The sequence below is a fragment of the Trichogramma pretiosum genome, unplaced genomic scaffold (assembly GCF_000599845.2).
Source record: "Trichogramma pretiosum strain Unisexual culture from Peru unplaced genomic scaffold, Tpre_2.0 scaffold89, whole genome shotgun sequence".
Lineage (NCBI taxonomy): Eukaryota > Metazoa > Arthropoda > Insecta > Hymenoptera > Trichogrammatidae > Trichogramma > Trichogramma pretiosum.
In genome coordinates this window covers 1-105,959 of record NW_019641656.1, presented here as the reverse complement: position 1 = coordinate 105,959, position 105,959 = coordinate 1, and the positions used below count along the sequence as shown (strand labels likewise).

The 105,959-nt window shown below is 37.9% G+C and overlaps 14 protein-coding genes across 18 annotated transcripts; 8 read left to right on the top strand and 6 right to left on the bottom strand.

Moving 5' to 3' along the window:
- The first annotated feature begins 3,850 nt into the window (after positions 1-3,850).
- Positions 3,851-15,189, top strand: LOC106653679. The gene is made up of 7 exons (XM_023460137.1): positions 3,851-4,189; positions 5,249-5,735; positions 7,787-8,353; positions 9,436-9,617; positions 10,522-11,036; positions 11,976-12,445; positions 13,188-15,189. The coding sequence occupies exons 1-7, from the start codon at positions 3,924-3,926 to the stop codon at positions 13,863-13,865; spliced, it is 3,165 nt and encodes a 1,054-aa protein (XP_023315905.1). The 5' UTR covers positions 3,851-3,923; the 3' UTR covers positions 13,866-15,189.
- A 4,637-nt stretch (positions 15,190-19,826) lies between these two features.
- On the top strand, positions 19,827-26,886 carry LOC106653699 (dual specificity protein phosphatase Mpk3-like). 2 transcript variants are annotated; one of them, XM_014373231.2, is made up of 5 exons: positions 19,827-21,053; positions 24,909-25,154; positions 25,243-25,485; positions 25,566-25,868; positions 26,341-26,886. In XM_014373231.2, the coding sequence occupies exons 1-5, from the start codon at positions 20,429-20,431 to the stop codon at positions 26,355-26,357; spliced, it is 1,434 nt and encodes a 477-aa protein (XP_014228717.1). In that variant the 5' UTR covers positions 19,827-20,428; the 3' UTR covers positions 26,358-26,886. The 2 variants fall into 2 exon arrangements, with proteins under 2 accessions (XP_014228717.1, XP_014228716.1); XM_014373230.2 differs by having other exon boundaries at positions 25,566-26,886.
- A 2,429-nt stretch (positions 26,887-29,315) lies between these two features.
- On the bottom strand, positions 29,316-36,063 carry LOC106653738 (phospholipase A-2-activating protein-like). The gene is made up of 5 exons (XM_014373277.2): positions 34,980-36,063; positions 33,922-34,824; positions 31,447-31,967; positions 30,926-31,365; positions 29,316-30,560 (listed from the first exon to the last, which is right to left on the bottom strand). Exons 1-5 carry the CDS (start codon positions 35,141-35,143, stop codon positions 30,240-30,242), a joined length of 2,349 nt encoding a protein of 782 aa, XP_014228763.1. The 5' UTR covers positions 35,144-36,063; the 3' UTR covers positions 29,316-30,239.
- Positions 36,064-36,726: 663 nt separating this feature from the next.
- LOC106653740 lies at positions 36,727-39,039 on the top strand. The gene has a single exon (XM_014373280.2). It carries the CDS (start codon positions 36,962-36,964, stop codon positions 38,735-38,737), a length of 1,776 nt encoding a protein of 591 aa, XP_014228766.1. The 5' UTR covers positions 36,727-36,961; the 3' UTR covers positions 38,738-39,039.
- On the bottom strand, positions 38,923-42,322 carry LOC106653739 (phospholipase A-2-activating protein-like). The gene is made up of 6 exons (XM_014373278.2): positions 41,932-42,322; positions 40,930-41,799; positions 40,548-40,857; positions 40,204-40,480; positions 39,710-40,131; positions 38,923-39,631 (listed from the first exon to the last, which is right to left on the bottom strand). Exons 1-6 carry the CDS (start codon positions 42,084-42,086, stop codon positions 39,326-39,328), a joined length of 2,340 nt encoding a protein of 779 aa, XP_014228764.1. The 5' UTR covers positions 42,087-42,322; the 3' UTR covers positions 38,923-39,325.
- Positions 42,323-42,499: 177 nt separating this feature from the next.
- LOC106653713 (exosome complex component RRP41 homolog) lies at positions 42,500-44,107 on the top strand. Its single transcript, XM_014373247.2, has 4 exons — positions 42,500-43,056; positions 43,140-43,393; positions 43,480-43,626; positions 43,705-44,107. The coding sequence occupies exons 1-4, from the start codon at positions 42,972-42,974 to the stop codon at positions 44,050-44,052; spliced, it is 834 nt and encodes a 277-aa protein (XP_014228733.1). The 5' UTR covers positions 42,500-42,971; the 3' UTR covers positions 44,053-44,107.
- LOC106653714 (probable splicing factor 3B subunit 5) lies at positions 43,953-44,602 on the bottom strand. The gene is made up of 3 exons (XM_014373250.2): positions 44,532-44,602; positions 44,180-44,453; positions 43,953-44,041 (listed from the first exon to the last, which is right to left on the bottom strand). Exon 2 carries the CDS (start codon positions 44,450-44,452, stop codon positions 44,195-44,197), a length of 258 nt encoding a protein of 85 aa, XP_014228736.1. The 5' UTR covers position 44,453; positions 44,532-44,602; the 3' UTR covers positions 43,953-44,041; positions 44,180-44,194.
- Positions 44,603-48,602: 4,000 nt separating this feature from the next.
- Positions 48,603-50,192, top strand: LOC106653677. The gene has a single exon (XM_014373209.1). The coding sequence runs from the start codon at positions 48,603-48,605 to the stop codon at positions 50,190-50,192; it is 1,590 nt and encodes a 529-aa protein (XP_014228695.1).
- A 212-nt stretch (positions 50,193-50,404) lies between these two features.
- Positions 50,405-52,021, bottom strand: LOC106653676. Its single transcript, XM_014373208.1, has 3 exons — positions 51,806-52,021; positions 51,488-51,684; positions 50,405-51,408 (listed from the first exon to the last, which is right to left on the bottom strand). The coding sequence occupies exons 1-3, from the start codon at positions 51,946-51,948 to the stop codon at positions 50,405-50,407; spliced, it is 1,344 nt and encodes a 447-aa protein (XP_014228694.1). The 5' UTR covers positions 51,949-52,021.
- Positions 52,022-52,201: 180 nt separating this feature from the next.
- Positions 52,202-52,734, bottom strand: LOC106653675. The gene is made up of 2 exons (XM_014373207.2): positions 52,474-52,734; positions 52,202-52,395 (listed from the first exon to the last, which is right to left on the bottom strand). Exons 1-2 carry the CDS (start codon positions 52,703-52,705, stop codon positions 52,202-52,204), a joined length of 426 nt encoding a protein of 141 aa, XP_014228693.2. The 5' UTR covers positions 52,706-52,734.
- A 33,894-nt stretch (positions 52,735-86,628) lies between these two features.
- On the bottom strand, positions 86,629-88,855 carry LOC106653674 (gastrula zinc finger protein XlCGF57.1-like). Its single transcript, XM_014373206.2, has 3 exons — positions 88,709-88,855; positions 88,519-88,630; positions 86,629-88,439 (listed from the first exon to the last, which is right to left on the bottom strand). The coding sequence occupies exons 1-3, from the start codon at positions 88,741-88,743 to the stop codon at positions 86,790-86,792; spliced, it is 1,797 nt and encodes a 598-aa protein (XP_014228692.1). The 5' UTR covers positions 88,744-88,855; the 3' UTR covers positions 86,629-86,789.
- A 2,641-nt stretch (positions 88,856-91,496) lies between these two features.
- On the top strand, positions 91,497-92,415 carry LOC106653673 (zinc finger and BTB domain-containing protein 49-like). The gene is made up of 4 exons (XM_023460114.1): positions 91,497-91,612; positions 91,688-91,799; positions 91,877-92,353; positions 92,410-92,415. Exons 1-4 carry the CDS (start codon positions 91,578-91,580, stop codon positions 92,413-92,415), a joined length of 630 nt encoding a protein of 209 aa, XP_023315882.1. The 5' UTR covers positions 91,497-91,577.
- Positions 92,416-94,849: 2,434 nt separating this feature from the next.
- LOC106648451 (zinc finger protein 39-like) lies at positions 94,850-96,385 on the top strand. The gene is made up of 3 exons (XM_023460120.1): positions 94,850-95,005; positions 95,081-95,192; positions 95,270-96,385. The coding sequence occupies exons 1-3, from the start codon at positions 94,971-94,973 to the stop codon at positions 96,191-96,193; spliced, it is 1,071 nt and encodes a 356-aa protein (XP_023315888.1). The 5' UTR covers positions 94,850-94,970; the 3' UTR covers positions 96,194-96,385.
- An 842-nt stretch (positions 96,386-97,227) lies between these two features.
- LOC106648452 (zinc finger protein OZF-like) lies at positions 97,228-105,343 on the top strand. 4 transcript variants are annotated; one of them, XM_023460118.1, is made up of 4 exons: positions 97,228-97,316; positions 97,393-97,507; positions 97,573-97,860; positions 102,807-102,947. In XM_023460118.1, the coding sequence occupies exons 1-4, from the start codon at positions 97,282-97,284 to the stop codon at positions 102,816-102,818; spliced, it is 450 nt and encodes a 149-aa protein (XP_023315886.1). In that variant the 5' UTR covers positions 97,228-97,281; the 3' UTR covers positions 102,819-102,947. The 4 variants fall into 4 exon arrangements, with proteins under 4 accessions (XP_023315886.1, XP_014220858.2, XP_023315885.1 ...); XM_023460116.1 differs by lacking the exons at positions 97,228-97,316; positions 97,393-97,507; positions 97,573-97,860 and adding exons at positions 102,606-102,636; positions 103,054-103,168; positions 103,234-105,343 and having other exon boundaries at positions 102,807-102,977; XM_014365372.2 differs by lacking the exon at positions 102,807-102,947 and having other exon boundaries at positions 97,573-99,404.
- Positions 105,344-105,959: the final 616 nt, after the last annotated feature.

The window sequence follows — 105,959 nt, the reverse complement described above, 5'->3', positions numbered from 1 at the left end:
ATTATCATTATCGTCATCGGGTAGAGAGGGGAGGGGAGGTGTCTCTCACCTCCTTGAATGCGAACTACTACTACGTACTCGTACTACGAAGAGAGAAGAGGTGAACGTTCTTGCGCTACCTCGGAGGGCCCCGCAGCGGAAGCAGCAGCAGCAGTCCCAGGCAGGCAGGGGGAGAGCACGAGCAGAAGACCCAAACACACACACATATACACACATTTACAGAGTGAGTCTCTTTCTCCTTGTTGCTTACCCAGCATTTATAATAATAACGATCGGCAGCGGCAGCGGCGGCGGCAACGTCGACTCTCGGAGGATCGGCTCTCTCGAAGCGCACAACGTTATATACATACATATATATACATGTAGTGCGTGTATTTTCATACATGCATACGTATCGTTGTGGTGTGTGTACGCGTATACCTCTCGTCTGCCCTGGCCCCGCAGTGGCTCGAGGCGGCAGCAAAAGCAGCGCGCGGCAGCGACAGCAGTCGAGGCACACGCTCCTCTCCGCGCCTTATACCCGCAGACCTACACACGACGACGAGCGGCGGGTATAGTAGCAGTCGGTATTTTTCATTCGTGCTCCGTTGTGTACATAATATTATAATAGACAGACACATATATATTATTATATATTAAGTAATGTAATTGTGTATGTGTGTGTGGGTGTGTGTGTATAAATACGCCGACGAATCCGTGGTAGCCCAAGTTAATCGTTGCGCGCAGTCCTCTCGCGTCTCGCGTCTTTTATTATTAAATCGTTTCTCTCGCGTTCGCAGTGTGCAATTCTACAGTGTTTTGTTGGCAAAATTAAAATCTTTAAGAGTTTTATCTCAATCTTGTTCGTTTGTTTGTGTGTGTATTAAAAGTGTCTTTAAAAAAAAAAAAAGTTTTAAAAGTGCCCATAGTTCATGTATTACATACGACATGGAAAAAAATCGGTGATTCACTGCAGCGCGCGCGCGCGCGCCATGCACAGGAGTGCCTCGAAACATTCGGCGATAGGTGAGAGAGCTTCGTTATCCGATATGTATACCTAGAGATAGATAGAGAGAGAGAAAGGAGCAGCGAAGGAAGGATAGAGAGAGAAAAAGGAGCCGCACACATGCACGCGCATACCACAGATACCTATTCTCATTTAATCTTTTTTCACATAACTGCATTTGCGCGCACGAGACCAGTACTACCATATATTACTATGTGTGTGTGTGTGTGTGTGTGTGTGTGTACTGCACAGCTTCGGGCCCCGCGCGCGCGAGTGCATATGCAAGTACATTTCTTCTTCTTCTTCTTCTTCTTCTTCTTCGTCTTCTTCTACAACTACTACTACTTTTTCCTTTTTCTTTTTATGCCTTCTTCGAGTTCGCCGCGCCGCGCGCGCGATCCTGTGTAGTAGTAGTACTGCAGCCTACAGTACATAGCAGCAGCGGAAGAGCGTCTATAAAATCGAGCTCCTATGTAGCGCGCGCGGTGCATACATGGTACTATTCGCACACACACACACATAGCATACACGCAAGAAGTTGCAAAAAGAAAGAGAAAGACAGAGAGAGATATATCGGAATGCGGCTGTTATATACGTACGTGTGTGTGTGTATGTACCGGAATCGAGTCGATTTTTACGCGCTCTCTCGTTCGACTTTTGCCGCTGCTTGAAGTATATAGTCGTGGTGCAATTTTGCAAATGTATATATATCTGCGCGAGAGCTGCCACATAACAATACAGTAGTCGTACATGGTATATATAATATGTGTGTGTGTAACAGCAGCTATCAAAGAGTGTGTTATTGTTGCCTTATATATATATATATACTTTTGTATACTTAGCAGCAGCGCGTGGGAAATCCTTTTAAAAATCGGCACACATTATCTGTCATTATTATTATACGTCGTATAGGGGCAACAAAAAAAAACCCAATGCGCGCTCACACACCATTGACAACGCGCGGTTGTATAGGCGCACATGCCATATCGAGGATTTAATCGACTCTTGCTTGGCTTGCGAGCGTATACGACATCCTCGACGCGTGCATTATACCATTAACAGAAGGTATAGATATAACTACTATAGCTATATACAGGCGGCGAAGAAAAGATAACAGTTTTAGCGCAAATACCGTTTTATTTACGGGGCTCGAGCGAAGAAGGAATACACACACACTTCGCGTCTGTCTCTGGCTCTCGAGAGAGAGTGTCTCGGAGGAGAAGGAGAATCGGTATAAGACGTGTACGTAATATCCATCGGTTCTCGTTTTTCGAAGGATATCTGCTGCTTCTTCTTCAATTTTTTTATTTTTTTTTTTATTTTATTTTTTTGATTCGCTCGACGGATCGTGCGTTTTCTGCTGCATGCGCGTGTTTATGTATACGGAGACCGATGACTGCGACTTTCGAAAGTTGACGATGATGATACCACTCGCGCGCGCGCCTGCGTTATTTTTGGGAATGCGCGCAATCACGACGATGATACACCGCAAAATAAAAAAAAAAAAAAAGAACAAGAATGTATAATCCACAAGAATGAGAAATAATAAATGAATTTATTTATTCGCGCGAGATACGCGTGGCGCGAAGCGATCATCGCAGCGAAGAGTGAAAATTCTCTCGACGTTTATTAAACCAACGAAAGTGTCTTTCGTCGTTAAGGATAAAAATATAATAAAATAACGAGGTGCGTGAGAGAGAGATCGGCATTATATACACCGCTCGTTAGTACCTTGTGCTCTATTATAGTTAATATTTAACACCGATATCGTAAAAACGCGATTCGTTCATTAAAACTTTGTACACGCGTATACATAATGCTCGCGGCCGTTAATCACCGCGAGAGCTGAGCGTCTAATAATACAATTTTGCGCCAATTAAATGTATTTAATACGCTCGTATGGATACACTAATTCAACAATAATAATAATAATCTAATAAATTCCTCGAGTTTCGCGCATACCGTTTCGCGTTAACACCACGATGCTCGTAATACACCATAATAGCTGTCGTATTGTTTTATACGCGATCGCGATCGCTGCTTATTATTGCGATTACCATAATACGCGAAAGTCTCTCTCGCGCGTGCATAGGCGGCAAGAAAAAAAAATAACACAGCCGCGCGAGATTAGCGGCGTATATTATAAGCGCATTGTGTATGGCTACGAAAGTGTGTTTTAACCGGCGGCAGCCGCGTGTCGACAACAATGTGTCGTTCGCATTCCTTCTTTCCTTTTTCTTTTTTTTTTTACACTCTGCCCTCCTCTCTCGCCTATTATTGTATACACGTACGCACACGGAGGAGAGAGAGATAGAGAGAGAGGTATTATCTCGCGAGCGAGGCGAGCAATTTTTACTCTCTCGAGGTTTTCTCTCCTTGTGAGATATTATATGCTCTTACTTTCGGTCGCGTTGTTGTTTATTATTATTACTATTATTATTATTGTTATACCTGCGAAGCTTTTGGTGAGAAAGTTTGATATATCTCGTGTGTGCGAGTGTGTGTACGACCCAATTAAAAAGCCAGTAATTGTCATACCTTAATTGGGGCGTTTGGTTCGGTATTAAACGGTATATATATAATTATTTTTTTTTATTTTTCGCCAGACTCCGAAGCCATCGACGGGCTTGGTTCACGATCGACGATCCACCGCGAAGCTTGAAAAATCGGCAAGAAACGCGAGCTCGGCGATCCACGGCGGGCCCGGTGGCGGTGGCGAATCGGCGGCGGCGGCGGCGTTTCCTCGTCCTCCCCTCGACCCTCCTCGGCATCGACGACAACGATAACGTATCATTATCATCGACGTAATGCATCCTCGTCGGCTGGTGCTGGTGCTGGTGTCGTCGTTGGCGGTGGCGGTGGCGGTGCAGGGGGTGGAGGTGGCGGTTTCTACGGCGGTGTAGCGACGCGCGTCTACCAACATCTGCAGCGCAGCAAGATGCAACAACAGCAACAGCAGCAGCAACAGCAACAGCAACAAGAATCATGGGAATTGGAGAGACGATATTCGGTACCGGGTGGGCTTGACACGAGATGTCTCGAGGAGTCGTCGAGCGGTCAACATCATCATCATCATCAGCATCAACAGCACAACGGCATGATCGGGACGTTGGCTCAACAGGCGGCTGCCCAGGCGAACGGCGGTGTCGCGATGGCGGCTCAGCCACCGGCGAGCGAGGATCTGCACGCCTGGTCGATTTACAGGTTGGTACGACTGCGCGCATATACTGCAGACTGCTACTGTAGTGGTGGTGGTGGTGGTGTGCACCTGTTGCCCCCCTCAACCGAGCGACTACTCGCGGGGTTGAATGAAACACACATATATATACGTATATAAAATACGAAGGGGGATGAATGGAGGGCACCCGCCTGCTGCTTACATGAATGTAAGGCAGCGATTCATATAGCGAGATGTGCTGCGCGCGAGGGGTTGAATCGCTGCTGTATACATATACCGCGCTGCGCACGACCCAGTGAGGCAGAGCATCGATGAATGAAAATGTATACATAATTCGTAAAGACTTCGAGTAATACATACGCATTCGATCGAGGAATTAAGCGTGAATTTGCTTAATAAAATACGAATTAGGGTTGTCAAAAGTATCACGTCGTTTGTCGCATCTTACGGAATTATCATAATGTTCCACTTGCAGATTTACGGATTAAGATATATTCGCCATCTAGTGGTGGAGAATCAAAGTGATCTCATCGTATTTGAAGTGCGGTTGAAAATTGATCTTACACTTTTCGAAACGATTGAGTTGCCATTTAAAGCAAGCGTAATATTTTCAACACAATTGTAACGAAAAAATAATTAAAAACAAGCCAATCGATGATAATGTGATTTAAATCATTTTACATAAGATCATTTATTTTATGCTTGCGTCTTGTCAATGATTAGAAAAAATATAATTACGGCAGTGTCATGTCACACAATTATTCACGCTATTATTCACTTATAACACAGATTGTCAAAAAAGTTAAAATTTATTTGAATGAAAAATATAAAATTAACGCAAGTCGACGTTTCGCTGCCTCATACGCAGCCTCCTCGGGCCATTACTTGTGTTAACTTCATCTTTTTGATTCAAATAAATAATAACATGAGTAACTGCGTTATTCCCTAATTTTTTATTCATCGGCTCAGCGTCGGAGACCAAGGTACAGCCTGACACGGCCGTAATAACATTTTTTCTAATCACTACCATCGGATATCCTACTCGATAAACATCCACGATTCATATTCACTCGTTCGTTCAACAGACAGAACCTCAACTCGGACTTCACGGACTCGGCGCTGGGCTCGGCCGAGAAGTCGCCCCTGCCCTACGGCAACTTTCAGCTGCGCGACTCCACGGTGCAGTCGATACTGCGCCATCCGCGCTACGGGCCGCGCAGCCCACTCGCGGCCTCCAACTCCTACACGTACTTGAAGTTCGGCCTTCCCCGGGTACTGCCGCCCGGCGGCGGCGGAGGTGCTTCGTCGTCGACGGCTACCACGCGCCAAGGAGCTTCGGCCGGAGGAGGTACAGCAGGCGGCGGCGGCGGCCGGGACGCGGCCGGCTCGAGCGGCTACGATTCCAGCGAAGAGGGTCGGGTCAGGGCTGCACAGATGCAGCAGCAGGCGGCAGCGGCGGCCGCGGCTGGCAATAGATTGTCGGCCTTCGCCGCGTGTCTGCCCGGCGGCGGTGGTGGAGGTATGATGAGGAGCGCCCGCAGCGATCCGGATTTTCGCAATGCCGTCGTTACGGTATGTATAATCCTTTATATACGTAGTTATAGACATATTTTTTAAGTTATTTTTTCAATAATTATTTGATTTATAAAGTTTGAACACTCTATAGTTTTCATATTATTTGGACTAAATTTTGAATTATTTTTACATGCAATAGACAAATCATGGAAAATTATGTAACAGTTGTTCAAAGATTCAATACGAAATGTTAAACAGTCATGAATCACTGATTAATGTCACAATGATAATTATAATTTTTCATAAATCTCGTGATTTTTCTTGTACGCATCCCCCTCATCTCCATAAGTATAATGTATTTTTTTACGCAGCGTTTTTGCTGTACGCATCTAACGCATAAAACGAGGATCGCTTGTAGAACAAGCACACAAAAAAATTTTTTTTTTTTATTCAATAATACCATTTTATCTACCCTTAATCTATACTTAACTTCAGAGTAAGACCAGATCATCGAGATAAATTAATTATTACATGAGACCATATCTTTGGGATAGGACAATTTTCAACGGAGCTATTTTTTTTTATGAAAATTAGAAAAAGTCGCCAAGAAAAATTATTCATTGATTCGTAATAATCGACGCTACGAGTCTCTGCTTTATCAAAGCTGCGCGCAAGAGAAAAATATTTTCTTCGTCCATAAATTATAATCCCGTTCACGCTTACTTTAGAGTGGCTAATGATGTAAACAAAGCTTGTCTTATTGTCTAGATCAATAGACACTCTGAACAAAATTTATCAAAAAATAAATAAATGAACTCGTTAGACTATAAACGACATTTGTGTTATAAGCAAGCCGTCGATGTCGAATCCCCCAAAGAAAGAAAGGACCTAGACCCAGATAATCATCGAAACGACACGTTATGCATTGTAATGCTGATAATTTTCAAGTCGACGATTTGATTTAGTTTACGTTATCCGGACATTCGAAGGTTTGCACGTATTCAACCCCGAGCCGGGTTTAGACATCGATGACGTTCTTATAAAAACATCTTTTATGGACTAATGTTTCCTAACTAATGTTTAATGTTACTCCGAATGACTAATGTTTTCCTTAAAATATCTCATGAGAGGGGAGAAGAATTGAAGAGATAAAATGTTCTTTGAGACTATATTTATATGGACGAAGAGAGTATATTTCTCTTGCGCTAATGTGGCTTTGATACGACAGAGCCTCGTAGCGGCAATTATTGTAAATCAACAAAATCAACAAAGATACGGATTTATTTTACTCGACGATTTTTTTTTGAGTTAAGTGTCTCTAGTACGATATTAACTGGAATAAAACATATGATCTTACAAGAATTAACAATTTTTGGTACATACCTAACGATGCTCGTCTCAGCACAGCGCGTTCACGCGATTTTACTCATTTAAATTTATTTTTCTGTAAATTTAAAACAAAAAATCCTGTAAAGATATATCAAATTTTTTTTATTTTCATCGATAAAAAATTCGAACGAGACCCTCAAATCCACTGTCTAGACCTTGAATCGAGTACATCGAGATTTTTGAAATGCTCAGTCGAAACGATAAACGAATAGAAAAACATTTACTCGAAAATAATTCGACATTTCGACCTCTCGCACTGCCCGGCAAATCTATATATGTAAAACAAATTTTCCTACAACAAATTGGGATGATATTTACCACGCACTGGAATACACACGATATATATATTTCGTTTCGTAGCTCGCAAGTGGGCAGTAATCATAAAATGTAAATGCCCGCGCGCGTATATACCGTAACGAATTATACGCGTTCGTTCCTCGCTCGAGTTATCTTCCGCTCGTATAATACCTCCGCTGCATCGCAATTTTTCTCGTTTCGTATAGTATACATCCATAGCTTACATCGAAGCAACGCAACCAGTTTTTCCTATATGGAATATCTCTCTCTCTCATAACGCACTGCTGCTGCTGCTGCTATGTACGATATTATCAGAGCTTGACGCGCGCAGATGCTTATCCTTTTCCTGCCTCGTATATATATATTATCCCATCTCTCTATCCGTCTATTTATTATTCCGTATTTGTGCGTATGTAATGCAGAATCATCGAGACAGCAGCTCGCACATGGGCGGCTACTCGGCGGCTCCACACGGCGGTGGTCAACACCATCACTACCAGCAGCACCATCATCATCATCCGGCGGCGAGCAGCAGCATCGGCCTCGGCCACCATCACAGTCATCATTACAACAAGACCGGCCGGGAGTCGCGTCTGCGCAGCGCCAGCGAGGCGAATCTGCTCCAGTCCTCCGGTTTGTCTGCTGGTGGTACTGGACACTCGATGATGGCCTCGTCGTCGCCGAGACCGTCGGCACTGGGCAATAATCGTCGACACAGCATTGCGCCCATCGATCCGGGACTGCATCATCATTACGCTCAGCAGCAGCATCATCACAACAATCTTCATCCGGCGCATCATCAGTCGCAGCAATTGATTTACAACGATAATCGGCATTTTCACGCGACCGGCGCCTCGATCGCTTTCCCATTGCAGGAAGCGGCGGCGGCCGCGGCGGCTGCTGTTACGGCTGTCACGCCGGTGGCCCAGATGCTGCAGCCTCATCTGCAGCTGCGCAACGTCGAGGCCAATGACGCCTCGAGGGTCAAGGTGAGACACGCTATATATGCATGTATATATAGGCTATATCGTAAAAGAATTGATAGTTCACAGAATGCAATAGAAACTAACAAGGAGAGCTTTTCAGGCCCGGGTCACAGATCTTTACCAAACTTTTTTGGGGGTCTTTTGGTACTCGATATTGAAGCTCCCTGTGCTTAGTTTCATCCAATGGACCTTAGGGCCCATTTCGTAGAGGATTTTCCACATTATAAAAAAATCTTTGTTATTTTCTATATCGAAGTACTTAAACGAAAAAATGCAACGATCAAAAGTTTTAAAATTTTTCAAAGAATCTGCATGGATTTTTCCAGAATTTTCGAGACCATCTATCACTCTCTTTAAGAAGTCCTAAAATATACTAAAAACAGCGTCAAATTTGAGCCTCTTGAATTAAGTGATAGATGGTCCCAAAAATTCTGGAAAAATTAATGCAGATTCTTTGAAAAATTAAAAAACCTTTGATCGTTGCATTTAAGTACTTCTATATCAATATAGAAAACATCAAAGATTTTTTAATAATGTGGAAAATCCTCTAAAAAATGGGCCCTCAGGCCCATGAGATCGAACTAAATACAGAGAGCTTCAGTATAGAAAACCAGGAGACCCCAAAAAATTTTTTGGAGCAAATTCATGACCCGGACCTGAAAGGCTCTCCTTGTAATTTCAGCCCTCTAGGTTCAGATCCTCAAAGTTGGATTTTCATTCAAATTTAAAAAAAAAACCAACTTTGAGGCTCTGTATAGATTCATGTACTCTGTAAATCAACCCTTTAAAACTAAATAGGGTATTTGAACCAGTGATTGACCACGTTTTGATAAGGAATAATTATTCTTTTTTCTTGTAATGAGATACTTCGTAATTTACTGAAGAATTGAATAACATTTATACAAATATATTTTTAATTGTTTTTCATATCATATTTACCAAAATGGTCATTCACTGGTACTCCGACTATCTTCTTGAATTTTTTAAACTATCAATTTTTTTAAGTTATGACCCATATACCACCTTACACTGTATTGTCATGTACACAATAAAACTTGACTTGTATTTTTCTTTTCTCTCTACAGTCTGGATCGGCGATGTATTTGCGGGGCGTGAGCCTGGAGGCCGGTGCCGGCGATCTGCTGGCCGTCATGTCGACGAGCGAGCGCGAGGGCACCCTGATCCTGGAGACGATTGCCGGCCGCAGGCGGATCAAACGCGGCGAGATACTGCTCAACGGCAGAATAGTGTCCACCGACAATTTGAGGTACTTTATATGGAACTAGTCAAAATTCATTAATAGATCGGTATAGACTTATGGAGAAACCGATTTATCGAGGTAGAATTGAAAAAGTATCAGACAATTGTTTTTGGCTTTAACAACGATGACGTAATCAATGTCAAACTCTGTTAGATCTGATATAATTTTGTTTTGTTGATAACCGGTAGTCCGTTGACTTTGAAGTAAGTGTTAACAGGACTAAATTTATGTAAATAGAAAATGTTCTTCTCTTGTGCGTACGCGGCTTTTGAACAACAGAGCCTCGTAACGGCAATTTGTACGAATCAAAATATATCTGTCCTCAGATATTTTACTCGTAAATAAGATCTGTAAATACTGTGGCGATGAAAATCCGAACGGAACTCGATTAGATTTTGAATTTTATGATCTATTTTAATGCAAAATTATAAAACAAATGAAAATTCAATTCAAAATGTAAAACTCATTTTTAGAGTCAATAATAAGCTGAGTGAGGACAGAACGGCTGTTACAACAATAAGTACCTGCGAATTAAGACTGACAAAATTTTAAAAATAAGTTCCAATATTTCTGCATAGCAATTGTCACGATTAATATTCATTCGAATTCTTGTGGTATTATATTATGATTTATCGTAGTCATTTATGATCGTGAGCTTTTCGATTTCATCAACAGATGGAGCGTTGTAAAGGCGCAAGTGGCAAAAAATTTTCCGATTGGTATATATGCAGTATTAGTTGATTTTTTAAAATATCTTTCTAAAATTGGGTGGATTGTTCAAAATATCCAGAAATAAATAAATATATGATTGAACGTTGCTCTTTTCATAAGAGTAAAAATGATAATTCGACAGCTCGCAACTGCACAGAAATTAATTCCGTCTCTCTTTTCTCTCTCTCTCTCTCTGCAGAACGCGGGTATCTTACCTATCCGCCGACAGTCCCGAAGCCGGCCTCTCGCCCAATCTCACCGTGCACCAGTGCCTGTGCTTCTATCGTCATCTGCGCGGCTCGGCGGACGTGTCGTCGCTCGAGGCCGACGGCATACTGATCGATCTCGGCCTCGAGCCGACCAAGCACTGCCTCGTCTCGGCGCTGACCTGCTCCGAGACGCGCCGACTGAGTCTGGGCTGTCGCATGCTCGAGGGTCTGCAGCTCATGTGCCTCGACCGGCCCACCCGGGGCCTGGACATATTCGACGCCTTCTTCATCGTCGAGTTTCTCCGGGCCTGGGCGCAGCGCGGCAATAGACTGGCGGTGCTGACGCTGCACCCGCCCACCTACGAGATCCTGACGATGATCACGAGGATCACCCTGACGTCGGGCGGCCGAGTCATGTACTCGGGCCCGAGGCGCGACATGCTGCCGTACTTCGCGCTGGCGGAATTCCCCTGTCCGCCGTTCAAGAATCCGTCGGATTATTATCGTGAGTTGCGGTTATGAAGATCGAGGGGAGGTTTGAAATCTAGCGACCTGAAACATTACACGATGTTAAATATTATATAATTATTTAGTGAGGTATATACCCCTATTTTCGATCATGTCCCTATATTCGATCAATAATTAATATTAAAAACTTAATTGTACGTAAGAAAATTTTTTTTAATAATTGGCCGAATGAATCGAACATCTTCAACAGAAATACATTATTCAAAATCAGATATCAAGTTTCAATCCTATATAAAAAATTGATTTAAATTTGATCGAAATTAGGGCCTAACTGATGGAAAATAGGGGCGTATACCTTACGAATTCAAGTACGTGTACAAATTTTTAAAGAGAAAAATATCGAATAGTTAATTGTTTATTCATAAGTAAGAATCGCTGATGAAAATGCTCAACATTAATAATTGCCCGAAGACTAAAAATGACCTAACAATGACAATTTAATACAATGGTACTATTTGAAGTCTCCGCCACTAGATGGCGAGTGTACTTGAATCTGTAAATCTGCAAGTACCAAATTCAAAATAATTGTATAAATGGAGGTACATATAAAGTTTTTCTCATCATCGCCAAAAAGTACGGCTTTGGTCAATCTTATTAAAGTTCTCTCAGATGTCCTCAGTTTTATAAAGAAAAAAAATCACGGCAATACTTTATTCATTGATTTTAAAAGTTAAATTCAAAAAGACCCTCTAATTTGTTAAATCTTTATCGCACGAAAAAAAGAGAAAGATTAATTATTTCTTAATTTCATAGGGATGGTCATAGAAAACATTTTTTTATACAATCTTCTTTAAACAAAAACAATTAATTATTCGATAATGCACTCTCTGAAACTAATTAACCAGACCTCAAACCTCCCCTGATACAAAATTCACACTCAACAACCATTCATCATTACTCTCCCCTTTCTCCGCAGTCGACCTGGTGACTCTCGACGATCTCTCGGCCGAGGCGATGCTCGAGTCGTCGCAGCGCATCGAGCACCTGGCCGAGCTCGCGCGCGCCCGCCTGCCGGGCCTGAGCGAGCCCCAGGCCTCGGGCTCGGGTCTGCCCACGGCGGCGCGCAGCTCCCACCTCTGCGGCCAGATCTACGCGCTGTTTCTGCGCAAGCTCGTCTACAGTCAGCCCTGGAGCCTGAAGCGTCTCGTGCTCAAGCTGCTCGTGGCTGTGTCGCTGGGCCTGGCGCTCGGCGCCTGCTTCCAGGGCGTCGCCAACGACTCGAATCTCCATCTGAGGGATCGGGCGGGCTTCCATTACGCCTGTCTCGGGGTGATGTTCTGGCCGCTGTGCCTGATGGGCCTGCAGGAGATCACGCGCACGAGGCCCTACGCCGAGACGGATTTCAAGGCTGGCATATATTGGAGATTCATCTACATACTCGTTGAGGTAAATACATTTTTCAACGTAAATATTGGCTTAATGACAGAAGAATGGACATTTGAGATATTTTGAAATAGGGTAAACCTACTAGTAACAAAGCACCGTGAGCTATTATTTAAATAAATATTAATTAAAAAAAATTATGATTCAGTGAAAATTTTTCTCAAAGTCTTTGAAAATAACCATATAATGAACTTCTAAGTTGATGCTGATAGTTCAGTAGGGTTGTCGGCAACTAAACCATTCGTATTTTTTAATCAAGCATTTTTTTTATCAAGTATTAGTACTCATTCGAAATATTAGTTCTTCTATAGTCAGAAAGTATTAGACAATATTTTTCAACGTTATGTTCAATCTTTATGAGAAAAAAAGGAAGGATTTTTCTTAAGCGGTCGAGTACCGGTAGATTTACCTTATATATTGCCAATAATCAATTTGTTTTTGGCGATTGTTCAGTTGCAATTATGTCAAAAATATTTTAAATTACCGGAAAATTTACAAAATATTTAAATTAGTCTTCAATCAGTCTTAACTCAATAATGCAACATTGAGCCTTCGCCACTAGATGGCGAGTACCATTATCTGTAAATCTGCAAGTGGCAAAGTCAAAATGATTGTATAAGTCAAATTGTATCAATATTGTATAAGTCAGCATTGTATAAATGATTTAAATTGTACAGTCCCGAAACCTTCGCACTCGAATTTAATAACGAATTCTTTTTCTCCTCCTCCTGCTCCTCGCGAGCAGATCATGTGCAGCATACCCTCCTGGTGTCTGGTCTATCTGGCCTACCTGGCGCCGGCCTACGCCCTCACCGGCCTCCATCTGGGCCCGAGCTCGCCCGAGGGCGCCAGCCTGCTCAGCCACGAGGAGAAGCTCGACAACTTCTGGCGCTTCCTCAGCCTCGGCCTCGTCTTTCTCCTGCTCCAGCACTATCTCTGCTCGCTGCTCTGCCATCTGTTCGCCACCAGCTGGTCGTTCCTCGGCCTCCTCTGCTCGGGCCTGCTGCTGGGCCAGTCGACCCTCGCCTCGGGCCTCACTCTGCACCTCGGCAATCTCTACGGCTGGCTGGGTTGGCTCAGTCCGCTGCGCTGGGTCATGGCGCAGCTGCTGCCGCCGCTGCACAGCCCCGAGACCATGCAGCGACTCAAGAACTGCAAGGCCAAGCAGATACAGCGTCAGGACATCATAACTCAGAGCGCCTGCGAGATACCGGACGGCGAGCTGGCCTTGAGGGAGCTCGGCTACTACTACGATCAATTGGATGCTGCCAGTGGGGGGACGACGACGACGATGATGACGCTCGACGAGGCTTGGCTGCTGCTGGCCCTGGGCGTGGTGCTGCTGGCCATCGTCTGCGTGTTCGGCTACTGCAGGCATCCCAACGCCAAGAACAAGCTCGAGAGCGTGCCCAACAAGCCTTGATTTCTATCTGCCATAATAATATGCATTTTTTCTGTTTTTTTTTTGCTCCTTCTAAAACGTAATATTTACGTCGAGAACGGAGAGAGAAGAAAATGATAGTATCTAGATAGAAGCTGTACGGCGGTTAATTAATCAATTTGTTATGTTTTGCTCTCTATATATCTCATCTCCGCCATAAGTACACGAAACTCCGTCGCGAAACAGGTGTGCAATAACGCTAATTAATGATTCGCTTTTTCTGTATATCGCGATAATGTCGTATCGAAAGGCGAGCGAAAAATAAAAAAAGAAGCGAAATAAAATTATTAATTTTCTTGAAAGCCTTCTCTATGCTACAGTAGTAGAACATTTATAACACGTGCGGTGCCATTTGCGAGCTGCCTCATTATATTTTTCTGTATATTTCGTCGAAGCTCGCAAAATAAAAAAAAAACAAAAAAAGAAAAATGTTTTTCTCCAGGTGCCTCTCGATTTTAATGCGTATATTTTATATTTAACGTGTGTATCTATTTTATAAGTTTATTAATTACTTATTATGATTATTATTATATGAGACCAACGATTCATGTCAAAGACTTAATTAAATTAAGTATACAAATGTTTGTAAATAATAATGATGTTTAATCTCGTTGTATCCGATACATTATCGTACGATAATAGTTATATTAATTTAGGTGAGAAAAAAGTGTTGTTTTTTTTTGGACTCAATTCAATGTAAACGATAAAAGTCGTACTTTTTATCGTATTTCTATTGAACCGACCCGAGAAATTTTTTCGTTTGTTTCGTTAGAATTATCGCGATATATATTAGGTAAAAATCACATAAAGGAACTCGCGCAATCAAAACGAAATCTCGTTTCAATTATTTTTTTTTTCCTTTCATTGGCATAATATAACATCACGCACAAAACATTAAGAATCGAGTACGGAAGTTTCCGCATTAACGCAGTGACGAAATCCGAATCGGCGATCGTGTGAATAAAAATACGTACTATACGCGTAATTGGTCGCGCGCATAACAAGCGGATGAATAACACGATCAACGACGTGGTATACGTTGGGCAAGTAATAATAATTCCATTCATAAATTAGAATTAGATGTACGCGTCGCTGCGCGCGGGGGGAGCTCGGGAGTTTTTTTAAAACGATTATAAAAAGTCCGAGAGAGATACAATTACGAAAGACACACGATGCTTGTGGTACACACACACACAACGAGTGCATGTGACAAGGATCGATGCTCGTATTAAACCGTCCAAATACGTCGATAATTTTATAATAATAATATCGTAACGATAATTGCCTGTAATAATGCGTGATTGGCGTGAAGGAGGAGTAGCATTTATCAATCGAGTTTCAGTAACTATAATGTAAACGAATTTTATACGTAAAAAAGAATATTATAACAATAATATTTGTAAATAATAAAAAAAAATATACGATATTTATATCTTCTTCTTCTTCTTTTTACAAGTATACATTTCCCGGATTCCCATCATAGCGCGCGAGTAATGCCAAAAATGACCAACGTCGTTTTGATGTAGTTACGCCTACGTACGTACCCGCGAGCACCTTTCATTTATTTTTTTCTTCTTTACTTCGTGATTGAGCAAAAAAAAAAAAGGGAGGCAAATATAGTCATCGTTTATATACGCGTGGACCGGAAATCGCTCCGCGGACAGCTCATCGAGAATTCCAGCCCGAGCCATGTGCACTTGATACATATATACAACTTATGTGGCGTAGGTGTATATAGACGCGCGTCATAATAATACCACGATATTTTCCCCAAAAATATCGATCCGCGTAAATTATAAATACCTGCATATAATGCCCTCCTACGTACTTTTTCGAAATCGAGTTAAAAATCTATAAATGAATTTCCGATAATGTGTTTATATGCTAATGAATCGCGGGTGTATGTGCGTCAGCGATCAAGAAGATGCATATTTTTTTATATAATATATAAACGTTATCCATCCGCGATCTTGTCTCTCGCTTCGATGAAAAGTAAAAAGAAAAAGAAAAAGAAAGAAACAACGGGACTCTGCGTGTCTGCCGCGCGTCACTCGTGTATCTTATAACTATACAAATTATAATTAAATTCACGGGCGGCAAGTGTGTGACACATACACAGACTCGCGTGAGTGGGTAGGTCTACACATATACACCAAAGTATAAAGTAACCGCTGCGCGAATCGAATCGAATCAACTTAAAAAATCAATGAAAGCGCTGAGTCGTACACATACACCATCGAGTGAATGAACGCGGCGAGGAAAAAAAACAGAAGAAAAAGAAATACGCGTTCGTTGCGGTAGTAGTATAGTATAGTTAGTGATTCATCGATCACGGATCGCGCTCGGGCACCTGCAAATAATCGAGAAAAGCTATTCGGCCTTTTTCTGACTCATTCGATGTATATATGGAAGCAATTGAAATTACACGGACTTCCGGGAAACTTAAATGTACTCCGGCCCGCTCTTTTGTTCTTTACATATATATATTTATATAGGTTTCGATACGCTTACGTCTATATTTATATTTATATCGATATTTTATGTATCGCGGCCCGTGCGCGCGAGGTCAGTTACGGAGAGCCAGGTGAGAGATATAGTCAATATATATAGGAAGCGGATATAATACACACGCGGCGCGCAAGAAAGTTTTAATTGATTTCCGAAAATAATCATGGGATCCGGAACGTATATTAAATGCACATCCGGATCTGTAATGTGTACATCGAGCGGCAGCGGCACGCGCCACGACACTTATGGTACATTTTCTCTCGCTCAGCTCTCAAAGTCGAGACTTTTAAATTTATAAATCGTTCCGTTTCCGATCACACACGGGCGCGTGCTGCACAACAACGAAACGAAAAAAAAAAATAAGAGCGGATCATCCGACAAAGGCCGGAACCGAAGAAAAGAAGAATTACGGAAGTAGCGATTGAGTTTTTGGAGCGATGGCATTGTGTATAGCGGCAATGACTCGTATACGTATGCGTGTGAGTGCGTACTTGATGTGTTAAATACAGCTGGACACACGCTGTAAAATAATAAATACATTTGAGGCGCGTCGTTACACACACACCCACGCCCGAGCGACGAGAGAGAGAGAGATTTCACTTTTTTTTCCTTCTGCTACTACTACTCGCGTCGGTCAACGCTGTATACCACTATAGTTGTTCTATATAACTTTGCTCTCATTGTGCAGCATTGTATATATAGCCCGCGTAGTAGCAGTAGTAGTAGTAGTAGTAAATAGTAGGAGTATATACTACACCCACGCGGGCTTTTGCACAGTATATAGAGACTCATCATCATCATCATCATCATCGTCGTCGGCATCAATGGGTGCGTCCTTCGCTCGCAGAAAACACGCGCGCCGTGTGCTGCCGCGCGTCGCTGTACCACAGTCGCGTGTTCCCGCGCGAAAACTCAAATACACATATATACGTATATATACCTGCTGCACTGATCGAGAGAGATCCACCCTCGCGAAGAGAACTCCCGCGCAGAATTCGCACACACACATACACACATATAAAGACGTGATATGTACATGAGCTCGTCCGTGGTACTTTACATCTATATATTTGTCAATGGAGCGTGACGTAAAAGACTAGTGTGTGGGTAAATGTCCGTGTGACGGAGGCGCCATTGGTTGAGTATATATTGTAAGGTACATCGATATAGATATACGAATGTTATACGCAGTTCTGCCTTTTCGCATGCAGTAGTGCTGCTGCTGCTGCCTCGACGAGACCACGTGATCCGGAGCCAATGCGAGCGAGCGTATTATAATACCTCGCTTCGCGCTTCCTACGCGCTATATAACTCCGTCGTGTGTATATGTGTGTGTGCGAGTTTGCATCTCTCGCATACACGTATAGGGCTCGTGCATACGTACATAATACATAGATCGTTTCCCGAAACTCGAGGAGAGCTTATAATACCATATCTATCTATATATCTGGTGAAAAAACACACGAATGTTTAATGCACCGCACGTGCACCGTGACGCAGCAGCAGCAGCAACACATAGGAGTCAAGGGGGAGGTAGGGTCGATCGATCAACCCTGAGCTAATGATACGGTTCGTTTCGATTTTAATTTCTCGCCTCCCTCGGCACGCAGCTCGAGCTTGACTCGCTTACGAATCTGCGCTTATATTTTATATGTAGATATTCGTCTGTAGTACGTATATATATATGCGTGAGTGAGTGCGAGAACTGCTGCACGCGGCCTCGCGAGTACACGCGCATTGTATACATATAGCTCACTTTTACTACTACTACTGCTGCTGCTGCTAACGCTCCGAAAATTGCAAACGCCTTTTTGGATCGTGTAGCGTATTATATAGCGTGCGGAGCGTGAGCGGCGCATATATGTACGTTAATGTACTTTTGTGCGTGGGTTGTAAACGAGTGCACATCTCGTACACACGTCTCTGCACTCCGCTCTCTGCTATATATATACACGATTTTTCCTCCTTTTTTTTGGTCGTTGTTGTTGCTGCTGCCTCTCGTACTTCGCTTCGTTCTTCTTCTTCTTCTTCTTCGTCGTGGGCTTCAAGTCCAACGATCCGCACTTTACACACCCGCGCACTTGCCTGCGAGTGTGCACGATATACAAGGCGGACGATACATATAAATATAGCCTCTCTCTCTCTCTCTCTCGGTAGTAATACGAGTATAACGATCCCCCCGCGACTGAAATTTCGCTGAGCTGTGCTGCTCTGCGCTGCACACAATGCGACGCATTTTTAATTTTGCTTTTATATACGTGTATCGTATCATTGTCACGAGCGATATTTCGCCTCTATATACACGATGAAACGAAATTTCGTTTTCACTCGATTCGTCCGATCGCGCGATACATACAGTCTCTTTGTCATTTTAATATCGTTATATTGTACGAATGCGTATACGAATGTTCGCGGGAAATGTAACACCTCGCTCGTGGAAAAAGGCCGTAATCGAGATGTACGGTATTGTTGTCAAGGGAGAAAATTTTTCCGAGTATCCGTGGTGTACTGTATATAGCTGCTGTACGTGCGCGTGTGTGAAAAAAAAATCAAAGTCAACAGTCACAGCATCCTCAATTTCCCTTTTTGATTCTTCTCGTTTTTTTGTTTTATTATTTTTCTCGTTAGAATACAAGCCGGATATTGCGCGTTTTATACGTATATACATTACATTATAAGAGACGATTTTCGTGCGTAATATCGCATCGCGCGCAATAACTTTGTGTCGTGTGTATCTCTGCGAAGTCGGAATCCGAATATCGTTTGAAAAAAGAGTGATAATATAAAATGATATATAAAGCGCGTCACTGTGTAGAGTGTAGTATATACGCAGTTGTGTGTGTACGTGTATATGCATTCGCATGCTGTGCAAAAAAGTAGTTGAAGATGAAGAGGAGGAGGAGGAGGAGGAAGAAGTAGAAGAGCTGCGATGCTGCCTCATGCCTTTGAGAGAACTCTGAGAGATGCAGCAGCTTATACGTGTGTATGTGTGTGTGTGTGTATAAGAGTGCGAAAGAGAGACAGAGATGAGATCGGAGTCTCTCCCTCTCCCACTGTTTGCTGCTGCTGTAGCTGTAGCTCAGCAGCAGCAGAGAGGAAACAGCTCGCAAACGGCAAAGCCAAAGCGCGATATATATATACGTATATAGCCAGCCCACGCGAGATTCCGTGTCCGCAATATATATATATCTATATACCTAACACACACACGTATACCACTACACTTATATACACTTTGCAAAGTGGGAGCTCTGCGCGTTGGCACATAGCAGCAAGAAAGGCAAAAGCCCCTGCTGCACGCACATTATTATATCTATATATAGCTCTCTCCGTCTCTCTCGCTCGCTCACTCACGCACACACACTCATACTCACTCTCTGCTCTGCTCTGCTCTCTGGGTGTAGGGGTATTATGCGCTTGCGCTCGCCTCGCCGCGGACAGTTTTCAATCTAGACTCGGCCAAGGAAGTGCTCGTCCGCTCGCTATATCATACGAGGCCTCTCCGAGAGACAGCGAGTGCGTTTAGTAGCATTTTGCGCGTGTGCCGTTTCGTACCATAAATTAAGATATATATCGTAAAAAATATATCATCGATCCTCGTTGTTAACGATATAAGCAGTGTCGCATACATATATTGAGAAAACGCGTAGGAGAGGAGACCCTTTTTGTGTTTTTTTCCGTATCCTCTCTCTCCTTGGTTTTTTATTTCTTATTCGTTGGTCGTAACGAGATTCATTCAGTGCAACTTGTGTGCGCGCGTGGAGTGTGTCGATACGATATATATAGCAGTGAGCCAAATTAGTGATAGTACACGAAGATCCAAATTGTCGCGCGCAAAATTTCGGAGCCTTCAATTAATACTATATCAATGTTATAGTACAGTGAGAGTGAATATAGCTCATAATAACGGAGAACTGTCAAAATCACGTCGAATGTTATGATTGTTAAAGTCGAGAGCAGCCATCTACATCAACATCGCCCAAATCATCATCATCGTCGTCGTCGTCATCATCCATCGTCATCCAATCCCAATCATCATGATCATGCAGACGGATCTCTTAGTTAACAGCCACCACCGCCACCACAGCCAAGACTTCAGCAGCATCTCGGCAGCAGTTAACGTCAACATCAACAATAACAATCGTCATCATCATCATCATCATCATCATCTCTACTATAACAACAACAATAACAACACGATAGTAAGCAGCAGCAGCAGCAGCATTGGTATCAGTGGTATCAGTAGTAGCAGCATGGAGCTGGTCAGCGGCGACTGGCTGCGCGACGAGCTCGCCAGAATCAACGGTGCTTCTTCCTCGAACAATCACGAGCTGCTCGTGATCGACTGCCGGGGCCAGGGCCAGGCTTACGCGGAGTCGCGGGTGCGCGGCAGCGTGGCCCTCGCCATCCCGACGATCATGCTGAGGCGGCTGGCCGCGGGCAAGGTCGACCTGCTGGCCACCATCAAGTGCCAGGAGCTGAGGTCGCGCGTCGAGCGCATGCTGAAGCGGGACGATGACTCAGAAACTAATTCTTCGACGTCGTCGTCGAGATTCGTACTGGTGGGCGACGCCACGGAGCCAGCCGGACACCAGGCCGAGACGATCGCGGTGCTGGCCAAGAGGCTCGAGTGCTGCGGCGCCCAGGTGGCCCTGCTCGAAGGTACATTATATTTACTTTATTTACTTTTTTTATTTTGTTTATTTCAGTATATAGTTTTGATCCGCGCGAGCGAGTAGTTTTGCATGCCGATTATATCGCGAGACAGAGAGAGAGGAAGTTTCATTCACCAACGCGCACGTACACACACAATCGTGTGTATAATACCTATTTTTTTTTCTTTTCTTCTTTACCTCGTTATCGCTGCGCTACGTACACACGTATATGTAATGTAATAACAGGTGTATTATTTGCTCTCTCTCTCTCTCTCGACTCGATTGATAAGCTCTTTTTCAGTCAATGAAACGTTTCGACGACGAATAAATAAATAAAAGTTCTTAAAAACGTACGAAAAATTGCATACCACACAGCCATACGTATGTTTGTATGTGTATAATATACGCATACCTCGTACATATACGTACATGTATAAAAGTGTGTAAACTCTCCTCTTCCGGTTAGCGTGTATGCGAGAGCTGAGCTTCTTTTATAAAAAGGAGTCTCTCTCGCTCAGCTCGTCGTCGTCGCGTACCGTATAGTATAGTATGTAGTATATATACATCGGTATGTGTATATAAGTATACATACACACGCACACACATGCACACGTACTTTTTCTCCGAAAAATATTCTCGTTTCTCTCTCTCTCTCTCTCTTTCGCTTCTTTCATGGTCTCTCTAACACACAGATACATGTATCGAGTATTCGTGCGAGGCACAACTTGCTGCTGCTTCTCGTATATATAATATTCCTCGTGGCTCTCTCTCTCTCAAGCAGGTCTGTCACGCATGCATGTGTGTGTCTGTGTTTATACGTGTGTAATGCTCTGCGGCGAGAAAGAGACGGAGCTGGTTATATTGATTCATGAAAATGAGCTCTACGAACTCGGGGCTCGGCACTACTGCTGCTGACTCCGAAGTATGTGTGTGTGTGTGTATGTATAGCGTGTGCGCGCGCGCCCATTTAGCTGTGTGTGTGTGTGTTCACGAGTCGAGAATGGCGCTGTGATCCATTCACGAGCAGCAGCGGAGCACCACGCGCGCTACCTCGTGCCACGACGTGCGTTCGGCGAAGCTTTTCATTCTTAAAAAAAAAAAAGAAAAGAAATAAGTGTATATAGTAGAGAAGTATACGTATATAGCGAGGTGGGAAGGCGCAGAAAAATATTGTGTGTACATACACGCGTGTGATTGTAGTCGAATTATATGCGCGTAATTCTTTTCTTTCTTTCTTTCTTTTCTTTATTTTTTCTCGTAATAATAATGTAACAATGAGAAGTCGATGCTCGCTGGTGCGCGCGAGACATGAATGAAATCTTTTTTCTTGTTCTTTCATCGATCGAGTTTTATAATATGTGCTCGCGATGCAGATAAGACTCGTCGCTCGAGGTAAAACGAGTGTACCTAATATAAAAAAAAAGAATCGCGTGCGATAACGCGCTGAAGCACACACACATACACACGCACTCGGTTCTTAATAATATCATTATTACATACGTTATAATTAAAAGAGGATATTCGTTCGATTCGACGAACGTGCCGCGAGGTATATAAGTGTGGAGGATTTTTTGATATACAATACGCGCGGGGGTATCAAAAATCGTGTCGAATTACCCCGCGCCTTTTATAGCTGAATTCGCAACTCCTTCTCTTGTTTTTTAATTCTCGTCTTCCTAGAAAACGAAGTTTATATACTCTATAATGCGCCCCGCGCCACATGCAACGTGTGTATTAAACATAATCGACGCGTGCGAATTATTTATTATTACTTAGCATATGCAGACCCCCGCGCGTATACGTATGTATAGATAGTAACTTTCACTCCTAGAAAATGACTCGTAAACCACGATGCATGTGTAATGTATGTACGCGAATGTGCCCCGACGAGTTCATTCACCATATAATGCGGCGGCAGCAGCTCGACACATACTTTCGCACGTGTGATATATAGTCGTGCAGTGCAGCGCACACACACTTGAATGAATGACCCCCGCGCGTACATATGCGCGCAATATTATTATACCGTGTAAGTGTACTATACACGACTGTCGCGTTGTGTACCCACGCGTGGGATATTCTTTTTTACTCCTTTTGACGTGTATTGTGTGTGTGTGTATGGGCTTATTAAAAGTAAAAAAAAAAAAGAAGAAGTCGGTAACGACCTTGACTCGAAAATATAATACATATATATGCGCGAAGTTAAAGTATAAATAAAACACGGCGGCGGCAGAGGCGCACGAGCAAAGTAAGAGAGAGAGAGAGAGAGAGAAAAGAAATGAAAGAAACGAGAAAGAGTGCGCGAGGGAGAGAAATTTATGCCCGGAACTTATTTCCGCTTTCCGTTTCCGGTTGTGTACTGCTGCTGCTGCTGCTACTCGCAGACAATCTCACGGCGCGCGGGCACACGAGGCAATATGGCTTTGAAAAAAAAAAAGAAAGAAGTAAAGGCGTAAACAGCGACAACGGCGTCTTATATATATAAAATACGAAGCTGAAACGACGAAAAGTGACGCTCCACGTTAATTATACACTTTTTTTTTTTCAATACCCATCCGAAATGTAATTAGGAGTTTTTTTTTCAATGGCGTTGGTCGCTGGTGGTGGTGGTGGTGTGGGACGCGTTTATTATAAAGGTCACACACGCGGTTATTTTTTCGCTCAAGGCTCGCAATTGTATATGTGCGAATATAACGACGAAAAAAAAAAGGATTCATGAATATACGTATATGTCACGAGCGCGTGGGTGGTGTTTCGCTCTGTGCGGAGTTTAAAAATTTGTTGAATCGCATACACACACGCACACACAGGCTACCACTGCTTCTGCTGCTGTTACTACGTTTTCTCGTCCATTTATAAGGGTGGGTGTAGAAGCGAGGTGGATCGATCGGCAACCGACGACGACTACAGTCTGCATCCGCGCGTACACACACTTACACACGATAAATCATTTATATACTCGTGTGCGTGTGTGTGTGAAATGACGACGACGCCAACGAGTAATTTGTCGGAGCCGTGTAATTGTGTGTGTGTGTGTGTTTATAATAAGTACAAAAGCTCGCGGGGGAGTATACGGTTTAAACGTAATAATACACACGCGTACACCAACGCATATGACCAATGCGGAGCATCATCACAAATACACACTCGTGACACATCGCACACGATGAGAAAGTCTCGTGCTAAAAGACCACAGCAGCAGCAGCAGCAGCAGCAGCAGCAGCAGTTCAGTAATTCAGTGTACGTATACGTACGTAATATATACGCGCGCAGCAGCGGCAGCCTACAGGCGTTCATAAGTTGTGAATGAAATATTGATTCGCGTGGGAGCAGCAGCAGCAGTAGAATCGCTTATAAAGCCCACCCACCCACACTCAGCTTACATACACACATCGAAGCTCGAAAGCTCATGTATATACGTAGAGTACAGAGAGATCTATACTCGAGCCACCCACACAGCAGAGCAGAGCAAGGAGGAGTAATCGCAAGCGCAAAAGCGCGCGCGCATGTCGCGGAAGTCCCGAGCGTTATATATGCATATGTGTGTGTGTGTTTGTGCCTTTTAAAAGGCTCCGCACGCGCTTCCGAGATAATGTACCCGTGTGCGGGGGCCAGAATAAATGTGGGTGAAGGCTTTTCCTCGGCTGCTGATGCGGCTCTATATATGGGAAAAATGTATACACATATAATTGTATAATATGCGTCGATACACAACTCGAGCGATGCAACGCGCGTGGGTCGATCGAAATCGCGTTCGAAGATTACTTTTTTTCGATATTTATAGCCAGCCTGATCAAAGCTAAATAGCATAACAATCGATACGATTTGCAATAACAATACTTTTTTTGTTGTTGTTCTCCAGGCGGCTTCGGCGCCTTCAAGGACAGATATCCGGAATGGTGCGAGGGCACGGCCCACCACGACCCGACGCAGACGACGAACGCGAACAACGCGACGACTCCCGGCGGCGGAGCTGCGGGTAATGGCGCGGCGCGAGGCGGCGGCAACGACGGCGCCGAGCTCATGGGCTTGAGATCGCTGAGAATATCGGCACCGCCCGCCAGGGCCTACAGCGACTCCGACAGCGACAGTACCTGCGACTCCATCGGTAATCATCTATGATCTTTTTGCTTAAAAAATATTTCTCTCTCACTCCGATGTGTATATTAAAAAATTCATATAAATGATTGTTCTAGGCCCAGACGACGACAAAGACTTTCCCGTGGAGATAGTTCCGCACCTGTATCTGGGTAACGCGGCGAACAGCGAGGACAGCGAGGCGCTGACCCGCCACGGCATCCAGTACGTGCTCAACGTCACCCCGGACCTGCCCAACGTCTTCGAGGACGCGGGCAGCATCAAGTACATGAAGATACCCATAAGCGACCACTGGTCCGCCAATCTCGCCAGCTTCTTTCCCCAAGCCATACAATTTATCGGTAAGTGTCGTCGCTATAACTCGTCTCTCTCTCCGAAAGGAAATTATTTTCAACGACTTTTTTTTTTTTCATCGTCGCAGAGGAAGCGAGGAGCGCCGACAAGGGCGTGCTGGTGCACTGCCTGGCCGGCATATCGCGCTCGGTCACCGTCACCATGGCTTACCTCATGCACAAGTGCAATCTCAGCCTCAACGACGCCTTCAATCTCGTGCGCAGCCGCAAGTCCAACATCGCCCCCAACTTCCACTTCATGGAGCAGCTGCACAGCTTCGAGGGCGAGCTCAGAGATCTCCGACAGCAGCAGCTCATGGACGGCTGCGGATCGTCGAGCGCCACTGACGCCTGCGTTAGCAGCAGCAGCAGCAGCAGTCAACACGTAGAAGGTGGAGTTACTCAGCAGCATCATCTTCACGAGCATTATCAGCACATACAGCATCAGAATCATCTGAATCAGATCAATCATCAACACAGTCATAGTCATAGTCATCATCATCATCATCACCACAAGAAGCACCACCAGCAGGCAAAGAGCTGTCAGAGCTGTCCCATCGGGCAGCAGTGCAGCTGTCCGACCTCCACGGGCAGCAGCTTTCTCAGTCCGCTCGACATGGGTCTGAGCCCGGACTCGGGCATCGAGTTCGATCGTTGGGCATCGAGCACGCCGGCCGATTGAGACGGGCAAGGGGTGACCCCGTACAAGTTTTAAAAACGATGAAACTGTGTATAGTCGCGGGTCATCCCTTAGAGTCACACGCATGATATATGACAAAAAAATATTATATATATAATTGAGATGATATATACGGAAACGATGATTGTTTAAAGTTGAAAATGTTTTCAATTCGTTTTTTGCAGGAACCGAATACATATGAATGACTGTACGATTGTGTAGAAAAGTATATAATATAGTGATGACAAGCGTCTTTCCCTACCCTATGGCATGGATGTAAAAGAAAGAAAAAACGAAAGAAAGAAAGAAAGAAAGAAAAAGTATTAGTGCAATAAAAATACGAATATACACCGTCTGTGTGCAACGGTTATATATTGTATTTATATACATGACACCTTCGACGAGTTGATTATGAGAAAAGCAAGAGTGCGTGCACGTGTGGTGTTTTTTCCATAATCACTCTCATCCTATACTATATAAAAATTCTCAAGTGTATAATGTTGTAATTGTGTCTGTATTGCCCGTTGTATATTTATAAATATATATATCTGCGATATACGGAGAAAGAAAGAAAAACAAAACAAAAAAAAAATTATAACGAAATCGCTGCGCTGAAATTGTATCTCGCGTTTCGGAGGGGTACGCATATAAACGCGTTTCTTCTTTATTTTTATCTCCGTTCGTTGGAAACGAGGCTTGTTACAAGTACGAAGAGAGGAATATACGAGAAACGATACGACGATGCATGTATATAGATATATGTGTGCGATGAGTGTATAAAGCATTGATACGCGCGTGTAGCACTGTGATTCTTTTTTATGTTTCTATGTATGTGTATTTGTGAAGATGTATGCGTGTTATGTGTGTATGTATATGGCGTGTGTATGTTAGGCATTATTAATGCGTCTGTGTATAAAACAAAAAAACTAAATAATATATTGCGCAAATGTGACGTATATACAGATTATTACTGTAATTAACGATATCGAACGCGATTTCTCGAGGATTTAATTAATTTAACGTTTAGATTTTTAATTCGATTGTTGATTATTTATTGTTTTTTTTCATACTATTTTTTTTTAAATATGAATGACAACAGTCGTGATATTTATTTGCCATATGAAACGTCTATTGAATTTTTTTTCCGTCAATCGGATAGCAGAGCGATGTTCGCTCCATTTTTTTAAAAATATTATTACAATATCGACGCTTTCGACGCTTTTTTTACGCATATATATATTTTATGTATAATTGTAATTCGATACGGCTGGTGCTATATATACGCGAGCGGTGCGAATTTTCAATGCTGTGTAAATGAATATTTTTCGCCCTCGGAAAAGAAAAGAAGAAGAAAAAAATGGAAACGTCGCACGGAATAATTTTCGTAATTTTTTTATAACCTCTTTTTTATATTAAGTTATTCGATCGTTTTTAAGCCATTAGTATTATTTCATCGACTTCTATCTATATTTCGCGGTTAATTTTATTTAGAGTTATATAATTTTTTTATAATCGAACGATGAAAAAAATGTAACGCAATTGTATAAAAAATAAAGAAAAAAAAAATTATAACGAGCGAAAAAGCTTCGACGTTTCACTCGTCTCCGCGAGTGAAAACGAAGTAAAATATACTCTGTGGAAATGTTCATGAAAAAAAAAAACTCGACTATACTTTATTTTCGTATTTTGAGCTGTTGATATATTCGTACGACTAAACAAGATAAAGGAAAAGAATATTATTAATAAAATATTTCACAAGAACGTTGACTTTTTTACGATATATTAACGATATATAGTTGTATCGGTGTGTTAAATAGAGTTATATCGTCGTAACGCGTTTGTGAGTTTAATTTTTCACTTTTACAGCTTTTTCAAATTTCTAAAAATCGATAAAAGAGAAATTTTCACACACACACACGTCACACAGCTCATAAAATTTCGGCACATTCGCACACAATACCAAAAAGCACACGAATTTTCACAACTTTTCTACGGACAAGATGTTATTAAATATTCGTAAATTCTATATATATATCTGTACTTCGATGGGTAATTTTTTCACGCGCCTAAGAGAAGTCGAGTCGTTTTCATTCCTCATGCCAAAGTAGAAAATTTGCCAAAAAGCACACGGATTATAATGCGCCTCTCTCTCTCTCTCTCTCTCTGCACAGAGCCGCGTGATTATTTTAAGAAAAAGAGGCGGCTTCCATCATTACACGATGCGATGACGCGCGGAGCCGCGGCGCACGCGATGCAGTGCAGTCAGCAGCTATCTATCGAATTCGATAATAATAACACTTTTGATTTTTACATCATTCATCCCTCCGAGAGAGCGAGAGAAAGAGATAAAAATACACCCCTCGCGATAAAGGAATTTTCTGTTACGTTATGTTCTTCATGCATTACCTGCACACAAAGGTCAATTTCTATATATATGCGCACCGAGGGGTCAGGTGTGTGTGTGCGCGCTGATGATGACGTTGTTCGCATTGACCTTGGACAGGAGTTTGAATTAATTTTTTTTTTTTTCATTAATTGTGTAATTTCGCTTCACGAGTGAGATGATGGATTATTATAATATAATACGAATTACTCGGCGTGTTCGAGAATATGCCAATATAACAATGATCGACGAGAGAGCATAAAAAAAATATTACTCGCGTATATTTCTTGATTGACTTACATGTATAACGATAATGTTGAATTTAAATATAATATTATATATACCCGATCTATGGACAACTCTGCCTCCTGTGTAATAAGACGCCGTCTGTACAATTATTCTCTCAATTTCCTTTTTCGAGATGAAACTCATTATTATCTTATAAACGTAAAGATTTCAAACTTTGTATAAGAGTCGAGAAATACTTTTTAGACTATTACTTAAATAAATATATAAAACTGCTGTAAAACTTTTGTAGGAACAGGTTGTAAATTTACGTACCGTACGATGTCTTATATAATACGTGGCGTGTGGGTCAACCGCGAGCAAAACTTTGTCTCAATTCTTTTTTACTCTCGTAAGAAAAATATAACTAAAAAGTGGTTGATGTCGAGTACAAAAAAAAAAAAAAATTAGTAACAATGGTTCGATGGACGAGGAGCGAAAGTTCGTTCGGAGCCTTATTCATTGACGCGTGGTTGGGAGGAGATAAAAAAAAAATGTAAAAGCAGAGAGGAAAGATGACTTTATTTTTTTACAAGGGTGACGAAAAAAAAATAACGACATTCGAGTGAAAACGTATATACCTATGATATATTTTTCCAATAACCCATTGCATGAATAAACAATAGGCTATTACAAAATAATAAGGTAAATAAATTGTTGCAAAAAAAGCCGTGAAAAATAGCCGACACTACCCTTTAAAATAGTAAACAAAAAAATTAATAAACGTCGTTTTTGTGAAACACATCGATATTATATATATATACGCGACGATGAACTTATTATAATAATCTTAAAAGAAAGACCGATGAATTTTATTGACCAACATCAAATCGTTGTTCAAAGAAATAGAAAATACAAAAAATGATAATGACTATTTATATAATCCAGAGACAAATCGTTGTTTGTTGATTGTGAAAAATTATCCACGAGTGAATGTTTACTGTGTTAAAAAAAAGGAAGGAAGTCTCAATCAAATAGGAAATAAAACGGTTATTATGAAAATCGTGCATTTATTTTGTAAAATCTTCGTTGTACATAAAATATGTATATGATAAAGATAAAACAGCACTCAACAAAACAAAAATATAACTTTCTTTTTAACTTAAAAATAACAAAAAAAAACGTTGTGTTTACGTCGTCACCTATCCATCCATACATTCAAAATTTCAGTTTTTCAACGGGAAGCTTCAAATAGTATCGAAGGATAAAGATACATGAATATATACATATTTACACGTTTCTTCGAAAAGTCAGTTCACTTTGTAAAAGACAAATCCCGTACATGCCTTACATCTTAATTAACAATAAATCTCTATACAAAGCAACAGTATCCCTACGTCAGTCTCGTAAAATTGTACGCCTAAATCACAGTCCATCCCCTTCGTACGTCCGTATCCGTATCGCACCCCCCGACGACTAACAGTCGTAAACGAGATTCTTGACTTCGAGCGCGACCTTGGATAGCTTCTGGGGCTCGGGGGCGCTCAGCGCCTCGGCGAGAAAGCCGAAGAAGTCCTCGCTCATCCTCAGCGTGGCGACGAAGTTCTCGTGCTGCTGCTCGCACATGATCTCGGCGAGGAGGGTGCCCAGCGCCACGAGCAGCCGGAACCTGGCCTCGGGGTCGCGCGTGTCCTTCATCAGCCGCATGGCCAGGCTGAAGGCGTTGCATTGGCCCGCCGGATCGTCCGTCGCGCTGGCGGCCACGGCCGCGTTAAGGACGTACGTCGCGGCTGCGATCTGCAAAGCGGAGAGAGAGAGAGAGAAAAATCAATATAGAGTCAGACGACGTTGCGTATCGTGCAAAAGCTCGCTGTATATGGTATAAAGATGCTTCGAGCGAAAAAGATCTTTTTAAAAATCTTTTTAAGAACGTCTCAATTACGACCTGTAGTAAGATGTTTTTGAGAAGTGCAACAATTGCTTAGCACTCAGACATTGTTGAGATTTTACAATTTAAAATCGAAGTATTCAATGAATATCTTTTTGGTACGAAATGTCTCGGAGAAAAACTATTGTTACCGAGGCTCATATTTCAGACGTTCATAATTAAGTATCTTAAAAAAGATCTTTTTTTTTCACGCTAGAAAGTAAAGTAAACGTACCTCGACGTGTCTTCCGCCGATCTCCGTATCACGAATCAGACTGTTCACAGTCTCGAAATAGTGACTGAAAAATGTCTCGCCGCACTCTTCCACGAACGAATTGGCGAGTAAACGCAGCACGAGCATCCGAGCGGGGCCACCAGTAGTAGTAGCAGCAGTATCATCGGACTTTGGTGGCAAGAATCGCCTGAGCAATTCCAGCAGTTTCCAGGGATCGGCGTACATCAGCTCGTTCGTCTCTTTGTCGAGCACGATGAGTCGAGCCAGGTCCAGGATCGGGTAGACTTTGTGCGCGGGCCAGCGCGAGGCCACCTCAAAGATCTGATTGACCACGAGCTTCTTCTTGGCTTTGTCTTCGATGGTGACGGAGTTGTTCTGGCAGACGAGCTTGTCGATCGGGAAGGTCGGTATGCACTCGCGATTGAATTCGAGTATTCTGTCTGGAAGGGGTAAGAAAAATCGGTTAATTTTCACGAGCGAAATACTAGAATCTCGGTTTCGATGGTTTCCGGTCCACTTACCTATTATACCGGCCAGCTGGACGGCCTTCATCTTCACGTACTGCTTCTGGGGCAAGTACTGCTCCCCCGTGACGACATTGTTGCGCGGCACCACGCGACTCTCGCCCCGCTGCTGAAACAGCTCCTGGCCGGATCGGCCGTCGAGCACCGATCGCGCGCCTATGCTCGCCCGAATGAACTGGAGTACCTCCGGGATCTTGTCCCGATCGAGGCCGTACCTTCGGACGAATTGACGCGCCACCACGTCCAGATTGTCGCCGTCGTTGAAGGCCACCCTGGCGTTGGGCGGGGCGTTCTTACCGATCGCTACGGGCAGCACGTGGTCCCAGGCGCGGCCCTCGAATATAGTGCGGCCGTCGGGCGTCTTCTCGTCGACCGTCTCCATGACCTCGGCTATGCGGTGCCACTTGTTGTTGTGATCGCACCACGTGTAGCTGTTGATCTCGCCCGAGCCCTCGTTGATGATAATCGTTTGGCCGCCTGCGGCGCCCGGTTGAATCAGCTCCTCCAAGGGCTGTTTTCTGAGGGGGGAAGAGTTAATTGACAAGTGAATAAATCAACTTTAATGCCAGGTGATACGAGACAAATAGTGTATGGGACAGATTCAGAATTTTTAAAATAAACCTGCGGGCGAGGTCCTAATACCAAAATTTTAGACCCCCTCCCCCCTTCTACCTCCCACCCCCGCTATCAACGTCTATTTTCTATTGATATTTATTCTGAAGCCTTGAAGTAATTAAGAAATCTGAAAAAATTCATGAAGGTGTACTAATCAACTGTACAAACAACCTTGAAATTTTTCAGATTTTTTTTACCGGAACCATCGGGTTCCAGGAAAATTTGAAATTGTGTATTTCGATGAGCAAAAAAAGAAAAAAATTTTCTAAATTTTTCTAAGCTTCGTATCGCCCTAAAAAAATTATTTTCGTGAAAAAAAGCGGCTTTTCAGCTCTAGGCTTCATCGGCATGAATGAAAAGTTCAGAAAAAGTTCAAGGAATTGTTTTTTGGTATCAGAATTAAGAAAAAAATGCTCCGGTCTGGTATATCGAACCATTTCACTGAAAATAAAATAATTATAATTTTCAATGATTTTTTCTGAAGCACTCAAAAAATCTAAAAAAATTCAAGGTGTTTTGAATTGTTGAAAAGTACCTTCATGACTTTTTTCAGATTTTTTAATTACTTCAGGGCTTCAGAATAAATATCAATAGAAAATAGACGTTGATAGCGAGGGTGAGGGGTAGGAGGGGCGAGGGGGTCTAAAATTTTGGTGTTAGGACTCTTTTATGATGTACTATAACATACCAAAAGCGCGTCAAGATCGGTGACATACGAGCGCAGATTTATTTAAAAAATTCTGAATCTGACCCATATGTAAAAATAGACTCGAATAAATACATTTAAATATTTTTCAATTAATTAATCAACAAATGTTGACACTGCATGCAGCGTAGCAAAAAAAACCCTAGTGGGGAAAAGTAACTTAAAAAATGTATCAAATTAATTCATTCTCAGATAAATAACTTAATCGATTTGTTTTAATACGCGAGGTTCGTGGCAAAAAAGTGACAAAAAAATAACGCGAAAGAATAAATTATAAAATTGTTTGATTGATTAATGAATAAGTCACCTAATTTTGATAGCCTATGGTGCTTGACAAAACGAGGCAAAAAGTACATAAATAAATAAATCAATTAATTAATTGATGGGTACAGAAAATAGATTGATTAATTAATTCATAGATCAATCCTTTAGCGTCCGAATTTGCAATATTGCAAATAAATTTTCAATCATGTGTAAAAAAGCCTTTCGTTCAAAAACAACTAATACCAAGAAAAATGTGACCATGTCTTGCAAAATACAAAATGTTGAAAAAAGTATTCTCAGAATAATTTCAAACACTTTTTATTCTATAATATTTTTTCGTAAAGTTGATGGTTGACGAGCAAAAAATTCATACATTTTCATACCGCAGCCCCATCTAAGTTCACCAATTTAAAAATATACTCTTAGTGTTATTTCAGCTCTTCTAAGACTAAAAAATGTATAGAACTGCGACATTGAAATAAAATTCGAAGTCGAAAAATCACGTTACTTATTGTTTCATTGAAAAATTTATATTGATATAATTATTATCTACCGCAAATTCATACCAGATTCTGAAAAAACACACCCGACATTCCCTATACATGAATTTTCGAGAAAAAATATTGACTTTATCTAAACAAATAATGAAAAGAGTATTAAATACCCCTTGGACCGTGATTAAACACACGGCGAACAAGGAATGAATAAATAAATGTTAATATTAATTCCGTATCGCAAAAAAACGTGATAAACAAAATGAATGAGTGAATGAATGAATAAATTAATTAATAAAAAAAATATCATTAAATCAATCAATGAATTAATCAACCTTGGTACCACACTGTACGCGCGCAAAAAAAAATCGGTATTGTCCTAAATGTACTCACTCTTTCTCGTTGTTGCTCTTGGTGCACTTCTCCTTCACCATACCGATCAGCTCGGTATCGTACTTGGTCACCAGCTCCTTTGCGGCGTACCTCTTGGGATCGGCGGTGAACAGCCTCAGGATGCCGTCACCGGCGCCACAGACGAGGTCACCCGTGCCCGGCAGTAGCTCGCAGCACCAGACCTCGCCCTCCACGGGCACCGCGATGGTCTGGGCGAATTTGCCACCGCGCCACAGGCGCAGAGTGCGATCCGTGCCGCAGCTGGCGACGACGGCGCCGCCCTGGGCCAGGGCGAGACAGCGCACCGAGGCCTCGTCGTTGTGCTTCCTATAGACCTGCAGCATCTTGCCGGTCTCGAAGTTCCAGCGACGTATGGACGGGTCGTTCGAGCCGCAGGACAAGAACTCCTGGCAGCCTCCTTGGAGCATGGCCAGGTCGTTGAGCGGACCCTCGTGTCCCATCAGCACCATGGCCAGCTTTCCGCTGGCTCGCTCGAACACCAGCAGCTGCGAGTTCCGCGCGCCCGCGATCACCCGCTGACCGTCCGGACTGTCCACGCAGCATGTCACTTCGAGACCAGCCTCGTAAGTCACCGAGGGCTGATCCCTCTTCTCCCGGAGCTCCGTCAGATTCCAGAGCTTGGCTTGGTCCCCATCGCAGCAGAGAAACTCGAGGCCCGGCTTGTGGCAGCTCGCGCGCAGTCCTCTGACCTCCTTCACGGCCACCTTGCTGTAACTCTGCTGGGGTTTCGACTCACCGGCTACGTAGATCGAGAGGCTGCGATCCGAGCAGCCCACCACCACGTAGCCAAGCGGATTCTGCGAGGTCGGCTGAAGATAGCAGAGCGAGTTGACGTCGCCTTCGATACCCAGCATCCGCACGCGCGTCTTCTCGTAGTTCGGCCTGAGAGAAAGAAGAAGAAGAATACACGACGTAAATATAATGCGAAACAGGAAGCGAGGACGCGAGGAGGAGGAGGATCGATTTTACAATAGTAGTGTCGCGCGTATAGTAGCTATAAAAAGAGGCGGTGGGTGGTGGTGATGCGAGACACTTACCCTTTCCAGAAGCACAAGTCCTTGCGGTCGCTGGCCGTGACGAAGCTGCCCTCGGCGCCGCACGCCGCTACGTGCCTGATCCGCTGGAATCCCTCGGCGACGATCTCGAGGCTCGGCTTGTACTTGCTGTGCGACGGATACGGCTGTACCGCTGCTTGGGCCATGGTGTGTAAGTGCGTGTGTGTGTGTGTGTGCTGATGCGAGATTTTTTGTCAAAACAATCTTTTTTCGATGACGAATCTTCGCTTCGGCTTGTGTATATATATATTATTTTATCTCGAGCGGAGACGCTGCCGCTGTTTTATTAATAATCCGATGATAAAGACGCTGTGCTACGCGCGGACCGTCGGTTCTTTCTTTGTTGATATATGTATATAAGCATTTATATATATAGTAAAAAAAATAAAGCGTAAGTATTCAACTGCGAAGCGCCAAGATTCGTGGTATAACCAAAGTGTCAAGTGCACGTGTGTGTGTGTGTGTATGTACTTCTGTCTTGGCAGCGCACCGCACGAAAACGAAGAAAAGTGAAAGTCAAAAATTGTCCGAGCGTTCTCCAGTTCGAGCTTGCATCAATCCGTTTTTTTCGTGCGTGGGCGGCCACGTATACGCACTCGATTCAAGTTATTGATATATTAATATAATAAATAACGATTTTGTTTCGTTTCGCTTTATCTCGACACCCACTTACATTCAATTGTAAAAATATAAAACAAAACACTCGACAAGAATCGAAGAGAAAAACAAAAAAAAAACAACAGAGGAAGATCGAATTACGCGTAGACACACATTGTATAACAAATTGCGTATGATCAATTCCGCGATCACAAATCGATTTTATAATTTATAATATATCATCAAACGCCACTATACGTACGCGCACGTGTTCGTGTCTTAATCCGAGAGACATGTGGTTTTATACTGCTGCGTGAAAGTCACTTAACTAACTAACTAACTGCTGTGCGCGACGATGCAGGAACCGAACTCCGAAGTCGAAATTTCGAATCGTGCGTAGCTATGCGCGTCTATCGACGAACTGCTGTGTGTACATGTGTATCGCGTGGGATTCGAAACACACGTGTATGTCTGTAGCAGCAGCAGCATATAGCAGCCGAGAGGTTTCAAGGCTCAAGAGCATTGCCGCGACCCCCACCCCTTTCAATGTGTATGCGCGAGTTTTCAAGTTCGCGGACTTTCGAGCTTATATATTCGGTTGGCGGGTGTCCTTTGTATTATTAGATGTGCGCGGCGGAGATGTGTGTTGGGGTGGGTGGGTAGATAGATAGATGTGTGTGTGTGTGTGTGTGTTTGTGTGTGCAAGCACATGCGAACGACCTCGAGATGGTTGAGATATAGATATAGATATATAGCATGCGGAACGCGGGACATTTAAACGTCGAAATATAAAATCAACGACAATAACGATAACAAAAATAACGAAGCAAAGTAATAATTTGCATGGACAAATATCGATGAGTATGCATAATTTACACCTTAGCCTGGAAAAATCAATATTTACTATTTATGCCGTGTTGAATTGTGCGCGCGTCGATCGGAGGCAGCAGTCATCCATTGCAAACTCGGCTTGTTGCCACCGCTCGCGTATCGAAACACAACAAAGAGAGACGCGCCTACCTATACGAGCCATTTAAACAAGGCGAGATTTAAATGGTCCTCACCTCCTCCTCGACTCGAATGCTGTGCATCGGATATCTCTGCGCAGCAGCCGGCTTATAGCGAGCCACGCAGGATTTTGAATTCAATTTTTGTGCGTGCTGTGTACTCGTATACAGCTAAATGTCCGTTACGCCATTTTTCGGACGACGATGATGGGCTTGTTGTGTCTTGTTTAAATACCTAAATTACACGCCTAGCGCATGTTTATTGTATCACCGAGTCGTGTGTGTGCCTGTCGATCGATTGAATATAATAGCATCGGATTTGTATACGAATAAATAAATAAAATAAAACGCGTGTGTGCCATGCCACCGAAAAGATCGAGGGTTGCGAGATCGAAGCAGCAGCAGCAGCAGCAGCAGCAACGCAACAGCAGTAACAACCGGGGCAGCGTCGGCGAGCCCAAGACGAAGACCGTCTCGACGCAGACCGAGAACGATGACGAGGTCGTCGGCGTCGACAGCGAGTACAAAAAACAGACGGAGCGACAGCTGGAGGAGCTCAGGAGTAAGCTGGCTCTGCTGGAGAACGAGAACGCCCTGTTGAAGAATCAGCTGAACGCGACAAAGACAACGACGACAACGACGGCAGCAGGGAAAAACGAGGTCGAGGAACTGAAGGATAAAGAGTCGTTCAAGACCCTGAGAGCCAACAAGGCTCTGAGCAAGGTGAAATGCGCCAGTCCAGCCTCCAATACCAAGCTCAAGGGGTGCGGATGCAAGGGCAACTGCTCCAGCAAGATATGTGGCTGCGTCAAGAAGGGCTTGGCCTGCGATCATCTGTGCAGGTGCAACGAGGCCGTGTGCGAAAATCAACAGGAGGAAAATGTCAAGGACGAGCAGCAGGAGCTGTCGGAGGATGCCAAGAGCGCCATGGAGCAGTTGGGACATCTGTCTCTGAATCAAGAGGGTATCCATGCGTCAGAGAAGAAGATCAAGAGAGGATTGTACAGTCCGTTCATCAACGATGGAAACGGTTCGATAACGTTGAAGGACAATAACAGTTCCATTGCCTTTACCAGAAGAAAATTATTTACCCATGATTCTGGTGATATGGTGGATGTGAGCGTGATTAGCAATTCTCATGAAAACAGTCCCGCTGTTTCCCCACGCAAGACTCCCAGTGATAATAAAGTGAAAGAGAATCAAGTGCCTAAAATCAGCATCAACAAGAACAAAAATGCAGCCGACGTTGAAAAGGATAATGTTCAATTGTCAGCAAAAAAATCAGCGGATCAGTTTGTGGTCAGAAGGAAATATGTCACTGATAGAGTAGATGAACTTAAAAATGTAGATTCACCTGTATTGAACGAAGAAGATATTTTTAAGCCACAGACACCAAAGGTGGTGCACTCACCAAAACCATTTCAAAGCATTTGTGCTGAAATTTTGGGAGATATGTCTAATTTACCATCAACACCAGAAGAAATATTCAGGCCTAGAGCAGCAAAAGTTCAGCATTCTCCCAAACCGTATAGAACATTAAATTCCTCTCAAATAGCTGCTGTTCCACCTTCTCCAAAGCCTACAAAAGTAAAACATTCTCCTATTATCAAACAAGTGTTATTACCGTCTCAAAATAATTTACAAGTGAACTCCCCAAATTCTGTACAAATACCTCCATCTCCCAAAATTACAAAAGTAAAATGTTCACCGATTATAAAGGAACCCTTGGTCACTCAGAAATCCGAAAAAGTAATGTCTACTTTACATCCAAGCTCTGCAGTTATAAAACAAAAAGACCAGCATGTGAAAGAGAATAAAAAGAATGTTCCAAATGTTTCTGAACGAGAGTCAATTTCATCAAAGTCCAGTGGATACCAATCAGATACTCTTGATACAAGCTTAAATCCTATGCTGCCAAAGCATCAATTGGCTAGGAGCCCAATCAGCACAACTGATGGAACAGTGATTCATTTACCAGAAACTAAAAAAATTGAGCCTATACCAATACCACAACTGCAAGCAGAGGAAATTGACTGGGAGCAGCATCAACAAGAATTAGTTAGGTGTAACATTTGTAAAAGAAAATTTTTCCCTCAGCGAATTGAAAAGCATTCCTCATCATGTAAAGGAATATGATCTGTTTGTATTTTTATTGTTTGTGTTTTTTGTTTTAAAAATGATATTTGAAACACAAGTTTTTAATAATAGAACCAAAGAATTATTTTTGTTAATAAAATTATGTGAAATATTTTTCAAAAAAATTTTACGCATTCCATTGTTTATGTACTGAACTGATGTTGTTATTAAAAGGCAACAAATTATTTACGTAAATATTTAAAAACTTTTTATTCTTTCAATTGTTATTTATGTACATATTTCTTACCTGCAGTATAAGCTAATAGAGATTGAAAAATGCACGCAGCACTGAACATCGTATATTAGACGTGTTTATTCGTCAAATTACAAAAAAAATTACAAATAAATAATATTGATAAGTAGATTAAGGAATTATTGTTGTTTTTTTTTCTCCATTAAAATAATTCAATTCAAATTTGACTTAAAAGAGTTGTCATTAGTGAGATTTCTACATTAATAGTTACAACCATCAACAAAACGTTGACTAGACCTCTTCCCTTTTTTTTTCATTATGATCAATTATGCATAATATAATCAACTGTTAACATTCTCACATTCTGTCTTTAAAATTTCATCAACAATTCAATGTTATCCAACGATTCTCTCTAGTATAGTTCTGGCTACATCGACAACTTTACTCTCTGTACTTTCGATCGCTTTAGTTACAAAGGCCAATGTTTCTGGCGAAGTCGTTACGCATTCGATCAAGCTCGCGTCGCTGGCCGAATCAAACAACAATGTGCCGAGAGCAACGAGGGCTCTGAATATCGCCTCTTTTTCTTCGATCAAAGGTGAAACGGTACGCAAAACCGTGAAATATTGCTCCTTGGCAGGTGAATTGTGCGCTCGATTTAATGCTATCGCCGCATTCAAGAGATACGATGTGATGGCAACCTGTTGATTGGCAAATACACATTTAGATACATTTTTGTTGAAGATTTTGTCGTTTGAAGCGGATGATATTAGTTTTACCTGAGTATGTTTTCCTCGGAGGGAAGGTAGATGCATTATAGCTTTGAAAATTTCGCCGCTATATTTGAGCCCAAGTTTTTCTCCTTGAGGATGGACAAACATGTTGGCTAATAGTCTAAATGTTAGCATTTGATTAGCTTCAATCGCATCTTTTTCCAAGTGCTGGCTGATTGCTTTAATAAGATTATCTGTGCAAAGACAATCGTTCACAGGTTTTTGCAATACTGCCAAGCGAGCCACATCCAATACCGGAAAAACTACAGATTCAGGCCAGCTTAGGAGGTGCATCAACTTATCAACTATGCCAGCATCAATGACCTCTTTGCAATTGTTAGTTGTTAATTGAACAACAAATTCTAAATGATCATTAGGTATGTTTAATGAACCAACTGTGTCGCTTGAATTAAATCCTTTTAGTTTATCTAAAATTTGTTTTATATATGATTAAGCATTCTCTATAGTTTTAAAAAAGTATTATAAAAATCGGTATTTACCTAAAATATTTTTTAAATTTGCTTGCTCTAATTTCAAATAATCTTTACGAGGTATGAGTGAACTTGCTGCTGATGAAGTAGGAGTAGGTTGAGGTGCAGGTTGAGAACTTGGAGGCACATAACGATTTTGACCAGTGAAAGGATCAGGTCCAGGTGTACCTTGTGAAGAGCCTTGGGGTATGTATCGGTTTCCACCAGTAAATGGATCATAGTATTGTGATGGATTACTCACAACAGGTGTGTGTTCTTCCGAATTTTTGATAATAAAATTAGCCACCTGAAAATTACACATTTGATTAAAAACAACTTCAATTTAAAAAAAAAAAATTAATTCTTTGACATACCTGTTCTAAAAATTGTTGTTCCAACTGATTATCATGAAGAAATTTTTGAGCTACTACAAAAGGATCTTGTCCCTTATTGTAAGGCAGTTTAAGTGGTGGCACACCATCTTGAATGTCAACAGAAAATACATAATCATATTCAATTCCATTATGTAATTTTTTTCCACATTCATTATTTTTGCCTAACACATCGCCAACAAGATTCCACTTTAATTCTCTTTGAGACCATGAATATGCTTTAACGGATGATCCTTCTTTAATTAATTTTATATCTCCATCTTTTTTGCCAGGTTCGTGCAAAGCACTTGGACTGAAAAAATTAATTATAAGCATGAAATGAATAAGTCAAGAATTTTTAGTAACATTTGAAACAAATACCCACTCAAAAGCTTTCAAATCTTTATCTTGAGCAGCACCTGAAATTATTTGATCCTTGGCAACAGCTTCTTCGAATTTTTGCATAGATTCTGGGTCAGCAAATCTTTGACTATCAGCAGTAAATACCCTAACTACTCCGTCAGAGGTGCCACACACTATGTCTGTGTTAGGTAAAAGTCTAACTACCCACACTGATCTTGCTGGTAAGTCAATTGTTTGATCTGCTTCTCCATTATGCCAAACTCTGACAGTCTTATCCTCTCCAGATGAAACTGCTAGAGCACCTCCGGGCAAAGCAGATATGCTGTAAATATAGTTAGAATGTCCATAGAAATTACCCAAACAATCACCAGTAATTGCACTCCAGTGTTTGACTATGGCATCATTGGAACAACTTAAAAACTCATTATTATTAATGGGTGTCAAATCTCTGACACAGTCCGTGTGCTGTTGTAATTTGTGCACAATCTGGCCACTTCTCGTATAAACATGGATGGCTTTATCAGCCGCTCCAGTAACAACGTTGCCGTTGCCCAAATCGATGGCACACCATACTGCCTGAACATGTCCGGTGTAGGAAGTTTTTGGTGCTTTCAAATTGTCCAGACTCCACAGTCTGGAAGTCAAGTCCCAGGAACCGCTGATGAATGCGTCATCCTCAAAATTACTGGCGTTCAAGCAAGATATGGTATCGTTGTGAGCTTTGAATTTTTTGAAAGGCTCCGTGTCACCTATGTTGTAAATACAAATGTGATGATCATTGCTGCCGGTGACGATCAGGCCCCTGGGATGTCTACTGGATGGTTTGGTGATGCAAACGGCGCTCACGAAATTACTGTGTCCTGTCATAACAGCCTGCGCGACGAAGTTGCCACTGTTGTTGTTTCATGGTAATGAAAAAAAAAAATATATATATATATATATACGTTAACGTTGAAACAAACGAACGAGTCCCCCGAGCGGGACCCGAGCATTAGTTATTATTCGCGTTAGAAAAAGTACTTACTCGACGCAACGCCAATAAATAGCGGTCTTGTCTCGGGACGTGGAGACCAAGCCATCGCCTTCCCCGTGGACGGCCAGGGCGCGCACGTCGCCGCTGTGTCCCAACAGTTCGCAGCGTAGTCTGTAGTTCGATTTGGCCGCTGTGTACTTGGCCATTGTGTATTATTGTTCTTTTTACTAATAATAAAAATTACACCAGAGAGAAGAGGAGATGACGATCCCTTAACGAGCTCGGTCGGCAGTACGCGACTTGAAAAATTTCGGAGCAGGTGAGATAGAGAGAGCAAAGGTGATTTTATATTAGTACCAAAATAAATAAAAGAAATTTGTGTGTTGTTGTATACACGCGCGACGACGAGCAAACGACGACGATGATGGCAGTGGTGTGAATGGGAAAATTTGCACACGGCAAAACTAATAACAGCCACGAATCATGCTGTGTGTATACGACGATTGGGGTGTGTGCGTCCGTGTGCGTCTCTCTGTACAATATATAGGTTCGAAGTAGCAGCAGCGGCGGCAGCGGCGCACAAATCAGCACATTATATTCGCGGCGCAGGCGATTCGCCGATTCGCGAAACTGCCTCTCGTCCCCTCTCGCTCCACCCCGCACCCGAACAACCCTACGCACACGGTCGAGCTGTTGCGGCTCTGCGCGTGCATTTATTTTTTTTTTTTTTTGTTTTCCGTTCGGCGCAGCCAATGGCGAGCTTGGCTTTTCCGCGCGGGTCTTTTTCCTTTTTGATGATAGAAAGTTATTTAAGAAGCAAGTTGCAGAGTCGAGCAGGTATTATTTTGCAAAATACATGCGAAATCGCGCTGGAATTTTTACAGACGCGCGAGCGCCTGTAGCTTGACAGCCTCCGAATTAGGAGCTACATTTTGAGTTCTGCTTTGCAGCACGTTCAAGTTGGTAGTGTTTTATGTACTGCCAGCAGTGTGTACACACAACTCATCAGTTGGCTATTACCGGCTCGTCCACCAAAGCACGTGGATATATTTTTTTAATAAATATAAGACAGTTCAAAGTTGTCATCGATCATGCCTTCCGTGCAAGCAACGTCGATTAAAGAACAACTGCGAAACAGAGAGGATGGCAGAAAACACGACGAATTTCGAAAGATGTGTGAGTGACCCGTTGGCAATTTTTTGAGTTTAGTTTTGTTTTGATGTGTGATCGTTCATGCCTTTGTATTTTTGTTGATGCAGCCATCAAGTTGGGAGTTGTTACTCAAGTCAAAGGTTCCGCGTACATCGAGATGGGAGATACAAAAGTTATTTGCTCGGTTCATCCACCTCGTGAAATTCACAACAAAGTGAGCTTCAGCCCAGAGGGTGAACTCTTTGTAGAGTTCAAATATGCATTATTCGCTACAGCTAATAAAAGAGATGCTCAACTGGAGAAGGAAGAACAAAACTACTCTTCAATTCTGAAGAGAGCATTGGAACCAGCAGTGTGCAGGGTAATCATCAGTATTCAATTCATTTTGAGATTGTTTTGAAAGTTGATTATGAATGAACGTTAATTTTATTTCTTTTTTTTTTATAGAATGAATTTCCTAACTTTCAAATAGATATTTATGTTAGAGTTCTTGATAACAATGGATCAGCCCTAGCAGCTGCAATCATGGCAGCGAGTCTTGCTTTAGCCAATGCCAGTGTACCTATGAAGGGAATCGTTACTGCAGTCACTGCTGTGAGTAAACATTTGATACAAAACAAGTATTGTTACTCCTTTGATAGTAAAATTTATTCATCAATAATTTTTATTTAGGGTATACACGACGATTTGGTATTGTACGATTTAACTGTGGAGGAAGAGAAACTCTGCTCTACCAAAGTGTCAAAAGAGAATCTTGATCGTGGAATAATAATGCAAGCGATGTTGTCCCAATACAATCAGATCACAGAGCCATTTTTCTTTGGCAACTTGGACTGCGATGTTCTGTGCGACACCATGGAAGCGCTGCAAAAAGCTTCTGAAAATATTCACTTGCTGCTTCAAGAAACTCTATTAAAATACGTGAACAAAGCGTTGGAACAAGACAGAGAATCCGAGAGTGTAAATAAAAAGCTGGAGGCTATGGATGTAAATAATACAGAGAAGGAACCTAAAAAATAATTGGCCAATTGTAAATTTCTTGTACAAATAAAAATGATTTATATTTATTTAATCACTCGAACGTGTATTTTCTTAATCCTATTTTATAAAATAAATACAGAGTAATGCCACAACGGCACACTATAACCTATGAGCGCTGGAATTAATCTTCCGGCTTCTCCGGTGGCGGACCGCAGGGCTGCAGCATCTTCTCCATGAGATTGAATCTGACGCGCGCCTTGGCCTCGTTCTCGGCGATCGAGAAGAAGTTCAGTAGGTCGTAGTGGCCCATGTAGGAGCTGCACGAGTCGCGGTGCTGATTCACCAGCCACTCGAACTTGGTCGTGTCGGCGTGACCCGTGCCGATGTACTTGGACTGCAGATGCTCCAATTGACTGTGAATGTTGTACCTCTCGCCCATCCTGGTGGAATCGAATAAGTGATTACGACAGTTGGAATATTGTAACGACGACGAGGATTACGAGAGAAATGTTATATACTTGTGACTGTTCGATCGTGTGTACTGATGAAGTAAACAAACGACGGGCAGTGGAGCAGACAATAGTCTAGAGGTATGTAGCGACAAGTGGCGCCAGCCGAGATTTTTGAAACACGCGGCGCACGAAGTTTTTACATTACCGACATTGAGTAAGTGACCATATTGCAGGGAGCGCGAGTTTTTAAATTGATTGAATAGTGACTATGTTAAGAATCCATCATTAATACATTTTTTTATGATTTTTGGAACTCAGAGAAAGTTATAGTCGTGCGAAGCATTTTTAATGGGTCTCGTTTCAGTAATTACGAAGATGAAGTGTGAAATTTTCAATCGTCCGCCGATACGTAAATTGGTTGAAGGATCTTTCAGCGTAGAATATATTATTGTTCTTGAATAGAGATATTTTACGGGCACATTAATAGGGGGAGGGTTCAGTAACAATATTTTAAAGTACGAATTGAAGATGAAACATTGATGATATTTAAGTTTATATTTGATACGTAACTAAAAGGTTTGCCAGATTCACAACAAAATGAATAATAACAGTTTGAAAATTTTTATTGTTTATTAGGTTGCAGATATGTTTATATAGCGTCTAAATTTCTTCGGACGAATCTCATGTTCTTAGGGGTTCTTAGGGCTCCGATCGTGTAACTTCATTGTGTGAATTTTAAGACTGTTCTGGTATCCAAATGATTTGTGACAAATCTCACACTCGAAAGGCTTGCTCCGATTATGTGCTGCGTTTAAGTGTCTTTTAAAAGTAATTTGTTCCCCAAATGATGTGTGACAAATCTCACATTCAAAGGGTTTTCTCTGATAATGAACTACATTTATATGAGTAACGAAGTTACTCTTATATTCAAATGATTTATGGCAAATCTCACATTCAAAGGATTTGCTCCGATTGTGTACGGAATTGAAGTGTTTTTTCAGGTCATCCTTGCGGCTACTTGACATGTGACACATATCACACTCGAAAGGCTTGATCCGATTATGTACAGAATTTACGTGTCTTTTGAGGTCACCCTTGCCTCTAAATGATTTGTGACAAATATCACACTCGAAAGGCTTGCTCCGATTATGTACTGCGTTTAAGTGTCTTTTAAAAGTAATTTTTTCCCCAAATGATCTGTGACAAATCTCACATTCAAAGGGTTTTCTCTGATAATGAACTACATTTATATGTGTAACTAAGTTACTCTTATATCCAAATGATTTATGGCAAATCTCACATTCAAAGGATTTGCTCCGATTATGCACCGCTATTATGTGAGTTTCAAGGTTACTTTTTTGTCCGAATGATTTGTGACAATAGTCGCATTCAAAAGGTTTGCTCTGATCATGGACTGAACGTATGTGTTTATTTAGATTACCTTTCTGTGAAAGTGATTTATGACAAATCTCACATTCAAATGGTTTTCTCCGATTATGTACCAAATTTATGTGACTTTCAAGATGATGTTTAAGTTTGAATGATTTGTGACAAATGCCACATTCATAAAATCTAATACTCTCAAATATTTTATCCTTCTTTATGCATTCTTCAATTTTCGATCGAGCACTTATATATGAAATTGACAATTATTAAGATAATCGAAATCTTTTTTTATCAATATCTTAATTTGGTTTTCTTTCTTCACATTAGTTAGGCAACTTTCATGCTCAGTTTTGCAGATGTATGTCGATAAAGACGTCGGTTTAGGTTTCACATCTTTGCACTCAAACACTATGGATAATTTTTCATCTAACTTTTCCCGCATTTCCATATCCCGATTCATGTGATTCGTCTGAAATTAAAATTTCGTTGTCGTTTTTGATAGTGGAAAATTAGAAAAATAATTCAACTTATCAACTCACAAATTGTTATCCCCACCAACGCCGAGACCCCTGCGTGCGTCCCCACTCAAACGACGTGCACTGCAGCACTCGTCCCCACCTCGCGGCATCAGCCAATCAGCGCGTGGTCGCTGTGTATATAAGCGAGCCACTTTGGCCGACTAGACAGTCGTCTCTCGGCAGCCAGCCAGAGCACATCGACTCTCGTCTTCGCGTTCGCGTCGACGAGCACTCGAGAGTTTTGACCTAGAGCCACTTCTCAATAGTGAACTTGGTTATATTACAAATACTCGACTTATTATTTCAACACCTTTCCCCACCTTTTGACTTTTCAAACATCCGACTCGGTCGCCAGGTGGCGTAGCGCCACTAAAAAGTCGTGCCTGCAAGAGAAAAGGTCGAGTTCAGAGTACTAGTATAAGTGCCTCTCGACTCCATTTAATCAGCTTTTGACTGTTCGACTTGTTACAAGTGGGAATAGAAAAGTGATTAGACTTTTTTCTTTGACTTTTGACTGTTCCACTTTACAAGTTGGACAGAAAAGTGATCGACAATTGTGTCACTCCACTCTCACGAGTCATGTGACAGCCAAGCAGCCCGAGCCGACAACGACGTCATCGTCCATCTGACCTTCCACTCCATGACGGTCAACTTCGGTCACAGCCGGTCAACATCGGTCATAGCTGGTCACCGCTGGTCACAGCCAGTCCTTCTGCACAAATCAACAGCCTGCATCAAAACTAGTCCTTCTCAGGACTAAACGTAGAGTTTACAAAACTTGTTAACTAAGAGGCAACAAATAACATCGACCCTCTTCAGGGTCACTTGTCATACATCAGTCTGGTGACTGCCAAACGTATTTCTACTCTGTCTGAGTAATCGTGTACGATGTCGGCGAAACTCTGCAAACACACGCAGACTCGCTCGAAATCGTCCCCTCCACAATCCATTGTACAACAAAATATTACAGTGAGATCTCAATCTATTCACTGATTTTGATTCATATTGGAGAGATTTTTCACATACTAGATTATTATTCATATTTACTGTTTCCATGTCATCTTCTGCGTACAGTTTTTTTCTTTTTTTTGATTCTCTTTCGCCATCATTCACATCGTCATCATCATTACTGGTGTTTCTGTAATAAATTGTGTTATTTATTCATCTATACGTTTATCAAAAAACTTATACAAAGATTTGGCAGAATAAAAAAGGTTTTTAAATAAAATATACTTACATCATTAATGCATCGACCATTTTTTGAAATGGTCCTAATAATGGTTTGAAAATATTGAAATCTTTATGAAGTTTCATAAATGCATCATGCATTTCTTCTTCATTGCGGACCAGGCACCGAAATTGTTGCAGATCCAAATGTGATAAATTTTGTTTTATCGCTGCAAAATTATATTAGAAAATGAGATGTCGTTCAAAAATTTGAAGATAACATTCAATGGCTATCGCTTACCTGGGGGATCTGCACATCTATTTATGATTCTTTCTTGACTTGGTATGATGATGAATGATAATTCAATTATTTGGTACTTGTTCCTGCTCTTCAGAAATTTGTTCATAGCATCATGAAATGTAGGTGCAATAACGTCATTGAACAAAGGCAAATAGGGTATTTGCATGAATTGAAATAATTATATTTTTGAAAACTATAGGTATGAATTATAAATAAATTTTTTTTCTGCGATTTTTTTGATGCATTTTTACCCTTAAAAATAAATGTTTAAAAATAGCTTTTTTTGAAAGAACCGATTACGCGACGAAAGCACCCGACGATACCCGAGCGGGCTGTGACGTCATAGTTATAAGAGATACTACAAGCAGACATATAAAATCAATGTAATATTGAAGTTGTTTTATGTAATTAGAATTATTTTAATTGAAAATGAGTTCCAAAAAACCATACAGGGGCTGTTTTGTGTACAATTGTAAGAATAATACAAATGTAACACCGAACAAATTATTTTTTTGGGTTCCAAATAACGACGAAAATAGAAGAAAGTTATGGTTCCAATTAGCACGTCGAGATTATATACCCGGCAAAAGCAATTTTTTTTGCTGTGAGGATCATTTCAATGTGAGTATCAAATTTATAATGTTATGATCAAATTCTGAATCTATTTATTTCAATTGTTGTACATAAATATGAAAATTAACCTAAAAATGAAATTTGGACAGTTGAGTAAGTGTTTTCTTTTGCCTTTTTCAGTTAGAAGAAGATATGGAAAACTTTATTCAATACAAAATATTTGGTGCAAGCCAGTTGAAATTGAAGCCCGATGTGGTACCACATAATTTTGCTTGTCAGCCTGAACGAGCAAACAATTCTACCGACTTAAATAGAACTGCATTCAAGAAACTGAATAGAAAGAGACTTTTATCAGAGATTTTGAAAGAAAATAATCAAGATTCTTGCAATATTAAAAAACCTTGTTCAAATGAAGGTTCTGCTAGTAAACTGCCTTTGAGTGAATTTTCTCTCAGTGAATTTTCTCCCAGTGAACATTTTCAAAGTGAATTTTCTTACAGTGATTGTGCTGACAGTGCTCAAAATGAAACAGCATTATTTACAGTTTCAAATGCTGAGAGTGAGAAAGAAAATAATATCCCAAATACTCAATCATCATTTGACCCAGAACAAACGACCAGTTGTGCTTCTAAGGATTTGAAAGAAGTTAGAAGTATTGGCGTTCAAACACTAAAACTAACAAAGTATAGAAGTAAAGGCATTACGTGCAAACCAAGTGTTAAAGATTCTAACTGTCAAACATTAACTGAAACATGTGATAAGTCTTGTTTAGTAAACATTGTTGTAGAAAAAGCACAAAGTGAATCTGCAAGTGACAATTATACAGAGACAAGCAGTGAAGTAGTTAAAACTAGTGACAGTGAATATAAAATATCTACTAGTAATAGTGAAAATGACAAAATTGAAAAAAATGATGCCAAAGTAAATGTGCTTAGTGTAACTAATTATTTAATTAGTATGGACTCAAAACTATATCTTGGTATATTACCAGAATGGTTATGGATTCTTAATTTATTACAGCAGCAGACTGATTTGCCATTGGATCACATAAAATTAACGCTACAAAAGATAAGATTAAATGATACATTTACTCGCTTGGGTCCTGCATTTTCCTACTCAAATTGTCAAGCTGGTAGGATTTTCAATAAAAGTGTACAAAAATTGGCACACTTACTGAAAACTTTAATTTATGCTCCAAGTCAAGAAAGTGTTAAAAAACTTTTGCCAATACAGTTTAGAGCTAATTTCAGTGATGTTTATTTAATTATAGATGCCTTTGAAATTCAAATTCTCAAACCAACAGATCCTGTACATCAATCATTAACTTGGTCTGAGTATAAAAAATGCAATACTTTAAAATATCTTGTGGCTGTCACATGTGATGGTATGATTGCATATATTTCTCAAGGGTACGGTGGAAGAATCAGTGATGTTTTACTGTTTGAAAAATGTGGAATTACTCAAATACTTCCAGAAGGATGTGGAATTTTAGCAGATAGAGGATTCAAACAGATTGATAACATCCTGAATCAATTTAACTGTAAATTGATTAGACCTCCTAGCGTTTCTTCAACAGTTAAACCATCAAAGAGTGAAGTTCTGTTAACTAAACGCATAGCCAGCATAAGGATTCATGTTGAGAGAGTCATAAGAAGAATTAGAGAATACAAGTTATTAGAACCTCATGCCTCTCTGGACTTGGACATAATGCCAAATATTGATTGTGCTGTTACCATTGCTTGTGCGTTAATAAATCTTCAAAAACCTGTGATAAGGACATAATTTAGATTATCTGTACATACTTATGATTAAGAATAAAATTTTTATGTATAACAAGGACTATGTAAAACATATGTAAATACTAATAAAAAATTTTTTGAAAAACTTAATTTTATTTTTGAATAATCAAACACATTCATTATTTCAGGTACATATTATTCATACATTTCATCAATATATTATTTATACATTTCATCAACACAGGCACAGGATCATCATTTCTTATGAAAAGTGTCCAATAATTTAGGAAACACGTTTTTCTCCCAAAATTGTATAGCTCGTTTCAAAACAGCAGTTAAAAATTTTTCTTCCAACTCAAGTTTAATAATAGTGACACTTTTAGTTTTTTCATATTCAGGATCAGCAACTACAAATAGTCCTTTTTTCTTTTCAGCAGCCAACATTTGTAGCATTATTTGGGATTTATATTTTTCAGTCACTTTATTATTTTTTATATAGTTTTTAATTAAGTCTTCTTTGGAAGGGCACTTGACTTCAACCACAAAATCATCTCCAATCCCATCAGGTGATGCTCCAATCATTGGGTATTCTGGGATGATAATAAATCCACTTTTTTCAATCTTTTTTCCTATTTCACTTTCCACTGTTTTTATAACGTCACTTTCTAAATTTCTTCCTCTTTCCATAAATTTGGAGTCAAACTTTTTTGAAGCTCCAATTATTTGATTTAATAAGCTTCCATCCCCTGTCGAGCATTTAGAAGCTTCATATAGTTTGGAAGCTGTGATCCTACCATATCTAAGTTCAAACCACAGTAAATTCTCGCTTTGATTCCTTGTCTCGAGCTCAGCTTTTTTGCACAAATCATGCCTATCTTGAAGGAGTTGTTTAGAAAATTGAGTGACTTCTGATACAGATAATAATCCTTCAGTCACACATTGGTTGAAGATGTAGTGCATTGACAACATATACACTTCTCTGTCTTTCATTTCAAAATTGTGCCTTGTTAGCTGACTATCTAAATTTCGTTTTTGTGCTTCTATCAAAAGCTCCTTCAGAAAAGTTGAATCATCAGGCAAATCATCTTTGCTGATCTTTTCTGTCTGAGAGATTAACTCACTAGCCACAATATACTTAAGAGAAGTTCCAACTGTTGACAGAGAAGCTTTTTTCCAGTAGCAGGTGGTTTCTGTTGGTGAAATATCCTCTGTTCTTCTGTGAACCCACATGAGAAACGCTACCGCATGCTTACACCCACCTAAACAATATTATGAATTGTTATAAATACTTTGTTTTACCAAAAAGCAGAAAAATCAAATATAGGTTGAAATAATAACCTGTGGATGCAGCACAATCCAAACATTGTAATTCGGTGACCTGCTCTGCCTTTTCATCAACTTTTAATATAACAGTGTAATCTTTTTGTCGAACTCTGTGCTCAGGACAAATATCGGCTTTCACTGTACACATGGAATGCATCCTCTGAAGACGTACATAACCTACTGCAGAATCACCATATGACTCTCTAGAAGACCTATAAAAAATAACAAAAACACAATTATTCACAACTTAGAATGGAAGAAATTATTCTGACACTTCAATAAATGTTTACAATAAGATAGGATAACGTTCAACGTGTGAAGAATAATACTTACAAGCTCAACTTGACGTTTCGAGTTTCAGGCGTATTGAATCGGTCGTCCCTCGTTAAAAACTCAAAAACCATAAACGCAGTAACTTTTGGAAGATTACTAGAATCTCCTTTCACAAATCCGTCTTCCACAGTTTTCTTGGGCATTTTAACAATAATTTTAAAAATATATTTTAGTATGCTGTACGTGCAGCAGAACGATTTGAGTTATAACTATGACGTCACAGCGCCTCTCACCAATCAGAATCGTTTTCGGGCGACAGCAGTATATTCAAATAATTAACAATTTACTTTTCATTTTACAATTAAAAAATGTACTCAAAATTCGATTTTTTGTTCGTTTAACTACTTATGGGGATGCATATTTTAATATAAAGTCACAATTACATCGATATTTTTTTCATGCAAATACCCTATTAATTTTTGAAAAGCAAGGCAATCTTAACTTCTGTAATGCTTCAGTAACTTCAGTAAATTGTTGATGTTTTGGATCCTCGAGTATGGTTTTCCAATGTTGTAACATTTTCGACCAGTTTATACAATCTTGTTTCACTTCTGGCGCAAAACATTCTATTTCAAAGTTGGTCTTGTCAACTGTAAACAGAAATTTGGGAGTTTTATGTTTTGGATTATAATTTGGAATATATTTTGATGAAAAAAGAATACACTTACGTTTGAAGGTTTCCAAGTCCTTTTCAAATTGTTCTGCGTGTAGTAATAATGATTTATAAAAAGAGGCCTTTGGTAACGAATCATTCTTCTCGCTGTGTTTGTATGCCTCAATCATATGAGGAAGATAGTACATTATATATGCTGGTTTTACAAAGATAAAACGATGATTCACAAGCCACCATTTGATAAATCTTTTCCAATATAAATTGTCGTTGAAAATTGATTTCATCATGAATTTTACTGTACTATGTTAGTTTTACAACGAAAATCTAACAATAGCAAATAAACAAAAACTTCGCTCTAGTAACTATGTTAGTTTTACAACGAAAATCTAACAATAGCAAATAAACAAAAACTTCGCTCTAGTACTATGTTAGTTTTACAAGGAAAATCTAACAATAGCAAATAAATAGCGATTGCGCGTGACGAGACAAAGGCAGCTTACAAGAGCATGGCTAGCTGTGATGTGACCTGCGCGCTTTATCGACGCTATTTCTTTCCGTGCTCACTTGCGTTGTCAGAACTGAACCCCGTGCAGGCACAGAAAAAACCTGTGCATTCAGCATAGTTTCCATTGAGCTCGTGTGCACAGCGCCACAGTACATCTCGATCTTTTCGTGTACACGTGAAGTAATCTGCGCGCCTCATCGACCTGCACATGAAATGCTAATAAGGTGCTAATGCTAATAACTCACTGCTGATTTATAGAACGGAAATGTTTCAATGTTTTTGATGTCGCAAGAGTCCACCGAATTAAAAATACCATCTTCACCGACATCTGGCTAAGTATAGTCCGGCTCTTGCTTTATCCTAAAAATGAATCAAGTTTAAACAAAAACATCATGGAATGTATGCACAAAATATTACCTAATTGGGTTATCTCTGCTTTCCATCGCTCGTTTGATTACACAATTTTTACGAGATACACCAAAAAAATATTTGAGGTTAAGTGTCTCGAATAGTCAAATCTGTAAACACTTGCTTACCGCAGATATTTAGCTCCTTGCCTGCAACTATACACACTGCTCGTGTATCAGCGAAGAGACCCCGAGATTATGATAACTCCTTGGGGTTAATTCCTCCCATTACCGTCGACGGTTCGACGTTGTAATAAAAATATCGTACATTCAGGCGTTGAATTCTTTAAATAGATCGTAAATTATATGCAGAGAAATATTCACAAAAAAGACAAATATATATCCAAACCAATACCGATATAATAAATTGTGATACTAGGAATGCAGTTCAATTAGTTAATTTTGTAACGTCAGGGGGTAATAAAATATTTGCAAGGTGGAATTAAAATATCTCAATAATTTAAAAAAATAGTCATATTGAATAAACAAAAAATTATCGAAGCTTCACTGATCGACAAAACCTGAATGTTTAATTTAATAGGAAGGGAAAATTATTTTTTAGTACTTTTTTTCCAAAAAATTACTCGAGGGTAATTTGAACATATCGCAATGAGCACTATACACACCAAGCTCCATAAAGTGGTACTAGTTGCACGTCATATACTTTTTTTATGAAAAATTAATATTAAAATTACGTGTCCTGACATCTTTTGAATAACAATTCTATCTTTTTTAAGTACGCATAATAGATGAGTTATAGATCGCGAGCTATTGTTTGCCTGCTCTGATTCTAAGGTAGTAAATAAGAAAATACTTAATAAAATATTCATTGCACATCAAATTTAAACTATTGAAAGTGCATTTGCGCAAGAATTTGAAAAATGTCAAATGAAAATTAATTAGAAAAATTTCATCTCTTTCGTGATACGATAAAAAAATTATAAAATGTATTTTTGTTACTTATTTGGGGGTACAATAACGTTTTTTAAATACCAAATTATCATGAACATTGTCGAGACGACTTACATTGCGTCATTGTAAAATTAATACTCGTATAAAAAGGTAAAACGAGATCGTTTTAATTGATGAATGGAGAATCAAAGTGTATCATTGAGTTCGTTTATAAACTCCAGAATATGCGCACTGCTTCGTATCGCAATTAAAAATCTGAGATGATGAATGACGCCTTGTCTCGGTTTATTCAAACATAAAAAGTATCATCTACGTGCGAGATAGTTTTTATTTACTTGAAAAAATGTTTTATGATTGCACAAGTTACAAGATTATTGTAAAGTTTCTTTATGTTTACACGTTCAAACTTTGGAAAAGTCAACTATATTTATTCAAATTAGAACAAAAAGTAGTTTGTTTCAAATAATTAATGCAAAAAAGAAGTCCCAGGCTGCCATCTCACCTAACTGTGATGGATCGCGGTTTTTCCTGCTTTTTGATTTAGCGAAATATATCTTTGAAACTTTAGTTATTTCTAGAATATAGAGACTTCATAGCCATTATGTATGACATTCCTGTGTTGACAACCTTAAATATATTTTGAAAATTAATATTTTTATCGATGCGATAAATAAGAATATTTTATTTACGAAAGTAACAGTTCTCAAGTCTAAAAGAATTCCAGGACCTGCGATCCACCCAAATGGCTTAAATGCCCTGATCATAATCATTAGCAAGTAAACTCGGTTTTTCGCAGTCCATTCGTACCAATCAGTAGCATAACTGGAAAAATACAGTTTTCGATATAGCCTCTATTGAACAATGACTTATACCGTGTGTTTTACCATGCAACTAGAAATTCGTTATTTTTATTGAGTATGAATTGACTACCAACGCAAAGAATAAAAATACTAAATATATTTCCCACAAATGCTAGAGTCAGTTTTGTAGCATTTGTATTGAATTCCGCTTCAAATTGAACTATCATCTAACAAATAATGTTGATGCATTAAAAAATGAAAAAAAAAAAACATTATTCAAATGAAAATAATTACCAAAAATCCAATAACTGTAAACATCAATAGAGAATTGCATAATGCACCGAATAATAGATTTCGAGCAACTTTTTCCGCGCCAATACTTAATCTGTAATTTTATTTCATCTTTACTATTTGTCATGTTGAATTCGATGAAAAAAAATTTCATTGATATTTAACTCAATAACTTTGTAGTGACTTTTGATTAAGTTTATTAGTTTACGTTCAATTTTGAAATTAAAATGACTTTTTGATATTCCCTCCTTTTTGATCTTCAAATCATCGGCGATTTCATAAATTTGTTCACTACAAATAAACGTGATTATTACCAAGAAAATTTGAACGTGTAAAAGTTAGAAAAAATTAAGAAAAAATCAGAGAAAGTGTAACAATAAAATTTTCAATCACATTTTTTGTAAATTCTTTACCATATTTCTCTCAAAAATTAAAAAAAATATGATTGAAAATTAGATGTTTACGTGGATTACAGAGTCTCCTTGAAAAATGCCATTTCTTACAAGGGTAAAAAGTGAAATCACTGCATAACGTGAAATGAACTTAGCGTCATTACCACATGCGTGCGGAAATTTTATTTCTCTTTTGTAAGAAAACTTATAAGATAATCTACAAGATAATCTATAAAATAAAATTTTGATTTATTCCTACCAAAACCGATGACTTCTCAAATAGATGAAAACACTGAAAATGACGTATAAACTTCCAAAATAACACATAATACTAGAAACAAAAAAAGATGCCATAGTTTCTAAAATAAATATGCACAGAAAATAATCGTCCAAATTAACGAAATATTTCGAACAAAGAATCGGATGTTCCGATTTCTTTAATTTATATTCAATGATAGGTCCAACACAAAAGCAAAAAGTATATGTAATGAAACTTGCACCTACAAAAAAATGTCATCGAATGAAATAGCTTCATTTTTATTTCAGATTTATCTTGATATTTACAAAAGTGAAATCCTCCTATTTTGTTACTTTTTTTCCAAATTTTTAAAAGATGTTTTTGTTCTTTCAAATGTTTCTCCATTGTCAATTGTTTTTCTATTATAGTACACTCATTAAAAATCTATTGAAAGTTATGTATATTATTACGGTAATACATCCTCATCGCATTAAGATTAAATATTTATTCATACTTTTTTAACGTCTAATATCCCTGTTGTGTAAAATGTTAAAGCGATTAATATTTGTGATAATTGAAAAATGATACCTGCCAAAGCAAGTATATCAATTTTTATTGAGTAATAAATTTCTTCGTACAGCTGGGCAGCCTTAAAACCATTCATTTCATTATCAAGAATCGAGTAAAAAGTTTTCCCATTTTTTTTTAAATATAATGAATTCTCACCACGCCAAAAATAGATATCGATAATGACGATAACACTATAATTTTACCAACCAAGTTAATTAGATGGTTATCATAAGGCCACAAAAAAATTATTTTTGTATTCCAAATTAAATAGTATGCATGTTCTGTTAAAAACTTTTCCACTGACTTCTCCATTTAAGACAATACTAGTTGAATATTATTACTAAAATTAACCAATGACCAAAAATAGAGCCACTTTACGTAGTTGTTACAACAAAATGTTCCCTTGGGTAGTTTGATTGTACAAATTTAATATAGTAAAATGAATAAATTATAACTTAATGGTAAACAGTTTTTTTAAAGCTCGAGTCATATTTTTTTATTGATATCGAAATAATAAATATCAAAATTACGTTACCTGACATATTTTGAATAACAATTCTATGTTTTTTACGTACGCATAATAGATGAGTTATAGATCGCGAGCTATTGTTCGCATGCTATGATTCTGAGGTAGTAATAAAGAAAATACTCAAAATATATAAGTATTTTCTTGAAATATTCATTGCATTATATTCAAACTATCAAAGTGCCTTTGCACGTGCACAATAACTTGAAAAATAAATAATGAAAATTAATAAAAAGAAAAGTCATCTTTTTCGTAACATGATAAAAAAACTTATTATGTATTTTTGTTACTTGTTTGGAGGTCCAAACAAGTTCTTTGAAGGATCAAATTATCATGAAAACTTTTTGAGATGACTTGCATTGCGTCATTGTAAGATCAATTCGCAAATAAAAAAAAATAAAACGAAATCGTTGGAATGATGTATAAAAAATCAAAGTATATCGTTCAGTGTGTTTATGAACTCCATAATATAGTCGCATCGCAATTAAAAATCTGAGATGATGAATCACGCCTTGTTTTGATTTTTTCAAACATAAAAAGTTTCATACCAAATGTGAATTTTTATTTGCTTCAAAAATGTTTTATGGTTGAATAACGTTACATGATTATTGTAAAGTTTCCGAACGATCAGACATTGATTGTTTAATGTTTGGAACTATTTACTCAAATTATGAAAAAATCAGTTTGTCCTAATGATTAATGCAGGAAACATGTCGCATGCTCAGAGATATCATCTGAGCTGTAAAATATCAGTTTACAATAAAAATAAAAGTAAATATAGTTTTTTCTGATTGTTGATTTAGTAAAGTATGCCTTTGAAATATTAGCCATTTCTAAAATAAAGAGATTTCATTGCCATTATGTATGACATTCCTGTATTGACAACCTTGAATTCATTTAAAAAATTAATATTCTTATTAGTTATATTATGAGAAAGAAACGTTTTATTTACAAAAGTAACAGAGCTCAAATCTACAGGAATTCCAGGACCTGCGATCCAACCAAATGGCTTAAATGCCCTGATCATGATCATCAGCAAATAGAGTCGGTTTTTAGCAGTCCATTCGTACCAATCAGTAGCATAACTAAAAAATGATAATTTTCGATATAGCCTCTATTGAACTCTCACTTATGTCATTTGTTTTACCATGCAACTAGACATTCATTATTTTTATTGAGTATCATTTGACTCGCAAGGCACACGATGAATAGAGTAAGAATATTTCCCATAAATGCTAGAGTCAGTTTTGTAGCATTTGTATTGAATTCCGCTTCAAATTGAACTATCATCTGACACATAATGTTGATGTATTAAAAATGAAAGTAACATTGTTTAAGTAAAAATAATTACCAAGAATCCAATAACTGTAAACATCAATAGAAAATTGCATAAACCACCAAATAGTAATGGCCGAGCGACTTGATCCGCACTAATGCATAATCTGTAATTTTATTTCATCTTTACTATTTATCATGTTGAATTCGACGAAAAAAAATTTTATTGATATTTAACTCAATGACTTTGTGCTGATTTTTGATTAAATTAATTAGTTTACGTTCAATTTTGAAATTAAAATGACTTTTTGATATTCCCTCCTTTTTGATCTTCAAATCATCGGCGATTTCATAAATTTGTTCACTACAAATAAACGTGATTATTAAAAAGAAAATTTGAACGTGTAAAAGTTATAAAAAACTAAGAAAAATCAGAGAAAGCGTAACAATAAAATTTTCAATCTCATTTTTTTAAAATTCTTTACCATATTTCTCTCAAAAATTAAAAAAAATATGATTGAAAATTAGATGTCCACCTTTCTGATTTGTTCCTACCAAAAAAGGTGACTTCTCGAATAGATGAAAACACTAAATGTCACATACAAACTTATAAAATAACACATTATATAAGAAACAAAAACAAATTGCATAGTTTCTAAAACCAATATGTGAATGAAATAATCGTCCAAATTAACGAAATATTTGGAGCAAAGAATCGGGTGGTCCGACTTTTGTAATTTATATTCCATGATAGGCCCAACATAAGTGCAAATGGTATACGCAATGGCACTTCCATCTACAAGAAAATTGCATCAAATTAAATAGCTTAATTATTTTGTCAAATATACAATCATTATTACAGAAATGAAATCCCGCTATTTTGTTACTTTTTTTCCACATTTTTAAGAGATTTTTTTTTTCTTTACAATTTTTTTCCATCGTTAATTGTTTTTCTACTACACTACACATACTAAAAATCTATTGTAAATTACATAAATTATTATAAAAGTACATATTAATAACATTAAAATTAAGAATTCACCCATACATTTTTAACTTTTAGTATCCCTGTTATGTAAAATGTGAAGGCGAATAATATTAGTGACAGTTGAAAAATTATATCTACCAGAATGAGCATATCAATTTTTTTTGAAAAATAAAATTCTTCATGCAGTTGGGCAGCCTTAAAATCGTTTATTTTATTATTACGAATCAAATAAATAATTTAACCATATCTAAAAATCTAATATATCCTCACCACTCCAAAAAAACAAACCGATAGTGTCGATAGCACTATAATTTTACCAACCAAGTTAATTCGATGGTTATCATACGGCCACAAAAAAGTCATTTTTGTATTCCACAGCAAAAAGTATGCATGTTCTGTTAAAAAGTTTTTCACGGACTTCTCCATTTTTTAACACAATGATAGTCGAAATAATAAAAGGTATCAGAGACAAGTTTTCTGATGTAAAAAAAAACTTTATAATGAAATATGAAAATTGAATTTTTTTGTTAATTTTCTTAATTAAGTTTTTTTAAAAACTTTAAAATGAAATATTAAAATTGATTTTTTTTGTTTGATATAAAAGTATGTTTTTCAATTCATAGGATAAAACAGAATTTAACACAGGTGTGTTCCGTTAACCGATGAAAAAAATTTATAGTCGCTTCAGGTAGTAGCGATAAACTAATGTACCCTTGGGTAGTTCAGTACAATAAAAAGTAGTTTCAATACAATAAAATAAAGAAATTAAAAATTAATTGAAAAATATTTCTTTAAAGCTCGAGTCATATTCTATTAAGTCAAAGTCGCCAAGCCTTTTATAATTCATTCCTAAAGTTAGATTGTATATGGTTGTATATACAGATATACAAAAAAGTTTGAGCACCTCGTTTCTTCATTGTTTAGGCGCTCGCAAAATTTAACTGCGACAAAGAGTTTGGTGGGAAAATAATGAAAAAATTATGGTTTTATCTCGATAGCAATAATTATTCTTTAATATCGATATCATGTTTATATAAAAATAAAATATCAACAATATGATGATGTTAATTAATGTGAACATCTATTCGCAAGAAATGCAGAAAGTATTATAAGTGATATTGCACATTCGCAAGTACATAAAAATGAACTATTACACAGTTAGAAAGTGAACATTGGAATTCAAATCAGAAACTTAGTTAGTATTAAAATATTTCCATAAAATTTAAATTTTAAATTTGAAAACAATCTTGAAAATTTAGTTGCTCCGATAATAAAGAGACATCATTGTCGTTATGTATGACATCGCTGTTTTGACAACCTTGAATAAATTTCAAAATGTAATATTTTTATTAGTTCAACGCGTAAGAATATTTTACTTACAAAAGTAGCAGTGCTCAAATCCACAGGAATTCCAGGACCCGCGATCCACCTAAAAGGTTTGACTGCCCTGATCATGATCATCAGCAAGTAGAGACGATTTTTAGCAGTCCATTTGTACCAATCGGTAGCGTAACTGGAAAAATACAGTTTTCGATATAGCCTCTATTGAACTATGACTTATACCGTGTGTTTTACCATGCAACTAGAAATTCAGTATTTTTATTTAGTATCAATTGACTTCCAAGACACAAAATGAATAGACTAAGAATATTTGCCGCAAATGTTAATGTTAGTTTTGTAGCATTTGTATTAAATTCTGTTTTAAGCTGAGCCATCATCTAACATGGAAATACTTCGATATATTAAAGTATGTTAAAAATCTTTACAAGCAATTATAGCCAGTCATCTTGTGAAATGATTACCATGAAACCAACAACTGTAACCATCAGTTGATAATTGCATAAACCACCGAACAATAGTGGCCGAGCGAATTGATCCGCACCAATGCATAATCTGTAATTTTATTCCCTTTTACAATTGACCACATCAGATTCAATTTAAGAAAAGATTTAAAATTTTTAACTGAATGACTTTATGATGGGTTTTAATTATGTAAATTAGTTTACATTTAATCTTGGCATTAAAATGTTTTCTTGGAATCCTTTTGTTATTTTTTTCCTGATTATCAGTGATTTCATGAATCTTTTCACTAAAAATAAATATGATTATAAAGTCGGACGTTTCAACGTGAACAACTTATAAAAAATTAAGGAAAAGTAAGCGTATTAACCCATTCCCAAGTCCCAAGAGGACGCTTTTTCAACACTTTATTCGGACACTGTAATTTTGATGAAATTGGGGTCAAAAAAATATGCGAGTAACCAATTCTAATGTTAAATTAAATGCCCTTTCAGAATCTTATCTCAGATTTTCAAAAAAATGATCAGGACAAAATTTAACCTTGATTTTATCTGAAAAAAATGCGATTTTCCAAATTGAAACCATTTGAAATATCAGGGTTCATATGTGAACATAGCGCTCTCGGTACCTAAACTAAAAGTTAGCTGGTTATAACTGGAGAAAATAAAGTAAAAAAGCACACTTTTTTCTCAAGCCCTTTTTTGACTAAATATTCTAGAAGTTTACATTCATTTCTCATATTTCGACCGCCATTTAGTGTGTTCAAACATTAATTTTCCAATTGGAACTCCGTTAATTTTTAGTTCAGATATCGAGGACGCGGTATTTCTACGAAAATCCTCAGATTTCAAATGGTTTCAATTTGGAAAATCGAAAAATTAAAAAAAAATTTTTTTTTCCAAATGACGTTTTTTTAAAATCAAGTTTAACTTTTGACCTAATCATTTTTTCGAAAATCTGAGTTCATATTCTGAAAGGGCATTAAATTTTACATGAGAATTGGTTACTCGCATATTTTTTTTATCCCATTATTACCACAAATGTGGCCGAATAAAGTGTTGAAAAACCGTCCTCTTGGAACATAAAGAGTTAATGAAACTTTTAATTCCAAGTTTTAAGAAGCAAGATTAAAAATTAAATGTTTACGCTACGTCCGTTCGAAAAAGTATTAACATTTTGTATTCTTACCAAAGAAATCGACTTCTCAAGTAAATGAAAACACTACATATCACAAATAAAAATATAAAATAGGTCATAATATATGTAACAAAAACAAATTGCATCGTTTCTAAAACGAATATAGGAATGAAATAATCGTCCTTATTAACGAAATATTTCGAGCGAAGGATTGGATGTTTCGATTTCTTCAATTTATATTCCATGATAGGTCCAACATAAGCGCAAATGACATAAATAATAGCATTCACCACTAAAAAAGTTTATCCAATTAAATAACACAACTTTATATTAAAAGTAAACACTATATGTACGAAGTACTAACTCTCCTGTCTTGTTACTTACAGAACTGAAGCCCTCCTATTTTGTTACTTTTTTTCCACATTTTAAAAAGAATTTTATTCTCGTCTAAATTGTCCTCCATTGTCAATTGTTTTTGAACTAAGAAACACATACTCATCATCTAGTGAAAAACTATAACAGACATGAATGTTAGTAACTTCAAAGGGAAATTTTTTTACATACTTTTTTATTGTTTATTATTCCTATTATGTAAAACGTTAAGGCGAATAATAATAGTGATAATTGAAAGAATATTTCTACTAAAGCAAGCATATTGGTTTTTATAGAAAAATGAATTTCTTCATACAACTGGACAGCCTTAAAACCGTTAATATCATTATTACGAATCAAATAAAATGTACATTCATAATTTAAAATTTAATGTAATCTCACCACTCCGAATAAACAAACCGATACTGTAGATAGTACTGCAATCCTACCGATTGTGTTGATCCGATGATTATTGTACGGCCACAAAAAAATCATCTTCGTAATCCATAGATAAAAATTTGCATGTTCTGATAAAAATTTTTCCACTGGTTTCTTCATTTTTGAAAAAAATGCAAATTGAATGAAATATTATAAACTGATGTAAACAAGAGTCACTTAGTATACTGTAAAGAAATATTTACTTTGAAATAGTTTTTTCATTGTATAAAATAAAATGAAAGGAAATGAAGTATATAAAATATTAAATACATTTTTATTAAAATGAATGAGAATTTATTTTGAATATATTTCTTCCAATTTTGTGCTTAAATATTGACTTATAATTCAAAGTATTACTTAAACCAAAGGTGGACAAAAGAGCAGACACAAAGAAAAAAGTAGGTAGGTAGTGATACTTGTTTTGTCTTGACTCATATCATCCAAAGTGTAACTGCATCAAAAAAAAAAAAAAAAATGGCAAAATCATCGTTTTATCCGGAAAGACATAATTTTTTCATGATTTAAAAATCATTTTTCCAAAAAAATAATAAAGAAGTATTTTTCATAATTAAAACATAATGAGTTTAAAGGTAAGTGAAAAAAATTTTCAAATTTGACGACATATATTGGAAATTAACCCGCAGACAATAAAGTAGTATAGCCGCTTAATTTAAGTCGATGTGACAGCTTCATTTTTCTCTACATGGGGTTTCGTTAGAAGACTCTTCTAAGGATCTCCCCATATTTTTGCTATAAATAACTGTTTTATATTTCATTTAACTTTATTTGATAGTTTACAACTAAAAAGTTTGATTCTGTTTTTCTTCATAAATAGCAAATGAAAGTTGGTACAGATATTCGCAGCAATAATACGGAGGGCCCCATAGAGCCGGTATACGAAAATCGATAAAGAAAAAAAGCTTAGCAAATAAACAATTCAAGTGCTTTGTCAGTAAAAGATAAAGCTCGTAAAGCCCACAGGCGGAGGCCGCTTTGTGATATCGTGAAATCGCATGTAATGTTCATTGACGTTACCCATACCATATGGAATATTATTCATTTTGAAAACTAGAATTGAGTTTCAAATAAATAATAATTACATTTGAAAGGTAACAAATAAAAAAATATAAGAATTCAGCTGCTTCCATAATAAAAGGACATCATTGCTGTTATGTATGACATTCCTGTCTTGACAACCTTGAATAAATTTCAAAATGTAATATTTTTATTAGTTCAACGCGTAAGAATATTTTACTTACAAAAGTAGCAGTGCTCAAATCCACAGGAATTCCAGGACCAGCGACCCATCCAAAAGGCTTGAATGCCCTAATCATGATCATTAGTAAGTAGAGTCGGTTTTTCGCAGTCCATTCGTACCAATCAGTAGCATAACTGGAAAAATACAGTTTTCGATATAACCTCTATTGAACTATCACTTATGCCATGTGCTTTACCATGTAACTAGAAATTCATTATTTTTATTGAGTATTAATTGACTTGCTAAACAAACAATGAAGAGTCCAAAAATATTTCCTAAAAATACTATGATCAGTTTTGAAGAACTGGCATTGAATCCCGTTTCAAGTTGAGCTACCAACTAACATAAATATTTGATGTATTCAAAAAAGTGTCGCAAGAAATAGTAGTAATTGTCAAAATAATTACCATAAATCCAATAACTGCAAACATCAGTAGATAATTCCATAAACCACCAAATAGTAATGGCCGAACGACTTGATCCGCACTAATGCATAATCTGTAATTATATTTTTTTTGCCAATTTATTATTTCTGATTCATTGAAGAAAAATGTCATTATTATTTAACTCAATAAAATTTTGGTGATTTTTGATTATGCCAATAAGTTGACTTTTAACCTTGAAATTACAACTATTTTTTGTGATACCTTCGCTTTTCTTCATGAAATCATTAGTCATTTTATGCATTTTTTTACTAAAAATAAAAATTTTTTAAAAATTGAAAAGATCCCAAAACAAGCTTAATAATGAAATATTTGATCACATTTTATAAACTTTTGTTGAATATTTTTCCGAAAAGCTGTATAAAAGCGCCCTTCAGAACGTTAAAGAAAATAGTGTCAGAAAGCTTTTCAAAAATATTCCTTAATGTTTCAAAAAACGTAATTAAATATTTTACTGTCTTAGTATTCACATAAAAAAGTATTTTTATTCTTACCAAAGATGTTGACTTCTTAAGTAGATGAAGACACTGAATAGTACATATGCACATACAAAATAACATATAATATACGTAACAAAAACAAATTGCACAGTTTCTAAAATAAATATATGCATGAAATAATCGTTGGAATCCACGAAAATATATTTTGAATGAAGAATTGGATGTTTCGATTTCTTCAGTTTATATTCCATGATAGGTCCAACATAAGTGGCAATGAAATATAAAATGGCATTTCCCGCTAAAAAACTTCCTTGAATAAAATAATTCAACTTTTTATTAAAAAAAATCATGATATTTACGGATCTGTAACCCTCCTATTTTGCAACTTTTTCTCCACATTTTCAAAAGATTTTTTTTCTCACTTAGATTTGTCTCCAATGAAAATTGTTTTTCAACAACTATAAATAGACTAATTATCTGAAAATACAAAAATTATCACAAAAATGTTAATATTATTAAAATAAAAATTTTTTTAATACTTTTTTATGTTTTACTATCCCCATTGTGTAAAACGTCAAGGTAAATAATAATATAGATAATTGGAAAATTATATCTACCAGAATCAGCATATCAATTGTTATTGACAGATAAACTTCGTCATACAGCTGGGCAGCCTTAAAACCATAAATTCCATGATCACAAATCAAATAAAAATTTACCAATATCTTTAAATGTATATGTATCCTCACCACTCCAAATAAACAAACCGATAATGTAGATAGTACTGCAATCCTACCAATTATGTTAATAATATGATTATCATACGGCCATAAAAACATCATCTTCGTTGTCCATAGTAAAAAATATGCATGTTCTGATAAAAATGTTTCCACTGGTTTCTTCATTTTTTAGACAATGCAAGTTGAATCCAATTTTTTAACTGATGTAGAGTCATCGTGGTTGCCATAAATAAATGTTTTCCTTAGGGTTGTTTTTTCAACGTATAAAATATAAAGTAGAATGAAATGAAATGAAGAGAAATAAATTATAATTTCTTTAAAAAATATGTTTGTCTAGTTGAATTGCTTACTTGGGTACTGATATTATTCAAAGTGATACCTAAACAAAAGACGGACAAAAGAACAAAGACGAACATAAAAGAAGGCAGAGTCAATTGTTTTTTCATTATTCGCGCGCATCCAAAGTTTCACTGTGACAAAAAGTTGTAGAAAAAATTATGGCAAAATCATCGTTTTATCTCGTAAGTCATAATTTTCCCATAATTTAAATATCAGTTTTTTTTAAATAAAAACGTGTATTGTAAAAAAACGTGTAAGTGCAGAATTGAAACATTATGAGTTAATTGTATTTGCAAGGGCATGCAAGTAATATCGACATGTCAAGGCGATATGGCAACTTCGTTTTATTACCAAATAACCTTAATATTGTAAATTTGCATAGCTTTTACCTAGCACCATCTTATCAAAAAGGCTTTGTGGAGCTCTCGATTTTGTTGCTATCAATAACTGTTTCTTATAATTTATCTAATTTCATGAAATAGCTTTCCCGTAAATCAGGATCAAAATGTTTAATTCCAAAGCAGAAACTAAAATTTCAATTCCATTTTTCCAGATTACTAGCAAATAAAATATTGTGCCGTTATTCACAGCAACAATATAGGGTGTCACAGAGCCGTCATTAGAAAATTGATCTATCAAAAGAGATGTGCCAATAATCAATTTAATTGCTCTATCGATAAAAGATATGCATGTTCGAACAAAAAAGTTTCCACTGATTCCTTCATTTTTTATGCCAATGCTTGTCGTATGAAATTTTTAAACAGTGCAAGCATTGTGTATGAGAAATGATAAAATTAAAAAAATAATTTTTTTTCAGTTGAAGTTATATTTTTTAAGACAATGTACTAATAGTCTTGAAGTTGTTAGTTCTTAAATTAAAAACTTAATAATTTCTACCTCTTAGCACACTTGCCAAGGAAAAATATATGAGCTATTGATTGGACATAATATCAAATTTAAAATTTTTAAAAGAAATGAAATGTTTTTAAAAAATTTCTCCGATGCATAAATAAACAAATTCATCAGCTTTCTTTTAAATTTATTTTCGAACTTCTGACATACATTTTTTATAATACAAAAATCGATACAATTTTTTAAATTTATTTTTCAATTTGTTTCAAATTTGTTTCAAATCTCACGCGTTAAAACGTCTTGATCCAATTATTTGCATATCGGTTGGGTGAGACCTGAACTGTGTAAAAACGATCATCTATACGCAGGACGCGATATGCCAGACCACCCTACTCTCGCATCCGGTTCAAGTGAAACCAAACACTGCCATTATATCGAAATGCGGCAGATTTCAAAGATTTTTTTCTAGCGCCACCGAGCTCGACGTATAGTTACAAAGTCGCCTCGATAAAATGAGAAATGGCATCATAAACGATTTCAGAATACGACACGTTGGTAAATGAAAAAAAGCTGCAACTCATTTAGTTAAACGATAAACTAATGTCACTTTAATTTGAAAATACTACGATTAACCATTGTGTAACTGTTATTATAATGTAGTTATTTAAATGAAATAAAGTATGAAATATGTGTTATAGAACGTAAAAAAAATAATGAGTAATTTTTTATAAAAATTGTAGGATGTGACAATTTTATAAAAATTGAATAAGGTTTAAATCGATGAGTAAAGAGATACCATCGTCATTACATATGACATCGCTGTTTGCATGACCTGAAATTATTGTCCGATAACAATTATGAATTTTAACGAATTAAAGTATGCCGAACTTACAAAAGAAACCGTTTGAAAAGTCATAGGAAAGCCTGCACCAGCCGTCCATCTACATGGTTTTGACGATCTCATTAAAATCATTAGTAAAATAAATCTAGTTTTGGGTGGCCATTTATACCATTCACAGAAAAAACTAAAAAAATAACGTAATTTATATGAATAAATTTTTTCCCCAAAGGCTATACTCATACCATGTAGTATTGAAATCGTCGCTAATGTCGATGATTAATTGACTCGGAGTACAGATGATTAGAAGAAAAAAAACCTGTGCCAAAAACCCTACAGCCATTTTTGCTGCAAGCGACGACAGTCCTTCAGAAAATTGAACTACCATCTGAAAATAAAAAAGGTTTCATATGAATATTATTGAGTCATTGTATTGATGTCGTACTGAAGGAATACCATGAATCCTATTATAACGAATCCGAACGAAACAACACATAAGGTAGTCAATAAAACGGGTCGACAAAATAGTTCAACTTGGCGGTGTAAACTAAAATTGCAAATTTTTGTTGAATTTTCTTCTATTTTTCAAATACTTTTTGAAAAAGTTTATTCATTCATTTTATACTTCACTTAATACATCTTTTGTGCATCTTGACTTTTTCAATCAATTCATCTCTTATGGTGTCATTCAAAACGCTTTTTTCTCGATAATAACATTTATTTTCCGATTCTCGAGTAATCAAGACAACGTGCTCTCTGAAATTAAAAATTTCTGTCTATTTATGTTTTTGTAGTGTGCAATAATGAAATTTGGCGAAAACATTTTACGCTATTTGTTGCAGTCTCATGTAAAAAAAGGCGCTGAAAAATACATAGGCGAAGGCCAAGCTACTCGCAATATATGACATAATCGTCAATTGAAGAGTTTCCACCACAACGATGAACACGAAATATTTATCTAGATTTACAAAATACTTTGTAAATAAAATCGTACGCTTGGAATTTTCAATCAGAGTATCCCACAGAAATGTGCCGAAATTGTAACTCATGCAGAAAAAAAAGGTACAACCTGAAAATGGTTTTAAAATTGTAATTTAGGAAAAAAAGATCTTAGTGGGGTACTTACCGAAAAATATTATCCCCCATCGATAACTCGTATTCATTATTTTTAGGATAATCCTTTTTTCCAAAGGATTTTTTTCCTTTTTCCATACAATAAAAAGTGCATATGCACCCAAACGCAACTAAAAGTATATAAAAAAGTGTATTAATTTTGGCATTTGCGTCATTTTTACGAACATCTTGTTTACTTGTCGATGATTCAGTCCTCCCAATAAATTTACAGTTATCGCAAATACCGAAATATTTATTTGAAATACTATTTCAAAAAGTGCGGCTGCATCTTTTTCTTCCGCAATATACGTCTCGTGATAGGCACGCGCTATCTTGAAATAATTTTAATTTTTTTCAAACAAATTATTAATCAATTAATTGGTCGAATTTTAAACGTAACTATGATTCGTTATACCGATGAGAAAATTAACAACGATATAAATGAATACACTGCAGTTCTAATCGAAAAACCGATCATGAAATGAAATTTCTGAGGCCACCATAGAATTGTTTTCAACATCACGAGCAGCCAATAGAGATTCGTCTCGAAAAAATCCTCCATCTCCGACTCTTCGTCTCCGTTATGCATTTTTACCGATAATGCGTTACGATATCGAATTCCAAAGTAACATTGATAATTTTCTATGACCGCGAGGCACGTGGAGCTTTTTTCATATTGCATGAAGCTGCTTTTAGTTCTAATATCGATTTACACGCATGTAAATAATTGAAAACATCTTACTGTACAATTCAGTCTTTAATCTTTTTTATTCAATATATCGTTTTATTAATATTTTACACGTGTGATTATGATATTTAATATTACGATAATTTTCCAGGTTTTAATAGAATTTCATTTGCCATAACTAAATGTTATTTTGTTTAATAAATCCATGTAACCAAGTAGATTGGCAAAATCTTAGGTGTCATATTCATATTTAAATAAAAATTTTGTTTAACAGAACAAAATCCTACAAAATATTTGAGCAATCCTTGAGATAAGTATTTCACTGTATCTTTTTTTTTTATACATAAATTTAAAATTCACGTTATTAATCCTAACGATTTGTCCTAATTTTTCAATCATTTCGTCAAGCCAGCGGCACGAGTCCAACGTGTGCGCGTCGAGGCCCACCTCACATCCTGCGCGGACTTCGGTAGCTCATTTGAAATACGAAGCTCGCCGATCGAGCTTGACGATTTTGAAATACACTTTGCTTCCGAAAGTCGGAAGAAACGCTTTATGTACGGAAAGAGACCACCACCCCACCGCGCTCGAGTCGACGATCGACCGGAACGGCTCGTTAAAGGCCCCGCGCGCACACAGTCTTCGGAAATCGCTAATGAGCTTCGGGTTTTCGACGCGAAACACATATACACACATATGAAAAATCGATACCAATGGCAAGTGCAAGTGCGCCGATATTATTGCGTACATGTGCGATACATGGTGAATTTAATTAAATGACAAGAGAGGCCGAACACTGGAACAGCACTAGCTTCTTGGAATCGTATACTCTTATGTGCCGTGTATGAATTCGCGCACTCGAAAAAAGATAAGGGGCCACTACTGCTACTACTACTGCTTTGGGCTGGTGCGAGGCCTGTACTTCCGGTTCGCATGGACTCTGTTCGGCTGAAATTTTTTTTTTCTTACGTTTCGCAGTCGCGACGACGATGGGCTCGTACGTAGGATTGTTTGTTTTACAATAATCGGACCGAAGAGCCAGCCTAAACTGTCTACTGTCGAGATTTTAATTTGAATTTTTATTGGCCTCGCCGTGTGAAATCTGCGATCAAACGCGCTCACAAGCACGAGCGGCTGTTTCTTTTTACTCCTGTCGCGAATTATCATAATAAATTCAATTTTGATAGTGCGTTTACAGCCTTCTACGTTGGCGGTAAAATAGTAATTGCGCACCGGCCAAGAAAAATTAAGATACGATTATTGCGAATTAATTGCGATAAAAAAAAATCGTCGATTCGAGTCGAGCTTCTTCGGTCAAATTCTCACGTATGATTTTCTTGACTCCTTTTTTCGCACGCTTGGGTGTATAGTGCTAGTGTGTACTTGAAAAAAAAAAAAAAAACAAGTAGTTCTACGAGTGTTTTTGCAATTACACGTACTCGCCTATATCTCAAGCGGGCACAGATAATACGGAGACTGTCGCTTGAACTATGGCTTTTGGAATCAAGATTTTCAATATTTTTTAGTTTTTACTCGAACTGAAAAATGGCCATCAAAGTCCATTTTATTAACTTTCAAGCTCTCGAGTTCAAAAATATATCTTTTGGCATTGTAGCGAGATAAAAAAATTGCATAGACTCGACTTGAAATTTAAGGTAGTTCTCTCAAAACCTGACCTACAAATTCGGGCGTATGTGAAGAAAAAATCTGAAAAAATTCATATGCTTTCCTTGACAAATACTAAGACTTTTGTTATTTTTATATTTTTCGTAGAGTTCATACTTATTAAAAGAAAAAATTGCAAAGTTCATTGCTTGTAATTAATTAAATTTGAATCGTTTATAGCTCGTGGAAAATAGATTTTAGAGAAAATTTGCAAGAGCACTTTTTTTATTCAAGATGACCCTAAAATCCGTAATGAGTGGGTTTCAGGTCAAAAAGTTAAAAATTTTCATTTTTGCCATATTTTTCCTTTAACTTTTCTCAAGAACTGTATGGTAAAGTTTTTCCAGCTTTTGAGCCATGTTTCAGAACATAGCTCAAAACAATCATCTCCTAGTTTTTTAAAAGATTTTATCAATGCGTTTTTTTTATAATCACACAAAATAGCGTCTTTTCTACACACTAGCATAGAGATCCCATGTTAAAGTACCGAACTTTGATTAATTATATTTTGGAAATGGTTTGGTAAAAGTTCCTGATATTTCTCACACATATGAAAAGCACGATCAATGATATGCGGTTAAAATTTCAAGACCCTTTATCGATAGTCATTTTTTTAGGGGAACTACCTTAATGCAGTAATATCTCAAAAATTAAGAGTGTAAATCATAAAAACGTTCGCGTGTAATCCCTTACTTAGAAAAAATATTTAGAATCTGACCTATGAACCATAAGACCAAATTGTTTATTCTACCTATAGTCATCTGGTCTATTGCAATTACAGTTAGACAATATATTGCTCCTCGCACATATTGCCCGCGGCGAAGAGAGCGTCAAGATCATTGTCGTCGTTGTCGTCGTCGTCACATCGAAGCTGCGCTGCATCGTCATTCGCGAATGACAACGAGCCAATCGCGAATCACGACATGTATACGTGTGCGTGCGTGTATGTGTTTATATATATGATACCACTACCGCCTCGGCCACCACTGCTTTTCTTGAACGACGACGACGACGACGACGTCTTACAACAATATTTGCGCTTCTTCGTCGTTTATATAAAGTATCGTCTTTGTTGTGTCGTCAAACGCGACTGCGAGCCGCGCGTAGGAGAAAAAGTGCGAGAGAGAGAGAGAGGGCTAATGTATGAAGTATATTTATATATGCCAGTTAGCGCGCGAGGCAAAGCGTGCGATGTTTGCCGCTCAGATTTCGATAAGCTCGAGACAATTTTGCAAGGATTGTATTTTAAAACTTCTCCGTTTTAGGACGAGTAGCATAAGTCTAGCTTTTTGAAAGGATTTAAAATTATGAATGGGCCGTCGATTGGGAAATTAAATGTTAATTATACTATTTTGGTTACAGAATAAGTTGATCGAAAATGGATTTAATTTTTAGAAAAAATTTTTTCTTTATTCAGTATGATTTCAAAAATCGCTCATAAAAAATACAGGCACATTACCAAAATACTTTTCAATAGCATCTAACTTAAAAAATAGCGGATACAATAAGTCTATCACAAATTAGATTCATTTTTTCTTACAGTTTTTACAGCTTTTTATACACAGATTTATTATTCGTAGAAAATTAAATATTCTTAATATGATTGAATTAAAATTAAAAGTGAACCGATTAAAAAATCGTCACAATAAGTATCCACTTTGTATATATAAGGCCATTTCCGATTGGAATGTCACGATTGCCGTTTATCACGAAGTAAGTTTTTTTCACCGAGAACAATGGACTCCTTACAGCTTAAAAAATATTATTCCGATCGATTCTTTCGACATGTACACCCCCTTAACAGCGATATCACAGACTTAACTTATTCCATAAAAAATAAAAAATAAATTAGTGAAAGATCGATCGAAAATCCTTGTACAACTATATCATTCGCGGATACACCTCGTGCACAGAGACTCTCGAAGAGATCCGTCACGCGTCCCGCTCGTACGCGTTTACTCCGTAAACGCCGACGGATCTATCGGTCCCTCCGTATTGGCCGAGGCGCAGAGGGTGGCCGCCTGCGCCGCCGCCATGGCCAGCTTCTTCTCCTCGCCCTCGACCTGGCCCAGCTCCAGTCGCCACATCCTGAAGCCGAACCAGAGCTTCTCGTTGGTGTGGGCCTCGTCGCGCGGCTCCTTGCGCATCTCCAGCAGGGCAGTCCTGATCGAGTGCGGCAGCGACGCCAGTTCGCTCTCTGCAAGTAAATAAAAAATAAAAACCCAATTAGTATCGTCGACAAAGATTAAAAATTATATTTATAAGGTATATGCCCCTATTTTCGATCAATAATTAATATTAAAATAATACATTATTCAAAATCACATATCAAGCTACAACCCTATGTATAAAAAAAATTGATTTTAAATTTGATCGAAATTAGGGCCCATAACCGATCGAAAACAGGGGCGTATACTTTACCGTCTCCGTAGTGAATGAACTCGAGCAAGTTCTGCATGTACTCGACGTAATTCAGGGCGATCCTCAGCGTCATTATCTTGGACATCTTGTCCGCCGGGTTGGTGGGCAGTCTGCCACGCACGTCGGCGAACGCCTGGTTCAGGCAGTGGGTGCGCTCTCTCTCGCGCTGATTCGCCGCCTCCCTCTGTTTGGCCGCCTGCTCCCTGTCGCGCGACTTGGACGGCCTCGGCCTCTTGTTCTCCGAGTCCAGCGTCGCGATTTCTTGGTCAACGACGGGACTTTTGCGCTTGTAAGCTTTGCGCTGCTGCTGCTGCTGATCTTCCTCCAAGGGTTGTTGCGGCTGCAGATACGATAAATCGTGCTGCTGCTGCTGCTGCTGCTGCTGCTCCTGCTGAAGCTTCTGACGTTTTGTCTGTCTCGGTGTCGTCGTCGGCTCCTTGACTTTTCGCTTCTGTCTCGTCTTCTTCGGCTGCTGTTGCTGCTGCTGCTGCTGCTGCTGCACCTGTGGCTGCAACTGCAGCGACTGCTCTTGATACGATTGTTGAGACCTATTGACCTCGCGCAAAGGTGCCACCACAGCCACTTGCTGCATCTGTTGCTGCTGCTGCTGCTTCTGCTCCTCGTCCAGAGCCACCAGCGCGTCGAGCTCTTCGGGCAGCGGCTCGACCAGACGGCACATGGCCAGATACTCGGTCATGCTCGAGAGCGAGAGCGACTGCAGGGCGTACCAGGCGGCGAACTCGTGGCCGCGATTGGCCAGCTGGTCGGGCCTGAGCTTGCCACTGGCCCCGATGCGCTCGACGTAGTCGCGCTTGAACAGGTGCGGATAGCGTTGGAGCACGACGCTGACGAGCGTCTGTTTTCTGGCGTCGAGCGTTTGCTGCTCCTGCGAGGCGTCCCAGTAGGAAGACGATTGGACAGGAGGAGGAATTGGAGCTGCGAACTGTTGCTGCTGCTGCTGTTGATACTGATGCGTCGCGTCGTTGTACGTACTTTGCATCGTTTGTTGCTGCTGATAATGCTGATGATGATGATACTGAGGCTGTTGCTGGATTTGAGGCATGTAATGCCTTGGCTGCTGCTGCTGCTCCGTTTGTTGAATGTATGCATTATTATTCGAAACCGATGAGTACTGCTGATTAGCCCGTTGAATCACGCTCGTGTACACCGGGCTCGGCTGCTGCTGCTCTTGATGCTCGATAAATGCTTCAACCTCGTCGTCTCGTTGATGATACACACTTTTCGGCTGCGAACGATTTTCTATCGACGGCAGATGCAAAGGCGACGTGAGAACGGTAGCCTCTTGCTGCGACTGCGCGTAATTATTATTCTGCTGTTGAAGCAGATGATCGTAGTCCTGCGGCTGATGATGCGGCATCGTCTCGAAAAAGTCCTGGCACATCTCGCGATACGAATAATTATTATTCACGACGTAGTAAATGTTATTATTCTGCTGCTGATTGTCGTCGTTGTTGCTGCTGTTGGACATCGCCGCCGGCTGCGGATTCGCCGGTGACAGATGAGCCATGCCGTTGTTGGCGTCGCTGGCCTGCTCGGGCGAGCTCTGCATCGTCCCCGAGTAATAATTGAAATCGGTCACCGTCGTTGGAATCCAGTCGTCGGGCGTGCTTATTCCATGCATCGCATCCGCGCGCGGGGGGTGATGATGATTTTGAATCTCGGTAATTGATTTATCGTCGATCGCACGCACAAGCACTGAGAACAGAACAAAACGATCGATACAATGTTTAAAGTCGATGCATCGAGAGACGCGCACTCGCGAGGACTGTAGTATTAAAACTGCGCGGAGAGCGATTAGTTCGCTCGACGGGGGCTAGACACGGACTGAATTTCGGAGAGCAGAAAAGACTCATGAATATGCAAGCCGAGGGAGATAGAATAGTGAATTCGATTTTCTGGCCAATGAGAACGACGCTGCCACTTCTGCTGCCGTCGCCGCCGAGATGTGGTAACGCCTCCTTCGGTGTCTTGGCGCCGATGCGTAGGAGATCGGTTCGTGTTTCGGGTAGGGGGAATAATTGTTAGGGAGACGTTAGAGGGGAAATAAATAATTTATCAATGATGAGAGGAGAAACATTATTTTTATGATAATCTATGAGCAATTTACCATTCATTGATTTATAGAAAATAATAATTTACTTATGAAAAAATAAGTTATAATGAATTCCAGATCTACATTGTTGAATGCAAAAGTACATTTATTATTAATCGACTCGAAAATACTTAAAATGAGTTTTCTAAATTATATTTTGTATTTTTTTCTTTTTTTCTTTTTTTTGATAAAAATTGCATTTAGCAACATCAACTTTTTGTTCATGAATCGATGCACCTCGTAAAAATTGCAACCACAATAATTACGACTTTATTCCGGTCTGCTGTATAGCGTATATGGCCCTTGTGTGCTCCAAACAGCCGCCCGAACGGTCCCGCGCGCGTACTATGCGCCAAAAATAGATCAGAGCCGCCGTGAAAAAAACTCGACGCTCGCGAGAGACACACGCATGCACACACACACACACACACAAAGAAGAATAGTAGCTGCCGAAAAATGAATTAGGGGGAGACCGTAGTGGCTTATGGCTTTTTCGAAAGATATTAGCCACTTTGCCAAAACTCTCGAGTCGAGCTGCCTCTCGCGATAATAAATATCGGCGCGAGGCGTGAGAGACTATGGGGATTAAGATTCGCCGATACCGATGATAGTTTGAAAATTAATTGCGCTCGGAGCTTCTGTGTATACGTGATACAGTCGTGGGAGACAATTAATTATTTTAATGACAAAGTATATGACAAATGATAATGATGACGAACGACTGGTATAGTGGGTGTAGAATTGATGTTTTTCGGTGGGAAATAATCGAAATATAAAAATTTAGGAGTCTTAGATGTAGCTTGAATGTTTAAATTTTGTAAGGAAAGTTTAAATAAAATACTTGTCTCGTGAGATATAACGAAAAAAGTATAGTTTCACTATGACATATAAATAATTTTTAACAATTTTAAAAAATGTGTAATACTAATGTATGTAAAAATTTTTAAAAGACACGCACCATAAGTTTATATAAAAATTTAGCTTAGAACCGGATATTTTACAATCGTTAGATTAATTTTTTTATAATAATATGTTTGTAACATCGTTATTCAATGAACTCAGATTTTTCTTGCTCGACACATGGAAAGCATCGGAAGGAAATTAAATTTAATTAATTAATTAGTATGCAAGAGAAAAATTTTGGGGTTTTCCCAAAGTGACTTCCGACTTCACTTCCCAAATTTTCTTCCGAGAACAGATGTGAAATGACCGGACATATAGAAATAGGGAGGAGAATCGAGAAAGTGGGTCTGATATTTCGAATGGTAGGCCCAATGAGCGGAGCGTGCGCATTGGTGCAGCGTCGGTAGAGGGGCTTATCTGCAGTACTATGGATGGACAGTGGGCAGTGCGTTAAAATGGTGCGCTCGGCTGAGCTACATTGACCGAGTCGCAAACCAAAAAATGTTGTATACTCTGATATTTTTTAAACAATATCTAATGCGATTGTTATCAATAATATGTTAATTTATAAACATGATCCATGTTCTTATCGAAAAGATAAAAATTAATAATTACAATTTTTAGAGTATAAATAATCCTACTAATTATAATAAAAAATCTAGATAATTATAATTAAATATTTTGATAAATTACAATTAAATATTATATAAAATGATTCAATCAATAGTAGAAACTGTTCATTTTATACTTTTTATAAAATTTAATAGTGTTTAACGCCCAGACGGACAGAATTTTTTTCTCTATTGTACACTGTAATTAAATCATCTTATCGGAGCGAAAAAATTTTTTGAGTACTCATTTTTTATGTAAAATTCAATGTACTTTTTGAATATGGGTCTATAATTAACCTCTGATAAATATTGAGAAAGTTATAAACAATTTACTGCAAAAAAACACGATTTTGAATCTTGAAAAAAATCTTTGTTTCAAATTTTTTTTATGAAAGAGACTTGAACTGTGGCCAATAATACCTAAAATTGTGGAATAATGACCTACAGTTTAAAGTAATGTAGATGGGATTTGAATATTCAAATTGTAGACTCCAAAAAATACACTTTTTCAGAAAAATTTACCAAAAAATGTTGCAAAAAATTTACTTTTTTGTTCGAAAACATCAAAATTAGAGAAAAAAGTCTCTTTCATAAAAATTTGAAACAAAGATTTTTTTCAAGATTTAAAATCGTGTTTTTTCGCAGTAAATTGTTTATAACTTTCTTAATATTTATTAGAGGTTAATTATAAACCCATATTCAAAAAGTACATTGAATTTTACAGAGAAAATGAGTACTCAAGAATTTTTTTCGCTCCGATAAGATGATTTGATTGCAGACTACAATAGAAAAAAATAAAATTCTGTCCACCTGGGCGTTAACGGGTTAAATTCAGTTCTAGTAGACGTTTAAATATACTTTTTATTTAAAATGGTACGATTATTCTATTTTATGATTTTAAAAAATTTGTCTATAGTTTTAAATATTGATATTTTCATCGGAAAACAATGACGAATAATATTATTATCCGTAACATTTATATAATAAATCTAATATGGTGCAAGAGATTAAAAGTTTTAAATTCTGCTCTAGCTGACGAATAAATATAATTTTTACCGAAAATCGTACGATTTATCTCTTGTATTCTTTTAAAAAAAGTTCGAAGTCTTAAATATTAATTATACTTTTATCGGAAAACAACAATGAAAGATATTTATAATCCATAAAATTTGTATATCGAATCTAAAACGGAGCAAGAATGTACTTACGACGCACGACTGCATTCAATGAGCACTACTTTGATACTGTGGAAATGAATTCTTTGAGCACCGGACTATGAAGCCATCTCTGTCTTTAAAACTGAGAATTCAATTCAAAAGTTGGGTTTTACCCCACGACCCATCTTCCGACTTTTACTTCCGTCAGAACCGAGAAAATTCGATGAATTGAATTAATTTATACATCAGAAGTACGAGTTCCGTAAGCGTAACAATCATCACACAATATAAGATAAATAGATCAACTTTCATTGTTTATATGATTTTTTATGGTAACCTCACACCTCGCGAGTACAACATCATATCAATTTTTTTATAGATTTGTAGGAAGGAATGATTAATAAAAATTTGAGATGTTCCGATGATTTTGTCGTAAAGCGATATTATACAGAACTCTGAATGTATCGATTGTCAGTCGAGACAATCTAAATAATAAAAATAAAAGTTATAATTAATCAGGATAAAATTTTTAATACACCAAGTCAATGCCCATTTGTTAAATTTTTAAAGTAAATGATACTTTTTATGATAAATATATAAGAGTTACATTACAATCAAACATTTTAAAATTATTTCCAATGCACCAATAAATAATTAATAAACATGAAATAGTAGCACATTGAAGTATTTGCTACTTGATTGAGTACTTTTTATTTACTTCTTAAAAGTATTAAATGCCTCAATTGGAAATTCAGAATATTGTAACATAATTATTCATGTATTTGTTATTTAATCGACATTTCGGGTAGAATGTGTTTGTTTAAATATATTCCTTTATCATTCATAATAAGCGACTGTTTAAGAATAAATTTCATGAACTAATTCAAACTAAATTTGTAAAAATTATAAAAAAAAAGATAAACAACTCGAAAACCGATAAATGAACACGAGGGCCAGTTGGGCATTTTCTCAAGAGGACTACCTACTTCCTACTCTTTTAATTAAACTCACAACAATACCTGCACCTTGTATATCGACTTATCTCTTGCCTCGAATTGACGTAATAATTCGTAATAGGCATACCCCCCCACAGGTCACACAGGGCATGTGTAACCAACGCATAACACTTAAACTCCTCGCTCGCGCGCAAGCATACCCTCGCACACATGCTGAACATTTGACACTTAGACTCGCGTGCACTTGTTGATGCCACTGCTGGCGCGCGGGTCAAAAATCGTCGAGCCTATAAATAAGACTCGGTCGGCGTTACGATACGCGCGAGGACGAACAAGTGCGCCGCGTGTAAGGATGTCTTCGGGGCGCATATGCTCGCGAATCCGCAGGTATGTATAGAGTTTTTGTGCGTGTAGAAGATCGGCACGCGTCTCTTACTATACACTAGATACGCGTATATGATATTTTTCAAAAACACAATAACCTGTTGCATGCGAGTCGTTGCAATGTGCCTGCCACATGCGGCGAAGAATTATTTTAGCGCCGCGCGTCGCGCATATATAAGCGCGCACGTGACCGACTGTCTCGAGAGTACTATATAGCACACATACGTACACGCATCGAGCCCTGAATATCATATTTATTTCGATTTTTGGCTATTCTCGCGCAAAAACATGCTTGTATTAGGGCATATGTGTGTTACGCGTTGTGGCTGTACTCGAAGGGATATTATGAAATTTTTTATCTGGAGATGTCGTTGACACGCCGCTGCGTTTATTTAACAGGTAAACTCTTTATTAAAAGGGTCCTAGGACGTGGTCTAAACTGGTATTATTATTATTATTATTATTTACAATTTATTAACCGACCTTGGGTTGAGATCCCGTCTGGCCGTAGCGACAAATACCGACAGGTATCGACAAATACGACGCTTTGACTTACATATACCGTTGCTCGTTCTTTGCCACTTGCAGATTTACCGATAAATGTGCTCGACATCTAGTGGCGAAGACTCAAAGTAGCGTTAGATCATTTCAAAATCATTCGAAATAAGCTTGACATTCTCAACATATAATTGTGATGGAAAAATGTATAAAAACAATTCATTAATAGTAATGTTATTTAAAACATTTTACATTATCATTTTATATTAATCATAACAATAAAAAAAAACTATATTTTTAAACAATCACACAAAATTAATTCAAAATTGAATAACGCAAAATATTGGCTCTTTGTTACCGTAATCATCGTCAAGCATGGTGTGTATGTAGCAATTTGTCATTGGCAAAATTAATTGTCTCCCACGACTGTGATACAGTAGCCGAAGCAATTAATTCTCGAGCTATCATCGTGTATCGTATCATCGTCATCATCGGTGAATCTTGATCCCCAGTCTCTCTCACGCCTTGGGTCGAGTCAATATTTACGAGCTCTCGAGTTCGGCAAAGTGGCTTATTTTTTTTTTTTTTTACAGTGACTTATATGTGTGCCACGGTGAACTCTTGACTTTTTTTTTCCTCGGGACGTCTCCCCCTTCGTTTTTCGGCGTGGTTAGAGCTATCATCCTCCTTTGTGTGTGTGTGTGCGCGCGCCTCGCTCGTGAGCGACTGCGAGTTTTTTTCACGTCGGGTCTCGTCTATTTTTGGCACACACGCACGGGTCCGATCGGGCGGTATAATTTGGGGTAGGACTATGCGCGTCGCTCGCAAGGTCTAAATGAAGTCGTCATAATTGTGCGGTTGCAGTTTTTGGGATGGCGATCGTTATGGCCGTAATTTTTTCAAACTCTTCAGAATTAAATTTACTATTGTAAATCCTTGAATTATCATTTAATCTGGAAAGAGTCACGAAGTACGCGAATTATCTTCCTTCTTCATCCGATTTATAAATTGGAAATAAAAATCGTCAGAAATGAAGAAATAACGACGATGCGTTAAAAACATCAACAGGTCTAAAAAATCGAGGCCAATTGCGCAGCCTGTCCGATTGTTTATACACTTGTAGGTGAAGGTTGTGTCGCTGAGCCGAGCATCGGATGACAGCCACATGTGCTTCGCGTTTACCGATCCGAAAGGATAAAAATTAAATAATCGCTTTCATCGAGATCCACTGCTGAGATAAAAAAATATTGCTCATTTTTTACCGATTTATAACCGATATCGATTTTTAATATCAGAGGGAAAATATATCTTACAGAACTTAACATTTTTTCTTTATCAAGAGTACAAGATATCTGCGCAGGAGGGCGAGTAAGAGCAACTAAACTGCCACGGCAGCGAGACTCATAATGATTGTTACGGAATATATGCTGTATATGCATTCTCCCATGCATCTCCAGCTAATATGCATTGTGCACGAGATGTCGCTCGAGCTTCAGGAAAAAAAAAGAAAGAAAATAAAACAACTGCATATTACGAGGATGGCGTGTCTGGCGAGCAGATGTGCCTGAATATTTGCGAAAATATATTTTTTTTCTTTCTGTTTTATTTAACTCATTAAATATTGTTCGCTGCTGCTGCTGCTGCTGCTACTGCACGCTTTACTACTTTTTATTTTTTCTTACCGATGCAATAATAACGAGAAGCAGCGGATCTTATTTCGTTGTTTTTTTATAAATACGCCTTAATTCTACATTAATATACAACCGAATTAGGAGAAAAGTTGAAAGGTACACTATATACGCGCGCATACATAAACGTAAACTTTGACTTCGGCTTATACGACAGAAAAAAAGCTCCTGCCTCTGCGTCACATACATACAGGGGAATCTTCGCCTCATTTTTTTTTTCGCTTCTCGTCCAAAAGGCGTCGCTTTGTCCCGACGACGCTCCTCTCTCTCTCTGCTATTTTTTCTGCATGCTCGCGCGATTTTAATGCAGTAGTTGGCTCCGGCGGCTGTATATGCGGTATATAACCACGCGAACTCGCGCGATCCTCCTTTCATGTCTTTTTTTGGTTTCCAGAGAGAGGCTTTCAGCTTATATTATTATTATACGCGCCTGTGTGTATGTATGCGTTGATGATGTGCCGTACGACGCGAGAGATCTCTTTCGCGGCAAAGTAAACTCGCTCGCGCGAGGCTTTGATGATTGTTATTAAAATATTTATATCGGTTCGCGAAGAAAAAAAAATAATAAAAAAAAAGAAGCAACTCCTTATTAGGGATGATATACACACGATGATACGTTTATCGAGGTGACCTCAGAATTGAATATATACGAGCGAATATACAAAATTATTATTGAGGCGTATAATAAATCTACCAAGTCGAGTCGCGACACTAAACACATACACACCGAGGCCAAAAATTTGCTCGTTTATATAGGCTGTGCGTGTGCGTGTTTCTCTTGTAATTAATAGTTCGTTCTATAGGAGCTTACGTAAACGCGAAAGGCAATTATCTTCGAAATATATACATTATACGTATCGCACTGAGAGACAAGTTCGAGATACATTACGACTTTAGACTGCCTATCATCTTCAGCTCGTATATAACTCGTATGTATATAAGCGAACTTCTCGGTATAGAAGAGACGAACGAACAAAAAAAAACAACAACAAAATTAATAACAAGAATCGGTGGATGATTTATTTTTGTTTCCCTCGATCGCGCGCCATTATATATACGATATTCGTATAGCGCGGAGAAAAGAGAGGAGAACGCAACAGGTTGAAGCTGTATACAGTGGTAAGCGCCGCCACGGGTGCGCGCAGGTGTGACTTTCTATAATTGTGTATCGTATACAAGCTCCGCCTTTGTGTGGCACGTGTGCTCTGGTGTGGTGATCCAAGCGTGAATGAATCGACACCTGTTGATGTCTCGTAATTAAGAGAACAATATAGGGATGTCATCGATCGAATCTCGGCACTGTGGTCAGCCGTGATTTATTGCATGTACGCGTCGACACCAATTCAGATAATAAAAGAAACGATTAATTAATTAATTAATTGATTAAAGCTCGACTCTCTTGTATTAAGATCGTGAAAGCGTGTGTGTCTCGCTCATTGGTGCACGCGTAATAGTATCGAGTTTCGGATTTGTAAAGTGTCAAGTGTCGAGTGTAGCTTAGTATATAAGAGCTCGCGCGCACGCCGATCGATTTACGACGATGACGCGTTGGAAATTCTCTCGTTTTCGAGTACGACTCGATAATCGCGGCCAATGAAGCTGATTTACACCATTTTTTCCAGCTATTAACGCACGCCGAACTTGTGTTTGTGTGTTTACACACGGCGATCGCGCGCGGTGTCACACGCGAGTCGATTTCCCAGCTCGCGTGCTCTGTCCCTCTCTCTTTCTCTCTGTCTTGTCTGACAAACGATGACGAATATCTTTTCCCCCGTTTTTTTTCTTTTTCTTCGGTTTTTTTTCTTCTTTGCTTACTATACGCGCCTCGGGCCGGGGACAACGCAAGTTGTAATCTAAAAATATATGCGTATGACTTCGAAGACGAGCTCGAGGTATGCATATCGTACGAAAGTCGATGCACTCGGTGGTTCTCACGCTAGTGCGCGCGCGCCTGGGTGGGTGGCTGTTAACTCATTTACGCGCGCGCGTGTTCGTTTTTTGTTCTCCGGGTGACCGCGTATGTTTGAAATATATTGCGCACGATCTTTTTTTTCTATCTCTTTATTAATAATGAAACGAAAAAATGATGGTTACATTCTTGATCGCACCGTCGACGGTTATTTCGCAATATTTTGCTTTGTTTTTCGTATCGAGTTCGCGAGTCGTAGCACGCACTTGCGAATCGTAAAACGATGTATGTATAAATGCGAGCACAGACATAAAGACAACTGAAAAGAAAAGAGCGAGACAGAGAGAGAGAGAAAGAAATGGCAGAGAGATGATCGTCAATTATCGCGTGTGTATAATACACGCGAAAGAAACTCCGCCTACTGTCGCGATACATCGAGCCGCTGTCGCATTGAGAGGAGAAGGAGGAGGAATATAACACACAATCGCCCATGTTCGTTGATATAAATTGTGTTTGTGTGTGCGAGTGTAAAATAATAATGAGCGCAGCTGCGAAACGAGCGCCTCGATCGCGCGGCAGCCCCGAGAGAGCGTTTAATGATCGATCGCGCGACACGATCCACGGAGACATTGCTTTTAATTTTTTTTTTTTTTTGTTACTTTTGCTTTTGCGGGTGGACGATATATATACACGTATACATCATACGCGTTTTAGAGAGAAAAAGATGCGAACCCCGGAGACATCAATTTTGCGGCTCTAGGATTCGCAAAACAGGAAGCTCTCGACTTTATTTTTTATTAGTTTTATTATAATCCCCTGAATATTCCGACTCTTTTTTCATCCTTTATTTTTTTTTCGGGATTTTTTGCAATGTGTATGCGTATATGTTTCACGGTCACGCGGCCGCGCTAATGGATTTTCGAGTTCCGAGATTTCTCTGCTGCGCCCCCGAAATTGCCTCTGATACATGCATTTCCGCTGCCGCGAGCTCTATACAATACGACGACTGCGACGACGAGTCGCCTTTTTTTCGCCCGTATACTACAAGCGTGATTCGCAATCGTTTTAATATTCGGCGCGTTTCTCATTTTTTTCATTGTTAAATTTTTTTTCGTGTACAGCTTGCACAAGTGCACGAGACTCGAAATCCGGTAACGATAATTAAGGTTGCGCCGCAAGCTCGCCCACTTTTTCTCCATAAATCTTTTGTCGTAACGCACGTATACGTCGATGCGCGCAATATAAATAACGTATCGTTTCGCGGTGTACTATATTAAAAACCTTTCAAGATCCCTCGACGACTGACGATCAACTTTTTATAATATCATCGTTATTATTATCATTGCTATTACGCTTTGGTCTTCTTTCTTTCTTTTTTCTGCTCGGCTTTCGAAAGCTCGGTAATGTATTCTCGCCTTTTACAAGATCCAAACACTTTGCTAAAGAAACAAGACGACGATAACGAGCAGAGATTTGATTTTTGCGCGATATAGACGAGAGAGAAGTAGTAGTAGTACGTTCGAGATATAATACACAATACGGTCATTCATCACTCGAGGATGTAAATACTTGACCCACATATAACTTTACGTATCTATAATGTACGTCTTCGTGCTACAACTCGAGATAAAATAATAATAATGATAAAAATAATATTTTTCGAACGAAAATCGAACGAATTTCGAACAAAAGAGATATCCGTATACAACCACACGAGTCACGCGTCGACTTTTCGCGCTTCTATACAGCAGTATAGGCCTGCGGGTAACGAGCTGTGTACGCGTGACAGCTGCTAAACGAAAAGCTTATAAATAAGCGCGCGCGTATAGGAGCTTTTTCGCGTCCGCTTCTCTATATACGCTACTCTATATACACTTTTCAATTATGTACCATGTAAGACGATGTACACGCGCCAGTTATCGAGGTGACGAGTGCTCATCCATGTAGTACATTGTTGTAATGCGCGTGTTGTATATATAGTGTACCGCGCGAGCGAGACTCAAGGTCGATTATACGTTGTTACATGGGCGCGTGTTTCGGCGCGAAACAGTCCAGACCGATACCATGGACGACTTCTGATTGAAAGAGGTTGTCCGACGCTTTTTATCTTTGAAGTTTATTGGATTTAGAGATGCTTGATTATTCATACGGTTGAATAAATAGTGAAAATGGAAAATTGGTAACATTATTAAGATTCGTCGAGTCTTGGGTGATTTAGTTATTGAAATTTTTTTTATTACAATTGGAAATTCTTCAAAGTTACATCAAATTTTTAGAACAAGCAAATAAATTACATTTTATGTCTTTTTCCATTATTCGTGATTCTACATTTATTCATAACTTAAAGATTATATAAAATTAAATAAAATATCAATACCAACAATTTGTTGAAAATCTTTGTAATTAAATAAATAACTTACCGAATGTATTCGGCTCATATTTTTTTAAACTTAAATATTGTTGTTGTTTTTTTTTTATACTTGAATCTTCGAATTTTTCTGAAAAATTGATGTGTCAAATAACGTTAACAGTTACGAAACGATCCAGCTCTGATAAACGTTAGTAAACCACGAAACAAATCTCGTAAAATTTAGGGCAATTGATGCAAGCTTGAATTTGATTATTGCGGTACATGAGATGATCCTTCAGTGAACGTTCACGAGTCTATGTGGTATTTGAAGTAGCCCTTGTTTTTGATTTTTCATCACGTAGATAGATCACTTTTGTGCATTCTAACGATGTGTCTTTTAATGCTACATTTATCTGTGAACTTCTTTCCGCAAATATCACATGGATGCGTAATTTTATAGTGCACCGATTCGATGTGTTTTTTGAGACTAATCTTGTTTGAATATGTCTTTGGGCATTTATCACATGAATGCGTGATTTTATGATGCGCCGAATCCATGTGGGTTTTCAGATTCGTTTTCTGTGTGAATATCTTCTGGCATATATCACATGCATGCCTCATTTTACGATGCATCGAATCGATGTGCTTTTTGAGGTAACCCTTGTCTGAGAATGTCTTTTGGCATATATCGCACGGATGTCGGACACTATTATGCACCACATTATGCACCGAATCGATGTGATTTCTGAGACTACCTTTCTTTGTGAACTTCTTTCCACAAATATCACATGCATGTCTGACACCATTATGCACCGATTCGATATGTATTTTAAGAGTACTCTTGACTGAGAATGTCTTTTGGCATATATCACATGCATGTCGGATTTGATTGTGCACTAAATCAATATGTTTTTTTAGATAACCCTTGTGTGAAAATGTATTTTGGCATACATCACACGCAAATCTGACACCATTATGCACCGAATCGATGTGATTTCTGAGACTACCTTTCTTTGTGAACTTCTTTCCGCAAATATCACATGTGTGCGTAATTTTATTATGCACCGTTTCGATGTGGGCTTTGAGATTCGTTTTCTGTGTGAATGTCTTTTGGCACATATCACATGGATGCGTGATATGATGATGCACCACATCGACGTGAGTTTTGAGATTGCCTCTTCGTTTAAAAACATTTCCGCAAGTGTTACATGCGTGACTGACACCATTATGCACCGAATCGATGTGGACTTTGAGATTCGTTTTCTGTGTGAATGTCTTTTGGCATATATCACATGGATGCGTGATTTTACTATGCACCGATTCTATGTGGGTTTTGATATGATTCTTATATCTGAATGATTTTCCACATACATCACATCCATACGTTATTTTGCGATGTACCGAATCGATGTGTCTTTGAACATGACTCTTATATCTATATGATTTTCCACATAAATCACATGAAGGTGTGAAACGCTTGTGGACTGCATCAATGTGGCCTTTGAGATTACCTTTTTGAGTAAAAGACTTTCCGCATTGATCACATGAGTGGGTAATACCATGATGCATTGATATGACATGCTTGTTCAGATTGCCCATAGCTGAGAAATATTTTCCGCGTGTTTCACACATGTAAGTTATATCATTTATATGCATCGCACCTTGGTTTCTTTTGAGGTTAAGTTTGTTGTTCAACTCTTTTGTTATTTTTCTTGTTTTATTTTCTTCACCACGTTTACAGTCTGAATTCAAATTCGATTCTTCTGCAGTGTTCACAAAAGATGCCTGTTGTACTTCCTCCTTGGGTTCCATTTTAATCGTGTTTTGAGTTTTATAAACATCATTGTACTTCATGCCCTTGAAGAAATTTTGAGAGTCTTCTTCAATTTTCTTGACTGCCAATGAATCCATATTGGGCTTGACGCCTTGACATTCAACAAGTATTTCCATTTCGTCAACTAGTTGACTTTCTTGTTTTACGTAACATTGTTGAAACGTATCGATCTGCCGATAAATTAAAGCTGTGACAATTTTCATGGGCAAAAACCTACAATACGAGCTACATACGATTATCAACACTTACCGAATTTTCTCGTGGAAATGGCAAGAGTTGGAAGTTTTTAACATCTTGTTCTTCGTCATTCATTTCAGAATTATTTTTGTTAATCGACACATCACCAGGCTCCTCTTTCACTCTGAAATAATAACCCCAATAAGATTAAGTATTTTGTTTCGATAATTTTCTAATTATATTCGCGTAAATTGAGAGTTACCTGACAGCCCAATTGAATGAATCGCTGGATTCCATACTCCTCGCTTAGAAGTAGCACGGAAAAACTGGCGAGAAGTCGCCTGTGTCGAGCTCGCTATAATTTTGAGAAAAAAAAACTGCGCCCAAGCTAAAAAAGTGCCAGGTTATGTGCGACCTGCTCAGGCTCACAGCCAGCGTTGTTAGAACGAGCCGCAAACATGGCTGCCTCACTGTTTTATCGACTCGACTTCGTTGACTTTTTCGGTGTAGCCAACTTATGAGTGCGGGCAATTTCAAATATACTTTGTAAAGCATACACTATAACTTGTACATGTACACGCGACTATTTCGTTGTTTTTTCAGAAAAATAAATAATTCATCCGATGCCGTTTATTTTTTAAGAAGTGGTATCGCTCACCACGGTAACACCATAAATGAAGGACATTATTCGGCTTTTTTAAATATTGAAAACGTATGGTATCACGCAAATGACGATACTGTCGAAACTAAGAATTTTGAACAGTTAAAAACAATCATTGAAAATGATGCTTATATATTAATCTATGAAAAAAAAATAAATTAGCTGTTGAAACGAATTCAAAGAGTTTTCTTTATTTCTAAACTTTTGTTTCCAAAAGAGCGTGTATATACACCTGCACATGTTCGTGATTCTCAAAGTTGGCTACACGTAGAAAGTCAACGAAGTCGAGTCGATAAAACAGTGAGGCAGCCATGTTTGCGGCTCGTTCTAACAACGCTGCTCACAGCACAGAAATCACTCATCAATATTGGCGGAACACACGTGTGGAGCGATGCATGCGCCGCACCGGCACACCGCAGAACGAAAAACACTCAATATGCTCTTCGCTAATTTTTCGAAGTTATCGATGCGTTATGAAGACACGATTGGGTCATTAGAATTATATGGCATTATGCACCACAGCTATCTATTGAACTTCAAGAAGTATATGAAATGATATGTTGTTATTGAAAATTGAGAAAATAAAAGAAATGATTTTTTTAAACACGACAATGCCATCAAAACTACGCGTCATGAAATATTTTATTTTTTCATAATACTTTTACTAGATTCGGTGTAACCAGCTCTTCAGCAGGTATGAATTTATCATTAAATCATCCATTCGTCAAAAGTGAACGAAAAAAAAAAATTTCTCACAGCTACAGAGAAAACATTTTTCCGCTGTCGCGATAACGCGTCAAACGACATTCCTCGTGACTCGTGTGTGTATCATAATGTATTCCCCCGTAATAATACTGCACGCGGTGACCTTCGATCCCTTCGCTCCTACATTGCGAGAGTCGAATCTATTAATAGAACGTCTTCTTTCGCGCGTGCATCGGCGCACCCACAGGGCTTGAATATATATAGTATATAGTAGAGCTTTCGATTTTTCGTACACATTATAGTAACCTTTGTTCGCGCAAAAATAAAATCTCGAAGCTGCCTCTACGTACATGTATGATAAAAGCTTTCTTATTCGTTCGAGACGGGCTAACGAGACTTTTGTCTCGGAACGAATACCTATATAAAGTAAAAATGTTTACTCAAAAAGCTTCGAGAGAGCATCGATGCTCGCTCTTTCTGGGCTTTCGTGCGGTATTTTCATTGATCGCGCGCGCGCGCGCGCGAGCGTCATGTAATACTATATGTTTTTCTTTCGACTACTACCGTTGTTTCTCCGCGACGTTACTGCAGCAGCACAGAGTACATACACTGTATATAATTGATGTTGATTGACAGCCAAAGAGAGAGAAATAGAGAAAAGAAATTGCCAAAGATAGATTTTTCCTTAGTTGGGCTTCTTCTTTCTTTGCATGGGATACATGTACTTAAATTATGTATTTATATCGCTAATGAGCATCAAAGTGAAAAAAAGCGCGCCGAGTTGCTTTGTGCACGATGTAAACGCCCTGCGTTGATGGTTTTTGTTTTTGTTTCGTTTGTTTCGTAAAAGACGCGCATCGCCGAGAGCGTCGCGACGCCCGAAAAAAAATTATATTCGCGAATGAAAAGAGTCTCGTCGCGTCGTAAAGAGAACGTGTATGAAAAAAGTAGAGAGGGGAAACCGAAGCTTCCCTTCTCGCTAATTTGCGCGGCAAAAATTGTTCCGTGCGCAACGACGGTCTTAAAATAAAGTCGAAAATTATAAGAGAGAGAGAGAGAGCGGCACATCGATCAGAGGGTTTTTTCTGAGATGATGCAGGCTGGTAACAAAAACAGGTGCAGTTGCATATTGAGTCGGATGAATAAAAATACGTTCGGACGATATATAAGTGGCCGTATACGCTGGAATCGAAAGGCGAAAGTGATGAGGGCGGATCGATTCTGCGGCAGACCAGTAGGCTGTGGCCACATTCGATGCTCTCGAGCGACTACAGATTGATTGTAATCTAAGTAAACTTGGATTTGGCTTGCCACAAGTGTCTTATTTGTCCGATTATCGTATTCAGATTAACTCGCGAAAGTAACCGCATTGGGTATAATGACATCGATTGATTTAAAAGTACGAGTGACACATAGTCGAGGTGCTGATGTCACGTGTGAGGTAAAGGTAGTTTATGACTTGACATTCACACCGGAAGATATATAATCAAAAAACGATTAGCCAATAGCCTTTTTTCGTTGTTTTATCAATTATAAGAAATTAACTTTTGATTTCTAATTTTTAATTTCTTCATGCTAAAATATTATTTGTGAAAAAGTTACTGTTGTTCACGGGGTATATCGAGTGTAATATTGCCCCGATTATATTGATTCCTATTTCCATATCATGATTAGTAAATATTATTGAGATCAGTTTGAGTTCTATTTCGACTCGTAACGGTAGTATTGACAGAGGTAGTCGCAAAAGACATTTCCAACGAGTAAGATGGAAACTAGTGGTTTATTCAATCCTGCTGTTAGGTAATTTTTATTTTGTGAGGATGAAGTCATAAAAATATTAAAACGTAATTCATCATCTAATTAATATTATTTCAGAGTGAAAATCGAGCCTTGTGATGTTTTGCTTACCCAAAATAATTATGAAACCATCGACGAGATACCCGTAACTGAAAATGTCAAGTACGAAAGGTTTCTTCAAGAAAACTCGGTAAGATTTAATAATTATTTTCGACCGTAGCAGTTAAATTTTAATGAACCGTCCCTCATAACTTTAATCCTTTTCAGACCCAAGAGCTTCAAGAAAAGGAACTTGACGACATTCACATCGAAATGGAATGTACAGACATGAAGCCCAATTTATTGGCGGTTGCGAAAATTGAAGATTATTCTCCAAGTCAATGGCTAGATAGAGATGAGTATAAAACCGGAAGCACCATTAAATTAGAAACTGTTGGGTCTGTGAAGAAAGAATATTTTGGTGAAGAAGAAACTGATTTGAATTTTGGACGTGGACCCAGCGAAAAAAATGAAAAAGGAAATGTTTCAAAGGAGATGAACTCTAAACATAGGCTCAAAACTCACACTGAATCAGCCCGTAACGGCAATATCAAACCTGCATGTGATATTTGCGGAAAAGTGTTCAAACTTAGAGGTCATCTCAGTAGGCACATCGATTCGGTGCATCGTAAAATCACGCATTCATGCGATATATGCCTAAAGACATTCTCAAATAAAAATAATCTTAAAATACACAGTGATTCAGTGCATTATAAAATTATACATCCATGTGATGTATGCCAAAAGACATTCTCAAACAGGAGTAATCTCAGAAAGCACATCGAGTCGGTGCATAATTGTGTCAGGCATGCATGCGATATATGCCAAAAGACATTCTCAAACAGGAGTAATCTCAGAAAGCACATCGAGTCGGTGCATAATGACGTCAGACATGCATGCGATATATGCCAAAAGACATTCTCAGACAAGAGTAATCTTAAAAATCACATCGATTCGGTGCATAATGAAGTCAGACATGCATGCGATATATGCCAAAAGACATTCTCAGATAAGGGTTATCTAAAAACCCACATCGAATCGGTGCATTATGGGGTCAGACATGCATGCGATATATGCCAAAAGACATTCTCAGACAAGAGTAATCTCAAAACTCACTTCATTTCGGTGCATAATGATGTCCGTCATGTATGCGACATTTGCGGAAATGTTTATAAACGAAGAGGCGATCTCAAAAAACACATCGATTCGGTGCATCATAAAATAAGTCATGCATGTGATATATGTCGAAAGTTATTCACACAGAAAACGAATCTAAAAACCCACATCGATGCAATGCATAATAATATTACTCACGCATGTAATATATGCGGAAATAAATTTACACGAAAAAGTAATCTCAAAAAGCATATGGATGCAAAGCACAATGGAATCACCCATCCATGTGATTTCTGTGAAAAAAAATTTAAATACCAAACTCAACTCAATAAGCACGTCAAATTGTCGCATAATGGTATTACTCATGCATGCGAGACATGCGGCAAGTCGTTCGGACAGAAAAGAAATCTCAAAGACCACCAAATTGCACATCACCCACGCATTAGCGCGAAATAAATTGATCAAACGTATGTTCAATGTTGTATAAAACAGCGTCTAGTATATTGTTTGTGAAATTAGGAGACTTTTTCGAAAATAATCATTCGATGCAACAATTTTATCCTTCGTTATGTTATCTCGCTGTCACATACCACAAAATAACGTTCAAGTTGGAAAAAAAGTAATCATGAGCTCAATTTGATTCTTTAATAATAAAAAAATGATGATCTTTTCGATCGAATCCTTTACAGAATTTTAAAAATGTTTGAACAAATGTGTATAAAGAAATAGAAAAAATTCATTTATGCAATGGTATCACGAAAAATGTCTTTTTTCGCACATTTTTTAGTGCGCAAAAAGCGTTTTTGAATACTTGTGTGCGGTAAAATGCCTCATTTTGGACACAGGTGTGCGGTAAAACGCCTCATTTAAATAAACGTATTTCTCGCCTACTATTGCATAAAATTTTGTATGCAATACGTGCCCAGCTTTTTGCGCACAGTGTGCGCAAAAAACGCCCACTCTTGTCGGCATAGCCGGTACTCGTGTCTTTTTCCGCACACTTGTGCCCAAAAACGCCTTTTGGGCACTTGTTACATAAATTACTATTATTCTCTCGATCTTTAGCAAAAAGACATGTGTAAACTTTTTTTTAAATGACTATAATTGTATTGAAAAATATTAAAACCTCAAATTGGGCATCGATATAGATGATAATTATAAGTATTATATAAACGAGACGAAATTTTGTAAGATTCAAAATTGTTTGAATAATAAAAAATTGAATAAACATTATAGCTTAGTTCGTTCAATAAGTGTTAAAAAATGTAGTACCTTTAAATCGAATCTTATTAATTCTCATTTTTGTTTACTGCAATAAATAATAGTGTCGACATTTATCAGTAATGATTATAATTATTTTTCAAAGTTTCAATCGACAAACTTACATTATAACTAACATAATAACTCGAATTGTACCATTTTGAATAAATAAAAACTTACATTTATCATTATATTAAAATCTAATTGATAATAAACTGTTATCCAGCTGTGATTTCATTTTTCTAATTAACTATATATTTTCTAATAGTTTTCTGAAACTACATATTTTCTATAAGTAGCAACATTAGTATGCACTCGCATCGAAAAGTGACAGTGACGAGGGCGGATCGAATCTGCGGCAGACCAGTCGGCTGTGGCCACATTCGATGCTCTCGAGCGACTACCTCCTACATATTAATTGTAATCTAAGTAAACTTGGATTTGGCTTGCCACAAGTGTCTTATTTGTCCGATTATCGTATTCAGATTAACTCGCGAAAGTAACCGCATTGGCTATAATGACATCGATTGATTTAAAAGTACGAGTGACAAATAGTCCAAGTGCTGATGTCACGTGTGAGGTAAAGGTAGTTTATGACTTGACATTCACACCGGGGGACATGTAATCAAAAAACCAATATAAGACTTGAAATAAGGTAATCTGTAATCCTTATGAAAATTGTATCTCGATTAGCCTTTTTTTATCGTGGTTTTTTCAATTATAAAAAACCAACTTTTGATTTCTAATTTTTAATTTCTTCGTGCTAAAATATTATTTGTGGAAAAATTATTTTCGTTCAGATCGAGTGTAATATTGCCCCGATTATATTGATTCAAATTTTCACATCATGATTAGTAAATATTATTGAGATCAGTTTGAGTTCTATTTCGGCTCGTAACGGTAGTATTGCCAGAGTGAGTCGCAAAAGACATTTCCAACCAGTAAGATGGAAACTAGTGGTTTATTCAATCCTGCTGTTAGGTAATTTTTATTTTGTGAGGATGAAGTCATAAAAATATTAAAACGTAATTTATCATCTAATTAATATTATTTCAGAGTGAAAATCGAGCCTTGTGATGTTTTGCTTACCCAAAATAATTATGAAACCATCGACGAGATACCCGTAACTGAAAATGTCAAGTACGAAAGGTTTCTTCAAGAAAACTCGGTAAGATTTAATAATTATTTTCGACCGTAGCAGTTAAATTTCAATGAACCGTCCCTCATAACTTTAATCTTTTTCAGACCCAAGAGTTTCAAGAAAATAAGCTTGACGACATTCACATCGAAATGGAATGTACAGAAATGAAGCCCAATTTATTGGCGGTTGCGAAAATTGAAGATCATTCTCCCAATCAATGTCAGGATAGCGATGAATATAAAACCGGAAGCACAATTAAATTAGAAACTGTTGGGTCTGTGAAGAAAGAATATTTTGGTGAAGAAGAAACTGATTTGAATTTTGGACGTGGACCCAGCGAAAAAAATGAAAAAGGAACTGTTTCAGAGGAGATGAACTCTAAACATAGGCTCAAAACTCGCACTGAATCAGCCTGTAACGGCAATATCAAACTTGCATGTGATGTATGTAGAAAATCATTTAGATTTAAGAGTTATCTCCAAAGACACATCGATGCGGTGCATCGTAAAATAAGGCAAGAATGCGATATATGCCAAAAGACATTCTCAACAAAAAGTGATCTCAATAGGCACATCGATTCGGTGCACAAGCGAGTCAGACATGCATGTGACATTTGTGGAAAGACATTCACTCAAAAAGGTTTTCTTAAAACCCACATCGATGCGATGCATAATAGTGTCAGACATGCATGCGATATATGCCAAAAGACATTCTCAAACAAGAGTAATCTTAGAAAGCACATCGATTCGGTGCATAATGGTGTCAGGCATGCATGTGATATGTGCACAAAGAAATTTACTGCGAAAAGAAGTCTTAAAGCCCATATCGATGCGGAGCACAATGGAATCACCCACGCATGTGATTCATGTGAAAAAAAATTTAAATATAAAACTCATCTCAAAAAGCATGTGAAATCGTCGCATAATGTTATAACCCATTCATGCGGGACATGCGGAAAGACATTTGGACAGAAAAGAAATCTCAGAGCCCACATCGATATGGCGCATCGCTCACGCAATCAGACCTAAAAAATGTTCAAAATTTATGTTGAATTAAGTTACAAATCCAAATGTAAGATCAAGAGTATCTCTTCAGACGACTCAATGAATAATTTTTATTGATTCTATGACGAATTTCTCTGTGTTATGTTATTTACATATAGAAAGATATAAAAAACGTCCAAGTTATACTTCAAATAGACAAAGTTGCCAAAATCGAGAGTCTTGCAGGAGTCAATGATTGACGTGCTGGCGCGTTAAACCCGTTTACCTTATAATATCGCTAGTTTTTTTATTTATGATAAAATGCGGCCGTTATTAGTTTTATGAATGTTTTTTCGTACTCGATGTTACTTGCTATCTTTCCACTATTGTGAAAATTATTTTTTTACTTAAATTTATGAAACATCGTCGAGATCAGACTCGACTCTCTCGCTATGGTACGATGTCTCGGTGCAAAGCCAATGTCTAAATCAAAGCCATATGTTCTTCGAGCTTTTTCAACGTCAAGTTGGGTCGTCCCCGTGGTGCTTCGGAAAGGAACTCCCAAATTCCGTTATTATCACCATCGGTTTTACACGAATTCATATCATTGCAGCCTCTCCTTGAGATTCCTCGGAGGAGAGTCTAATTCAGGTTCTCTGGAAATAGCCAGAGGTATGAGCGTCAAAGTAACGTCCTTTGGCAAATCTTGTGAGACTCGACCTTTCGGCTGCTCCGAACTTGGAACGTATTATTGCCGAGCCAAATTTGTCAGCTTGGGAGGTAGTATTCGGCTTTCTTGAAGGATGTGACTCGGAGTATAAATAACCGTAATTCCAATTCCATGATCAACTGATCGAATCCATTTCATACGGACGAAATATTATCATTCCATTTTTTAGAACATGAAATAATTAATGCTAATGAATTCATTTTCATATTTTTTTGATTTCTTTGAAAATAAAATATTATGAATAGAAAAATTATTATTATTCACAAGGTAGATCGATAACGTAATTGTCCTGTTGTTATGAAACTTGAGTTGCTTCGTTTATATACTAGTTTCCATTCCCACATCATGATTTGTGAATGTTATTGAACTCAGTTAGTCGCAAATAACATTTCCAGCCAGCAAGATGGAATCGGGCCATCTATTAAATCCTACCGTGAAGTAATTTTTATTTCATGAGTACGAAAATATAAAAATATTAAAACATAATCATGTAATCTTATCCAATCTATTTCAGAGTGAAAGATGAGCCTCTTGATGAACCTTTCAATGATGATAATGATTACAAAATAATTGACACAATACCAGTTACTAAAAATGTTAAATACGTGATGTTTCGGCAAGAAAATTCAGTAAGCGTTAATAACTACGTTTGACTATCATTGATGAAATTTTCCTAATAATGTATTTTTTTCAGACACAAGAGCTTCTTCAAGAATACGACGAAAATCATAAAAATGAACTTGATGACCCGAAAATAGAAATGGAATGTAGAGACTTGAAGCCCAATTTATTGGCAGTTGCGAAAATTGAAGTTTTTTCTCCCAATCAATGTCAGGATAGCGATGTTTATAAAAACGGAAGCAAAATAAAACTCGAAACTGTCGGGACAGTGAAGAAAGAAGTTTTTGGTAAAGAAGAAACTGATTTGAATTTCCGACGTGGACTCAGCGAGAAAAATGAAAAAGGAAGTGTTTCAAAAGAGGTGAACTACGAACATAGGCTAAAAACTCACACTGAATCAGCCCGTAACGGCAATATCAAACCTGCATGTGATGTATGTAAAAAATCATTCGGATATAAGAGTCTTCTCCAAAGACACATCGATTCGGTGCATCGTAAAATAAGGTATCGATGTGATGAATGTGGAAAATCACTCAGATATAAGAGTTATCTCCAAAGACACATCGATTCGGTACATCGTAAAATAAGGCATCCATGCGATATATGCCAAAAGACATTCTCAACAAAAAGTGATCTCAATAGGCACATCGATTCGGTGCATAATAAAATCACGCACACATGCGATATATGCCAAAAGACATTCTCAGACAAGAGTTATCTCAAAAAACACATAGATTCGGTACATCGTAAAATAAGGTATCGATGTGATGAATGTGGAAAATCATTCAGATGTAAGACTCATCTCCAAAGACACATCAATTCGTTACATCGTAAAATCACGCATTCATGCGATATATGCCAAAAGACATTCACACAGAAAACGAGTCTCAAAATCCACATACAATCGGTACATCGTAAAATCACGCATTCATGCGATATATGCCAAAGGACATTCTCAGACAAGAGTAATCTTAGAAATCACATCGATACGGTGCATAATGGTGTTAGACATGCATGTGACATTTGTGGAAAGACATTCACTCGAAAAGACCACCTCACAACTCACATCGAATCGATACATCATAAAATTACTCATCCATGTAATAAATGCCAAAAGACGTTCTCAGACAAGAGTAGTGTCAAAAGGCATATGGATGCGGAGCACAATGGAATCACCCATCCATGTGATTTCTGTGAAAAAAAATTTAAATATCAAACTTATCTCAATAAGCATGTCAAATTGTCGCATAATGGTATTACTCATGCATGCGAGACATGCGGCAAGACGTTCGGACAGAAAAGAAATCTCAAAGACCACCAAATTGCACATCACCCACGCATTAGCGCGAAATAAATTGATCAAACATATGTTCAATTTTGAATAAAACAGCGTCTAGTATATTGTTTGTGACTTTAGGAGACTTATTTGAAAATTATCATTCAATGCAACAATTTTTTCCTTCGTTATGTAATCTCGTTATCGCGTACCTAAAAATAACGTTCAAGATGAAAAAACAGTATTAATGAGCTCAATTTGATTCTTAAATAATAAAAAAATAATGAACTTTTCGATCGGATTCTTTTCAGAATGTGAAAAAATGTTCAAACAAATGTGTATAAAGAAATAGGAAAACTTCAATTCATCTCTCTATCTTTCGCAAAAAGGCATGTGTAAACTTTTTTTTTAAATGACTATAATTGTATTGAAAAATATTAAAACCTCAAATTGGGCATCGATATAGATGATAATTATAAGTATTATATAAAACAGACGAAATTTTGTAAGATTCAAAATTGTTTGAATAATGAAAAATTGAATAAACATTATAGCTTCGTTCGTTCAATCAGTGTTGGAAAATGTAGTACCTTTAAATCGAATCTTGTTAATTCTCATTTTTGTTTACTGCAATAAATAATAGTGTCGACATTTATTAGTAATGATTATAATTATTTTTCAAAGTTTCAATCGACAAACTTACATTATAACTAACATAATAACTCGAATTGTACCATGTTGAATATATAGAAACTTACATTTATCATTATATTAAAATCTAATTGATAATAAACTGTTATCCAGATGTGATTTCATTTTTCTAATTAACTATATATTTTCTAAAAGTTTTCTGAAACTACATATTTTCTATTAGTAGCAATATTAGTATGCACTCGCATCGAAAAGTGACAGTGACGAGGGCGGATCGAATCTGCGGCAGACCAGTCGGCTGTGGCCGCATTCGATGCTCTCGAGCGACTACCTCCTACATATTAATTGTAATCTAAGTAAACTTGGATTTGGCTTGCCACAAGTGTCTTATTTGTCCGATTATCGTATTCAGATTAACTCGCGAAAGTAACCGCATTGGATATAATGACATCGATTGATTTAAAAGTACGAGTGACAAATAGTCCAGAGGCTGATGTCACGTGTGAGGTAAAGGTAGTTTATGACTTGACATTTACACCGAAAGATATATAATCAAAAAACGATTAGCCATTAGCCTTTTTTCGTTGTTTTATCAATTATAAGAAACTAACTTTTGATTTCTAATTTTTCATTTCTTCGTGCTAAAATATTATTTGTGGAAAAATTATTGTTGTTTAGATCGAGTGTAATATTGCGCCGATTATATTGATTCCTATTTCCATATCATGATTAGTAAATATTATTGAAATCTGTTTGAGTTCTATTTCGACCTGTAACGGTAGTATTGACAGACTGAGTCGCAAAAGACATTTCCAACGAGTAAGATGGAAACTAGTGGTTTATTCAATCCTGCTGTTAGGTAATTTTTATTTTGTGAGGATGACGTCATAAAAATATTAAAAAGTAATTTTATGATCTAATTAATATTATTTCAGAGTGAAAGTCGAGCCTTGTGATGATTTGCTTACCCAAAATAATTATGAAACAATCGATGCGATACCCGTAACTGAAAATGTCAAGTACGAAAGGTACCTCCTAGAAAACCCGGTAAGATTTAATAATTATTGGCGACTGTAGCAGTTAAGTTTTAATGATCCTTCCCTCATAACTTTAATATTTTTCAGACCCAAGAGTTTCAAGAAAATAAGCTTGACGACATTCACATCGAATTGGAATGTACAGACATGAAGCCGAATTTATTGGCAGTGGCGAAAATAGAAGATTATTCTCCAAGTCAATGTCAGGATAGCGATGAGTATGAAACCGGAAGCACAATTAAACTAGAAACTGTCGGGGTGCTGAAGAAAGAAATTTTTAGCGAAGAAGAAACTGATTTTAATTTCGGACGTGGACCCAACGAGAAAAATGAAAAAGGAACTGTTTCAAAAGAGCTAAATTACGAGCATAGGCTAAAAACTCACATTGAATCAGCCCGTAACGACAATATCAAACCTGCATGTGATGTATGTAGAAAATCATTCAGATTTAAGAGTCATCTCCAAAGACACATCGATTCGGTACATCGTAAAATAAGGCATGCATGCGATGTATGCCAAAAGACATTCACACAGAAAACGAATCTCAAAATCCACATCTATTCGTTACATCGTAAAATCACTCATTCATGCGATATATGTCAAAAGACATTCTCATTCAAGAGTAGTCTCAAAACGCATATGGACGCGATACACAATGGAATCACCCACGCATGCGATATGTGCACAAAGAAATTTACTGCGAAAAGAAGTCTTAAAGCCCATATCGATGCGGAGTACAATGGAACTACCCGCGCATGTGATTTCTGTGGAAAAAAATTTAAACATCAATCGAGTCTCGCTAGACATATCAGATTATCTCATAATGGTACCACTCATTCATGCGAGACATGCGGAAAGACATTTGGACAGAAAAGAAATCTCAGAGCTCACATCGATGCGGCGCATCGCTCGCTCAATATGACCTAATAAATGTTTAAAATTTATGTTGAATTAAGTTAGAAATAAAAAAGTAAGATCAAGTGTCAATTTTCATTAATTATGTGATGAATTTCTATGCGTTATGTCACTTCACTGTAACATATGGAAAGATATAAATAACGTCCACGTAACACTTCCAATGCAGGGAAAGTTGCCGAAATCGAGGGTTCTGCTCTTTTCTTATAATATCGCTCGTTTCATTATTTATGGGAAGTTGCGGCCACTACAAGCTTTATGGATGTTCTTTCGTATTCAATGTTACTTGCTATCTCTCCATGCTATTGTGAGAATTATATTTTGCTATCAAACATCGTTGCTATCAGACTCGACTCTCTCGCTATGCTACGATCTTTAGGTGCAAAGCCGGTGACCGAACTAAAGGCATATGTGGCATTTCACGTCAACTCTCCCAGTGCCGCACGGCGCGGTAAAATTGAGCCAAATCACTAAATTTGTGAATCGCTGTAAAAGTACTAAAATGCACGTGGTTTTTTGTTCGGCTGGTGGCGTCCGACCGCCCGCGTGCGCGAAAAAACCACGTTTTTTCTTCTTTCTCTCGCTATATCTCGCTAGAATCAAAAAATGCCTCTCTAGAAAATGTCAATATAGATGGAAAAATTCCTGATCTTTCGATCTAGACTACTTAAAAAAATCTTAAAAATGAAGTTTTTGAGATAATCGATTTTAAAGTTTTCCCATCGATTTTCTCGGGTAAAGCGGAAAATTTCGGAAAATCTGACCTTACCATCGGAAAGCTGAGGCGATTTCTGATCAAAATTATGGGTTCGTTTTTTTCTCTAGGTGCATTTTAGTACTTTTATAGCGGTTCGCAAATTCAGTGATTTGGCTTAATTCTGCCGCTCCGCGTGGCACTGGGAGAGTTGACGTGGAATGCCACACATATATTCTCCTTCGAGTTCTTTCACCGCCGCGTTGGATCGTTCCCGTGGTTTTTCGGAAAGAAACTCCCAAGTTCCGTTATTATCACCATCGGTCGTACACGAATTACTATCATTACAGCCTCTCCTTGAGACTCCTCGGAGGAGAGTCTAATTCAGGTTCTCTGGAAATAGCCAGAGGTATGAGCGTCAAAGTAACGTCCTGTGGTAAATCTTCTGAGATTCGACCTCACGGCTGCTCCGAACTTCGAAAGTATTGCTGCCGAGTTAAATTTGTCAGCTTGTGAGTTAGTATTCAGCTTTCTTAAAGGACGTGACTCAGAGTATAAAGAATCGTAATTCCAATTTCATGATCAACTCATCGAATCCATTTCATGCGGACGAATCATTATCCTTCCATTTTTTAGAACATGAAATAATTAATGCTCATGAACTCATTTTTATATTTTTTTGATTTCTTTGAAAATAAAATATTATGATTAGAAAAATAATTATTATTCATTAGGTAGATCGATAACGTAATTTGCCCATTGTTATGAAACTTGAGTTGCTTCGTTTATATACTGGTTCCAATTTCCACATCATGATTTGTAAATGTTATTGAACTGATTTAGTCGCAAATAACATTTCCAGCCATCAAGATGGAATCGGGCAATCTATCAAATCCTACCGTGAAGTAATTTTTATTTTATGAATATGAAAATATAAAAATATTAAAACATAATCATGTAATCTTATGCAATCTATTTCAGAGTGAAAGATGAGCCTCTTGATGAACCTTTCAATGATGATAATGATTACAAAATAATTGACCCAACACCAGTTACTAAAAATATTAAATACAAGATGTTTCGGCAAGAAAATTCAGTAAGCGTTAATAACTACGTTTGACTATCATTGATGAAATTTTCCTAATAATGTATTTTTTTCAGACACAAGAGCTTTTTCAAGAATACGACGAAAATCATAAAAATGAACTTGACGACCCGAAAATAGAAATGGAATGTAGAGACATGAAGCTCAATTTATTAGCAGTTGCGAAAATTGAAGTTTTTTCTCCCAATCAATGTCAGGATAGCGATGTTTATAACAACGGAAGCAAAATAAAATTAGAAACTGTCGCGGGGCCGAAGAAAGGAATTTTTAGCGAAAAAGAAACTGATTTGAATTTCGGACGTGGACTCAGCGAGAAAAATGAAACAGGAAGTGTTTCAAAAGAGGTGAACTACGAACATAGGTTAAAAACTCACACTGAATCAGCCCGTAATGTCAATATCACACCTGCATGTGATGTATGTAGAAAATCATTCGGATATAAGAGTCATCTCCAAAGACACATCGATTCGGTACATCGTAAAATAAGGCATGCGTGCGATATATGCCAAAAGACATTCTCAGAGAAGAAAAGTCTCAGAAATCACACCGATTCGGTGCATAATGAAGTCAGACATGCATGCGATAAATGCCCAAAGAAATTCTCAGACAAGGGTAATCTCGGAAGGCACATCGCTTCGGTGCATCGTAAAATAAGGTATCGATGTGATGAATGTGGGAAATCATTCAGATATAAGGGTCATCTTCAAAGACACATCGATTCGTTACATCGTAAAATCACGCATCCATGCGATATATGCCAAAAGACATTCTCACAGAAGAGTAGTCTCAAATATCACATAGAATCGGTGCATAATGGTATTTCACATGCGTGCGATAAATGCCCAAAGACATTCTCAACCAAGAGTAATCTCAGAAATCATATCGGTTCGGTGCATAATGGTGTCACATATGCGTGTGATATTTGCGGAAAGAAGTTCACAAATAAAGGTAGTCTCAGAAATCACATCGATTCGGTGCATAATGGTGTCAGACATGCATGCGATATATGCGGAAATGTTTATAAACGAAGTGGCGATCTCAAAACTCACGTCCATTCGGTCCATCATAAAATTACGTATCGATGTGATGAATGTGGAAAATCATTCAGATGTAAGACTCATCTTCAAAGACACATCGATTCGTTACATCGTAAAATCACGCATTCATGCGATATATGCCAAAAGACATTCTCAGACAAGAGTAATCTTAGAAAGCACATCGAATCGGTGCATAATGGTGTTAGACATGCATGTGACATTTGTGGAAAGACATTCACTCGAAAAGACCACCTCACAACTCACATCGAATCGATACATCATAAAATTACTCATCCATGTAATAAATGCCAAAAGACGTTCTCAGACAAGAATAGTCTCAAAAGGCATATGGATGCGGAGCACAATGGAATCACCCATCCATGTGATTTTTGTGAAAAAAAATTTAAATATCAAACTCATCTCAATAAACATGTCAAAAACTCGCATAGTGGTATCGTACTTTCATGCGAGACATGCGGCAAGACGTTCGGACAGAAAAGAAATCTCAAAGACCACCAAATAGCACATGACTCACGCATTAGCGCGAAATAAATTCATCAAACGTATGTTCAATGTTGTATAAAACAGCGTCTAGTATATTGTTTGTGACATTAGGAGACTTATTTGAAAAGAATCATTCGATGCAACAAATTTATCCTTCGTTATGTTATCTCGCTGTCGCATACCTTAAAATAACGTTCCAGATGAAAAAAAAGCAATAATGAGCTCAATTTGATTCTTTAATAATAAAAAAATGATAAACTTTTCGATCGGATAATTTTCAGAATATTAAAAATGTTCGAAAAAATGTGTATAAAGAAATAGGAAAACTTCAATTCATCTCTCTATCTTTAGCAAAAAGACATGCGTAAACTTTTTTTATTATATGACTATAATTGTATTGAAAAATATTAAAACCTCAAATCTGGCATCGATATAGATGATAATAATAAGTATTCTATAAAACAGACGAAATTTTGTAAGATTCAAAATTGTTTGAATAATGAAAAATGGAATAAACATTATAGCTTAGTTCGTTCAATAAGTGTTAGAAAATGTAGTACCTTTAAATCGAATCTTATTAATTCTCATTTTTGTTTACTGCAATAAATAATAGTGTCGACATTTATTAGTAATGATTATAATTATTTTTCAAAGTTTCAATCGACAAACTTACATTATAACTATCATAATAACTCGAATTGTATCATTTTGAATATAAAAAAATCTACATCTTATCATTACATAAAAATCTTATTGATAATAAATTGTTATCCAGCTGTGATTACATTTTTCTACTTTATTATAATATATTTTCTAACAGTTTTCTGATACTACATATTTTCTATTAGTAGCAACATTAGTAAAATGCACTCGCATCGAAAAGTGACAGTGACGAGGGCGGATCGAATCTGCGGTTGACCAGTCGGCTGTGGCCGCATTCGATGCTCTCGAGCGACCGCCTAAAATACATGATTGTAAAATAAGTACACTTGGATTTGGCTTGCCACAAGTGTCTTATTTGTCCGATTATTGTATTCAGATTAACTCGCGAAAGTAACCGCATTGGGTGTAAGTGCTGATGTCACGTGTGAGGTAAAGGTACTTTATGACTTGACATTTACACCGGAAGATATGTAATCAAAAAACGATTAGCCATTAGCCTTTTTTTTTGTTATTTTATCAATTATAAGAAACTAACTTTTGATTTCTAATTTTTAATTTCTTCGTGCTAAAATATTATT

What these genes read in the sequence shown, in the direction of transcription:
- LOC106653677 (XM_014373209.1), top strand. Translation starts at nt 48,603, where the DNA reads ATGGAAAACTTTATTCAATACAAAATATTTGGTGCAAGCCAGTTGAAA.
- LOC106653675 (XM_014373207.2), bottom strand. Translation starts at nt 52,705, where the DNA reads ATGATGAAATCAATTTTCAACGACAATTTATATTGGAAAAGATTTATC. An exon ending in GGACTTGGAAACCTTCAAAC is followed by an intron (nt 52,396 to 52,473) that starts GTAAGTGTATTC and finishes TTCTGTTTACAG; the next exon opens with TTGACAAGACCAACTTTGAA.
- LOC106648452 (XM_023460116.1), top strand. Translation starts at nt 102,943, where the DNA reads ATGGAATCGGGCAATCTATCAAATCCTACCGTGAA. An exon ending in CTATCAAATCCTACCGTGAA is followed by an intron (nt 102,978 to 103,053) that starts GTAATTTTTATT and finishes AATCTATTTCAG; the next exon opens with AGTGAAAGATGAGCCTCTTG. An exon ending in TGTTTCGGCAAGAAAATTCA is followed by an intron (nt 103,169 to 103,233) that starts GTAAGCGTTAAT and finishes TATTTTTTTCAG; the next exon opens with ACACAAGAGCTTTTTCAAGA.
- LOC106653679 (XM_023460137.1), top strand. Translation starts at nt 3,924, where the DNA reads ATGCAACAACAGCAACAGCAGCAGCAACAGCAACAGCAACAAGAATCA. An exon ending in TTCGCAATGCCGTCGTTACG is followed by an intron (nt 5,736 to 7,786) that starts GTATGTATAATC and finishes TATGTAATGCAG; the next exon opens with AATCATCGAGACAGCAGCTC. An exon ending in GAATCCGTCGGATTATTATC is followed by an intron (nt 11,037 to 11,975) that starts GTGAGTTGCGGT and finishes CTTTCTCCGCAG; the next exon opens with TCGACCTGGTGACTCTCGAC.
- LOC106648451 (XM_023460120.1), top strand. Translation starts at nt 94,971, where the DNA reads ATGGAAACTAGTGGTTTATTCAATCCTGCTGTTAG. An exon ending in TTATTCAATCCTGCTGTTAG is followed by an intron (nt 95,006 to 95,080) that starts GTAATTTTTATT and finishes ATATTATTTCAG; the next exon opens with AGTGAAAATCGAGCCTTGTG. An exon ending in GGTTTCTTCAAGAAAACTCG is followed by an intron (nt 95,193 to 95,269) that starts GTAAGATTTAAT and finishes AATCTTTTTCAG; the next exon opens with ACCCAAGAGTTTCAAGAAAA.
- LOC106653714 (XM_014373250.2), bottom strand. Translation starts at nt 44,452, where the DNA reads ATGGGCGAGAGGTACAACATTCACAGTCAATTGGAGCATCTGCAGTCC.
- LOC106653740 (XM_014373280.2), top strand. Translation starts at nt 36,962, where the DNA reads ATGCCACCGAAAAGATCGAGGGTTGCGAGATCGAAGCAGCAGCAGCAG.
- LOC106653674 (XM_014373206.2), bottom strand. Translation starts at nt 88,743, where the DNA reads ATGGAATCCAGCGATTCATTCAATTGGGCTGTCAG. An exon ending in TCATTCAATTGGGCTGTCAG is followed by an intron (nt 88,631 to 88,708) that starts GTAACTCTCAAT and finishes TTATTATTTCAG; the next exon opens with AGTGAAAGAGGAGCCTGGTG. An exon ending in CATTTCCACGAGAAAATTCG is followed by an intron (nt 88,440 to 88,518) that starts GTAAGTGTTGAT and finishes ATTTATCGGCAG; the next exon opens with ATCGATACGTTTCAACAATG.
- LOC106653713 (XM_014373247.2), top strand. Translation starts at nt 42,972, where the DNA reads ATGCCTTCCGTGCAAGCAACGTCGATTAAAGAACAACTGCGAAACAGA. An exon ending in CGACGAATTTCGAAAGATGT is followed by an intron (nt 43,057 to 43,139) that starts GTGAGTGACCCG and finishes TTGTTGATGCAG; the next exon opens with CCATCAAGTTGGGAGTTGTT. An exon ending in TCGTTACTGCAGTCACTGCT is followed by an intron (nt 43,627 to 43,704) that starts GTGAGTAAACAT and finishes ATTTTTATTTAG; the next exon opens with GGTATACACGACGATTTGGT.
- LOC106653739 (XM_014373278.2), bottom strand. Translation starts at nt 42,086, where the DNA reads ATGGCCAAGTACACAGCGGCCAAATCGAACTACAGACTACGCTGCGAA. An exon ending in AAATTTAAAAAATATTTTAG is followed by an intron (nt 40,132 to 40,203) that starts GTAAATACCGAT and finishes AACAAATTTTAG; the next exon opens with ATAAACTAAAAGGATTTAAT. An exon ending in TCCGAGGAAAACATACTCAG is followed by an intron (nt 39,632 to 39,709) that starts GTAAAACTAATA and finishes GCCAATCAACAG; the next exon opens with GTTGCCATCACATCGTATCT.
- LOC106653673 (XM_023460114.1), top strand. Translation starts at nt 91,578, where the DNA reads ATGGAAACTAGTGGTTTATTCAATCCTGCTGTTAG. An exon ending in TTATTCAATCCTGCTGTTAG is followed by an intron (nt 91,613 to 91,687) that starts GTAATTTTTATT and finishes ATATTATTTCAG; the next exon opens with AGTGAAAATCGAGCCTTGTG. An exon ending in GGTTTCTTCAAGAAAACTCG is followed by an intron (nt 91,800 to 91,876) that starts GTAAGATTTAAT and finishes AATCCTTTTCAG; the next exon opens with ACCCAAGAGCTTCAAGAAAA.
- LOC106653676 (XM_014373208.1), bottom strand. Translation starts at nt 51,948, where the DNA reads ATGCCCAAGAAAACTGTGGAAGACGGATTTGTGAAAGGAGATTCTAGT. An exon ending in CGAAACGTCAAGTTGAGCTT is followed by an intron (nt 51,685 to 51,805) that starts GTAAGTATTATT and finishes TATTTTTTATAG; the next exon opens with GTCTTCTAGAGAGTCATATG. An exon ending in GGATTGTGCTGCATCCACAG is followed by an intron (nt 51,409 to 51,487) that starts GTTATTATTTCA and finishes AATATTGTTTAG; the next exon opens with GTGGGTGTAAGCATGCGGTA.
- LOC106653699 (XM_014373230.2), top strand. Translation starts at nt 20,429, where the DNA reads ATGATCATGCAGACGGATCTCTTAGTTAACAGCCACCACCGCCACCAC. An exon ending in CCAGGTGGCCCTGCTCGAAG is followed by an intron (nt 21,054 to 24,908) that starts GTACATTATATT and finishes GTTGTTCTCCAG; the next exon opens with GCGGCTTCGGCGCCTTCAAG. An exon ending in CCAAGCCATACAATTTATCG is followed by an intron (nt 25,486 to 25,565) that starts GTAAGTGTCGTC and finishes TCATCGTCGCAG; the next exon opens with AGGAAGCGAGGAGCGCCGAC.
- LOC106653738 (XM_014373277.2), bottom strand. Translation starts at nt 35,143, where the DNA reads ATGGCCCAAGCAGCGGTACAGCCGTATCCGTCGCACAGCAAGTACAAG. An exon ending in CCAGCTGGCCGGTATAATAG is followed by an intron (nt 31,366 to 31,446) that starts GTAAGTGGACCG and finishes TACCCCTTCCAG; the next exon opens with ACAGAATACTCGAATTCAAT. An exon ending in TCGGCGGAAGACACGTCGAG is followed by an intron (nt 30,561 to 30,925) that starts GTACGTTTACTT and finishes TCCGCTTTGCAG; the next exon opens with ATCGCAGCCGCGACGTACGT.